This window comes from Aptenodytes patagonicus, chromosome 16 (assembly GCF_965638725.1).
Source record: "Aptenodytes patagonicus chromosome 16, bAptPat1.pri.cur, whole genome shotgun sequence".
Taxonomy (NCBI): Eukaryota; Metazoa; Chordata; class Aves; order Sphenisciformes; family Spheniscidae; genus Aptenodytes; species Aptenodytes patagonicus.
The window spans coordinates 13978596-14096331 of record NC_134964.1 but is presented as its reverse complement, the minus strand read 5'-3'; the positions used below and the strand labels follow the sequence as shown (position 1 = coordinate 14096331).

The 117736-nt window shown below is 44.5% G+C and overlaps 2 protein-coding genes across 2 annotated transcripts; both read right to left on the bottom strand.

Annotated features, from left to right (window-relative positions):
• Window positions 1-24849: 24849 nt before the first annotated feature.
• Window positions 24850-44778, bottom strand: LOC143167976 (myosin heavy chain, skeletal muscle, adult-like). The gene is made up of 39 exons (XM_076353976.1): window positions 44732-44778; window positions 41672-41912; window positions 41440-41583; window positions 41191-41347; window positions 40079-40106; window positions 39866-39980; window positions 39680-39772; window positions 38520-38583; window positions 38329-38427; window positions 38132-38235; window positions 37913-38051; window positions 37571-37689; window positions 37329-37478; window positions 36242-36412; window positions 34972-35278; window positions 34784-34863; window positions 34266-34353; window positions 34054-34171; window positions 33751-33874; window positions 33525-33661; window positions 33168-33423; window positions 31099-31341; window positions 30692-30868; window positions 30461-30606; window positions 30282-30372; window positions 29804-30193; window positions 29556-29682; window positions 29200-29318; window positions 28699-28895; window positions 28176-28359; window positions 27924-28089; window positions 27626-27750; window positions 27124-27432; window positions 26773-26976; window positions 26400-26525; window positions 26135-26305; window positions 25944-26048; window positions 25705-25800; window positions 24850-25133 (listed from the first exon to the last, which is right to left on the bottom strand). The coding sequence occupies exons 2-39, from the start codon at window positions 41873-41875 to the stop codon at window positions 24978-24980; spliced, it is 5829 nt and encodes a 1942-aa protein (XP_076210091.1). The 5' UTR covers window positions 41876-41912; window positions 44732-44778; the 3' UTR covers window positions 24850-24977.
• A 20936-nt stretch (window positions 44779-65714) lies between these two features.
• On the bottom strand, window positions 65715-84594 carry LOC143167983 (myosin heavy chain, skeletal muscle, adult-like). The gene is made up of 38 exons (XM_076353984.1): window positions 84391-84594; window positions 84158-84301; window positions 83909-84065; window positions 83328-83355; window positions 83115-83229; window positions 82930-83022; window positions 81998-82061; window positions 81735-81833; window positions 81529-81632; window positions 81313-81451; window positions 79984-80102; window positions 79739-79888; window positions 78859-79029; window positions 77778-78087; window positions 77599-77684; window positions 76987-77074; window positions 76775-76892; window positions 76472-76595; window positions 76246-76382; window positions 75889-76144; window positions 74681-74923; window positions 74284-74460; window positions 74053-74198; window positions 73874-73964; window positions 73396-73785; window positions 73029-73155; window positions 72804-72922; window positions 72334-72530; window positions 71740-71923; window positions 71488-71653; window positions 71190-71314; window positions 70688-70996; window positions 67807-68010; window positions 67315-67440; window positions 67050-67220; window positions 66859-66963; window positions 66623-66718; window positions 65715-66006 (listed from the first exon to the last, which is right to left on the bottom strand). The coding sequence occupies exons 1-38, from the start codon at window positions 84592-84594 to the stop codon at window positions 65851-65853; spliced, it is 5838 nt and encodes a 1945-aa protein (XP_076210099.1). The 3' UTR covers window positions 65715-65850.
• Window positions 84595-117736: the final 33142 nt, after the last annotated feature.

Genomic DNA, 117736 nt, shown 5'->3' with positions numbered 1-117736 from the left:
ACAGAAGCTCTGGGATTGGAAGGCAGGAGAAAGCTACTGTATGTGAGAAAGGAGCTGCAACATCGATTGGTGAACCTTCATGTCTTCTTCCTAGGCAGAGTCTTCAAACTCTACATTCCATCTTTCCAGACCATTTTCCATACCTTCTCCTCATGTCCTCTCTTCCTCTTCCTCTTCCTCTTCCCCTCCCCACTCCCATTAGATACAGACCCTGGAGAACCTCACTTCTGAGAGTGTGATGGGGGACAGATATTGCTTAGAAGATCTGTAAGTACAGATCTTCTACAGAATCATGGAATCATTAAGGTTGGAAAAGACCTCTAAGATCATCGAGTCCAACCATCAACCCAACACCACCATGCCCACTAAACCATGTCCCTAAGGGCCACACCTACACATCTTTTAAATACTTCCAGGGATGGGGACTCCACCACTTCCCTGGGCAGCCTCTTCCAATGTTTAACCACTCTTTCAGTAAAGAAATTTTTCCTCACGTCCAATCTAAACCTCCCCTGGTGCAACCTGAGGCCATTTCCTCTCGTCCTATCGCTTGTTACTTGGGAGAAGAGACCAACCCCCACCTCGCTACAACCTCCTTTCAGGGAGTTGTAGAGAGCGATGAGGTCTCCCCTCAGCCTCCTTTTCTGCAGGCTAAACAACCCCAGTTCCCTCAGCCGCTCCTCATAAGACTTGTTCTCCAGACCCCTCACCAGCCTCGTTGCCCTTCTCTGGACACGCTCCAGCACCTCGACGTCCTTCTTGTAGTGAGGGGCCCAAAACTGAACACAGTATTCAAGGTGCGGCCTCACCAGTGCCGAGTACAGGGGCACAATCACTTCCCTACTCCTGCTGGCCACACTATTTCGGATACAGACCAGGATGCCATTGGCCTTCTTGGCCGCCTGGGCACACTGCCGGCTCATGTTCAGCCGGCTGTCGACCAACACCCCCAGGTCCTTTTCCGACAGGCAGCTTTCCAGCCACTCTTCCCCAAGCCTGTAGCGCTGCATGGGGTTGTTGTGGCCCAAGTGCAGGACCCAGCACTTGGCCTTGTTGAACCTCATACAGTTGGCCTCGGCCCATCGATCCAGCCTGTCCAGGTCCCTCTGCAAAGCCTTCCTACCCTCGAGCAGATCAACACTCCCGCCCAACTTGGTGTCGTCTGCAAACTTACTGAGGGTGCACTCGATCCCCTCCTCCAGATCATCAGTAAAGATATTGAACAAGACCAGCCCCAAAACTGAGCCCTGGGGAACACCGCTCGTGACCGGCCGCCAACTGGATGTAACTCCATTCACCACAACTCTCTGGGCCTGGCTGTCCAGCCAGTTTTTGACCCAGCGCAGAGTCCACCTGTCTAAGCCGTGAGCCGCCAGCTTCTCTAGGAGAATGCTGTGAGAGACGGTGTCAAAGGCCTTACTGAAGTCCAGGTAGACCACATCCACAGCCTTTCCCTCATCCACTAGGCGGGTCACCTGGTCATAGAAGGAGATCAGGTTGGTCAAGCAGGACCTGCCTTTCATGAATCCGTGCTGGCTGGGCCTGATCCCCTGGTTGTCCCGCTCATGCTTTGTGAGCGCCCTCAAGATGAACCGCTCCATAATCTTCCCCGGCACCGAGGTCAGGCTGACTGGCCTGTAGTTCCCCGGATCCTCCTTCCGGCCCTTCTTGTAGATGGGCGTCACATTGGCAAGCCTCCAGTTGCCCGGGACCTCCCCCATTAACCAGGACTGCTGATAAATGATGGAGAGTGGCTTGGCGAGCTCCTCCGCCAGCTCCCTCAGCACTCTCGGGTGGATCCCATCCGGCCCCATAGACTTGTGAGCATCCAGGTGGTGTAGCAGGTCATTGACTGCTTCCTCTTGGATTATGGGGGGTTCATCCTGCTCGCCGTCCCTGTCTTCCAGCTCGGGGGGCTGAGTACCCTGAGGATAACTGGTCTGCCTGTTAAAGACTGAGGCAAAGGCGGCATTGAGTACCTCAGCCTTTTCCTCATCCTCGGTGACAATGTTCCCCCCCACATCCAATAAGGGATGGAGATTCTCCTTGGCTCTCTTCCTGTCATTAATATATTTGTAGAAACTTTTTTTGTTGTCTTTAACAACAGCGGCCAGATTGCGTTCTAGCTGGGCTTTTGCCTTTCTCATTTCCTCTCTGCATCACCTAACGAGATCCCTGTACTCTTCTTGAGTCACCTGCCCCTTCTTCCACAAGCGGTAAACTCTCCTTTTTCATAGAATCATAGAATCATAGAATCATTGAGGTTGGAAAAGACCTCTAAGATCATCAAGTCCAACCGTCAACCCACCACCACCATTTTCTCCTGAGTCCCAGCAAAATCTCCCCATTCAGCCAGGCTGGTCGTCTTCCCTGCCCGTTCTTCTTACGGCGTACAGGGACAGCCTGCTCCTGCACCTTTAAGACTTCCTTCTTGAAGAACGTCCAGCCTTCCTGGACCCCTCTGCCCTTCAGGACCGTCTCCCAAGGGACTCTCTCAACCAGCGTCCCGAACAGGCCAAAGTCCGCCCTCCGGAAGTCCATGGTTGCGGTTTTGCTAGCCCCCCTCCTTACTTCACCGAGAATCGAGAATTCCACCATTTCATGGTTGCTAAGCCCAAGACGGCCTCCGACCACCACATCTCCCACCAGTCCTTCTCTGTTAGTAAACAGCAAGTCGAGCGAGGCACCTCCCCTGGTAGGTTCACTTACCAGCTGTGTCAGGAAGTTGTCTTCCACACACTCCAGGAACCTCCTAGACTGCTTCCTCTCTGCCGTGTTGTATTTCCAGCAGACGTCCGGGAAGTTGAAGTCCCCCATGAGAACAAGGGCTAGTGACTGAGAGACTTCTGCCAGCTGCTTGTAGAACGCTTCATCTGCCCCTTCATCCTGGTTGGGTGGTCTATAACAGACTCCCAGCAGGATATCTGCCTTGTTGGCCTTCCCCCTCATCCTTACCCATAAACACTCGACCGTATCATCATCACAATCGTTGAGCTCTAGACAATCGAAACACTCCCTAACATACAGAGCCACCCCACCGCCTCTCCTTCCTCGCCTGTCCCTTCTGAAGAGTCTATAGCCATCCATTGCAGCACTCCAATCGTGAGTGTCACCCCACCATGTTTCTGTGATGGCGACTAAGTCATATCTCTCCCGCTGCACAATGGCTTCCAGCTCCTCCTGTTTGCCGCCCATGCTGTGTGCATTCATGTAGACGCACTTGAGCTGGGCTATGGATTCAACCCCCAGCATTGGCATGCCACCCCTAGGCTCATCTCTAGTGAGCTTGGTTTTATCCCCTTCCCCCTTCGAACCTAGTTTAAAGCCCTCTCGATGAGCCCCGCCAATTCATGAGCGAGGATCCTTTTCCCCCTGTGAGACAGCTGAACTCCATCTGTTGCCAGCAGGCCCGGTGCCGTGTAAACCTCCCCATGATCAAAAAAGCCAAAATTCCACGAATGGCACCAGCCCCTGAGCCACGCATTGATCAGGTGTGTTTTCCTGTTCCTTTCAGTATCCTTCCCTGCCACTGTAGGGATTGAGGAAAACACTACCTGTGCTCCCGATCCTTGAACCAGTCGCCCCAGTGCCCTGAAGTCCCTTTTGATCACTGCAGGACTTCTCTCTGCAACCTCATCACTGCCAGCCTGTATAACCAACAGTGGGTAGTAGTCGGAAGGCCGTACCAGACCAGGGAGTTTCCCAGTAACGTCTCTGACCCGGGCCCCAGGGAGGCAGCAGACTTCCCTGTGGGACGGGTCCGGTCGGCATATTGGGCCCTCTGTTCCCCTCAGAAGGGAATCGCCTACGACAATTACCCTCCTTTTTTTCTTAGCAGAGGCAGTCATAATGTGTGGGGCTGACTGCCTCACCCTAGGCGACCTCCTGGATGGACCTTCGTCTACATCCTCGTTTGCCTGGCCCTCAAGTTCCAGGGCCCCATATCTGTTGTGTAAGGGCAACCGGGAAGGTGAGGGAGGCCGGGCGGGAGTTCGCCTGGCACCCTGAGCAGGGACCTGTTTCCACTCCCCCCCATCACTTAGGTCGCCTCCTTCTACCTGGTGGGAAGAGGGCAGGGGATCTTCTGCTTCTTGTGGACCCTCCATCTGCTGCCTTTGCCTCAGGGACGGTAGGGTGTGGTTCCACCAATCTATCTCCCTCTCACACTCCCAGATACTCCTCAACCTTTCCACCTCCTCCTTCAGCTCTGCCACCAGGCCGAGCAGATCATCCACCTGGTCACACCGCACACAGGTGGTGTCTCTGCTGCCCTCCGGTACAAGTGACAGGCTCAGGCACTCCCTGCAGCCAGAGACCTGGACAGCTGTGTGCTTGTGTGAGGGCTCCGTCTGGGTCGCCACGTTCCTTCTGGCGACGGCTTTCAGCTGAGTGGAAACCATAGCTGCTCCTCTTCTGGGAGGGCAATGACTACTACTTGAGTTGGCCTCTAGAGCCAGGAGGGGGACTGCGCCCTGCCCACCCGCCTTCCCTGCACACCCTGCCTGCGCGAACTGCTGCACCACGCCCTTCTGACGCACCACGCCCTGTTCGCCGCACTCTGGGTCGCTCGCGCTCCCTGGGGGCAGCTCTTGCCTGTGAGAGGGTTTGGCCGCCACCCCTCTTGTCCCTGCCCATGCTGAGTAGAGCTGCCGCTCGTCAGGAGCTCCCTCCTCCGGCTCGGGGGGGGGGGGGGGGGGGGGGGGGCGCTGGGGCACCCTCTCACTCCCTGAGATTTTGCCTTTGTGGGTTTTGCCGCGGTTTTGCTGCTTCAGGAAGGGTCCCCCTGCGCGATCCTCCGCTCCAGAGCCCTTTGCCTCGGTGGCTTCCTTCTAATGTGGTTTCCTGGCAGAAACCTGAGCTGCTACTGCCTGCATAATTGTTATTTGAATAACAAAACCCCACAGAACTTCAAAGGCATAATAGACATTTTGCACAAAATGATTCGCTAAAATATCCTTTGAGATGCAGCCTTCTAGGTTTTCTTGGGCAGAATGCAAAGGCAGTAACAGGCTCTGGTGGCTGTGATCCCTCTTTAGCTTCACATTCTTAGCCTTCATCTCTTGTTTTCTCCTTCTTCCACTAAATACTGTGCAACACATACTGGCAAACATGGCTCTGTCCAGGAAACAGCAGTCAGGTTTCAAACAGCCAAACACATGAACTATAGTTATCTTAAAGATGTTTGGGCAAAAAATGAAGAGCTGCTGATATTCCTCTTTAGAGACCTATTTTTTTAAGTGCCAGCGCTCAATTATATAGATAGCATAACACAGTACCTTGAAAACAAGCACCACAACACAACATGTTTCATAATCAGGTGACATAATCACAACAGGTTCCCTCTGATATCAGGAACATCTAACAGGATCTCTGTAAGAGTCCTTCAGTCTTCTTCGCAGTGCCACACCAATGACACCTATTCTTCCCAAAGATAAAACATCAGGTACCTGCAGACCTTTTGCCACAATATGCTCGCTTTCATCAGCCACTAGACCTGCTATTTTAGCATGATGGCTTCATATCTTGAACCCACTTTTTGGCACAGGGTTTTTGGCACATGAGGCATATACATGAATGTCCATCTCCAGCTTCCAGTTGAGCACATAATATGCAGTATGTGGACAGGATTGGATGCAAGCTACTATGCATCACAGCATTTCAGTGGTGTTTTGGCATTGACTAAATGCACAAGCTGTTTTCTGACTGATGTGATATTTTCTCTGAAGTTTTTACTAAGGTTCATCTGAGGACCAGAAGGTTTACCTGAAAAGGGAGCCAGTTCTAGATATCCTCATAGGACAGCTGGGCCCTCACTGAATGAGGCTTGATGGAGTCCAGAGGAGGTTTGGTTGCACTGCAGTGTGAAGTAGCAGGCTGCCTATCTTTGGCACCACAAGACAGAATCACCATAGGGCATGTAATTGAAAATACAGCAGAAATTGATGTTTTGGAAGTCATGCCCACAGGCATATGCTGGTTTGATGCTGTTCCACCTGTTGTTTTAGTAGTGCACAAGTCTAAGATGCACTTTTATGCCTTTCTCTCACGCCCTGTGTAGATTCATTGACAGTTCCTATCTTATATTCTCCTGATTAATTACTGAAGAATATTAACCTTCACCACTGAGGAGCTCATATTAGAAGTATACAAAGAGGTCTTCCTAGAAAAAAAAACAAAAACATTTTCCAGACTACATTTCTTCAACATCTAAATGAGGAATTGTGAATTCTAAGATGTGTAAGTTGGCATCACTACGTAATTCTTCATAAATCATTTCTCACTGCCATTGCTTCCATTACTATCTCCAGATTTCCTATCAAGTTAAAGAAAGCTATAATTTTTACTTCCATTAAACATTGGTCAGAAGTAGAATCATAGAATCATAGAATCATAGAGTCATAGAATCATTAAGGTTGGAAAAGACCTCTAAGATCATCGAGTCCAACCATCAACCCAACACCACCATGCCCACTAAACCATGTCCCTAAGGGCCTCATCTACTCGTCTTCTAAATACTTCCAGGGATGGTGACTCAACCACTTCCCTGGGCAGCCTGTTCCAATGTTTAACCACTCTTTCAGTAAAGACATTTTTCCTCACATCCAATCTAAACCTCCCCTGGCACAACTTGAGGCCATTTCCTCTCGTCCTATCGCTTGTTACTTGGGAGAAGAGACCGACACCCACCTCGCTACAACCTCCTTTCAGGTGGTTGTAGAGAGCGATGAGGTCTCCCCTCAGCCTCCTTTTCTGCAGGCTGAACAACCCCAGTTCCCTCAGCCGCTCCTCATCAGACTTGTTCTCCAGACCCCTCACCAGCCTCGTTGCCCTTCTCTGGACACGCTCCAGCACCTCGACGTCCCTCTCGTAGTGAGGGGCCCAAAACTGAACACAGTATTGGAGGTGCGGCCTCACCAGTGCCGAGTACAGGGGCACGATCACTTCCCTACTCCTGCTGGCCACACTCTTTCTGATACAGGCCAGGATGCCATTGGCCTTCTTGGCCGCCTGGGCACACTGCCGGCTCATGTTCAGCCGGCTGTCGACCAACACCCCCAGGTCCTTTTCCGACAGGCAGCTTTCCAGCCACTCTTCCCCAAGCCTGTAGCGCTGCATGGGGTTGTTGTGACCAAAGTGCAGGACCCGGCACTTGGCCTTGTTGAACCTCATACAGTTGGCCGGGCCCATCGATCCAGCCTGTCCAGGTCCCTCTGCAGAGCCTTCCTACCCTCGAGCAGATCAACACTCCCGCCCAACTTGGTGTCGTCTGCAAACTTACTGAGGGAGCACTTGATCCCCTCATCCAGATCATTGATAAAGATACTGAACAAGACCAGCCCCAAAACTGAGCCCTGGGGAACACCGCTCGTGACCAGCCGCCAACTGGATGTAACTCCATTCACCACAACTCTCTGGGCCCGGCCGTCCAGCCAGTTTTTGACCCAGCGCAGAGTCCACCTGTCTAAGCCGTGAGCCACCATCTTCTCGAGGAGAATGCTGTGGGAGACAGTGTCAAAGGCCTTGCTGAAGTCCAGGTAGACCACATCCACAGCCTTTCCCTCATCCACTAGGCGGGTCACCTGGTCATAGAAGGAGATCAGGTTGGTCAAGCAGGACCTGCCTTTCATGAACCCGTGCTGGCTGGGCCTGATCCCCTGGTTGTCCCGCTCATGCCTTGTGAGTGCCCTCAAGATGAACCGCTCCAGTTGGAGCGGTAAGTAGAGTAGTTAAGTAGTATCTGGTGGGGTGGGGAGAGTGTGTGGAGTGGACAGAGAACCTGAACTTTGATAGCTGGTTGCTGGTATAATGTGCAGGTTTTCTGCTAAACTATTCTCCACTTTGGGACACAGAATCCTGCATGCTTTGTGTCTGTTCCCATAAACCTCAGTTTCAGAATTAGGCAGAAGCCGAGTGGGAATCTGGGTATCTAAATTTTGTGTATTGGCTCTGTCAGTACTCATCCCTCCCCATTGGCCTTTCCAAGGTCCAGTAATGTCCCTTTAGGCCATTACTCAACCTGTCTCTTTACTTCTATAGGAGGGATGAGGAGATGTGATATTCTGTTTTGTAATTATGTGGAAAGACCTTAAGGACATTTTTCTAGTTTTTAAATGGTTAGCTCAGAGTTTTCAAAATCTTACTGTTCCAGGACGCAGCAGAGGACACCACACCTGTATGATAGCAACAGCACCTTCATTTTAGTGGAGAGCTTTGCACTGCCATTAACTGAAAGTGAGTTTTTCTGGGGAGCTAGACCAAAGGAAAATGTGTTTTACTGAAGAGAGAAAAAGTTTGTTCAAGCAAGTGGAAGAAGACTGTATTCTTGCAGGTAAATGAAAAAGGAAGTCTTGAATGTGTTGAGGTAATAGCTTTTTCCATTTTTCCTCTTACAGCACTGTAAGGCCGCCTCTTTGTGTCCCTGTTCTTCTTATCCTTACTTTACCATCCCCTTCAGGCTCTGTAACACTCAAGTGCAATTGTGAATTTAGTCCTGAGTTAGGAGGAGATAAAGAGTATCTACTAAAAACACACCAGAGATGAATGTGGTTGCAAATTCATGGCCACTAGTAGAGTGATTATATGATATGGATTTATTTATGTGACTATTGTGCAATCATGCAGCAGTTGCATTTCTTATAGTGTCTTGGCACTGAAAAGTGCGAGAGTGACTCTGTGTGTACCAGGGTTTGGAGTCTACAGATTTTCATGGTAACTATGATTAAGACTGAATCTATCTCTGAATCGAGGCGGGTTTTAATTGATCTCATAGAGGTAAAAAACAGGCTATTATCCATCTTTTAAGTCACGGTCACCAATGCAAGAATTTGTTTATTTTCATACTTTACTGTCACATTTCATTTCCAGTGAAAATTCACCTTAGAGCTGTGCCAGAGATTTGATTTGGTGTGATGGGTTGAAATATGAATCTTATTAGAGGCCATTTGTATTGGGTGCCTTGTGTAAGACACTGTACTCGAGGAGTCAGTGATCTTGAACAAGCCATGTCTACTCTGTTGGTCCTTGTACTTAGGGCTTAAGAACATAAGCTTTAACTTATAATATCTATGAGAAAGGTAAACTGTGTCTGCATCAAGGGGTGGGATGTCTTGATCCTGACCAGGAGACCACTATACATGGAGGAGTCAGTGATCCACATCACATTTAACCTGAGCATGCCCAGGCCCATGCTGCGCTGTGCTGTGCTGTGCTGCCCATCCAGCATGGCCTTTGGGCTGTGCTGTGCTGCAGAAATCCCTTGGCTGCAGGGCACACTCAGCCAGGTCATTGTAAGGGAGGACCCTGCAGGCAGCTCCCTCTCGGTACTGGTGATTACACAACCTGCATGGCCTTGCCTGTATCTAAAAGTGAAAAAAGAAGTTCTCATGTGGACATCCTTTATGAATAGAATTGACTTTTTGTAAGAAAATTGTAGTAGCATGAATGACCTGAAAACAAGGAGCCTCTCCACAGGTGGGATTTGTGCAGTGTACCATGGGAAAATCCATCCTGGGTCCATCTGATGTTGCCCAAACACAGGGTGCCCAGCATCTGAAGGGATGTAAGATTTACTCAGCATCTATGTTCCTCTTTTTATTCTATCTTATCCAACTGGCGATTTTATTAAGCCATTTGTTGTTGGACCTTTCTCACTGAGATCCAGAAAGAAACCTGCATTGTCTATCCCCTCCTGCCCCCCCCGCCCCTGCCTTGCAGTACACCATTGGATATTGAGATTTTGCAGCTTGTTCACACCTTCTCATCTCAGGCCACAATTGCATCTTGAGTTACTGTGAAAATCCTTCCTTTGGGGGCTAATTAGAAAGAGCATGTTCTTTTCTCAGGGACAAAAATAACTATCTGAAAAACTTTTTTCTTTCTAGAATGTTTCTAATACTCTTAAAAACAAAGGTGTGCTAGGACAATGTACTTAACTGCCTTTCCTACCTCTGGTGGAAGCAAGTTATTATATTAGGAAGTGGGAGCAGGATGAAATGATCTAGATTTACAAATCTGAGTGCAGAAGAAAAAAGGGCTGTGGCCTTCCCCAGCCGCTTTATGGTCTGTGGAAGATAAACTCAGATAAAATAAACAGTGTGACCAGCATTTAAGTCATGGCAGACTTCAGAATATAGTAGTTTGGAAATCTAAAAGCAAGTGAATTTCCAACTTGGCTTTCATCAAATTCTTATTAATTCTTCCACATTCTTTCCTGTTGACCTAGGTTCCCAGAGGGACTTGCCTCCCATACAGATTCAGCAATGTCACCAGCTCTTCAGTAAAAATAAGTCATGCCAGAGCCTACTTCCTTTCTGTCTGCTGTGACAAGCAGCATACTCTCACTATGTCTACCCACAATAGATCCATGTGTGAGCACCTCCTATGAGATTATGTCAGAGACCAATACTCTTCGGTCCTTTTAGATATTCCACATGAGAAGGGTTTAATGTTTAATACCAAATTTACTTATTTGAAAATATTTGATGTTACATGGGTTCTTGATTTAGCAGAGTGATACAGCAGTGTGATGAAATCACAATACAAACACAATAGAACAATTGCAATATAGAGTTGAATCACAAACCAACTGTGATTCCTGTTACCCGTCTCTACATACTCACCATCACTGGGCATCCCCAGTCTCCGGGAAGGGATACCCTTCCTATGCTGCTGAGAGAGTTGTTTGCCCTCTCTATAATGGCCATCAGGGTATGATACAAATGGATAAGAGCCTGGCTGAGCAGCTGCATTGTTGGGCCGGTGGAGGTGGCCCAGGTGGGGATGCTGTGAGAGTCTGTAGGTTTCCTCTGCCCTTTCCTGAAACGCTGTTCTGCCTCAGGTAGTCTTCAGCATCACCCACTCACACAGCTTTTCTATGAGGTTTTGCCAGATTTTAAGCTTGCACATTTGCGTATTTTCCCAAAGCTTACTGGGTCTTTAATGAGGAAACAAGTTTGGAGTTAGAACACAACTTGTAGTTGAATTTGACCAAGTTTCTGACAGTGGTAAATAGCGAGCAGTCTATTCACCTCTGATCTTTCCTCACAAGCTTTCTAAAAGAGTGGTTAGTTAGATGCTGTATTATGAGCTATAACTCAGAATTTTCATTATTCTCTACTCCCAATAGTACATTTCCCACAGTTCTATTGCAGGCACATGAGTGCCTTGTGGGAGTGCAGTGCTAGGGAGCCTACACAAGCAGCAGAGTTTCTTTTCTGGGGTCATCATATTAGAATAGGTGATGTAATGGCCCCCAAAGAGTGTAGATCCTTGATACAAACTCAGTCTTTGTCTGTATTAAACTAAAAATGTGGCACAAGCCTTTCTTTGACCCAGAGGCCAACAAGCTTAGTTTTGCTTTGTCTCTGACATTAAAGGAACTACAGATACTCTGTAGGTCCTGCCTTGGTGTGCCAGAAATACTGGTGTGGGCAGCCCTACCCACTGATCGTTCCTGGCTCAGTTACGCTGTTGTTGTCTGAACTGTAAGTGGCAGAAGGCTCATGGCAAGAAGATGAATGTGTAAGAGCTGTGTCCAGTGGTTTTGTTTCTCTGTGATACAGAGACATGAAAAGTTATGGAGATGGGAACAAATCTCAATACAGAGTGTCTTTTTTCAGTCTTTCAAGCACTGCAAGCCCAGGCCTTGGAAGATAATGTTGTCACCTCTCTAGACATGATATAAAGAAGATGTATCAGCCCCCACTGCCCTAGAAAGTCAGAGCAGAATTGTAAGTCATCAGTATGATCCCTAATATGATCAGGAGTTTGAAATAGTTCTGGTACAGCTGTGGAAATGTTAAGGCTGCTGTATGAGCCCCTTTAGAATACTGGATGTGGTACTTGCCATTTCTGTACAAAAACCAAGACTTATTCAGGTTGGAACTGGTGCAGAAAAAAAAGTGATCTAGAAAACTAACTACTGACTTAAGAAGTAGCAAATAAAAGAGCTTGGTTTGTTTAGTCTAGTCAAAACCAAAACCTTCAGTGAAAAAGGATACACAAGGAGGGCTTATTCCAGTGGAAGGAAAGAATGTTTTGATCTGAAGAACTGCTTTTACAAAAGCACTGTAAAACTGCCAAGAACATAACATGGTCACAAATAACTCTGGGTGAGAATTCGGTTTCTAAGGACTGTTTTGTAGTGTTATGGTCAGGGGACTGGAGCACAAGTTGTATAAGGAGAAGCTAAAAGAAATGAGTTTGTTCAATCTGATGAAGAGGAGGCTAAAGGGAGATCTTACTGATAACTATAGCTATCTGATACGATGAGAAAGAGTGGACACAAGCTGGAACATTGGAAATTCAGATTAGATATAAGGAAAATCATTTTTACTATGAGAGTGATCCAAGGCAGGAACAGATTTTTCCAGAGAGGCTCCATCTGTGGAGGTGTTCAGGATTTGACTGGACAAATCCCTGAGCAACCTGATCTAATTAGGCCTGCTTTGAGTAGGGTCTTGGACTAGATGAACTCTGCATGTCTTTCCAATCTCAGCTATTCTGTATGATTTCATGATCCCAGCTCTTCTACTTAGGCAAGAAGCAGCATGCAACTGGTTCAGGCACCTCTGCATGACATTGCAGACTGCAGTACAGGCATGCAATAACAGCATGGCACACTCAAGTTAGCTTGTACCTCGCTAGTCAGATAGCATTAACACTGAGGTTATGGGCTAGGCACTGAAGAAGTAACCCGGGATCTAGGATAAACTCCAGGATCTTTGCTGAAATCTCTGCTGGTGTGTCCCCACTGCCCGTAGCAGCCCGTGAGTGGGATTTGCTCAGCTGCAAGCAGGCCCAGCTGTGCTGTGGTCACACTTCAGCATCTGAACCCAGTGAGCAACCGAGGCTGTGGCTCAGCAGCTATGGGACACATGCATGGAATGTTTTGCCTCCCATGTGCAGGCTCTGCCCAGAGCCACAAGCAGTGGCTGCATCTGACGCTGCCTGCGCTCAGCCTGCCTGCCCATGCAAACAGAGAGGTGTCCTCCTTCCCAGGGACCAGAGCCTGCCCTGGCTCCGGAGCAGCAGCACCTGGGCTCCAGGATCTCCATGGCATGGCCTCTTGGCTAGGTGCTGACCCTGAGGGGGACCTACCTGCCTTGCTGCTGCATGTCAGCTGGTGGCAACAGGCATGTCAGGACATGGCAGTTTCTCTGGGTCAACCCAAAGGCCAGCCCAGAGCAGTGTCTCCCTGGCAGCAGCTGAGAGCCTCGCTGGTGTCTGAGGCTGACAAAGTATGGGAATTATGAGAACAGACAGATGTGCTGAGGCTTTCCTTGAACACTGCCCCATTCCCCAGGTGCTCCTGGTTCAGGCACATCCCAATCCCGATGCGTTTGTTGTGTGTGCGGTCAGGAGTCTGCACCTGGTTCTCCTCCCATGAATTTGTGTGCAGCTTTTTGAACTAATGGAAACATTCAGCAGCCACTCCGTTGGTGGTGAGGAGCTGTGCGGATTAACAATGAGTGGTTTGAAGAATTCCATCCTTCTGTCTTTGGCCACTTGCTAACTTCACTTGATGCCCCTACTTCTTGTGCGGGGAAATTCAGTCATCCATCCACTCCCTCTCGTTGTTCTCTCTTGATTTTACAGACCTTATCTTACATCTGCTGGCTGTCTCCTCTCCAGCCTGAAGGGCCCAAGGCTGACTGGGCATTTTCAAGTGCTGAAAGACATTTCAGATGCCTGTGCCAGATGACACTAAATGCTCTTTCCAGTGGGAGGAACCCCTGTGGGGTGCTTGACAATATATCTCATTCTGACTCATGTTTGTGTTGAAGAGTTTAAAAAGTTGTCTGTCTCCCCACTGTACATAAAGTGTATGATGTTCTCCTCAAAATGAACTCACCTATAGCGGGGGAACCCAGCAGAGCCTGATTTGGTATGAAAATCTCTTGGCTCAGCAATTCCAACACAAACACATCTCTGAGAACCCCAGCTGAAGTGCTTATTTTTATGGTTATTGATATCACTGCTCTCGGTGGTCAGGTTTCAGAAGAAAGAATCTAATTTTTTGCTGACATTGTAAAATTTGAGGGGAAGGTTAGAGATCTCTGGGGAGTAAGTGAAGCATTTGGCTCCACCAGCTGCCATATTCCACAAGGAATATGATCTGGGCCAAATATAAGAACTCAGGGATTTATACACTTGTTTTAGATGTTAGAAGCTCATTTACAGTGATGGTTCTCTTTACAGCCATACTCACATATGCCTGTCCCACACCATTTATGGTATTCTATTGCTTCTCCTCTGGATTGGCCTTGCCGTTGCTGTGCAGAGTCTGAAGCCTTCCTGGGAGGGAATCTCTGGGTGAATGTGTAGATGGACTAGTTTTTCCTCAGAGAACTATGGACACTGTTGACCATGACCATGTTCACCCTTTTTTTCTGTTTCATCATCCCAGTTCTCACATAAGCATATGAAACAACATTTATAGCTCTCTCTGCTAAGAAAAGAGGTTCCTGTGTGCCAGAGAGTAAACATTTTCCTCTCCTTATGTGACAAAATTTTTCCACAGAGAGAGATTTCTCCACTGCTGCTTTTGCACTGGGAGGTGGACTCATTTCCTTCTTTGGCAGCAGAAGTGTGGCTGTGGAACCGCAGAAAAAGAGTCTTTATAACCTGTCGGACTAACACTTACCTGTTCTCTCTGTAATAGAACAGGAGGTAGGTCTCCTATGTGGCATCAGATTTCCATAGAGAACCAGGATCATCATGTGTTGGGCTCATGAGAAGTGTCTGCAGCAGCATGTCTGTCCTCCGAGTCTTCAATATCAGGGGTCTTAAGAAGCACTAACTCAGAAAAATTTTGGGGAAAGTTTTATCCCCCATATCTGAATGTTATCACGGAAGATTTCACTTGGCAACCTACTTCATGCTCAAATGAGTTCTGTCCTCCTTCTGTTCACCCAGGAATGCTACATCAGTGCCAGAGAAAGCAGCATGTGCTTAGTGGTCACAGAAGCATTACAGAAAAGTGAGTTGTGTTATCAGGAACTTGACAATGTACCACGGGGACTGGAGAAGACTGGGCTGTTGTTGACAGTGGCTTGCATTTAGCTCAGGGGAAGGTGCTGGGCTTCCATCAGTTCCCTCCTGTCAAAGCAGCAGTTCCCTCATGTCCTCAGCTGAGATGTCCATGCAGCAGTCCTGCCAACAGCAAAGGGCTTGTTAACATTCCCAGGAAACAATCCACACATGCAATGGCTACTTGGATTGTTTGGGAACAGCCTGTGGCATGGCATCTACTAAACAGTGGATTATCTGCATAACAAGGAAGTTTGGCACCTAAGAGTTTGGCTTCCACATTATGCAAAGCATTTGGGCTGCTTCCAGCACAGGCCAACCATGCAGTGCGGTAGGAGGGAGGCGTGCACAGAGCAAGTAGTCCGGAGCCAGGACAGGGTACAGACTGGATGCTGATACTAGCACAGCTTTGTCTTCTCAGAAAGGAGGAGGGAAGGGGAGGGGTTTGACCTTAGGACTCAGAGGAGAAAATGCTGGAAAGGTGTTTCTTGAATTGTGGCTGTCAAGTTGCAGACAACAAAAAAGAGCCATTTTTAGGCTATATACAAGCGTGCAAGAGAGTGTGTGTATGTGTGAGAGTGTGTGTGTTTCTGTGGCAACGTACAGAGGTTCCCCCCCACACCTGCATTTTCTATTGCCTTGAGCCAAATCTGTGCCATCTCTCCTGCTGGGAAATGTCCTGAATGAACAAGGCTGGTTGGCCTATGGCAAAAGGTTTTTACCAATAGTCCTCCAAGGGCATATTGGGCTGGACACTTTGATCACAAACATGCCATTTTTGTTGGTTCCTCTCCTTTTTATTTGGATGAATTTGCTTTCCATCAAGCTTCCTCCTTGTCAGCGCTGAGCAAGTAACACATGTGGCTACCACAGAAAAGGAATAGTGAGGTTTGTGCCTTCCCACCCAGGTCAGCCAGAGGAACTTTCCAAATTTGTTTGTCATTCACTTGTTATCTCAGACACTGCCAGAATATTTTGAGCAGCAAAAGCCCCTGCAGCCCTGCCAGTCCAGTAGGGAAACACTGCTTTCCCCACCTCACAATGCTCAATACCTGACTGTTTTCCACCTTAACAACAGTTTCCCTGCTGGCATTGTTCCAGAGGTGTTTCTTGTCAGGGAACAGGGCTGAATCTGGCAGTGTGACGGAGGCAAGACTGCCATGGTTCCAAGCCCAGGTCCAACCAAGTCGTGAGACTGAGAGTGTATTCCCAGAAGGCACATGCACATGGAACACATATATGCCACACATAGGTACACAGCTGGCCACAGAGATCAGCACAGGTGAACACACTCAGCACTTGCACAAATACAAACAGCACAAACGGCCTCATCCTGTTCCCCTCCAACAGTTCAGGATGAAGGTCTGATAGTGGCAATATAGATACACGTACGTACAAAGTGACCCTGCCAGTACCTGGGCATAGACACCCAGTGTGCCCAGTAGCTGTCCCTGGATCCCAGTCTCCCCAGGCCACATGATGTGTTCCTCATGTCTTGTAAGAAGGCAGCTCTGGAAATCCTTCCTGAAGAAGGACTAGACAGGTGTTAGATGTCTGAAGGAATGGGAGGACTTTCCCCTCTTTCCTTCAGGTAACCTGTGTTTGACTACCTACTGCCGTTGTACAAAGCAATGTTTTGCTGCTTTGTTTACGGATATGATTTTTAGAATGTGGTTCAATGTTTTCTCTTACAGTTCTGTTAACAAACGTTTTTTTTTTCTCATGCAAAATACTGGCTTCCCCAGCTCCTTTGAGTTACACCTTGTTGAAACCTGCAGAAACCTGCAGCCTGTGATTTTTCCAGAAGTGTTCTGTATGTCTGGGTCCCAGCGGCTCCAATTCTTTAATGACTGTATTTTTTTTGCAGTTGTCACCAGATATGTCATTGTTCTGGGCATACCTTTCTAGAGCGAAGATAGGCATGCTGTTGCGTAACTGTAGTACGTGATGGGTCAGTTGCTGTCATTCATGTGGATAAAACTCTTCCACGTTGTTCAGCAAGGGCTAGATGACTGGATCATCCAAAGGAGTAAATGAACTCGGGTTGAATATTCCTTCCCTTGTGTTGGACTTGGCTTCAGTGTGTACATTCCTGATGGAAGTCAGTCCCATCCCTGCCATTTGGAGACAGGGTTGGTGCCTGATGAGTATTGGCATCTGTCTTGTGCCTGATCCCAAAAATACTATGACATTACTAATTTCCTCAGTTCAGAAAAGTAATCGGACCACCTGGACCCTGCTCCATTCACACATCTGAGTTAAAAATCACAGCCTTTGGCCTTGCCTGTATGGGTATCCCATGGGATTTTCTTCCCCAGGTTTTTTGTGATAATGTTGTCTGGTTGCAAGAATTGTGTAGCAAATTTGTGCTGTGGCTGCACTGTGCCCAACAAACTTCTCCTTGGTGTCAGAACGACATTTGGCATTGCAAGCCTATGCTGCTCTTCAACCCAGAGGTTGTACTAACTTATCTTTAATTTCTGCCTGGTTTCATTTCATAGAGAGTCTAACTCTCTATTCTTATTTTATTTATATGCTTTCTGTTTTAATTCCTTTCTTAAGGTGCAGTTCATTTTGATTTCTTTTTTTTTTTTTTTCTTTCTGTCTTTCTGGGCTACTTATACCTACATCATTTCTGAGGTTGTTCTGCTGGGAACCCATTCCTGCCAGTCTTTTCTATGTGCTTATCAGGATAGAAATCCACGATAATATTAGTAACATTGACTTGAAGATATTTGAGGCTGATCCACACTCAAGACTTTGATTAATTCTGATAATGGTTGTGAGGTGCTTTGGTAGCAATATTGGTTAGACAAATTCTTATCTCAAGCTTCTGCCCTCCTATGTAGAGGAACACAGCTATTTCTGATACTGCACATGAACTGATTAAAGGAACCGACAAAGTTAAAAATAAGTTTGCCAAAAAGAGGGTGCCTATCTCTCATAGCCTCTTCTACTTTGAACTTTCTTCACAACTGAACTGCCTACGTCAAATCCTATTGTCCCAGGCAAACAGAAGGATCTTGGGCCTGGGATGAAAGTAACAGTGGTCTGGACAAATCTTTCTCATCTAAATAGAGGCATGATGAGCTACCATCAATGGACAATTCTGTTTTCCTTGATAAACATTTTTTTTTTTTAGATCTAAATAGGCATAGCTCTGCACTGGAGTGGATCTGGCCTCAACCAGAGAGGTGGCAGTAACCTTATGTTGCTGCCACTAAATTTTTCCAGCAGAGCCATACTTCCAGAAAGCACTGACTAGCAATGACCTTCTTCCATGCCCTGCACTGCTCTGATTTGTATGCCTGCTTTAGTGGCAGAAAAGTGAGAGAAGTAAGGGCTTCTTTAAAGCTGGTGTGCCAGTACTGAAGAGTATGCAATCCACAAGGCCAGCTTGTATGGATTTAGAGGCTTACTAGTTAGTCAGAGAAGTATAATTTTGTCTTTACCACATCTAAAGGCACCTTCACAATGACCCACGAGCCAATATTACACTGCACTGTGAACTGTTGCATTTGCAGGTTTGAGGTTTGAGGTTCCTGTGATGAGATGACATTGACAACGCTCCACTCAAATGCAGGTGCCTATCAATACATGCGGTGATAGAGGAGCAAGGCAGTCTTAGCACTGCTTCAGTGTGAGCATTGAGGCACCCAGCATTGATGCAGACACCTTTCTGCACACACTTGCTGGCTTGTAAGGCATGATTTTATTCTACAGAAGCTGTGCTGGTACTTATGCAGTGTATTTTCTTTCTTCCTTTTTAAGCAGTATCTATTGATATAGAAATCACATGTGCTGGGATGTATTCTCAGATTCACTCCTGAGTCCCTCTTAAAGCCTGATGTTACATTTGCCATTTCCGTTTCTCTGGCATTGATTTAAGCACTGGTTATATGCCCCAGAAAATAATTCCGTTTCTTCAGATTTTAATTAATTTAGCAATATCGGATGAGTACCTTCTATTCCTGGTTCATTGTTACTCTTCTATTTATTCCAAAACCTCTTGTACAAAAAAAGTGGGAATATCCCAATTGCTCCGTAGTGAAAAATCACCTTTTCTGCAGAGGTCTTATTTTCTTCTGTGCTCTTTTTACAGCCTGATCATCTGTTGGCTTTTTAAATGCTCCTGAAATCTTCACTGCAACCAAAAAACTCACAAGCAACTCCCATGGTAATCTACAGTTAGCTCCACAGGCTGCTTTCATTTAAAAATCATTTTTCTCTTAATCACTTTGATAAAAATTATTCTTGGTAAGAATAATAATTGGTACTTCAGCAGAGTAAATGTCTCTGAATGATGAACATAAGAACTAATACGTCTTCAGACAGCCATTGCCAACCTTACTCACAGAAGCAGTTTTACTCCCCCACTATGAACAAAATTTTTTCTTTGCACTTAGCTGTACCAAACATGAATCTTGTCAGCTAAAAGACTCAACTGTGATTCAGAAAGAACTAAAACTATCAAGATCTCAAGGAAAAAAAAAAAAACAAAACCAAATAAAGCGGCCAGATCTTATAAATCTATAGATTATTCAGTACAACACTTTATTTGAGAAACATTCCTCATGGGATTTGCAGCTTGCAAGTGCTGTTGTCATCCATGCTTTCAGTATGAGCAGGGCATGCTGGAGGGATCAGTGCACCCTGTGGACCCCTGATGAACTGTATCACAGGGAATGCCCAGCCTCTGCCGCAGCAGCATTTCTGCTGCCCTCTGTGTAAAACAAGAGCTCCCAGGAACGTTAGCGCCAAAGAAACAGAATTGCTGAAACTCTGATCATTCAGCACAAGACTTCTCATCCCAACACTTCCTAACACTAAGATGCAGCTGGGCACTGCACTCTGGAGATGGTAGGACGTACTTTCCTTATTAAAACCTCTGTGTCTCCTGTTGACTAATGAAATGCACGCTTTTAATATTCCCTGCAGGAAGTGTCTAGTCCAAAGTGGTGGTGGTATGCTATGCAGTTAAAAAAAATCCCATAATGAGCATGAGATAAGACTAGAGGTATTAACTGATTTTTGAGGAAAACAGATCAGTGAACAGAACTACCAGAAACTTAAAAATATTCAGGAGGAGACATACAGAGTGGGTACAGGGCAATTTTGGCCCTTCATGACACTGGCCATGGCAAAGGTAAGCTAGCATTTCTGGGGCTAGAAGTTAGTTGTGAAGACTGCCCTGTCCCATGCACCAAAGCATGGAGGGACTGTGAAGATCTTTCTGTCTCCTAATTGTACTCTCCTGACTCTGCTCCAAGGTTAATTTTTGCAATGCATTTGTGGTATAGCTTAATGGTATAGAGAAGTCTGCCACATAAATAAGTACAATATTTCACACTTATAATGTCTTTCAGAAGAGAGAGCAGGAAGAGAGCAACTGGGACTCCGAAGATAGCTCAGCACCACTTAACTGTGAAGTGGAGACGAAGGTAAAAAATAATACCTGGGCAGGTGCTGAATGAATGTCAAAGTTGCACAGTTACTTAGGCTCCTCCTATCTTTCCAGCAAGCATCAATGGAAGAGAACTGGAGAGTGGGTCCTAGATGAGGACGTGACATTAAGAATGCCCTTTCCATCACTCACCAAAGCAGCTGAGGAGGTCCTGTTACAGAGCAGGTGAGTGGGGTGAGAAGGCTGGGTGCTCTCTGGGTAGAACAGGCAAAAAGAGAGACAACAGGTGGCAGAAGGAGTTGAAGAAGGAGAAGGATTTGGAGTGAAGGGAAATCAGGGTTACTAGTATAATGTAAGCTTGAGAAAGTAACTACTCCCCCAGAAAAAGTGTGAGAACATGTTGATCAGTTGCAATTGCTGACAGATAACAGAGGTGCCATAAAGTCAGCTGATTAATATGGTTTTGATGCCTTGCTTTTGAATGCTGTGTTTGGAAGGAACATGCGTATCATCCTTTGACTGAGCTGTGGCTGTACTCTTCTTAGGTACTGTCACAAATTACTTATGAACCAAACACCAGTTTGAGCACCCAGAACATCTCCTGACACAGAGTAAGGTGCATGCAGTTATATACAGAACTATTGTGGGTTGTCTTGTATTATCTTTTTCATGCCCATTTCCCCCTCACTTCCATGAGGGTTCATCCGCAATCTCAAATCGCCCCTAGGAAAAACAGATTTTCTCTGTGTTCATCCTAAGAGTTTCCTTGTTTGATTTCAGTAGTTCCGTATTGCAATGTGGAGGCATGGACATAGTCCATCCTTCATTAAGGCCAGATTTTTGGCTACCCAAGGCAGGTGTCTTTCAGGATGGGACAAACATTAAAAAGTGTTTTGGAATACTGTGATTTCACATACCAAGAGAGAAGGAAATTCTGAACATTTCCAAGAGCACTTAAGGATGGGAAAACTTCCTGCCTAGTTTAAATTCTAATACTCTCTTCACTCACTAGTGTGTCTGCTGTGAAAATCATCACATCAAGGTTCTCTGTCTCTGAAAGCATTACCAGCTTGCAACGTAGTAGTATGTCATGCAATGCCCAATGTGTAAACCCACTCTCTCAGCTCTCCCAGGAGCGTCCCACACTCTACCCACCTTCCCAGTCCCCACCAGTACCTCTGCTTTCCCAGGGTGCACCTCCCTTCAGTGTTTTCAGCCATTTCTTTTGGCACCATCGCTCACAAGGACTTGGGGTGTGAGGAGGCATTAGGCACAGCCTGCCTGCCTGCCCCTCCTGCAGTGCCAGGACAAAGCAGACGTTCAGAAAACAGATCTGTTTCCCAAGGCACTCTTTTACCCAGTGAGACAGGCACTGAGGTACTAAGGCAACGGGCATGAAATGGGTGGGTGGACAGTGGGTTCACAAGAGCAGTGTGGATCTCCCTTCTGGAGTGTAGGTACAGCTGTGACAATCACTTCCAAGCAAGTTCCCTGCATCCCTGTGTTCTTCTTGTCACACCTCTGGCAACTGAGGCCACTATTCTGCTCCTAGGAACAGCAGCTACCTGCACTGTGACCCAACTACTTGAAGAGGGTTGATGTTGTAACTAGCAAATGCTCCCACAGATGATGAAAAGCAGCAGACTCAAAGTCCAGCGTCAGGTACCAACAGCTAGATGATGTTAATTTGATTCTTCCCTCCCTCCCTCCCTCCCTCCCTCCCTCCCTTCCTTCCTTCCTTCCTTCCTTCCTTCCTTCCTTCCTTCCTTCCTTCCTTCCTTCCTTCCTTCCTTCCTTCCTTCCTCACTTTTTTCTCTTTCTCCATTTCTTTCTCTCAATCTCTCACACACACCCCTCCTCTCCCTCTCCCTCTCCCTCTCCCTCTCCCTCTCCCTCTCCCTCTCCCTCTCCCTCTCCCTCTCCCTCTCCCTCTCCCTCTCCCTCTTTCCCTCCCTCCCTCCCTCTTCCTCTCCCTCCTTCTCTCTTGCTTTCTCTCTTTCACTCTCTGTCCCTCTCCTTTTCTGTCATTGGGGAGGAACACACTTTTTGGTCAAGGCAATGTTTCTGGGTCCTGAGTGTATGGTTTGGAAGTGCTTGGAGAACAGCAATGATGAACATTATTATGACAAGTTATTGGCAAGAAGTGTCTGATAGTAATCATGTTTTTTCCCAAGATCAGTTACCTTTGCATCAGCACTTATCAGGTCACAGGCAGTCTGACTCCAGAAATAGTGTGTCAATGCAAAATGACTCCTGTCCTCCATCTAAGTCAGAAATCACAAAGTGAGGAGAAATTAGTTTTCCTTACCCCTCCCATTAATATTCCACTCTGATTCCAAGAAGTCTCCGATCATGCTTTCCGGGATGGCCGGTGGCAAGGCCAGGTCAGCCCAGTGCAATGTGTGGGACTTCTCTCCATTTCCCACAGGGACTTCTCTCCGTTTCCCACACATGCAGTTTGAAGTCAATAAGCGGACCAAGATGTTATCATTTAAGGAACCTGCAATGTTACCTTTCATCAGTTGAGCGTTTAGGAACAAATTCTCAAGCCATACTTTCTTACAGGTGAGAGAAGAGCCCTAACATTTTCAAGTGCCTCAAGTCCATCACGATTCTTCCACAGCTGGGCCAGGTTGTTCGTTTTGGATGGTCATTGTAATATTGTCCAAGAGGAACAGGGATTTTAGGCATCAAAATACGGTCCCCAAAGTTGTTGTGGTATTTGCTAGTCAGTCAGCAGGTTCAAAAAGGTGCCCATGGAGCTCAAAGTACTTCTCCATACTTTTACTGAGCCACAGTTGCAATACGCTGACTTTGGAATTAAGCTTTTGCGTTTGGTATTGTTTGTTTGTTTGTTCGTTTAAAGACATACGCTTTAGTACAAACAAAATCCTTTTGCTTCCTTTCAGGGTGTGGAAACAAAGGTTCTGTCTGAAAAGAAAGAAACCCACCTATTTCTTGGGAGCATACTGGGATGGGAAGGGAGAGAGGAGAGGGGGGTTTTTCCTTCTTTGGTGCCCAGATATCGCTGGCATTGATGCAGCTCTCACAGCTTCACACATAAAGATGCTGTCTCTCAAGAGCATCACTTACAGGGACACAAGAGTCAACACAGGGTGTCATCTTTTCCTTAAATATATTTAGCTGCTGCCTAGCAAAGTAATTCCATATTTAGTTATAACATAGGAGGATTCCTTGGGTGTAAACGTCAGCGTGCTTGGGAGAAGGAGGACCTCCTAATCCTGAATGCTGTTGCTGCAAACACACTGACTGCTGTGGTCAGCGCAAAAGGCTTCCTTCCTGCTGTCTCCTCCCCTCCTGCCCTCCAACAGCTCCAGCTCCCTTCCCCAGCAACTTCACAGCTTCCTGAAGTACTCCCTGGAAATGTAGGAGTGTAGAGCTAGCCAGGAACCTCGAGGGACCCATAGGTGTCCCTGTAGTGAGAGAGAGACAAGTCTCCTTTACCATTCCTGACATCTGCTTGTAGAATCTGCCCTTAGCAGCTACATGATGCACCAGGGTCCAGCGCTGCCAGAATGGCTGTTCCGTATTTTAAGCTGCACTGCTGCTTCCTGTGCAGGTAATTTGGCAGTGGCCTCTGTTAAACACCTATTCCAGATAAATGAAACACTAATGTGAGTGTCATTGTGATCTCCCAGTGGGTACAATGCTCTTTGCTTCAGGGTGGAGGCCCCAGTGGTATCCAAACTTGCCATCTGCTCAGACTTCACAGCCCCCCTGTGGCACCGACGAGAATGGCTGCGGTTGGGAGCCATCCTTTCTGCCTTGAAGCTTTTCTTTATGGTCAGCTTTTCCTCATTTTTGACCTACCCACACATTATATTCTGATTTTAATTGTTTCCATTGTTACCCCATGTGGGATGAAAAAAAAGTCAGTGACTGTTGGCTACTTCTTTCCACCCAGCGTTCAGTTCACTTATACAACAAAACTCATCCATTGCTGCAAAAGGCAGACAGGAAGCACTGGTTGGCAGTGTGGAACTACCATGTTTAACATTTCCCTGTATTCTCAGAGTGTCAGAATTTCTTTCATACTGTCAGGTTCCCAGAGTTGTTCTCATTTCCAGTTTTAGTTAATCAAAACCGGTTCCTCTTGATGTGTATCTTTGTAAACCTTGTAGAACATTGGTTTACAATTTCTTATAGAAAATAATTCTGACTTTAAATTACAATTCCATTGCTGGGAAACACTGTAGTGTAGTGCAAAAAATTTTGTTTGCTCTGATGGCTGTGACTGTTACAGTAGCTAGAGTAGCACAGTTTCTGGATCTTACTCCAGAAAATAAATTCATTTCTGGAGCTTACTCCTCAAAAGTAATTGTTTGAAAACAACCAAAACCTAAGTAACGGCAGAACTGAATTGTAACAACCAAAAGCACTGCTTCTGCTGTGTATGCAAGGGAATCTACGGTCTTTATTCTATAGACATTGACATGGTTACAAAGAATAATTAAAGAAGAAAGTGACCAAGAGGTTCACATTTTGTGCAGCCCTCAGGTCACTTTGCTGCCTCATGACATCCTCACTCTTCCTCTCCTATCTTCTTGCTGTGAAACTCCCGGCTTTTCACTCGGAGCTTGTTGACCTGTGACTCTGCAATGTCAGCCCGCTCCTCGGCTTCCTCCAGCTCGTGCTGGATCTTGCGGAACTTGGAGAGGTTGACATTGGACAGCTCCTCCTGTGCGGGGAGAAGGAGTCGGTGGTGAGGAGCCCAGGGCAGGGGTTCTTTCCTCCTGCGCCTCGGCCTTGCGGGACTGCGGCCCTTCCCCGGGGGAAGGCACAAACTTCCATCCCCCACCCACCACTGCTTACACATAAGCCTCACACAGACCTCCTCATCCTCCCTTATTCAGGACCCCACTCTGACAAGCTTCACCAGTACTGTGCCACTCTCAAGGAGAAATTTCATCACTTGGTCTTGTCATTTGTGTACTTAGTCTCCCACTTGTTTGGTGGTTGGGTATCAGGGGTGTTTATCTGGATGACAAAGACCCTAAAACCCTTGGTTGTTGATCACTGGCATTTTCCAAATTTCTGATATTCATCTCCTCAGCACCTGTGTGACACCCACAGAAAGCAACACTTGCCTATTCTCCAAGCAATACTTACAGATGACTGACATTTCTTTCCCTGCACTTGAAATCCATCGTTCACCAGTTTCTATGCTTTCCAAAAAACTCTATTCATTTCCCATATGATTTGTGTTCCTCCTCAGAAAGTGGTTTGTTACGACTACAAGCAATACTTACAGCCTCCTCAGCTTGTCTCTTGTAGGATTTCACCTTCATTTGCAGCTTGTCCACCAGATCCTGCAGCCTGAGAACATTCTTCCGGTCTTCCTCAGACTAGAGTGGTTGGTAAGCAGGAAAGAGAGTGAATTATTGGTTCTGCATCATGTGAGGTTAACAATTCCCCTTGGCAATCACGTGCAAAAATCTTTACTTCCTGCAAAGAGGGTCTGTCAGCCCACGGAGGCCTCCTGCCTTACCTGGTAGGTCAGCTCCTTCACCCTCCTCTCGTACTTGCGCACACCCTTCACGGCTTCAGCGCTGCGCTTCTGCTCAGCATCAACCTCCCCCTCCAGCTCCCGCACCTGCAATGAGAAGCCCATCTTTGGAGCTTCCCTGCTGGCTGCCCACGTGACATGCTTGCAGGTGCACAAATACCAGCCCTACGCACTCTGGCCTCCAGCTTCTGGATTTGCTTCTTGCCTCCTTTCAGTGCCAACTGCTCGGCCTCATCCAGACGGTGCTGCAGGTCCTTCACTGTCTGGTCCAGGTTCTTCTTCATCCTCTCCAGGTGGGCGCTGGTGTCCTGCTCCTTCTTCAGCTCCTCTGCCATCATGGCTGCCTGATGAGAGCAAAGGGACAAAGCCATTTTGGGGCTGGAGAGAGTTTGGAGAGAAGGCGCTTACCTTAAGCAGTGAAAGGAGCCCCCAACTCACATCCGTGATGGCCTTCTTGGCCTTCTCTTCAGCATTGCGGGCTTCCTGGATCGTATCCTCCATTTCACCCTGGATTTGGGCAATGTCTGTTTCCAGCTTCTTCTTGGTATTGATCAAGCTGGTGTTCTGTTGAAGAAAAATCACAGTGTTTTCTCCAGCGGCTTTATACCATATTTAGAAAAAACAAATTGCCTATGTTTATTTATGGTTTTATTAATATTTTATATGAAGAATATGCACTGCTGATTAATGGTAACGGTAGACTGCTGAAGATGCAGTGACATATAGCTGTTAAAAAAAGAAAATAGACTTAATGATCATTTCAGTTACCTAAGAACTGTAGATATTACATCTATTCAACCCTAGAAATTACCTGAGAGTGGAGGAGCTGGACTCTCTCACTTGCATCCATCAGTTCCTGCTCAGCCACTTTCCTTGACCGCTCCGTCTGCTCCAGGGCTGCCTGTAGCTCCTCAACTTCAACCTGCAACAGGTTTGCTCTGCGCTCCACCATGGCCACCTGCTCCTTCAGGTCCTCCTGTGCCCTGAGAGCATCGTCCAAGTGTATCTGGGTATCCTGGTAAAAGAGAGACAAGGCAGATTGTGAGGTGTATTTTTTTCCTATTTTCTATTTTCACATCAGTATAGAACTGATAGAATTGTAGAAAAGGAAAATTTTTAGCTGTTTCAGAAATCAGTCAGCACCTGTTTTGTTGTGCCATACCTTGAGCACTGCCTGTGTGTTTCTCAGGTTCTTTTGTGCCTCGGCAGCCACGCGGTTGGCATGGCTCAGCTGGATCTCCATTTCATTCAGGTCTCCCTCCATCTTCTTCTTCAGCCGCAGGGCTTCATTCCTGCTCCTGATCTCAGCGTCCAGGGTGCTCTGCATGGACTCCACAATTCTGAGGTGGTTTCTCTTCATCTGGTCGATCTCCTCATCTTTCTCTGCTATCTTCCTGTCAACCTCAGACTTCACCTGGTTGAGCTCAAGCTGGAGGCGCAGGATCTTCCCCTCTTCGTGTTCCAGGGAGGCCTGGACAAGTGGACACAAACATTTGTAACATCGATAAAGCTGCTGCTTGCTTTCTAGGTAATTACAGAATATTTCAGGAAATCTCAGCTGGCTGCGCTCCCAAGACAGAACAGAGGGGGACCAAGCAGTTTGTAGCCATATTTCCCCATTGCTCATATTTTTAGTGCAGACACCAGTGATTATGGGCATGTACCTCAGCTTCCTCCAGAGCAGCCTGGATTTCAGATTTCTCCTGCTCAATCTGCTTCTTGACTTTCTCCAGCTCGTGAATCGCCTTTCCTCCCTCGGCAATCTGCTCCGTGAGGTCGGAAATCTCCTCTGGAAGGAAGGGTGAAAAGTGGCATGGTCAGGCACAGAGCTGAATGGGGAAAGGCCCTGGTGCACCAAGGTGACAGGCATCTTCTTATCACTGCAGGCTCAGACCCGTTTAGTGTGGCAGATAGACAAGCTTGTGAGAGAGCCCTGCCAGGAGCAGAGGGCCAGGGACTTACGCTGCAGGTTCTTGTTCTCACGCTTCAGCGTTTCCAGGTGGTCCAAGGACTCCTCATAGGCATTCTTCATCTTAAACAGCTCCGTGCTGAGAGAGCGAGACTCCTTCTGGGAGGCTTCCAGCTCAGCCTGCGTTTCCTCATACTTCTGCTTCCATTCTGCCAGGATCTGAAAAGAAACAGGACCTCAGTGTGGATGTGGCAATCAGGAGGGGATGCTCTGCTCGGGAACCCCAGGCCTGGAGCCCAACAGACCTTGTCAAAGTTCTTCTGCTTCTTATCCAGAGCTGCGCAGGCAGCATTTGACCGCTCCACGTCAATCATCAGGTCCTCCACTTCATTCTGCAGCCTCTGCTTTGTCTTTTCCAGGGAGGCACATTTGGCATTCACAGCTTCAACGTGTTCCTCTGCATCCTGCAGGCGCTGTGCCAGCTTCTTCCTGGGAGGAGATAAGCACAGCTCACAGTTAACAAGCAAGGAGAAATTTGTACTGTGGTGCTTTTCTCAACAGCACACTTAGTCACTTCACAGTCTGTGGTCCACATTCCTCTTCTGTTTGTCTATATACTACATGGTTTCTGTCTGTCATTGTCTGCCTCCCACACATGTTTGCCTGGTTGTTTTTTTTTCCAACCTATATTCATAACAGGATATATTTGCTATCTTCCTGCCACCCCACCCCATAGTAGAACATTGACTTTTTCCTGACAATATCACAGTGGCCTCCTTCAATTTCCATTCTTAGTCTATGCCAGCTTTGCCCACATTCCTCACGTACTTGGCCTCCTCCAGCTCCTCCGTGCGCTGAATAGCATCCGTCTCGTATTTGGTTCTCCACTGGGCCACTTCGCTGTTGGCCTTGGACAGGGCGCGCTGCAGCTCCCCCTTGGCTTCCTGCTCCTCCTCATATTGTTCCCGGAGCAAGTCACAGTCGTGGCGAGCAGACTGCAAGGCGTGGGCCAGGGCACTCTTGGCCTGCAGCAACAAAAGTATCGGGACAATGAATGGAAATATCCTGGGAAATCTTCTGACTTAAATGTTATTGGACACTGGATTATTATTCTATGTGAAATGACAATACATTGAATGGGGAAAGAAACTGGGATTAACAAAAGAAACAATGGATAAACTCCAGGGAATAGCTAACATGAGACTTGCATTGAATCACTGTTTTTTTTCCTGTCTCATCATGATAGTTCTGTAGTTGCATAAATGTCTGAAGCATCTCTTAGAGAGGAGGAATCTAATAAATAAGACAGTATATGCAAAGCCTTCTCACCTTTATCTCTTCCTCTAAGTGCCTCTTGAGTTCCTCAATCTGTTGGGTGAATGCCTGCTTGCCTCTTGACAGCTGAGAAATCAGAACATCTTTCTCCTCCACCTGACGTGAATATTCACCTGGGAAAGTTTGCAGATATACAAACCTTTTATTGCTATTGATGACAGGATTGTGGACAATTAGGTCTGTAAAACTAGATAGTTAGCAGACCTTGCATAAGCTTGTAATCCCATTTCATGCATTTCTCATTACAGGGGAGACGAAGCATGTCGGACAGACTATGTGCCCAGAAGGGTCATTTCTGCAATAACTCTCTGACATTATTCATTTGCACATCAGAGATGTGTATGTCTTACCTGATTCTGTCTGCAGACGAGCTCTTTGAGCATTGAGGTCATTGATCATGCGCTGATGCTCTTCTTCTTTTGTCTTAATCTCACTTAGCTGATCCTCCAGTGTGTGACACATCTTCTCCAGGCTTCCCTGTGTGTCAATATAGAGAAGGGGAGGGAATACCCATTCACACTCTTAATAATAGCAGATGCAAGAAGTGCACTGTGTAGAATTCCATTGGGGCAGAAATACCCATAAGGTATTTGTGTACCTTGGCTTTGGAGACAGACTCCATGTTACTGGCCAAGTCGTCAATCTCCATCTTCAGCTCGCTCTTCTCCTTCTCCAGCTTCTGCTTCACTCGTTGCAGGTTGTCGATCTGCTCCCCAAGCTCAGCTGTGCTGTCCGCGTGCTTCTTCCGCAGGGCGGCAGCCGTGGCTTCGTGCTGCAGCGTGGCCTCTTCGAGGTCACGACGCATCTTCTGAAATTCTGCCTCACGCTTCTTGTTCATCTCGATCTGAGCTGCGGTAGCCCCTCCTGCTTCCTCCAGGCGCTCGCTGATCTCCTCTAGCTCCCTGGAGAGGTCAGCCCGATGCTTCTCTGCTTTTGCCCGAGAGGTTCTCTCTGCCTCAATTTCCTCCTCCAGTTCCTCAATACGGGCCTGGGGAACATTACGGACCCTTCACACCCAGGCCCTCCTCCTACCTGCTGTATTTCTGAAGGGCAGAAGAGAAGGAAGAGAGACTTGCCTGCAGCTCCTTGATCTTCTTCTGTAACTGCATGCCCAGGGCTTGCTCATCCTCGATTTTGCTCTGGATCTGGCTGATTTCAAAGTCTTTCCTTTGGGCAAAGCAAAGCGGGTTAGAGCTCAAAGAAAAAAAGACAAGTGCCCCAGCCCAGCACTCAGGGGCCCCACAGCCACACTTACTTCTTCAGTTTCTCATCCAGCTGCTGCTTATCATTTTCCAAATCCATTATGCTGTCATGGGCCAGCTTCAGGTCTCCTTCCAGTTTCCTCTTAGCTCTCTCAAGGTCCATGCGCAGTTTCTTCTCTTGCTCCAGGGACCCTTCCAGCTAAAAAGAGCAAGACCATCAGTGCTCTGCCAGCCAGGCTTAACTCCATACCTGTCCTGTTCTTGCCGTGTGCCTGTGGGCTTACATCGTCCACTTGCTGCTCCAGCTTGGTCTTGGCTTTGGTCAGAGTATTGACTTTGTCCTCTTCTGCCTGCAGGTCATCCAGTGTCTGCTGATGGGCCTCTTGGAGGGCTTTCTTCTCTTTTGTCAGCTTGGCGATGGTCTCGTCCAGGGCTGCCATCTCCTCTGTGAGGTTTTTCACCTGTTGATTGTAAGAAAGTTACAAAAGTCTGTGTAGAAGACTTGACTGCTACTGCAGCGACCTTTTCACTTTGCAGTGCTTAGCCAGGAGCTTGGTTTTTATTTGGGCTGCCTAGCTGCCCCGTTGTGATGCTCCTGGTATGTTCCAAACCTAGCCTTGCTCTGAGGATACCAGGCTGATGTGGGAGGCATCTCTCCCTTCACCCTTTATGTGACTCACTGTGTGAGTACCTTGTTTTCGGTGGCATGTTTTTCCTTCTCAACCTTGGCCAGTGTTAACTCAAGATCATCAATATCTTTCTTCAGCTCTGAACATTCATCCTCCAGTTTTCTTTTCTTGGCTGTCAGCTCAGCGTTAATTTCTTCCTCATCCTCAGCCCTTTCAGTCACCTCCTTAATTTTGGCTTCTAGCTGGATTTTGGTTTTGATGAGCTGGTCACATCTTTCCTCAGCGTCAGCCAAGCTATCTGCTTCCTGGTGGGGAGACACAGATTTTCTTTGTTTATAATTGGAAGTTTATCTTCTTTATCTTTTATTTTACTGAATTGACATATGTAAGAGCCATGTCTGAAATAGCCCTTCCACTCAAACAGCTGAACAATGTTGTCAATTTTTCTGTCTGAGAAATAGTTATACAAGTTCTCAGTTTGGAATTATTTCAATTTTTTTGGCTTTTTCATAAATATCTCTCAGAGTTTTTAGTTGTGAGAATACCTCATGCACTTACAGACGTCACAAAAATGTGACCATCTCTGTTACTAATTTTTCAATAGAATGGACTTGCAGGGTTTTTGCTTCATACACAGTAATCACTGGCTTCCCTTTTGTAATTGATGCTGAACCCAGTGTTATGTAGGGATGTAAAGGATTTACTGTTCTCAAGAGAAAAACTGTTAGATAAAAAAGAATATCACTCTTCTACATTCATTAAAATTACTGCACATACTATAGAGGTATTGCCTTTTAAAAACATGCATACTTGCCATATTTCCGCCTGTCTGTCTGGAATTCTCAGTACGGATTTCAGCTGGCTTTCTATTCCTTCAGTCTTTGGTATTGCATTTGAATAGCTGTGTCCTAAATGAGTTTAACTGACAGATACTTTTACAAGTAAGAAGGTCAAAATCTGTGTCTATTTTTCTCTTTTAGACTGAGGAAAAAACCCTAGGTTTCACATTTTCTAACTGAAGACTCAAATCACTATGTAACCAGGGGAAACATGAATAATATATTTGGTAATTTCAGTGCTTTCAATAATTTAATGAGTAATTTAGAATTGCTTTTGGGCTTTGAATATCAGATACCGTTGGAATATATTTTAAAATAATAATTAATTTTTCTAAATTTGATGTGCCTACAAGGTTCATGGGATATTGTTAATAACAAATCTACCACATGGCATATGATGAAAATCCAGGTTGCAGATGCAAATCACTACAGTACTCAGAAATGAAAGATTTTGCCTGATATCTCATCTGCTTTGTTATTCTGCGTTGTACTAAATTATGTCTAAATAATACAGAGGCATGAAGTGCCTACCCAGAGATGGTGGTTTAATATTATTATACATACATATGCTCACCGCATTTGGTGTACATATTTTGCATTTAAAGGTTATGGATTAAAGCAGGATGGGCAGGACTCAGACAGCGATTTCACTAGGGAGGTTCAACATCTGCCTGTATCAGAGCGTATCTACCTGTTCGTTTTCATCTTGCCAGGGAACATTAAACACTCTTGAGCATAGTAAAACACCATAGAACAACCCTGGGAGATGAGACTTTTGTTCAGAAGTAGGAGCTCTGTATTAATTTTGTTTTAGACTGAGGAGAAATTTCAAGCTGTATTTCCCACATCCTGAATGAACAATTATCCATTAGTTATTAAGTGGCTGAATTTACAAGCATCAATTTGAATTCTAGGTTGCATTTACAGTCCAAAATGAATTAATGCTGGTGAAATAGATCTACTGCCTGCAGGACTCACCTGCTCAAAGGGAGTTGGGGGCTCAGGTACAACCCTGTAATGAGTATTTCATCTTGGCTAGCTATAGACAGCTTCTTCCTCAGAAAGCAAGAGCAATGACTCCCACATGGACCTCCCTGCCTCTTTGTACTGGCTGTCAGAGTGCTCACCATGCTACTGTGAGACAGTAGTTTCTTCAGCTTCACAGTCAATATGATACATAATTCAGCAAATATCTGATATCTGGTCATCCACAATCTGACCTTCTGCTTTGTAAAGAACAGTCTGAATGTAGACTCCTTTTCTGAGTGATAAATTAATGGTGATAAACTCACAGCCTGCACTTGGAGCTGCAGATCATTTTTCTCCTGCAGTAAAGAAACCATTTTCTCCTCCAGCTCCTTCCTCTTTGCCTCAGACTTTGCAAGCTCTTCCTTGGTTTTCTCAAACTCTTCCTTCATGTTGGCCATCTCCTTCTCAGATTCTGCACTCTTCAGCAAGGGCTTGATCTTGAAGAACAGCTTCATCCAGGGCCAGTGCTTGACGTTCATGAATGCACGAACGTTGTACTGGATGCAGAAGATGGACTCCCTGAAGCATAATTAAAATGTACATTGAATATTTTCAGTATGACGAGTGCCAACACTTTCCCCCTGGTACCGTGACTTTAACTGAAGATGAGGAATGTCTACCTCCTCTCCACCATTCTCTGGTACTCCACTCTCATCAGGAAGCCCCTGCACCTGGCCTGTGTGCGGGTGATGAGCTGTGCCAGCTTCTCATCCCTCATCTCCTCCAGGAGCCCCAGCAGCCCCGCTTTGAAGAACACCTTGAGAAAGGGAACGTTGCCACACGTCACCGTCAGGTAGAGCAAAGCACAGGCACACAGTGAGTGAGTGAGTCAAGGAGGCTTTGTACCTTGGTGTGGCCAAATTTGTACTGGGTGTGGTCCACGTCGATTGACCCAAGAAGCTTCTCAGAAGCCTTCTTGCTATCAATGAACTGTCCCTCTGGGATAGCACTGGCATTAAGCACCTTGTATCTGTGAAAAGAGGAAGGGGAAGAGAAGGCTGGTTTTTTCCCAACCAACGCACGCTGGCTCCTGACCGCCACCAGCTCATGTACAGCTATTCTTGACAACAGAGCCCAGCCTGAATGAACCGGTATGAATGAACCAACATTGCTTTTAAAGATGCTGAGAAGTGCAGTGCTCTTTCTCACCTCTGTTTGAAGTCAGCATAGAGAACTCTGCTGGGGAAACCTTTCCTGCAAATTCTGATGCCTTCTAGCACGCCGTTACACCGCAGCTGGTGAAGTACCAGTTCATGCTCCATGGCACCTAGCAATGCAGAGCACAAATGAATACCAGAGTTTCCAGTGCAGAGGGGAATGGATGTATTAGAGCAAGTTCTGTTTCTGCTTTAGCGTCTTACCAGGTGTTTTTGTTTCATTTGGGATGATGCAACGGACAAAATGGGGGTGAGTGCTCCGTAGGTTGGTCATCAGCTTGTTTAAGTTCTCCTGTGGGACCACGTTTTAGTGTGTGTTTATATGACATATGGAAAAACTAACTCTTAGGTTCTTTGAACTTAGCATAAAAGGCCTATCAATAGGGATGCACTTGTCTGAAAATTATCAGCTGATAATACGTCAATCAATAGCTCAGTCCCCCCTGATTCTGAACATTGAACATCACCTTTTAGGATAAAAAAGTTGCCATCAACCCAATGAGAGATAGAAGGTGGGTACTTCATAGTTTTACGAGAAAGTTCATGTTTATTTTAAGTTTAAGTTTAGGACTTTACAGTGTCATTTTTCATTCTGTAAGATATTTTTTTTTAATGAGGATCTGAACGAAAGTTGTTTGGTTGGTTTTTTACTGTGGCTGAGCCAGTTGAAAGTGCAGTCTAATTCCAGTTTGCATAGATGAAAAGATAAGGTGTTTACTTACCCGGAAAAGAGCTGAGACAGTCTGGAAAGAAGAACCCTTCTTCTTGCCACCTTTCTTGCCGCCACCACCACCACTAGCCTCTGATAAAGTGAAGATAATGAAACATTTATGGCTTTAGGGTCCATTCATGATTCCACAATTTTGCAGAACCACTGTGTACAAAAGAAATGATATTTCAGAGAACTGACCTGCCTCTCCACCAGCAGAGGCAAAAAGTAATGCCAGTGTCTTCACAGATGATTTCTGGTACAACCCAATGACAGTTTCGTTTAGGGGGTCCTTGTTTTTCTCAAGCCAGCCAGAGATGTTGTAGTCCACTGTACCAGCATAGTGCACCAGGGAGAAGTGGGCCTCAGCCTTGCCTTTGCCAGGTTTGGGCTTCTGGAAGTTGTTGGACTTGCCCAGATGTTGGTCGTAGAGCTTGTTCTTGAAAGAGGTGTCAGTTGCCTTGGGGAACATGCACTCCTCTTCCAGGATGGAGAAGATGCCCATGGGCTGGGAGAAGCAGCAAAAACCAACAGTGTTAAAATACAGATCTGCCTTCAGAAGGAGACTGCAGTAAAGCACAGGAAACTGAGAAATTGATTAAATTTTTGGATCAAAAATGTATCAAATCTTTGTTAAGTTTTGCACATGCAGTTCTAGACAAAATATGAATTTGTGTCTGAAACTAATGCATTTCAGAACTGATAGTGTCACAATAATCACACAAAGTTTTCTAAATAATTTGTAAACTCTGATGATTCAAAAGGATTTTTTTTTTGCATTAATGCTTTCCCAAAGTAAATTTGTGTAGATGAAGGTGTCTCACTAAAATTGACCTTTGTTCAACAGATTAACAGATCTTTCATCTACTTCCTGAAATCTTATTTTTGATGAGATATCTCTGTCTTTTCTTTCCTATACAAGACGATGTTACACAAAGCAGTGTCAGCTCAATAGTGATGGTTTTATTCATCCCTGTTCATCTGGTACCTTTTTTCTATATACACCTATGATATTACTTAGAAATTGTGTTTCAGAAATCACGGTGTTAATATTGAAATCTTAATCATAATACTGAAAATTCTGAAAAAAGATCTTTCATCTTTGTAGACTAGAAAACACACCTACAGAGAATCCTTGCCATCAAATTGTGTGTGATCATATTAATTCTTCTATTGCCAAAAAAGCAAAATTATAGTTGATTTTTTTAAGTGCATAATAATGTAGTTAAAAGATAACCTAAAGTTACTTCATTTGTAGCCTAATCACAAAGTCCTTAGAAATTACTTTCTGAATACATACATTTCATTTGAAATGAAAAGGTACTTTTTGAATACAAATAGCCAGGAATATGAATGGATAATAATAGGTAGGTTTGTGAAGCATTAGGGCAAGAAAAAATAAGGCTGAAGAAAAATCCTAAAACTCTGTCACAAAGAAGAAATAATAAAATCTTAAATCTAATCAACGTACCTTCTCAATCAGCTCAATGCAGGCAGCCAGGTCCATCCCAAAGTCAATGAATGTCCATTCAATTCCCTCCTTCTTGTACTCCTCCTGCTCCAGCACGAACATGTGGTGGTTGAAGAACTGCTGCAGTTTCTCATTGGTGAAGTTGATGCACAGCTGCTCCAGGCTGTTGAACTGCTCAGTGCAAAGACAAGATGTACTCATTCTCAAGATGAAGAACTGCCTGTATAGCTTTGTCCTGTGCACTCAGAATCCCATGCAGGAATGCCCAGTTAAAACAAACAGTTTTTAATGTTAAAACATCCCATTAACTATTTTTAAAGAGGTTGGGGTTTTTTTGCTCTTTGTTAGCTGAATGTTGTTTACATATATAATTTATTTTTAAATCAAATTCCAAAATGATTTGGTAGTCTTATCCCTATCAAGATGCAATTTACATCACTCTTTTTCTCTCATATTATGTAAATTTTCCCATTACCCTTACAAAAAAATTAGATGTTGTCAGTGTTTGCCAGTCCTGGCTTGGACTCACGCACCTTCCCCAAATGTCTATAGAACTTCTCTGTCTGCACTAAAGGCAGCCAATGCATTCTTCCTGTTGGAATCACCCTTTGGTTCTTCAGAAGCAAAGGATATATGTTGCTCTTTTTCCAAAGCCTTGGCAGAATTTTGTGTGGGACTTAAGTCTACCTTTCTTTTTCTACACTCTGTGATACCTTATTTTCAGCATTTGTGTGCTATTCGTCAGTGGATTTTTTAATACTAAGCTCAAATTATTTAAAAGCTACAACATTTGTGCTAATTATGTAAAAGGCAGCTGCTTCTTCCTTGTATATCACATAAAGCTATTACATGCAAATCCATTGAAGATCATGGATTGTTCTGGAGAAAAAACATGACATATACAAGGAAAGAAAGCATTTCCAGAAAATAAAAAATAAACTTTTTCAAAAAAATGCAAAACTTGATTTGAAATTGCAAGTGAATGGAACGTTTTCAAAAAACCCCACCATAATTATCCAGTTTTTCTTGAGCCCTAATTGCCCTAATTGGCTTTTCAAGATTTTACTATGATTTCTGTGGTACTTGCATCAAAGATCTCAAAGCCAGCAATGTCCAGGACACCAATGAAGTACTGTCTGGGCTGCTTCGTATCCAGCTGTTGGTTGATGCGAACAACCATCCACAGGAACATCTTCTCATAGACAGCCTTTGCCAGAGCACCCACTGAATTGTTCACCTATAATAAAGCAGAATGCAGCAGAAGGAAAGTAGTACCCAGAGCAAGAGAGTAAATCAAGCCAGAGGTTCCCAGTCACAGCTGGTTGTTACCTGCTGCACAGTTTGGCCCTTGGTCACATATTCATTCCCAACCTTGACTCGGGGGTAGCAGAGGGCCTTGAGCAGGTCAGCTGAGTTCAGACCCATCAAATAGGCAGCTTTGTCAGCAACTATACACAAAGAGAGAGGGAGACAGTGACAGAGGAGAAGTGATCTCTGAAAGTGGACGTTCTCTAAGATGTAGCTGTAGGTATCAGCACTGCAACCTTGTGATAGCTTGAAGGGAAATTTAGAAGCATGAATATTATGGAAACTGAGGTTTATGTCTTTAGGAAAGTAAATTGGAGCAAGATATCTGTTTCTGTTATTGGGAGTTGTAGATTTTGTTAATACCTTCTGTGCCGTCCGGTTCTGCCTGCTCCTCACGTTGCTTCTGCTTGAACTTCAAGTTCCCGTAGTGCATGACAGCCCCTGTCAGCTTGTAAATGGCTGTTTTCTCATCAGGAGTGAAGCCCAGGATGTCAATGGCACTCTGGCAACAGAATCAGTCCAATAAACCTCTGGGCCATTAAATGGAACTTTCACCATACCAATATGCGCTGTGTCACTTACATCTGTAGCCATCAGCTCCTCCTGGTCATTAATGCTGGGAACAGTGATCTCACCTTGACTCACAAAGTGATAGTCATATGGGTTGGTGGTAATGAGGAGCATGTCTGTAAAGAGGAGCAGGACATATCTGGGCATAGGAACGAAGACAAATGTTAAACACATTCAGACCCCATCAAACAATTTATACTACTTCCTACCAATTAGCTCTGGCTTCTTGTTGGACATGATCTGATAGAATATGTGGTAGCTTCTTTCTGCCTTGAGCTGGAAAGTGACTCTGGACTTCTCCAGCAGATCTGGCAAGGATGGTAGGACAGAGTTAGGCCTGAGAAAGTACACTGAGGTGAAAAGGGAGGAAGGAATGTGACCAGGTCAGGAGGTCTCTTACATGTTTCAATGTCAGCAGAAGCCAGTTTGCCTGTGGCTCCGAAGTGGATTCGAATGAATTTGCCCTTTAGAAGGGAAAGAAAAAATGCATTTTGAAATTTCACTAAGACTGTAAGTATGTAACCTTACATTCTCCACAGAGGACAGGATTTAAACTCAGAAGTTGTTTTGATTTTTTTTCTTATTTTTCTTAAAAAAGACAAAACAGAACAAAAATAAAAAAGGGAAACTATACTGGCAATATTAAGGTAAAGATCTCAGCTGAGTTGTTGTTATTATTATTTAGTGGATAATCCTGAATGCACAGGAACAAGAAAACCACTAAGCCTTTTATTAGTTCATTTATGCCTCAATTCAAACAGATAGATATAGAGAAAGCCAAGATGCAGTCGCTTCATTTTTTAATCAGCTAGGATGCTGTGGATTTTGGTGGTGTAAATGTTAAATGAGTTTTTTGGATCTTGCGGAAAAACAGAAGGCAGCTGTTATTTTCTGAGTTGTGGGGATAAGGGCAATACACCCAGAACACAGAACTTTAGGCTGAGACTGTGAATTGGTATTGTGATTTCTCAAGGATATTCACAGCTTATCTAATAAAATTTGCGAATGGCTTTTTGCATTAAAATGATCAAAAGGACATGTCATAGAGTAGTTTGGTTTCTGATAGGGAGTCTTGAAGACTTCTTTGTCCCTATACCTTCCCAGACAACTTGTATCAAGGTCTGAACAGTCAGATTAATAGGCCTGCCCAGTTCTGTGTCTAAAAAAACAGAGATTCATATTTTTGCTGATTTGGTATAGGCAATCTCCATCTTGTCTGACTGTCTTTTCCTCCCTCCCTCTCTTCCTCCCTTACTTCTGCATTTACACAAATTTGTATCTACAATTGGTATGACAAATACCAGGAGTATGTGTGTGTGTATATATATTTATACATATTTAAATGATCCCCCTTTGTAAATATTTGTTTGCTGTACTACACTTTTAAAGTTATATTCTTAATTAGATAGTCTAATTAGATTGGTTTTTGTTGACAAAAATGTAAAGAAAATATTAGTTCAATGAAAACAATCATCTGACCATGAGACTTCAGAAGTGACAGCTTCTGTTCTGACATCCTTGTTCACCTGTAAATGTCAACTTCTCTGATCAAAAACTTACAAAGCGTGAGGAGTTGTCGTTCCTCACAGTCTTGGCATTTCCAAAGGCCTCCAGCAGTGGGTTGGCGCTGATGATTTGATCCTCAAGCGTTCCCTGCAGGATGATAATGATTGCTGGTTATCCTTTCCAAAAGTCATGCCAGGAACAGAGGAAAGCATTGGTATCAGACACTATCTATTAATTTACCTTCATTTTGCCTGACTGCTGCTCTTCCTTCTTCTTATCCCCACTCGCTGCAATTGTTGCAAAGTACTGGATGACACGCTTTGTGTTCACAGTCTTCCCTGCACCGGATTCTCCGCTGTCAAACCAAAGAGAGAGGCAGAGAGCGTGTGGTCAGGCAGGAGGGCCCCTGGCACCGGGCAGCCCCGCAGGGACCCGGGCAGGGAGTGTACGTACGTGATCAGGATCGACTGGTTCTCGCGATCTGTGAAGGAGGCATAAACAAATAGACTTTGTAAATGAAGAACACAAAAAGACTGAAAATTAATGCAGTAAATGTAAGTTATGACAAGAAAAATGTCTTCATGCTTTTTCTTTTGCTTACTAGTAACAGTTTTTAAAAATCAAGTTCTTTGCAAAGCAATGCTTTTCCATGAACAATGAAAACCCTTGAAGGGACATTTGTTTCTTCCCTACTACACTCTTTACAGTCTTTTTTCTCCTGCACACAGTAAATTGTTTCTGGTTTTGTTGTTTTGATTGTCTGCTACACAGACTGTATTTAGAGCAGAAGTAGAGAAGGGGAGAGTAAGAACCCAGGACAAAGGAATCCTGAGCATGGGTAATAGTTCTGAACCCAATAACACAGAGAAAGAATGAAAAGGTGGAAGCAAAACTAGCAGCAATATATAAGTCTATTCCCTTTCTTCATGTCTTGGTTTTATCAAGACAAATCTGAATATTTGTGATATTGATTTTTCCTGTAGCCCTTTGGTGAATTATCTTCACGTCGTTAGGCAGAATTTTCATATCACATGGATTTCATACCCTGTTCACTTTCACTATTTCATTACAGACATAATTCTATCCCTTGCTCCACCTAGTCCATTTGGCTTATCATTTTTCCTGGCACACTAACTACCTCTGGTACTATACTTCCTTTTTAGAATTACTAATGTGAAAAAATCCTGTTTAAATTAGCAGTGATTAATGCTATGACTGAAATAAAACTCTAATAATGTGTTAAGAAAATATCAGCATATTTATCAAGGAAACTCTGTGATAGCTTTTAAAATGTCTTTTTGATGGCATCACTCTGAGAGCCACTCACCTGTTAGCATGAGCTTAAAACAAACAAAGAAACAAAATGTCAAAAAACCTCACTGAGTGCAGGGGTGTCTTTCATTTAAAATAGTAGAAACAATGGTGGGAAAATAGTAAAATGTACAATAGTATGTATGCCTCAGAACCATGAAAGCTTGGAAAAAGTCTCCTCATATTACTGAGACAGGGTAGCCCTTCAGCAAATCTCATGGTACAATCCTTCTGAGACAGATGAAGCCACTCACCAGTCAGCATGAACTGATAGGCGTTGTCAGAGATGGAGAAGATGTGTGGAGGGGCCTCCTGGCGCTTCTTGCCTCGGTAGGCCAACACCACCTCCGGGTTGTACACCGGCAGCCACTTGTAGGGGTTGACAGTGACGCAGAAGAGACCCGAGTAGGTCTGCGAGGAAGGGAGACAGCACGTTGGCTTCCACTTAGCCTGGCAGAGCAGTTCCTCCTGCTACCCAAAGGAAGACTGCTGCTGGTACTTACGTAGATCATCCAGGCTGCATAACGCTCTTTGAGGTTGTACAGCACAGCGGGTTCGTGGAGGTGGGTCATCATGGCCATGTCCTCGATTTTATCGTACTTGGGAGGGTTCATGGAGAAGATTTGATCATCCTTCACGGTCAGAGTCTGTCAGAGGAAAGAAAGGTACGTGCATGCCAGCTAAGATCTCAGAGTGGGATTTAAATGCTGTTTGTAAATCTTGCATTTTACCCACCTCTCCACCTTCAGTCTTGACAGTGACCTTCCCTGTTTCTCTGCTCTGGATTGTCCCTTTCACAAAGGATTCCTTTGCATGTACCACAAAGACCGATGTCTTGGCATCAAAAGGTTTGTTCTGGGCCTCAATTCTCTCCTTTTCTGACTTTCGGAGGTAAGGAGCTGCCTCCCCAAAGATGGCCATCTCAGAGTCTGACGACATGGCTGCACTTTATGGAGGGGCTCGTCAGCAGAGAACGCTGTGGTAGAGCAGAAATGTTGCCCAAATGAGTCAACATTTTTTGTTGCCATGCAGTTTATTGAAAAACTTAAACAGCATCATAGAATGTGTGATTTGGGAAGAATTTCAGGCAGTTCTTTGGTCCACCTTCCTGTGCAAAGCAGGGCAAATGTTGGATCAAGTTACCCAGAGCCTTTTCCAGTGAAGTTTTGATTATCTCCAAGAACAGAGGTTTCTCTGTCCCTCTGCATCCCTGTTTAATGTCTGATCACCCTGGTGGTGAATTTTTTTTTCCTGATACCTGATCAAATTTTCTATTGCTACAACACGTGTCTGTTGTCCCTTATCTTTTCACTCTGCACATCCGAGAAGAGCCTGGTTCTTTTTACTGTATAATCACCGATTTTTTGTTGAAGATAGCAATAAGACAACCACATTTTAATTTTGTCTCCAGAGTGGACAAACCCCACCCTTTCAGACTCTCCTCATACATCATTTTCTCCTACCTATGTTGGAAGATCTCCACTGGACTCACTCCAGAATGTCAATGTCTTTCTTGTCACCAGGGAGCACCAAACTGGGCACACTGCTCCAGATGTGGGAGCTGAATGCAGGGGAAGAATCACTTCCCTTTACCTGCTGGCTACACTGTTGTGAGTGCCTGACAATGTGCTGTTGGCCTTCGTTCCCCCAAAGGCACACTGCTGACACATGTGCACCAGGACACATGATCCTTTTCTGCAAAGGTGTTTTCTAGCCAAATAACAGCCAACATATCCTGTTGTATGGGGCTATTCTTTCCTACCTGCAGAACTTCACACTGTCTTTGCTAAATCTTGAGGTTGTCAGCTTCAGGCTGAAGACTTTTGGGAGCCTTCTTAAGGGTAACATTGCTCTGTAGCATATTCATGAGTCCCTCGGTTTGATCTCATCTGCCCAGTTCCTGAGGAACCCCTTCCTGGAGTTACCAAACCAAAAAGCCCACATTAAAAGCTTTGATTGCCTATACACAAAATAGAGGTGAGTCCAGAAGGTGTTCTGAGGACTAACTAGTGCATGATGTCTTTTGTTGGTGCTCTGAATGATTCACTGGAGTTGTTTGCTTCTCATCACAAACTGTTTAAGCAGCCCAGTGTCATAACATCAGTCTTTGAAATAAGGTGTGCACCTTCTCTCTCTGTGTCACTCAAAGGGGAGTTTTAGGTCCAGAAACACCAAGTGCAGATTCTAAACAACTACACCCTTCCAGCAAGTACCATCCTGCTTGTCCTTCTGCCATACTGATGAATGTTGCCTTCTTGGTTGCACAATGGCACACCTCCTCCAGCAGAAAGAAAGGTCCTGTGATGAAGAATCCTTCCAGCCCTGAGGGAAGGGCAATCATCTAAAGCATGAGTGGGGCAAATCAAACCCCTCAGGCTCAACGAAGCTCAGATTCCAGCCTCCTCATTTTTTTAGCATAGATTCTGATTATAAAGTGAGGGTTAGATGTGTACAACGGCTTTCCTACTGTTGAAATGATCTGTGAATGTTAGCTGTGCTATCAGCTGTACTAGTCAGTCCTTGCTGTGCCCCCTTTGCTTATCAAATTGTGTCCTTTAGGTGTCTTAGAGATACAAACAAATTTGTTTCTGGGTTTAAACAGAGAGATATACCCAGGTCTAAATTAGAAACAATCCTGGGTGTGGACAATAGAACAATTTCAACAACCTAAGAAAGTCACACTGGAAATTTTAGAGTTCTGTTCTGTCTGAACGAAATATGACTTTTTTTTTTTTTCCATGTTCCATTGTCCAAGAACTTAGGTGTATAAGTTATAGTTAACTTCCTATTTGATCTCATGCTTAAATTTTAGTGTGGCTGTTACCTTAAATCAACTGCACTGATATTTCCTTGACAATGGCAGAAATCTGTTGCAAGTGACTTAACTCTGAGAAGTAGTATGTGAGCAAATGGCATATAAGGACAGATAATACAGTAAGTTAAAATACTGCATCACCAATTATTTCTTTGTATGCTAATTGTTTGTGAAAATAATTATATGCAAAGTCGGAAACCTTAGTTCAATAATTTCTAAATCAAAGCTGGATACCTAAATGCACTACTGGATTTCCAAGGAAATACCACATGTCCAGTAATAGAAAGCACCTGAGTTCCTAGGAACTTACTTAGATGTCATGTCATGGCTTTTAGTTACCTAAATAAGCCAGCCAAATGTTAACATTTGCAACAACTCCTAGTAGCGTGCAGATCCTCCACTTTACTCAGTTTTGTTTCAGAGGAATAGAAGCAGTACATCTCCTTTTTTTGTTTGTTTGTTTGTTTGTTTAGTTGATTTTTGCATTTTCACCAGGTTTCCTAGTATGAGGCCCACATGCAGATTATAACCCTGCAGTATCATCTGAAAAGTATTTTCATATAAATTTTTTGCCAGTATCATATACAGTAATACATATAATTTGTTACAAACCTTTAAGATTTTGCAATAGTCTGTTCTGTTGGCTGGCTCTATCTATCTGGACTTCGTGCCAGAACAGATCATTTACTTCACTGGTCCATAATTAAACATGAGGAATCCCCAAGAAAGCATTTCCTGGCATGACATCAGTGGCTAGTGGCTTCAAGCACAGCCACTTTGGAAAGCTTGCTTGCCATGAGCAGCCTACCCAACCATCAGCATGCTGTATTTACCATAACCGAGCAGTGGCCAGGAATATATGGGCATACAGCAATTGCCCACACAATTTTACAGAAATTTGTCACCACGAAGAAATCTGTTCTACAGAAATCTACCACCGTTTTGTCTGTCCCTTAAGTGTGAGTAAATTAGGCTCTTACCTCTTATGATATGAGAAGATGCCTTGCAGGCTGGAAGACGATCAGTGCTATAAAGCAGAAATGGCAGATCCCTCATTACTGCTGCACAGAATTCCACAGGCAGGTCACAAAGTCAAAATACCAGCATGCTTTATCTTAGTTATTAAATCCTTGCAGACACAGATACGTACACCAGGATAGCAGGGCTGAAGTGGGACATGTGGACGGCAGGGACGCTGTCCCTTTCTGACAGCCACAGACATGCACTTACCATGAAGTTTTCTCTGGAGATGGGACAGTCCAGATTCAAGGACTCTTTTATAGAGTCTGGTCAGCACATGCTGCAGATGCCTCCTCTGTCTTTGGGCAAAGCATTTTTGGCAAACCTTGTTTTTGGCAAAGCATTGTCTGGCAAACCGAACGAATTGAAAATTGGAAAGTGATGTTACTAGATATAATTAGAAATTTTTTGTCTCTCACTAGCTATGTGAACAAATCTCCTATAAATAATATGAGAAGACTCCTAAGGAGGGAATTTCAACTAATGCTGACGAGAGGGATGAGGGTAACTACTAATAACTGAAGGCCATAGATGCTCCATGAATCTGAGCTAAGGGAACAGGGACAATCATTCACTGGGCAAGCACGGTGACATTTGTGTGCATACCTTGAGCTTTTCTGAGGCCACCATAAGTCTGATGACAGCTGTCCTTTTACAGAGCTCTCTACTTACAGATCTTGGATAGGAGATGTGGATTTTGCTGTTGTCTGAACTGCTTATCTTAATCAGATTATTAAATATTACTCTGCTTCACTTCTTTCAGTTGTAACATAATATAGCACGATGTATCAGGGAGAATAGTCACCTTGAACCAAACTAAGTGTTCATTAAGTTGTATTCCATCTCTGGATATAAATATAAAATAACATTCATTTGTGTATCTTCCAACATTCTAGAAATCTTGAGTTTAGAGATTCATAGGAGGACACATGACTGTGTTCAAGAGCCTTTGCTAGATTTTTATTCCTTTGATTTAATCACTTTACGACCAATTTTACTTTTCAGCATCCAAAGAGCTCTACGGCAATTAGATTTATAGTTTAAATTAATTTATTGAAAAATACTTTTTTTACTTTAGTGATGCTTATTTCCCCGTCAATCCCTAGTTCTTCCCATAATAGAAAAAAAATCAATAATCCCTCTCCACATAACAAGGCAAAGAGCACTAATCTATCTTATCTCTCCTTGTATGGAAATCATTATTTAGTTCTCATTAGCTTTGACATTCTCCCCTATAATCTTCTAGTTCTACATTCTCTCTCTCAAGATCTGATGACATGCAGTGTTAATACTGTACCTCCATAGATCTGAATGCTGTCCATCGCTATATTTGATAGTTAGGGTTGCTTTTCCTGTGTACATTACTTTGCACTTATCAACATTTTTTTGCCCAGTGCAAGTATCACAAAATTCTTTCACAGCTCTTCTCAGTTTACTTTTTCGCACTGAAAATAATTTTGTGTCATCAAGGACATACCTGAGATGCCTAGACATGCTTTTTCAAGACCAGGAGTATTTCATCCTTAGATGACAGGGCTCTAATATGAAAGACTCAAATATGTGAAACACCATATGTAACGACAGGTAATTTTACTGTTTGCCTTTATTGAGGCACAGTGTCAGGATGGAGTAGTAATTCAGGTAAAGAAAATGCCAGGGGGACTGCATGGTTGAATAAGGAGCTTATGGCAAAACTCAAGACACAAAAAGGCAGCATACAGAGGGTGGAAGCAAGGACAGGTAACCTGGGAGGAAAACAGAGACACTGTCTGAGCATGCAGGGATGAAGTTAGGAAAGCCAAACCCCAAATGCGATTGGATCTGGCCAAAGATGTCAAAGACGGCAAGAAGGGCTTCTGTAAGTACATGGGTGACAAAAGAAAGACTAGGGAAAATGTGGGCCCACTGCTGAAGGGGTTGGCGGTCCTGGTGACACAAGATATGGAAAAGGCTGAGGTACTGAATGCTGCTAGCAAGACTTTCAGGAATCGTAGGTCCCAGAGAGCAGGAAGGAAGTCTGGAGCAAGGCAGACATACCCTTGGTGGAAGAGGATCAGGTCAGGGAATACTTATGCAAACTGGACATGGGCCTTGAAGGGATACACCCACAAGTTCTGAAGGAGATGGCTGGTGTCATTGTGAGGTCACTCTTGATAATCTTTAACAAATCATGGTGATTAGCAGAAGTGCCTGAAGGCTGGAGGAAAGTAAATGTCACTCCTGTCTTCAAGAAGTGCAAGAAGGAGGGCCCAGGGAACTACAGGCCAGTGAGCCTCACCTCAGTCCTTGGGAAGCTGTTGGAGCAACTAATCCTGGAAATCATTTCCAGGCACCTGAAGGACAAGAAAATCATTAGGAGTAGTCAGCATGGCTTCACCAAGGGGAAGTCATGCTTGATCAACCTTATCACCTTCTATAATGAAATGACTGGCCTGGTAGATGAGAGCAGAGCCATGGATATTGTCGACCTTGACTTCAGAAAGGCCTTTGACACTGTGTCCCATAAGATCCTTGTGGAGAAGCTGTTGAAGTGCGGGCTGGATAAACAGACAGTGAGGTGGATTGAAAACTGGCTGAATGGCCAGGCTCAGAGGGTGGTGATGAGTGGCACAAAGTCTAGTTGGAGACCAATAACTAGTGGTGTACCCTAGGGGTCAATACTACGTCCAGTCCTGTTTAGCATCTTCATTAATGATCTAGATGATGGGGCAGAATGCACCCTTAGCAAGTTCACTGATAACACAAAACTGGGAGGAGTGGCTGATATTCCAGAGGGTCAGGCTGCCATCCGGAGGGACCCTGACAGGCTGGAGAAATGGGCTGACAGGAACCTCATGCAGTTCAACAAGGAGCCTGCACCTGGGGAGAAGGAACAACCCCAGGTACCAATATTTTCCAGGGGTGACCCAGCTGGAAAGCAGCTTTGCAGAAAAGGACCTAGGGCTCCTGGTGGACACCAAGCTGATCATGAGCCAGCAATGTGACCTTGCTGCAAAGAAGGCTAGTGGTGTCCTGGGCTTCATTAGGAGGAATGTTGCCAGCAGGTCGAGAGAGGTGATCCTTCCCCTCTGCTCAGCACTGGTGAGGCCACACCTGGAGTACTTGTTCAGTTCTGGGCTCCCCAGTACGAGAGACACATGGACATACTGGAGAGAGTTCAACAAAGGACTATGAAGATGATTAAGGGACTGGAGCATCTCTCCAATGAGGAAAGGCTAAGAGAACTGGCCTTCAGTGGCCTTCCACGACTGCCCAGTTTGGGGAAATGACGTGCTAAGCCAAGAACAGAGGTAACAGACATAAGTGTCCTGAAGGAGACTGTGGATCCTGCTGTACTCATGAGTATCAGCTGATGCATTTTCCGGTGCATCCAATACTGTTGTCCTTAGTTGTGTCCTGACGGAGGAAAAGTGGTCATAGCACTGCAGCTGGACTCCTTAAGATTCATGCTCTATTATTTCATTTGTTTATTCCTCTGACATTAGACAGGGCCCCTCTCCATGGAACAATACTTGGTGGTGGTTGCCTTGACTGCTGAGCAGTTCAGCCAGTCATGACTGGTCTTACTGACATTTGAATGGTGCTTGTCCAGTCCACCAGAGGTGACAAGAACCAGCTGGAGCTTTTTCTCATTTTGTATACGTGGACATTCTCTGTTGAGTGTTCACCAACATTGCCCCAAACATCACTCAACTATGAACTCCAAAGAATAAGTGCAGTTTTTCAGATCCCTTTGGCCCACAATTTGATCTGAATGCAAGGGGATTTCAATGTTTTTCACTTCTTGCAGCAGCCTGGCTTTGTTGCCCAGGACCATCTTGCATAACCTAAGGGAGTCAATGACATTTTTGTTCAACAGCATTAACTATGTGGTTAGAAAATAACACAGATATGTCTCTCCTAGCATCTAGGCACCACATCCAACCATCATTTCGGGCCAGAAAATAGAGAACAAGAGGCTAGCTCTTGTTAGCGAGGGATGTAGGGAACAATAGCTTCATTCTCCTCATGTTTTGCACAGAAGGTCTGGAAGCTTCAGAAAGGCTGAGAGACAGAGAGAACTGGTGCTTGAACATTTTTGGCAGATGGTGTCATGCAAATTGAAATAAACAATATGGATAAGATGGGTTACCATTACTGGTGTTCTAAGGTTCAAGTTACCTGGAACTGCTTCTTCCCAAGCAAAAGGAAATCCTTCAGGTGTGCCCTTGAAAGCCATAGAAGAAGTACAAATGTTTCCAGCAGAGTAATACACCTCACAAGGGATTCTCCTGCTGCATGGCAAATGCACCCTTTCAGCTCTCAATGCTATATGCTGCCATCAGCATTCACTCCTTGTATCACACTCTGTTATACCATTTATCCAGTCTACATAGGAATAGTTAAATTTACCATTGCTATGGTTTTTCCTGCCTTGCAACCACTTGTTCCCCCTCAGGATGTTATAGTTGTCACCATTTTGGTTAGATGAACCCTATAGCACATTTTTCTGCTTTGGCTTGCAATTTCAGTCCCGAGGAATTCTCTGCTACTTGTTAACATGTGTCTTTTCTTCATAGGGTGCGACTCTAGTCTTTTGTTTCATGCTTCCCTGGTATTACATGTTATGCCAGTGCAGGATCCTTTCTTTTTCCTGTCTTTTGCAAAAGTCCAAGAATCACTAAGGCCGCTCGTGTGAAGGACTGCAGCCTTCTGTTATTTATACTTGAAAAAGTGATTGTGGCTTTCTCTTCTCCTCCTGGGAAGATTCAGTCAGATTATTCAGCATAGAACTACCATAGCCACTATCTGTCACTATCTGTCACTATCTGTTTACCTCCCCATTGGATAAGCTTAGATATTGCTGAGATAATTGTGACAGTCTATTGAGCCAGTGGAACAGCTTACTTCTGATGAAAAAAGGAGATTTTGTTCTCCCTGTTCTTTCCCCTGCTCTTCATTTTTGTTCAGTCCTGGAAGGGGAGGAATTGGAGAGGAGTAAGTGGATCTCCCACCGTATGCAGACCCAATTTGCCATTTCAACTCACCTCATCTTGAGGAGCTGCTTCTTCAGGTTCAGCTAAAGTTTCAGTGTTTACAAATCTCTGTCATTGTCAGCTTTAAGCAGCTAAGTGAGGTTGAAAAGCCAAGTCAGGTTCATTTGAGAGCTCCCACTGAAACAGCAAGCATTTAGGTTTTTTCCTAAACCTACTGAAAAAGAAAAAAAAGTCAAATATTTATCACTTGAAACTGATGCATTCATTTCAGCAATGTTTCCTTTCATCTTTCAGTTCTGTTAAATGGAGGAGATAAATTCTGTTAAATGTTTAAGAGGAGTCTGCACTGTTACTACACTGAAATGTAACTACCACTGCTTGTTCCTGTTTCCACACTTCTATAATTCGATTGAGTACAGTGGGATAGTACTGGGGAAGCACTGACTTACCATGTTTATAAAATGCACCTAGGTAAAGGGTGACCAAACAGTGCATCAGCCCAAAAAAGGACTGTCATGGTTTAATCTCAGTCGGCAACTGAGCACCACACAGCCGCTTGCTCACTCCCCCCGACCCAGTGGGATGGGGGAGAGAATTGGAAGAGCACAAGTTAGAAAAAACTCGTGGGTTGAGATAAAAACAGTTTAATAATTGAAATAAAATGATAATAATAATAATATGATGATAATAATAATAATACACAAAACAAGTGATGCACAGTACAATTGCTCACCACCCGCCGACCGATGCCCTGCCAGTCCCCGAGCAGCGGCCCCCCCAGCCAGCTTTCCCCAGTTTATGTACTGAGCATGACGTCACATGGTATGGAATGTTTCTTTGGCCAGTTTGGCTGTGCCCCCTCCCAGCTTCTTGTGCACCTCCAGCCTTCTCAGTCGGTAGAGCATGGGAAACTAAAAAGTCCTTGGCTGGTGTAAGCACTGCTCAGCAACAACTAAAACATCGGTGCGTTATCAACTTTGTTCTCATCCTAAATCCAAAACACAGCACTGTACCAGCTACTAGGAAGGAAATTAACTCTATCCCTGCCGAAACCAGGACAATATCCACCCCTTATTCTATACCATCTGCGTCATGCTCAAGTCTCATATTTTCCAGTACATTTTCATTAATTACCACCCCCTTTTTTTTCTATATATATATATATACACACACACACAGAGATATCATTCCCCTAGTTTGTGGGCCATCCCTCTAAAACGTTCGGTGAGTTCATTTAGTCCATGACTTTGGGCTCCATCTGTCATAATAATCTTCCAGGGCAGGAAAAAATGGAGATGGTATGTGGTGTTGGATTGTTTCATGTTGAAGTTCTAGCATGTCTGGCACAGCAGCACTCAGCGGTGGTGTGACTTCATTTAGGCCACGATAGTCTACTGTTAGTCTCCACTCTCCATTAGACTTCCACACTGGCCATATGGGACTGTTAGAGGGTGAGCAAGTCTTGCTGATCACTCCTTGGCTCTCCAGTCGACAAATCAGCTCATGAATGGGAATCAGGGAGTCTCGGTTGGTGCGATATTGCCGCCGGTGCACCGTGGTGGTAGCGATTGGCACTTGTTGGTCTTCGACCTTCAGGAACCCCACAACAGAGGGGTCCTCCGAGAGACCAGGCAAGGTGGACAGCTGTTTAATTTCCTCCGTTTCCAAGGCAGCTATACCAAAAGCCCACCGGTACCCTTTTGGGTCCTTGAAATACCCTCTCCTGAGGTAGTCTATGCTAAAGATGCAAGGAGCATCTGGGCCAGTCACAATAGGGTGCTTCTGCCACCCATTCCCAAAATATCTAATGAACGAAACAAAAAATGAAGTAGTTCCTGCCAACCATTATTTTTCTGCCATTCTTGTTTCCATCCATCTCTGCAGGGCTAGACTCCACCAACGCTGGAAGCAAAACACAGCACAGCTGAAAGAGAAGAGGTGGATTGAAAGACATCTCTGGATACAGACTGTCCTGCACAGCAGTGTGGCTTGGACAAAGCACTGGAGTGCTGATATTCCCCATGGAGGAGAGGCGATTCAGGCATACTGAAAATAGATCCTTCTTGAGAAGAAGATCACAGAATTACAGAATGACAGAGTGGCTGAGGTTGGAAGGGACCTCTGGAGGTCATCTGGTCAACTCCCCTGCACAAGCAGGGCCACCTAGAGCCAATTGCCACCTAGAGCCAGATCAGGCAGCTGCCTCACTTTCTGCCACACTTTATGATACAGCTGCTTCTCCCCCATGTTCCATGATTATTGAAGAGTCTGAGAGTGAGAGGCCACATTTTAGTGCAGTTTGAACTGTGGAAGTAAAAGGAAATGTCTCAGGAATGCCTGTCTCTGACCCCGTGAAACTCCCCCGTCACATTTGAGTCCTAGTGGTTGTTCATGTTATGGGAATGAACATAAGAATATCTGTATCAAGATCTTCCTAGCCCAGGATCTTGTCTCTGACACTTGCCAAGAGGAGATTCCCAGTTAAAATATGTGAACATAGCAAGTGTGTAGTGATCGTGCTGAGAATACTCCCACAGCCCCTCTGATTTGTTGCTTGGAGGCTTTCTGAGCCGGTGATGGTGTCTTTGTATTTTACATCTAAAACTAAATTTTATTCTATGAATTTGTCCATTTCTTGGAGTTGGGTAGTTGTATACCAGAGGGACATGTATGCCACTCTGGTGCAAAACCTAATGTATTCCATAGCAAAAGTTCTCTATTTTGTGACCTGGTTAAAAAAAAAAAAAAAAAGAAAATCACAGTTATACAGTTTCAGCATGGTAAAGAACATGGAGATCTGACTGAAATGAACAGATAGGGCTATATCTAGCAGCATTATTGTTTTAAATCTCCCAGAAGACCCAGTTGTTGTTGACACTAAAAAAGACTCAGCCACTACAGGTACAATGATGGGCCAGTGCACATGGGAACGTCTTCAGCCAGCCCTGGCAGTGGAGGTCTGATCGGATCCATAGGTGAAGTAATTTTGCAAAATTCTTGCCCCAGAAATCATATCATGGAATTGTCACTACACCTGCTTATACCCAGTTCACAAAGTTATTTCCACAACTCTGAGGCCTACAGTGTGTCTGAAATTAAAACGAAAAGAAAGAAGAAAAAAGGAGAGCGGGTATTGCTGCTGGAGAGCTGTAAGTGAGCTTCCTGCTGTAAATGACAAAAAGAAAACATAAAGAATAAGGTTATAGATGAGATGAAAAACAGAAATTATTTTAGGGCAAAAATGCATGGAATTGTTCATAAATATAACCATTACAGATTCAGAGAAGTCGACACTGAGATTATATTTGCAAGAAACTGGAACAAGTTAATGTCAAGAAATTTAGAATCCCAGACATGGGCACATTACTTCCAGCTTGAAATGAGGACATGTAAAAATTTTGTGATTCTTATTAAGGTATTGATCTGACTGCAATCTCTGGGATAAGAAAGTAGGTAATTTTTTGTATTTCCCAGGAACTGGGGTATTGACAATCACCGTGTCTGAAGAGTATGCTGGCATAAATAAGGCACAAATAGTTTCCTAGAAGCAAAATTCTGTTTTTCTTGGAATGTGTGTGTACTGAAGGCTAAAATGAAAACTGAAATGATAACTTAATGTTTGATCCATGTGAGCTGTGTGACACTGGAGTAAATAGTACCCTCCGATACCAGTTCTGAGGTAGGATGTGAGCTCGTCAGCAAGAATGCCTGAGAGACAGAGTTCAGAGCATCAGTGGAGGTCACAGGAGAGCTGTAGGCTTCACAAAGAGGCAAGATGATGCTGAGTGCATCAGCTGACGTTTGGAAACTGCTGGTGTAACGGTAGTGGCACTGTATAAAACCCTGATGACACCTGCTCAGAAATACTCTGTACAATCTCAGCCAAACCTATTGGAGGGACAAGACATCCTTGAGCTTCAACTGACCCCATACAGGAGCTGCTCACCAAACCCCTGCTCAGCTCCAGGCACAGGGCAATGTGCTGCAGGGTGACCGTGTCTGCCCAGCTGCCACACATTCATGCCACCGTACTTGCTCCTGCCTCTGTCTGATATGTCACTTTGCTGGCCCCTCAACACCCCCAAAGGCAGCTGGACATGTCTCAGGCCTGCCATCATTCCCAGTCATTCGGCTCCTCTTCTCTCCATGATGCGCCTGCATAGCGTCCCTCCTCTGGAGCTGCTTCTCCCTTCTGGGCCTTGCCCAGTGCCCAAGAGGCACTGGCAAGCCACCCACTTGCTTTCAGGTGGGACAGATCCTTACAAAGCAATCCCATGGCGTGTTGCCTCCCTGGGCGCTCTGTCTCATGCACTTCACATGGATGACTTGCCAAATTCTAAACCAGCTGCAGCCTGGAGCCAGTATCACTGGGCATGGCATGAGCTGCCTTGCCCACACAAGAAGAGGGCCCCAGCTAGTCCTGGCCCCAGCAGCTTTGCTGAAATCCCTGCTGGTGTGTCCCCACTGCCCGTAGCAGCCCGTGAGTGGGATTTGCTCAGCTGCAAGCAGGCCCAGCTGTGCTGTGGTCACACACTGGCATCTGAACCCAGTGAGCATCTGAGACTGTGGCTCAACAGCCATGGGACAGATGCATGGAGCGCTTTGCCTCCCATGTGCAGGCTCTGCCCAGAGCCACAAGCAGTGGCTGCATCTGACGCTGCCTGCGCTCAGCCTGCCTGCCCATGCAAACAGAGAGGTGTCCTCCTTCCCAGTGACCAGAGCCTGCCCTGGCTCCAGAGCAGCAGCACCTGGGCTCCAGGATCTCCATGGCATGGCCTCTTGGCTAGGTGCTGACCCTGAGGGGGGACCTACCTGCCTTGCTGCTGCGTGTCAGCTGGTGGCAACAGGCATGTCAGGACATGGCAGTTTCTCTGGGTCAACCCAAAGGCCAGCCCAGAGCAGTGTCTCCCTGGCAGCAGCTGAGAGCCTCGCTGGTGTCTGAGGCTGTGTGGAAATGTGTAGCGGTGCCTGCACACACATTCTACATCTTCTACTGCCTTGAAACAAATGCCCTCCCACCTCTCCTGCAACCTGCACTGCCACCTGAGGGTGAGCTCTGTGTGCAAATGTTTCTGAATTTCACTCTAGAAATTACATTTTACTGGGGTTTTCCCTTTGAGTGTTTGTTCTCTTCATGTGAACCTGGGAAATGTCCCAAATGAACAAGTTTGGCTACCCTATGCCAAAGTTTTTTACCGATAGTTCTCTCAGAGCATATTGGGTTGGACACTTTGATCACAAACATGCCGTTTTTATTGGTTCCTCTCCCTTTTGTTTTGATCAATTTGCTTTCCATCAAGCTTCCTCCTTGCCAGCGCTGAGCAAGTAACACATGTGGCTACCACAGAAAAGGAATAGTGAGGTTTGTGCCTTCCCACCCAGGTCAGCTAGAGGAACTTTCCAAATATGCTTGTCATTCATTTGTTATCTCAGACACTGCCAGAATAATTTCAGCAGCAAAAGCCCCTGCAGCCCTGCCGGCTGAAGGTGGTCAGCTGGCAGGCTGGCTGTCCAGTAGGGAAACATTCCTTTCCCCACCTCATAATGCTCAATACCTGACTGTTTTCCACCTTAACAGCAGTTTACCTGCTGGCATTGTTCAAGAGCCTAGCTGTTCTAGTCCAGCTAGATCAGAAATGTCACAGCTCCTTTGCCTGGACAATTGGGCATCTTATCTGAGGAAGATGACAGGTTAGTCTGTCTTGGCCTACCTTTGACAAACTGCCTTTCTTCCACTTTTCCTTGTAGTGCAGACTCTGTTGCAGAGCATTACCTCTTGCTGAAGGCCAGAGCACGTTCCCCAACCTTCTGTACAGTCATTCCTTCCCCAGACCTTGTCATTCCTAGGCCTTGCTCCAGCCCATGCATGGTGTGTGCATGGTGTAAGAAGGCAGCTCTGGAAATCCTTCCTGAAGATTTTTTTTAAATTAGGTTGGAAATGTAGTTAAATGCTTTTTCACCCCTTGATATTTTATGGAGTATTGAAAATGAATTGAAATGCAATACCTAGTAAACAATGGTAACTTTCTAAAGAGGATTCTTTCACACTGGGCAGGTGTCACCTCAAGGTATTGGTTCCACTAGAACAAAAGTTCTCCCCACCTTGTCATATGGCCCCACAGAATGTTGAACTCTGGCCTGGCCACTGTATTGGCCACAATAGGTCCCAAAAGGAGCACTGCACTTCAGGCAATCCAGCAAAAGGAGTTTTCAGTGGGCAGCACTTAGATCCTCTCACGATTCACAGAGGCATTGAAGAATGGCATGACTGGTAGGAGAATCTTCTCCAACCTCACTGGGAATTCCTTGCCATTCTGGATCATTTAGGCAGTCTGTTGTAAATTTTAATGAGGATGAGGTTCAACCACAATAGGGGATGTAGGGAAACTTCTGTCTTTTTGCCTACGGGCAGGCAGAGAGATTTGGCAGCAGTAAGGAACTGCCTTTGTTATCATGAAAGTTTACTTATAGTTTTGATAGGGGGCTTTCACTACATATGCCTGGGCCTTGGACTTCCTAAATATAACTTCCAGCCCTGAGATAACTCCAAGGGGTAGAATATGATTAATCTTAAAGGTTGTCAGGGATTGGTGAACAGTAGTGTTTTGTTTGAATGGGAATCAGATGCTATGTCTTGCCAGGGGAGGAACCATGTATGTATGTATAAGTTAGGGGCTAATGTCTTGTGTGGGGGAGGGATTAACGTGCTTGTGTTTAGTGTGGATGCAAAAGAGACTGTATCCTGAAAGAAGAAGAAGAGCGTTTAAGTATAACCTGGGCAGGGTAAGCACTTTTCACTTGCACATCTCCAGTGCACTGTTCTTTGTAGTGTAAGGTTTGTTCTTGCCTGAGCCATATATTTGCATATGCTGCATTACCACTCATCTCCCATCCTTGGAACCAAGGCCATTGGTAGAAGGGGTAGAAATTGGCAAACAAATATTCTGGAGGATCTTATCCCACTGTTTACACCTCTTTCTGCAATACCTCAGATAATGATGTAAGTGCCACAAGCCACCAGTTGTGGTAAGAACTCACTAGTACCTTGTGGCTAGAAAATGAAAGGTATGTGCAACCTTGGCCTGTCATGCCTTGTTGAAGGGGCATTGCCTGTTTTGGTAACTTTATATGACTCAGGGAAGGAGGGGATGTGTGCTATCACCACCACACACTGTGGCACTCTGCAATTGCAGACATTCTCGGAGGAAGGTGATGTTGACCTATCTCTGGAAGAAGTTGATCAGACAACACAAAGCATCGTTATCATAAATTTAGCTATTCTACCTAGTTGCATCATCCATGAATTTTCTATAATGAACAAAGGCCATATAAAATAAGATAACAAAAAGCCTTTCATTTATTTACAAGAACAAAGCAACAGTGCTGCAAGTGTAGGAGTATATCCCATAGTGGGGGAACCCTTTCTAAGTGAAGCTCCTGACAAACTCACACAGACCACAGGAAAAAGCGTGGTCTGCAAGATGTCAGCCAGCAGCAGGCTTATGGTGAACTTGCTCATCCAGTTAGCTCAACACAGGTTGTTGTGAGAGAGACATTCCTAGGCTCCAAAGGAGAACTCACATTTCCATGGAGAGTACCTTGTGTTGCTCATGGCAGGTCTGTAATCTCACTGCTTGGTACTTTTCCTTAATAACAGAGGTCTGAGTTGTGTTGCTGCTGGCAACCAGGCCATCAAGGCCACTGCTAGCCTGGCCTTAGGCCACTGCATGAAACTGGTCTGGAATCAAATCCTCAATGTCATTGGCTCTCTATGGAAAGCAGTAGATAAGTAGGCAGCAAGGTGATACAAGAAGTGCTAAGCAGAAGCTAGGATTTGTTTGGGAAATAGCCCCTTTTACAGTGAATGCTGGTGTGCTCGTGAGTGAAGCGGCAGAAAAGTCATGTGCACACTGTGTGCAATAAAGATCAAGGCTGTGGAAATCCAGAGAGCTGTGGAACAGTTGTCACACCAGTGTCCTGCAGCCCATGCATAGAAAGAAGACAGCATACCATGCCCAGAGGCCACTTCTCAAGAGCCACAGTAGTGGTGTTACCAAGGTTGCACCACATGCTGCTGTGCCCAAGATGTGCTCTCTTGGGTACAAAGACAATGTAGATGTTGCTGTGGAGTAACCACTCTGAGGAGGCAGTATGCTTGAAGGATGGTCTCCTGGGTGTATAGCTGGGCCATAGGCTGTCAGGATATAGGCTGTTGTGTATCCCAGAGACGGTGCAGTTTAGCACTGTGAACTGTCACATGAGGTGCTGTTTTATGTGTGCCAGATAGCACAGGAAAATTTATGTGCTGTTCCCTCATGTAGCAGCTGACAAAGAAATGCAGAAAGGCATTAAGTTTACTTGCTGCTGGTTGCTTCGTATCTACATATGACACAATCTACTTATCTTCCCCTTCTCCACACAACTGTTGATTTTATAGATGTCTATCACATCCTACCTCAATCCTCTATTCTTCCATCTGAAGACATTCTTTTATGGGAGCAGTTCTCTGTCTCTGATATTACTTGAGACCCTTATCTGCACCTTTTTGGGATTTGGTTACCAAAACTAAATTCAATATTCAAGCTTTGGGCACATGAAGGATTTATACCATAATGATATATTCTGATCTGTCATCAGTGTCTTCCATAAAAACTCCTATTTTTACATCTGTGTTGTCAAATCTGCTTTTGGCCTGACAATTCAGAGAACCATCATAAATATACCAAGATCTTTTTCATGAATAAACAATTTTTCAAGATGTAGAGAAATGATTAGTTTATAAATGTTAAATACCACTAACCTAAATTTCAGCTGACCTGTTAGACAATCATCCAATTATTCTGTGTCATCACATTCCGTGCAATTTTAGTGTCACAAGCAGGTCTTACCATGATTTTGTCATTTTTTGAAGCCCTTTTTTTCCAGGCCATTTATGTATATGCTGAACTGCACAGGTCCTAACTCACATCTTTATGGGACTCTGCTGGTGGCTTCCCACCTCAGCTAAGCATTTGTTTCCACATTTCGTGTCCTGTCTTTTAATTCACAAGGTAAATATTTCTTTCCAGTCAAAGCAACTTTTGCCCATGTCATGTGGGAGCACGTGTATACTTTTCAAAATCTCTTCATACTGTATTGACTAGATCATTCTTATCCATGTCCCTGCTGATTCTCTTGAAGTCAAATGTATTGCGAGACACGGCTTTCGCTTTCAAATTCTGTTCTTGTTGTGGTTTCTACCAATTTGTCTTATGCAGATGTCAGACTGACAGATCTACTTCCGTACAATCAGGAAAATTTTAAAAGTCTAATAACACAGGTACAACATTTTATTCCCTTGGTACTAAGCATGATTTAAACAACAAGTCACTTCTACAACAATTCAACCTGTTTGTTTTGGTTTTTTAAAAATATTCCTCAGTATATAAAATTTGCTGCAACAGATGTGTTACTGTTCAATATATTATTTTCTCTTACAACCTGAAGTATCCAACTAAGACCTTAGGTTAACAGGGTTCCTCACATTTTTTTCTATTAATAGATGTTCTTTCTGGAAACTTCCTCCCTTCTGAAGTAAAAAACAGCACAAACTTTTAGCTTTTCTGCTTGTTTTCCTTTAGTGATCTTTTTATACTTCAATTGTTACTGTTTCTTATGCATTCTCTCATGCAGGTCTTCTGCTCATAAAATGCTTATAATAGGCATATAAATACATAGACTTATATTGATGCTTGAGATGAGACCATTTGGATCATCTTTTAGAACCTTTTCTCACATTGGAACAGATTAGTCCCAATGATGCAGTTAATGGGATCACTCTTCAATGACAGTTTTTGTCACTTTCAAGGTTAAATATTGAAGCTGTCAGAAATGTTGTAACAAACACTGAAAGACTCAGACATGCAGAGACACATCTGCTATGTAATAAACTACATTAAAAAGCTCACAGATAACACAGACACACATACCAACATTTCCAGTTAAATTGATTTTTGTGCTTCTTTGGAGTATCTGATTCACCAGATTATTTTATTCAAAAATGTTCCCCATGGGATTTGCAGCTTGCAAGTGCTGTTGTTGGCCACGCTCTCAGTATGAGCAGGGCATGCTGGAGGCGTCAGTACACCCTGTGGACCCCAATTAACTGTCTGACAGCGAATACACAGCTTCTGCTGCAGCAGCATTTCTGCTGCCCTCTGTGTAAAACGAGAGCTCCCAGGAATGCTAGCACAAGCTGAAACGAAATGCCGATGCTCTAATCTACTAGAGCAAAACTTCTTATCCCTACCCTTCTGCTAAGATGCAGCTGAGTACTGGACCGTGGTAATGGTAAGGACATACTTTGCATATAAAAATCAGTAAAAGTTAGGTCAGATTAAATTAACGTGAGGGAATCTTTTTGTATTTCTTGCAGGCTGTTTGTGTGCCATACTGTGGCTGGTACGATGTGTTGCCTGGTAAGGGAACATGTTTTAGAGATCTGCTCTGGCATCGCTAATAGAGAATTCCATGCTGGTGCAGAAAAAAAAAAAATGGGAAACATGAGCTGACCTCTCATAGAAAGTTCCTAATGATCATAACTAATGAGGGGCTTGAACGCATCCTCTAGGATGAAAAGCAGTTCAGGATGTTCATTGCATGGGCTATGAGAAATGCAAGCTAAAATCCATGGAGCTAGAGCATAAGCCCCAGGATAGTGTTGCTGGTGAAGGTTGGGGGGAGTTGTTGGAGTTTTTTTGTATGACAAATTTTTTGTATTGACAGGGAATGGCTGTCCCTCTATTCTTAGTGCTTGGTATACTTGTGATCTTGCTTCAATTCATGGAAACCAAAGTGGTTACTTCTCGTATGGAATGTTGGAAGTTGCATTTTTGTAAAGGTGGTGCCATCCTTTTTCAGTGTAGATTCCAAGTGTCTTCCTGAAAAGTTACAGTGACAGATAATCTGCAGTTAAGGGGAACGTACCATTTCACTGAGCAGTGGACAGGAAGGTAAAAATCTATGACCTGGGATGTTAGGATAAGCAGTTCTTGAAAGTGCACCAGAGTTAGCTAATTATCCTCCTCCTACCACCACAGCAAACCTGAGAGAATGACATCTGAGCAGTGTTTTAAATAAGATGAAGGTGATATAGAGGATACTTTTTCCACCACACACTGGATCTCCAGTTGCACAGAAGATGAGTAGGGTGGAAAGACTGAGAAGTCAATGGGAAGAAGAGGATGTTGGGAAATGTCTGAGATGTTGGAGAGTGAAGCAGAAATGACAGAAATCAGTGTTCAGAGTTCAATATTATAAACAGCAAACAACCAGCTTGTAGTGAGAGGAGAAAAAAAAGATGAGGTATGATTCATCTACAGTAGAAATGTAAACATCTTTGTATGGAAGTATATCAGCTTCATTTTCAAGCCTGACTCTTTTGAGGATATAAATGGAAGTTATACAAACATTGCATCTCTTTTGACACAACCTTCTATATGAAAACTCTCAAAAATCATAGAATTGTAGAACAACCCAGGCTGGAAGGGACCTCAACACATCATCTGGCCCAGCCTTTCATGGGAAAGGGAGCCTAGATGAGATTATCTAGCATCCTGTCCAGTTGCATCATGGAAATCTCCAGTGATGGGGACTCCACCCATTTCCCTGGGGAGGTTGTTCCAGTGAATGATTTTCCCACTGTAAGAATGTCTTTCTTACATCAAGATGAAACCTCTCCCAGTGCAACTTGCACCAGTTACCGCTTGTCCTTTCCACGTGGCTCCTTGTAAGGAGAGAGACTCCATCGTCTTTGTAGCACCCTTTAAGTACTGGAAAGCTGTGATGAGGTCCCCTGCTAAGCCATCTCTTCTCCAGGGAGAAAAGACCTAACTCCTTCAGTCTTTCCTCACAGGGCATGTTCTCCAGTCCTTTGATCATCTTTATGGTCCTCCTTTGGACCCTCTCCAGTCTGCCCACGTCTTTCTTGAATTGTGGAGATCAGAACTGGACACAGTACTCCACGTGCGGCCTGACAAGTGCTGAATAGAGTGGGATGATCACATCTCTAAGTCTGCTAGTAATGCCATTATAGATGCAGCCCAGGATGGGATTTGCCTTCATTAAAATGTGAATTTCAATTCTTTGTTAGCTCACACAGGGATTCCTGTCTATTGGCTGGGATAGAGTGTAGTTGCCCTGGGGGATATACTTATGCCAATGCTGTGAGCAGGTTGGAGCTGTGAGGAGAAGGACCATGACCTCTCTGCTCTGTGCCTTATAGTTGTTGACATGAAGGTCACATTCACACTAACTGTATCTCAAAGAGTTACCTGCTTATAAAATAGCATCCACTGCAGGCCTCAGTGTGCAGTGTGGGTGAGTACACTACTCAGAGTAAGGAATCTTTCAGCTCTCCCAGGAGCGTCCCACACTCTACTCACCTTCCCAGTCCCCACCAGTACCTCTGCTTTCCCAGGGTGCACCTCCCTTCAGTGTTTTCAGCCATTTCTTTTGGCACCATCGCTCACAAGGACTTGGGGTGTGAGGAGGCATCAGGCACAGCCTGCCTGCCTGCCCCTCCTGCAGTGCCAGGACAAAGCAGACGTTCAGAAAACAGATCTGTTTCCCAAGGCACTCTTTTACCCAGTGAGACAGGCACTGAGGTACTAAGGCAACGGGCATGAAATGGGTGGATGGACAGTGGGTTCACAAGAGCAGTGTGGATCTCCCTTCTGGAGTGTAGGTACAGCTGTGACAATCACTTCCAAGCAAGTTCCCTGCATCCCTGTGTTCTTCTTGTCACACCTCTGGCAACTGAGGCCACTATTCTGCTCCTAGGAACAGCAGCTACCTGCACTGTGACCCAACTACTTGAAGAGGGTTGATGTTGTAACTAGCAAATGCTCCCACAGATGATGAAAAGCAGCAGACTCGAAGTCCAGTGTCAGGTACCAACAGCTAGATGATGTTAACTTGGCTGTTCTCTTCCTTTCTTCCTTTCTCTTTTTCTTTCTTTCCTCCTTTCTCTTTCTTTCACTGTTCCTCTCATTTTCTGTCACTGGGGAAGAATGCACATTTTGGTCAAGGCAATGTTTCTGGGTCCTGAGTGTATGGTTTGGAAGTGCTTGGAGAACTGGAAAGCTGAATCTGGCATTGTTGACAAGAAGTGTCTGTAAGGAACTTCTTCCCGCGGGTCACTAATACTCTCTCCATGTCTTAGTGCCTCTTATAGGGCTGATGCTTTTGTGCTCAGGAGACACACCACGCTCATTCATGCCCAAGCTGTTTAAGGTCAGAGAACTCTATAGTCCACATGCAGCAGCAGCTCTAGTGGAGCTTATCAGATGCATCTATTTTAAACCTTCTCTTAGAGATGTTCCTTTATGCCTATTATGGACCCATGTTTTTCCCAAGATCAGTTACCTTTGCATCAGCACTTATCAGGTCACAGGCAGTCTGACTCCAGAAATAGTGTGTCAATGCAAAATGACTCCTGTCCTCCATCTAAGTCAGAAATCACAAAGTGAGGAGAAATTAGTTTTCCTTACCCCTCCCATTAATATTCCACTCTGATTCCAAGAAGTCTCCGATCATGCTTTCCGGGATGGCCGGTGGCAAGGCCAGGTCAGCCCAGTGCAATGTGTGGGACTTCTCTCCATTTCCCACAGGGACTTCTCTCCGTTTCCCACACATGCAGTTTGAAGTCAATAAGCGGACCAAGATGTTATCATTTAAGGAACCTGCAATGTTACCTTTCATCAGTTGAGCGTTTAGGAACAAATTCTCAAGCCATACTTTCTTACAGGTGAGAGAAGAGCCCTAACATTTTCAAGTGCCTCAAGTCCATCACGATTCTTCCACAGCTGGGCCAGGTTGTTCGTTTTGGATGGTCATTGTAATATTGTCCAAGAGGAACAGGGATTTTAGGCATCAAAATACGGTCCCCAAAGTTGTTGTGGTATTTGCTAGTCAGTCAGCAGGTTCAAAAAGGTGCCCATGGAGCTCAAAGTACTTCTCCATACTTTTACTGAGCCACAGTTGCAATACGCTGACTTTGGAATTAAGCTTTTGCGTTTGGTATTGTTTGTTTGTTTGTTCGTTTAAAGACATACGCTTTAGTACAAACAAAATCCTTTTGCTTCCTTTCAGGGTGTGGAAACAAAGGTTCTGTCTGAAAAGAAAGAAACCCACCTATTTCTTGGGAGCATACTGGGATGGGAAGGGAGAGAGGAGAGGGGGGTTTTTCCTTCTTTGGTGCCCAGATATCGCTGGCATTGATGCAGCTCTCACAGCTTCACACATAAAGATGCTGTCTCTCAAGAGCATCACTTACAGGGACACAAGAGTCAACACAGGGTGTCATCTTTTCCTTAAATATATTTAGCTGCTGCCTAGCAAAGTAATTCCATATTTAGTTATAACATAGGAGGATTCCTTGGGTGTAAACGTCAGCGTGCTTGGGAGAAGGAGGACCTCCTAATCCTGAATGCTGTTGCTGCAAACACACTGACTGCTGTGGTCAGCGCAAAAGGCTTCCTTCCTGCTGTCTCCTCCCCTCCTGCCCTCCAACAGCTCCAGCTCCCTTCCCCAGCAACTTCACAGCTTCCTGAAGTACTCCCTGGAAATGTAGGAGTGTAGAGCTAGCCAGGAACCTCGAGGGACCCATAGGTGTCCCTGTAGTGAGAGAGAGACAAGTCTCCTTTACCATTCCTGACATCCGCTTGTAGAATCTGCCCTTAGCAGCTACATGATGCACCAGGGTCCAGCGCTGCCAGAATGGCTGTTCCGTATTTTAAGTACTGCTTCTTGCCTTGCAGGAAACAGGCTGTCATTTGTTTAAAACTTCAGACCAGCACACATTGTGTGGATGACTTGTTTCTTCTCTGTCCAGCCAGGATGCAGTTAGTAGCTACATTTCTACTCATCCATTGCTGCAAGAGTCAGTCAGGTAGGACACAGTTTGCATTCTCATCTATGTTTTTCTCCTCCATAAAGTGCTAGATTTTGTGATTTCTTTAAAGCTTTAATGTTCCCAGAATTATTCCCACTTGAAGTCTTATCTTACATGATCAAAACGAGTTCCTTCAGCTTTACTCCCCCTTTAGTTATAGTTATAGCTTTAGTTATTTATACATAACTCCACATTATTCCTTGGCACAAAAAATTATTATGGTCTTATATTAATATTTCAATACCAGAAAACACTATAGAGTACTAGAGCAGTTCCTAGCTTGTTCTGGTGGCTCTACATGTTACATTGGTTGAGGTTTATCCCATAGTGAGTACTCTTGTTCACTTACTTGTACCAATCTGTTCATCAATCTGTTTCATTTACAACCGGAACATTCTCTCTTAATATTGGCTATTCTGACTAACAGAGAAAGTAAGGAACTGCAATGTCTTCTTATGCAAATACATTATTTGTTTTGCTTTAGGACTGATTGTTAATAACTTCTTCCACAAAAAAAGCTCTGCCTGATCTTTAATTTTGCTCAATAAGATGCCACTCACTAGAGTTTGTGGCCTTCACCTGCCTTGTTTAAAGAAGGCAACACCTCAGTCCTTGCATAAGTTCCTCCATGAGGACTCAGAGCCAACCAGATGCCTTTGGGGCTACAGATTTTTTTTAATGGGGCAACTTGCCTCTAAATCCAACTTGCCAAAGTGAGAATGGGACCAGAAAAGAGACCCTCTGTGTATTGCACTCATTTAGAAAGAGGACTCCCCAAGGCAGAAACATTTTGCTGTGCCAGGACAGACAAGGTACTCGTCCTGCCTTTGCCCTGATCCTCTCCTCTTGCCAGTATGGGAATTAAATTAGTGTTATTCCCTATGCAGTAATATAATAGTGAAGAAATACTGGAGATGGGATAATTAAAGCTCTACTGCTATCCAAGGGTTAAAGTGAAACAGTAGTTTCATTTGAAAATGTCCCAGACTTTTGTAACTGCAGAACTGAAGTGTAACAACCAAAAGCACTGCTTCTGCTGTGTATGCAAAGGAATCTACAGTCTTTATTCTATAGACATTGACATGGTTACAAAGACTAATTAGAGAAGAAAGTGACCAAGAGGTTCACATTTTGTGCAGCCCTCAGGTCACTTTGCTGCCTCATGACATCCTCACTCTTCCTCTTCTATCTTCTTGCCATGAATCTCCCGGCTCTTCACTCGGAGCTTGTTGACCTGTGACTCTGCAATGTCAGCCCGCTCCTCGGCTTCCTCCAGCTCGTGCTGGATCTTGCGGAACTTGGAGAGGTTGACATTGGACAGCTCCTCCTGTGCGGGGAGAGGGAGTCGGTGGTGAGGAGCCCAGGGCAGGGGTTCTTTCCTCCTGCGCCTCGGCCTTGCGGGACTGCGGCCCTTCCCCGGGGGAAGGTACAAACTTCCATCCCCCACCCACCACTGCTTACACATAAGCCTCACACAGACCTCCTCATCCTCCCTTATTCAGGACCCCACTCTGACAAGCTTCACCAGTACTGTGCCACTCTTGAGGAGCTATTTTGTCACTTGGATTTGTCATTTGTGTACTTATTCTCCCACGTCTTGCTGCCCAACTATCAGTGTGACTGATTGAGAAAGACCCTGAAGCCTTCTGCTGTTGATTACTAGCAGAGATGCATGAACTTCTCAGTCAGTGGATGTGGCCCCTGGGTTTGTTCAGTCTGACCTCCTGTATAAAACAGGCTGCAGAACTTCCCTCAGCTCATCCCTGACTGCAGGGGGCCCAGAACTCAGCAAGGCCTCATGACATGATAGTAAACCGGCGTGGCCAAGACCGTTGTCTCTTGGGAGTTTCCTTCATGCTCCTTCCCTGGTATTCATACTCATCTCAATGAGCATGCTGCCTCGATGGAAGGTGGCTCTTGCCCATTCTCCAAGCAATACTTACAGCTTCCTCAGCTTGTCTCTTGTAGGATTTCACCTTCATTTGCAGCTTGTCCACCAGATCCTGCAGCCTGAGAATATTCTTCCGGTCCTCCTCAGACTAGAGTGGTCGGTAAGCAGGAAAGAGAGTGAATTGGTTTCCCCACCGCATCAGTTAGCAATTCCCCTTGGCAATCACACGCAAAAATCTTTACTTCCTGCAAAGAGGGTCTGTCAGCCCACGGAGGCCTCCTGCCTTACCTGGTAGGTCAGCTCCTTCACCCTCCTCTCGTACTTGCGCACACCCTTCACGGCTTCAGCGCTGCGCTTCTGCTCAGCATCAACCTCCCCCTCCAGCTCCCGCACCTGCAATGAGAAGCCCATCTTTGGAGCTTCCCTGCTGGCTGCCTACGTGACATGCTTGCAGGTGCACAAATACCAGCCCTACGCACTCTGGCCTCCAGCTTCTGGATTTGCTTCTTGCCTCCTTTCAGAGCCAACTGCTCGGCCTCATCCAGACGGTGCTGCAGGTCCTTCACTGTCTGGTCGAGGTTCTTCTTCATCCTCTCCAGGTGGGCGCTGGTGTCCTGCTCCTTCTTCAGCTCTTCTGCCATCATGGCTGCCTGATGAGAGCAAAGGGACAAAGCCATTTTGGGGCTGGAGAGAGTTTGGAGAGAAGGCGCTTACCTTAAGCAGTGAAAGGAGCCCCCGACTCACATCCGTGATGGCCTTCTTGGCCTTCTCTTCAGCATTGCGGGCTTCCTGGATCGTATCCTCCATTTCACCCTGGATTTGGGCAATGTCTGTTTCCAGCTTCTTCTTGGTGTTGATCAAGCTGGTGTTCTGTTGAACAACAAAAAATTTTGTCCAATTAGTTCCAAAACAGAACACTTATTTTAGAAATCTACTGTTTAAATTTAAAGTTATCATTTTTACATCTAATACTAGCATCCTTCTTGAAATGATGCATGTTGTCAGGTCATACACAGATAGATAGCGGAGAGTTCTTAAAATTTTAGGAAGCACTTCTGACTCCTCTTAATGCAATCCTACTGATTTATCTATAATCTAATTCTTTGTACAAGGGCAATAATTCTGGTTCAGGTTAAGCTTTTTATTACAAGAGATGATTTAAGAATTTACACAGATGACGTATCTAGAAAGGGAAAAAAAAGTGGCTCTTCAGATTTTGAATCTCATGAACCTAACCTGAGTGTGGAGGAGCTGAACTCTCTCACTTGCATCCATCAGCTCCTGCTCAGCCACCTTCCTTGACCGCTCCGTCTGCTCCAGGGCTGCCCGTAGCTCCTCAATTTCAGCCTGCAACAGGTTTGCTCTGCGCTCCACCATGGCCACCTGCTCCTTCAGGTCCTCCTGTGTCCTGAGAGCATCGTCCAAGTGTATCTGGGTATCCTTTAACAGAGGAAAGAGAAATTATAAGGTGGCACAGCACTGTTGCACAGTGGCAATTTAATAATAATAATGTCAATATAATATATATATTTATAGATATAATATATACTTATATGCAGAATTATTATTTCAGTATATGCACAGTATCTAAGGATGTAAGCAGGAGATCAATACATGGTGTTGCGCACTGCCCGAGGCTGAGTGACAGCCCTGCCCAAATATAAGGCTGTGCAAGGGGAAGGTAAGCCTGAATTCAAACTCCAGCTGACTGGCACAAGTATCTTGCAAGATGAAGGAAACTGGACCTTTATCCCTGCTTGTGGCAGAAGAAAGAACCTTCCCCCATCCTCTGAAGTGCCCCTACATAACAGACACAATGCTCTGGGGTTGAAAAATGAAGAGCACATGAGTAACTGACAGGATCCAGGAAAAGTCAACCATGTAAAGCTGATCTAACCACCCACTCACATTAGAACGAGTGCCACTGGAAAAGCACATAAGGTATTAGTAATCGGAGATTCTTCACTGAGAGGCACCAAAATGCCCATTTACCATCCAGACAATTTCTCTCAAGAAGTTTGCTGCCTACAAGGAGTTCACATTTGTGACGTCACTGAGAGGCTGCCAAGCCTGGTGGAACCCTTCAGATTATCATCTGCTCCTATTATTCCATGTAGGCTTTAATGATATTGCAACAAGGCAACTTATATCCTTCAAGAGACTGTATGTCCCTTGGAGCAATGTTAAAAGGATCTGAAGCACAGGTGGTCTTTTTCTGTATCCTCCCAGTCAGAGGAAGGCGTTCAGGAAGGAGAAGAAAAATTGAGCAGGTGAATGCCTGGCTGTCTAGCTGGTGCCATATTCAAGGTTTTGGTTTCTATGATCATGGATCTCCTTTTGAGAAGCTTGGTCTGTTGGGAGCTGATGGAATTCACCTGATCACATGGGGCAAGAGGGTCTTTACCAACAAGCTGGCCAGAGCTTTAAACTAGACTTAGCAGGGGAAGCAAATGGAGTTTTGAGTAACAGAGAAGAGCCAGGGGCTGCTGATGTATTAGGAAGCAACAGGGAAACATCTGTGAAATGCTCCAAAGGAATTAGGGTTTGTTCTTATTCCTCTAAAAAGGTGATATGGTCGATAGTCCAGAGGAAGTGTCTCTATACCAATGCATGTAGCATAGGTAACAAACAGGAGGCATTGGAAGCCACTGTGCAGCTAGAAAGCTGTGATCTAATCACTGTCACTGAAACTTGGTGGGATGAATCACACAAGTGGAGTGCTGCAATCAGTGGCTATAAACTGTTCAGAAGGGACAGGCAAGGAAGGAGAGGCGGGCAGGTTGCCCTCTGTGTAAAAAATGGATTGATTGCACAGAGCTGTCTTTGAAAAACAGTGATGAGCCAGGTTGAGAGCTTATGAGTAAAAATTAGAAGCCAAGCCAACAAAGGAAACCTCGTGACTGGTGTTTATTAGAGGCCACCTGACCAAGGGGAGCCTGTTGATGAAGTGTTATTACTTCAATTATGGGAAACATCACGCTTGCAGGCTCTGATCCTGCTGGGGGACTTCAATCACCCTGACATCTGCTGGGAAAGCAGCACAGCAAGCTGTAAGCAGTCCAGGAGACTCCTGGAGTGAATCAAGGATAATGTCTTCATCGGGGGGATAGACAGCCCAACCAGAGGAGAAGTGTTACTGGACCTGTTGCTTACCAACACAGATGTGACCTAATTAGAGATGTCAAGGTTGGTGGTAGCCTGGGCTGCAGTGATCATGCCCTGGTGGTATTCACAATCTTGAGGGATATGGGCCAGATGAAGAGTCAGGTCAAGACCCTGAATTTTAGGAGAGCAGACTTTCAGTTGTTTAAGGAATTACTGGGTGGGACCCCCTGGGAAACTGCCCTCAGGGTAAAAGGAGCAGAAAAGAGTTAGCGGCACTTTAAGAACATTTTTCTTAGAGTGCAAGAGCTCTCAATTCCCATGTGTAAGCAATCAGGCAAGGAAGGCAGGAGAACAACATGGCTGAGTAAGGATCTCCTGGTCAAACTAAAGTGTAAGAAGGAACTGCATAGGTAGTGGAACCAAAGACATGTATCCTGGGAAGAATATAGGGATGCTGCCTAGATGTGCAGGGGTAGGATCAGGAAAGCTAAGGCACAGTTGGAGCTGAATTCCTGTTGCATTAAGCTTTTGTGTGGCCTCACTTTGAGTATTGTGTGCAGTTCTTGGCCCCACAATTTAAAAAGGATATTAAGGTACTTGAATGCATCTAGAGGAGGGCAAGAAAGCTGGTGAAAGGGCTGGAAGGTATGTCCTCTGAGGAGCGGATGAAGGCAGAAGGTTTGTCTAGTTTGGAAAGAAGGATGCTGAGGGGCGACCTCATTGCCCTCAACAGCTTCCTGAGGAGGGGAAGTGAAGAGGGGGGTGCTGATCTCTTCTCCCTGGTATCCAGTGAAAGGACATTGTGGATGCCCCATCATTGGAAGTGTTCAAGGTCAGTTTGGATGGGGTTTTGAGCAGTCTGATGGACTAAAAGATGTCCTTTGCCCACGGCAGAACAGATGGACTAGATGACCTTTGAAGGTCCCTTTCAACCCAAACCGTTCTATGATTCAATGTTTTGTTGATATTAGACAAGCTAGACACCTACATGCACATCCTTAGCTTAACATACCTTGAGCACTGCCTGTGTGTTTCTCAGGTTCTTTTGTGCCTCGGCAGCCACGCGGTTGGCATGGCTCAGCTGGATCTCCATTTCATTCAGGTCTCCCTCCATCTTCTTCTTCAGCCGCAGGGCTTCATTCCTGCTCCTGATCTCAGCGTCCAGGCTGCTCTGCAAGGACTCCACAATTCTGAGGTGGTTTCTCTTCATCTGGTCGATCTCCTCATCTTTCTCTGCTATCTTCCTGTCAACCTCAGACTTCACCTGGTTGAGCTCAAGCTGGAGGCGCAGGATCTTCCCCTCTTCATGTTCCAGGGAGGCCTGGACAAGTGGACACAAACATTTGTAACATCGATAAAGCTGCTGCTTGCTTTCTAGGTAATTACAGAATATTTCAGGAAATCTCAGCTGGCTGCGCTCCCAAGACAGAACAGAGGGGGACCAAGCAGTTTGTAGCCATATTTCCCCATTGCTCATATTTTTAGTGCAGACACCAGTGATTATGGGCATGTACCTCAGCTTCCTCCAGAGCAGCCTGGATTTCAGATTTCTCCTGCTCAATCTGCTTCTTGACTTTCTCCAGCTCGTGAATCGCCTTTCCTCCCTCGGCAATCTGCTCCGTGAGGTCGGAAATCTCCTCTGGAAGGAAGGGTGAAAAGTGGCATGGTCAGGCACAGAGCCGAATGGGGAAAGGCCCTGGTGCACCAAGGTGACAGGCATCTTCTTATCACTGCAGGCTCAGACCCGTTTAGTGTGGCAGATAGACAAGCTTGTGAGAGAGCCCTGCCAGGAGCAGAGGGCCAGGGACTTACGCTGCAGGTTCTTGTTCTCACGCTTCAGCGTTTCCAGGTGGTCCAAGGACTCCTCGTAGGCATTCTTCATCTTAAACAGCTCCGTGCTGAGAGAGCGAGACTCCTTCTGGGAGGCTTCCAGCTCAGCCTGCGTTTCCTCATACTTCTGCTTCCATTCTGCCAGGATCTGAAAAGAAACAGGACCTCAGTGTGGATGTGGCAATCAGGAGGGAATGCTCTGCTCGGGAACCCCAGGCCTGGAGCCCAAAAGACCTTGTCAAAGTTCTTCTGCTTCTTATCCAGAGCTGCGCAGGCAGCATTTGACCGCTCCACGTCAATCATCAGGTCCTCCACTTCATTCTGCAGCCTCTGCTTTGTCTTTTCCAGGGAGGCACATTTGGCATTCACAGCTTCAACGTGTTCCTCTGCATCCTGCAGGCGCTGTGCCAGCTTCTTCCTAGGAGGTGGCAAGCACAATTCATGTTTTGAGAGCAAAGGGGAGGCTGTGGTGTGTGGCTGGTGGGCTTTTCACAACAGGATGTTTTACCAACTCATTGGGTCTGTATCCTATGCACAGACAGTGCAAGTCCTCTCCCAGCCAGTCTTCCCCGTTCTGATTCCCAGGCTTGAACAACCAGTGTGCCATCCGTGTCTACCATCAACACGTTTTCTGTACCATTCTCTGGGTCAGGGGAATATTTTCCTCTATGTTTCCTGACGCACACCCTTTGGAGGATATACTTTACCTCAGCCCTTACCCTGCCCCAAAGCACAGCTTTAACTTTTTATGACAATAGCATAGTTGTGTCTTCAAATTTCCCTTCTTAGTCTACCCCTTTTTTTCTCTTCCCCACTTTCCCCACATACTTTGCCTCCTCCAACTCCTCCGTGCGCTGAATAGCGTCCGTCTCGTATTTGGTTCTCCACTGGGCCACTTCGCTGTTGGCCTTGGACAGGGCGCGCTGCAGCTCCCCCTTGGCTTCCTGCTCCTCCTCATATTGTTCCCGGAGCAAGTCACAGTCGTGGCGAGCAGACTGCAAGGCGTGGGCCAGCGCATTCTTGGCCTGGGTAGAGAGTGGGATTGGGACAGGAATGGTAATATCCTGGGAAATCTCTTCCAATGAATTAATTTAACACTGCAAACATGACCGCTGGGAGGGTGTAGGTGTTTGCAATGAAGGACAACTGTAAGCCTGGAGGACAAAATCCGCTAATCACACTCCCCACAGGAATGAAAATCTTCTCCCAGTATGGCTTGTGCTAAGCAGACCCTGTCCCCACTAGGCAGTGTGAAGTTAAGAGTGTTTTCAGTGGCCAGCTGTAGGAAAAGTCATCACCTTTATCTCTTCTTCTAAGTGCCTCTTGAGTTCCTCAATCTGCTGGGTGAAAGCCTGCTTGCCTCTTGACAGCTGAGAAATCAGAGCATCTTTCTCCTCCACCTGGCGCGAATATTCACCTAGGAAAGCACACAGAAAGGAAATCTATTCATTGTCATTCATGACCCAAACAAACTGTTTTAGGATGCTCTCCCATTCCACAGCACAGAGGAGGCTCTCTCTCACCTGACTCTGTCTGCAGACGAGCTCTTTGAGCACTGAGGTCATTGATCATGCGCTGATGCTCTTCTTCCTTTGTCTTAATCTCACTCAGCTGGTCTTCCAGAGTGCGGCACATCTTCTCCAGATTTGCCTGTGGAGATCACAGAGAACGAAGGAAGATTCGTGTCTGGACGCCTCCTCATTCTGAACAGCAGGATTCTCACCAGAAAAGTGTGAACAAACGTGCAAGCTATATACTGCTCATTGGCGTTAGGTTAGAAATACAGTTCCATACAGAGACAGAGAGTTATGTTGTAACCTGACCATGTTTTAAAAGGATATCTTTCAACATTATTTATTTTCAAGTTGTTTTCCGTATATTTTTCAGTACCTTGGCTTTGGAGACAGACTCCATGTTACTGGCCAAGTCGTCAATCTCCATCTTCAGCTCGCTCTTCTCCTTCTCCAGCTTCTGCTTCACTCGTTGCAGGTTGTCGATCTGCTCCCCAAGCTCAGCTGTGCTGTCCGCGTGCTTCTTCCGCAGGGCGGCAGCCGTGGCTTCGTGCTGCAGCGTGGCCTCTTCGAGGTCACGACGCATCTTCTGAAATTCTGCCTCACGCTTCTTGTTCATCTCAATCTGAGCTGCGGTAGCCCCTCCTGCTTCCTCCAGGCGCTCGCTGATCTCCTCTAGCTCCCGGGAGAGGTCAGCCCGATGCTTCTCCGCTTTTGCCCGAGAGGTCCTCTCTGCCTCAATTTCCTCCTCCAGTTCCTCAATACGGGCCTGGGGAACATTACGGACCCTTCACACCCAGGCCCTCCTCCTACCTGCTGTATTTCTGAAGGGCAGAAGAGAAGGAAGAGAGACTTGCCTGCAGCTCCTTGATCTTCTTCTGTAACTGCATGCCCAGGGCTTGCTCATCCTCGATTTTGCTCTGGATCTGGCTGATTTCAAAGTCTTTCCTTTGGGCAAAGCAAAGCGGGTTAGAGCTCAAAGAAAAAAAGACAAGTGCCCCAGCCCAGCACTCAGGGGCCCCACAGCCACACTTACTTCTTCAGTTTCTCATCCAGCTGCTGCTTATCATTTTCCAAATCCATTATGCTGTCATGGGCCAGCTTCAGGTCTCCTTCCAGTTTCCTCTTAGCTCTCTCAAGGTCCATGCGCAGTTTCTTCTCTTGCTCCAGGGACCCTTCCAGCTAAAAAGAGCAAGACCATCAGTGCTCTGCCAGCCAGGCTTAACTCCATACCTGTCCTGTTCTTGCCGTGTGCCTGTGGGCTTACATCGTCCACTTGCTGCTCCAGCTTGGTCTTGGCTTTGGTCAGAGTATTGACTTTGTCCTCTTCTGCCTGCAGGTCATCCAGTGTCTGCTGATGGGCCTCTTGGAGGGCTTTCTTCTCTTTTGTCAGCTTGGCGATGGTCTCGTCCAGGGCTGCCATCTCCTCTGTGAGGTTTTTCACCTACAAATATGAACAAGTGTCAAAATTCGGTAGAAGACATGTCTGCTGGTGCAGTGACTTTTTTACTTTGCAGTGTTTTGCCAGGTGTTTCATGTATCCTTTGGATGCTCAGAACAGGCCCAGCTCAAAATTTTCCAAAGCCAACATGTCGTATGGTAGCAGGCTCTGCCTCTGAGAGTCAGTGATGTATTGGCCTTTATGTGACTCCCCATGTGTGTACCTTGTTTTCTGTGGCATGTTTTTCCTTCTCAACCTTGGCCAGTGTTAACTCAAGGTCATCAATATCTTTCTTCAGCTCTGAACATTCATCCTCCAGTTTTCTTTTCTTGGCTGTCAGCTCAGCATTAATTTCCTCCTCATCCTCAGCCCTTTCGGTCACCTCCTTTACTTTGGCTTCCAGTTGGATTTTGGTTTTGATGAGCTGGTCACACCTTTCCTCAGCATCAGCTAAAGCATCAGCTTCCTGGTGGGAAAATACAGGAAAGGTTATTTAATGCTGAAGGAACAGATGTACATCAGTAAGACCTTTGGGATTACTTGTTGGGAAAAGGTTACTGCGCAGTTCCATTACAAATTACAAATTTAGAATAAGTTTTTAATCAGTTTTATTTTTTTTCTGACCTTTTTCATCGTCAGATATTGTGTCTAGCTCCATTCACCTTGTTTATTTCAGGTATGCCAGTGGGTTACTTGGATTTAATTGATGTTTCCCTTTTCTCCTTTAGAAAGTGATTGTATTTCATAATGTACCATATTCAAATTTATGTGGAAGTACTGAGAAATATAAGTAATTCCACCATTGAGAAAATATTTGAAACTCCCATTAGTAGATTCATACCCAGCCAATACAGTCAGTGGACACTAGAACGAGATTAATCTTCCCTGAAATGGACACTTCAACTCAAGGGTATTGCCTAAATGTTGCATAAGTTTCCAAGAGGCCAAATGGCATTGGAGTCAAACATACAAAGCTGGCACTTGTGTCATAGGATGTAATGGGCACCTGCATCTTCTGGGAGCAGTAGGTACAGGAGCTCAGGTGAGAAATGCCATAAGAAATGGCATTAGGCTCTTCATTTCAACAACTGAATTAAGGTAGAAGAGTTGGTCAATTGAATCACTGTCCCTACTCCACTAAATACACTGCAGTGACTATAATGAGGCTTTATGTTATAAACTCACATAGAGACATGTACATGTAGGCATTAAGTCTAAGAAGTCATTCTTTAGCTTAAACTCCACTTTGTAATAGTGAGACCGAGTGGGGAAAGAATGTGACCTGAATTTTACCTTTAGTTACACAGTATTCAGCTTAAAATATTTTGTAAGGCAGTTTAGTGTGCAATTTGAGAGTTCTGTAGTATGAAAGAAGAGTTAGATTTTATTTACTCATTTCCCCTATAAAAAAAATGAAATAATGTTACTCACAGCCTGCACTTGGAGCTGCAGATCATTTTTCTCCTGCACCAGTTTCACCATTTTCTCCTCCAGCTCCTTCCTCTTTGCCTCAGACTTTGCAAGCTCTTCCTTGGTTTTCTCAAACTCCTGTTTCATGTTGGCCATCTCCTTCTCAGATTCTGCACTCTTCAGCAAGGGCTTGATCTTGAAGAACAGCTTCATCCAGGGCCAGTGCTTGACGTTCATGAATGCACGAACGTTGTACTGGATGCAGAAGATGGACTCCCTGAAGCATAATTAAAATGTACATTGAATATTTTCAGTATGACGAGTGCCAACACTTTCCCCCTGGTACCGTGACTTTAACTGAAGATGAGGAATGTCTACCTCCTCTCCACCATTCTCTGGTACTCCACTCTCATCAGGAAGCCCCTGCACCTGGCCTGTGTGCGGGTGATGAGCTGTGCCAGCTTCTCATCCCTCATCTCCTCCAGGAGCCCCAGCAGCCCCGCTTTGAAGAACACCTTGAGAAAGGGAACGTTGCCACACATCACCGTCAGGTAGAGCAAAGCACAGGCACACAGTGAGTGAGTGAGTCAAGGAGGCTTTGTACCTTGGTGTGGCCAAATTTGTACTGGGTGTGGTCCACGTCGATTGACCCAAGAAGCTTCTCAGAAGCCTTCTTGCTATCAATGAACTGTCCCTCTGGGATAGCACTGGCATTAAGCACCTTGTATCTGTGAAAAGAGGAAGGGGAAGAGAAGGCTGGTTTTTTCCCAACCAACGCACGCTGGCTCCTGACCGCCACCAGCTCATGTACAGCTATTCTTGACAACAGAGCCCAGCCTGAATGAACCGGTATGAATGAACCAACATTGCTTTTAAAGATGCTGAGAAGTGCAGTGCTCTTTCTCACCTCTGTTTGAAGTCAGCATAGAGAACTCTGCTGGGGAAACCTTTCCTGCAAATTCTGATGCCTTCTAGCACGCCGTTACACCGCAGCTGGTGAAGTACCAGTTCATGCTCCATGGCACCTAGCAATGCAGAGCACAAATGAATACCAGAGTTTCCAGTGCAGAGGGGAATGGATGTATCAGAGCAAGTTCTCTTTCTGCTTGAGCGTCTTACCAGGTGTTTTTGTTTCATTTGGGATGATGCAACGGACAAAATGGGGGTGAGTGCTCCGTAGATTGGTCATCAGCTTGTTTAAGTTCTCCTGTGGGATCATGTGTAGCAGCTTAGATTACAAAAATTTACTCCTATATACTCTGTATCTAGATGCCAAAGAACTAATATAATGGATCTTAGGAGGAATAAGCTTCCAAATTCAAAATATAGATTTAATCAAACCTTCTATATACCTAAGTATTCTCATTAAAAGAAAGTTTAAAATTCTGCACCTCAGTCTGTAGGAAATAAAACACTAGTGTTTAAAAATTTTAACACAAGCCTGTATATGATTAATATTTATGTTACATCCCAGATTCTGAAAAACATTTTTCACAAAGAATGTAAGTGCACTTTGAAAAGAAATTCAGGGGGTCAGCTGAAGACTGCTTGAAACAAATCCCAAATGTGAACAGATAATTAGTAGGAAAAGGCAGTGAATAACTTCTGCTCACTTCATACTTACTATAGTTTCATCATAAAACCAAGGTCATGAGAAGAACAGGAGTTTAGATAGCTCAGATTTGAAACTATGTTCATGTCACTTTACAGATAATGAAATTTATACTTTACCCGGAAAAGAGCCGAGACAGTCTGGAAAGAAGAACCCTTCTTCTTGCCACCCTTCTTTCCACCACCAGCACCACCACCACTAGCCTCTTCAAAAACAAAAAGAGTTTTTTAATATTATCTTTTTTGTTGCATCTTTACATATCATAAATGTTGGAAAAAAAGAATTTTGGAAAACTAACCTGTTTCTGCTCCACCATAGGAGGCAAAAAGTAAAGCCAGTGTCTTCACAGATGATTTCTGGTACAACCCAATGACAGTTTCGTTCAAGGGATCCTTGTTCTTCTCAAGCCAGCCAGAGATGTTGTAGTCCACTGTACCAGCATAGTGCACCAGGGAGAAGTGGGCCTCAGCCTTGCCTTTGACAGGTTTGGGCTTCTGGAAGTTGTTGGACTTGCCCAGATGCTGGTCATAGAGCTTGTTCTTGAAAGAGGTGTCAGTTGCCTTGGGGAACATGCACTCCTCTTCCAGGATGGAGAAGATGCCCATGGGCTGGAAGATAGTACAATAAAGAAGAGAGAATACCTGTAGAATAATATGATCACAACTTGGTCTTAAAGTGAATATAGTAAAAGAGAGGAAGCTGAGAAACAAACCAATACCCTTGCCATGAAGAAGAGTTCTTTCTAAAAAGTGAGTTTAAAGGATTCACCTGCTTGAGTCACACTTTGTCACAGTGATTCAGGAATGTTTTTGTTTTTTTTTTTTTTTTTAATGTTAAAAAATCAGGAGGAGAAAGATTATATTTAAAAATGTCTTTCACAAATGTGTCCATTGTATAGTTGCTTCAGTTTTTGTACTTTTAATCAACTCCCTAAATTGTACAGAACTACAAGAAATCTCTTTCAGTTTCTTGCACTCAGAGGTCAGGCATTGACTGTATTGGCCTGTACTTACTTTACTATGAACAACTAGAAAAAAATGTATTGTCCAGGTAACTTTATTCCAGAACTTAAAGAAAATATTTTTATTTTACTTTGGGAGTTGTTCTGTGGTTTTGAAAAAAATATCCTTTAATCAAGCAAGTGGAGATACCTTTCACACAGAGAAGACGTGAGGAATGACTTCCATCGTTATCTATGGACTTTGTAATATCTCTAATGCATAATAAGCAATAGTACAGATCAAGAGATATTTCAACAACTAAAACTGAGTGCATGAAACTAACCATGGAAGAGACCTTTTTTTGAATAGCATTTAACCATTTTCAATTTAAAATAATGAGTTCCTGAAAATACAAGATATTTTGAATCAAAAATTTACCTTCTCAATCAGCTCAATGCAGGCAGCCAGGTCCATCCCAAAGTCAATGAATGTCCATTCAATTCCTTCCTTCTTGTACTCCTCCTGCTCCAGCACGAACATGTGGTGGTTGAAGAACTGTTGCAGTTTCTCATTGGTGAAGTTGATGCACAGCTGCTCCAGGCTGTTGAACTTCCCAATGGAAAAAAACAACAACAACCACCCATCGTCAACATGCACAGTTCTTGATCATTCTTAACCCTTTATAAATCTCCCCAGTTAAAACACAACTATATTATCAGGACTGCACCATAGCAGGACCTATATACAGCTCCCCAAAGAAATACCTACATAATGAAAATGGAAACTTTTCCAGAGCAGATATTCCTAGTGAATCTCCTAAAATTCATAAAGAACTTTGGCATTTTTTTGTTCAGCAAAAAAGATGATTGTATGCCCTGATCTCCAATTTTTAAATACTTGATATCTCTGATTAAACACTTATCTATTAATTCCTTGGTCCTTTAAATAATTTACACATCTTTAACCTGTTATATGTTTGTCAATGGGTCTCCAAATCCTAGTTCTGCTCTAGAAGCTCTTATATAAAATTATTCTAATTATGTTGGGTTTTTTTAATCATTAACATTAAGCTCAAACTGTTAAAATATTACAACATTAAAAAATTCTATTTGCTACTTCTACACCAAGAACATAACTCTCTTCCTGGACTGATGAAACTTCTGAGGATTTTGCTCTGTGCTACAAAAGAAAATGAAGGATTTTTTCCAGAAAATTGCAAATGACTAACATGTTAAACCTTCAGAAGAATATTACTTGGAAGTCCTCTGATATAGCAATCTCCCCCTGCAAGAGCAGTCCTCAAACCTGGAATCCTTACATCAAAGATCTCGAAGCCAGCAATGTCCAGGACACCAATGAAGTACTGTCTGGGCTGCTTCGTATCCAGCTGTTGGTTGATACGAATAACCATCCACAGGAACATCTTCTCATAGACAGCCTTTGCCAGAGCACCCACTGAATTGTTCACCTAAAACAAAGAAGAATGGAGCAGAAGAAAAACAATATCTGGATCATATAGTAAGTGATAAAAGCCAGAGGTTCCCAGTCACAGCTGGTTGTTACCTGTTGCACAGTTTGGCCCTTGGTCACATATTCATTCCCAACCTTGACTCGGGGGTAGCAGAGGGCCTTGAGCAGGTCAGCTGAGTTCAGACCCATCAGGTAGGCGGCCTTGTCAGCAACTAAATAGAAGGACAAGGAGACAGAAAAATTAAGACTAACAAGACATGCAGCATTTTAAGTGATGAACCCTTTCCAAAGCAACTGCAATTGAATGTCCTTGTGATCAAATTCTACTTACTGGATCTCAGAGGAAGCACGACAGTCAGTAAAACAAAAATAATTTGTTTTGAAAGCTTTTCAGAGCAGTACACCTAAATGCTCTTTGTGTCTTAAAAAATCTTCACAGAAGCATCTAGAAACAATGTATTTATTAAAAATTCACCCTGAAAGCTGAAGTTCATCACTTCAGGCCAGAGCTAATTGGTATCTGTAATCCAGGCAAGAAAACACCAAAGTATTAGCAGGTTGGCCATCTGAGTGTAATCCAAAACATACACGTATGTACTTGGGCTACCTGTATTCTTTGGCAGCAGCTATAATCCTAAAGGGGAATGCATTCCAAAATTAGAGGTAACAATTCAGAAGTGCCCCTTTCTGGAGACTTATTGTTATAGTCATAGCAGAAAGGCAGACATATTCATTCATTCAGGATCAAAAGCTAAAAATTCAGTCCTGAAGCTGGCCATCTGAGAGTGTTCTTTGGAAGAAGTAGACAGGGATTAGTCATTTTAAACCACGTATGCATTTTATAACATTTAGGTGATGAAGTAGTCAGCTGAGAAGTAGAAATCTAAGTCAGTTCTTCCCTAGCATAGTGTACCTATGCCTCACTTAGACTGATGTTCAAATAATACTACTATGTAGTGACAGTTATGGGTTTGAATCTCCAAAGGAGAAGAAAGAAATTGAAGGAAAGTTCCCTTTTACCTGGGCAAAATTCCTAAATAACATGTGATTTATGAAGGAGAAGTTCTAACATTGAATTTAATGCCTCCATTTTCTTTAAAAAAGCAACGAGAAACATATTTTCTGAAAAATCTTTCTCTTCTCAGTGGGTCTTTAATATAAGCACACTTAGCACGCTGTGCTATCCAGAACTGTGGTAGCCCAGGAGACAATTATGCACACATATGCAATCTATACTTCAAATACAGATTAGGTAGTAATTGAGAAAAGGGTATATTTTGGATGGCAGTTTCATACCTATATACTAGCTCCACCTAAACACTTTTTTACACATTTCCACTCTTCTCTTTCTCCATCTTCCAAATACTGAATTATTATTGCTACTTCTATTTCTAACAGGTCAACCACAGACTTTGCTAATACCTTCTGTGCCATCTGGCTCTGCCTGCTCCTCTCGTTGTTTCTGCTTGAACTTCAAGTTCCCGTAGTGCATGACAGCCCCTGTCAGCTTGTAAATGGCTGTTTTTTCATCAGGAGTGAAGCCCAGGATGTCAATGGCACTCTGCAATAGGAACAACAAAATAAAAGCTTTGTCTGGAAGAGATGACAATAGGTACAACTTTTTTAATTGTTACTTACATCTGTAGCCATGAGCTCCTCCTGGTCATTAATGCTGGGAACAGTGATCTCACCTTGACTCACAAAGTGATAGTCATATGGGTTGGTGGTAATGAGGAGCATGTCTGAAAGTAAGAAGAGGGGACATGCAGGCTTAGTTTAGTCAAGCAAGTCGTAGTGTGAGCTGATGTTCAGCAATCTTCCTCCAAGTTAGTCATTCTTCCTACCAATTAGTTCTGGCTTCTTGTTGGACATGATCTGATAGAATATGTGGTAGCTTCTTTCTGCCTTGAGCTGGAAAGTGACTCTGGACTTTTCCAGCAGATCTGGAGGGAAAATTTAGTTAGAAACAAGAAGAAACAGCAAAAAAGAAAGTAGGGAGAAGATAGGAAGAAAAACAGGGAAGGCAGATAGGTAGTTGGGTGAAAGGGTGTTGTATGGATAGATGGGTGAATGGATGTATTGTGAACAGTTCAGGAAAGTGTCTTACATGTTTCAATATCAGCAGAAGCTAGTTTTCCTGTGGCACCAAAGTGAATTCTGATGAATTTGCCCTTTAAAGGAATAAAAGTGTCTTAAGATTTCCATCATAAAAATATATCTGAAATGAAGAGTGTTGCCATTTATTCCACTGGGCACAAGATTTTTACTTAAAGACATTTTCTTAAGAATCAGCTATATTTCCACCATTGGCATGAAGTTGTCTTTTACATTTTTGACCATGAAAATAATCAACAGTGGTACAGCTGTATATTTTGTGTATGCTGAATGTACAAATGGGAAGGAATGGGTGGATTTTATTAGCCAAACTCTTCTAGCTATCTCCTGCATACAGAGAGCTGTCATCTTAATGATATGGAAATAGCCATTTAACTAGTTCAGATGCTTAAATCTGTCTTGCTATCAAATAAACCATTTCACTTCTGATTAATTAAATTTGACATAAAGCAGACATATTATTCAAGTAGAAACTCTCTGCCCACCCCCTCTGTTTCTTTCTCTCTTTATCTCTCCTTCTTTCATTCTTCTTTTTCTTTCTCTCTCTCCCTTTCTCTCTTTCTTTCCCGTCTTTCCTAACCTTCCTCCCTTTCTTACTAGCATTCTGTCTGTGTGTCTTTTAGCAAACAAACAGAAATATAAGTAAAAATAAACAAAACTATTGTTTAACACTGCAATACATTATCAGAGAAAGAACATGTGATCTGTTATTTTAATTTGCATCTCAATGCAAAGCAGGATTAATATTTTTCATAGAATCATTGTTTTTGAAATCTGGAGAATTACCTTTAGGATAAGTGGTAAAGTCATGATAAGAAAATTCAGCCATACTCTTGAAAACATGATGGCTGAACAACAAAAAAGAATGACTGCCATACACTCCTGTTTACTATTTTTCCAGAATCATTTGGTTAAGCAACTTACAAAGCGTGAGGAGTTGTCGTTCCTCACGGTCTTGGCGTTTCCAAAGGCCTCCAGCAGTGGGTTGGCGCTGATGATTTGATCCTCCAGCGTTCCCTGAGGACGATAATTATTGCTGGTCATCCTTTCCAAAAATCATGCCAGGAACAGAGGAAAGCATTGGTACCAGACACTATCTATTAATTTACCTTCATTTTGCCTGACTGCTGCTCCTCCTTCTTCTTCTCGCCACTCGCTGCAATTGTTGCAAAGTACTGGATGACACGCTTTGTGTTCACAGTCTTCCCTGCACCGGATTCTCCGCTGTCAAACCAAAGAGAGAGGCAGAGAGCGTGTGGTCAGGCAGGAGGGCCCCTGGCACCGGGCAGCCCCGCAGGGACCCGGGCAGGGAGTGTACGTACGTGATCAGGATTGACTGGTTCTCGCGATCTGTGTAAGAAGCGGAAATACAGTACTTAAAACTCAATGAACAACACAGAAAGAATGAAATGTAGTCAGGTAAGTTTAATGTTTTCAACTCCATGCAGTCAGCTTGACTTAAAAAAACAAACAAACAAACAAACAAAATGTCAAAGTAAAAATAAACAAAACTATTGTTTAACACTGCAATACATTATCAGAGAAAGAACATGTGATCTGTTATTTTAATTTGCATCTCAATGCAAAGCAGGATTAATATTTTTCATAGAATCACTGTTTTTGAAATCTGGAGAATTACCTTTAGGATAAGTGGTAAAGTCATGATAAGAAAATTCAGCCATACTCTTGAAAACATGATGGCATGTTTTCAAGACACCCACTCACAGGGGTGTCTTTTATTTAAAATAGTAGAAACAATGGTGGGAAAATAGTAAAATGTACAATAGTATGTATGCCTCAGAACCATGAAAGCTTGGAAAAAGTCTCCTCATATTACTGAGACAGGGTAGCCCTTCAGCAAATCTCATGGTACAATCCTTCTGAGACAGATGAAGCCACTCACCAGTCAGCATGAACTGATAGGCGTTGTCAGAGATGGAGAAGATGTGTGGAGGGGCCTCCTGGCGCTTCTTGCCTCGGTAGGCCAACACCACCTCCGGGTTGTACACCGGCAGCCACTTGTAGGGGTTGACAGTGACGCAGAAGAGACCCGAGTAGGTCTGCGAGGAAGGGAGACAGCACGTTGGCTTCCACTTAGCCTGGCAGAGCAGTTCCTCCTGCTACCCAAAGGAAGACTGCTGCTGGTACTTACGTAGATCATCCAGGCTGCATAACGCTCTTTGAGGTTGTACAGCACAGCGGGTTCGTGGAGGTGGGTCATCATGGCCATGTCCTCGATTTTATCGTACTTGGGAGGGTTCATGGAGAAGATTTGATCATCCTTCACGGTCAGAGTCTATCAGATGAAGAAGGAGATGCATGTATGTCAGCTAAGAGCTGAGATTGGGAATCAAATGGTGACCTTCAGCTTTGTTTCTTACTCACCTCTCCACCTTCAGTCTTGACAGTGACCTTCCCTGTTTCTCTGCTCTGGATTGTCCCTTTCACAAAGGATTCCTTTGCATGTACCACAAAGACCGATGTCTTGGCATCAAAAGGTTTGTTCTGGGCCTCAATTCTCTCCTTTTCTGACTTTCGGAGGTAAGGAGCTGCCTCCCCAAAGATGGCCATCTCAGAGTCTGACGACATGGCTGCACTTTATGGAGGGGCTCGTCAGCAGAGAACGCTGTGGAAGAGCAGATATGTTGCCCAAATGTGTCAAAAAGTAAGTGCTTTTTAGTAGAAGAAAAGATGGGAAAAGAAAGACTGTATTAATACTATTCATAGTTTTTTGGAAGTAATTGTATATTTTTGCATTGGTGTGATTCAACATTTATGGAAAATATGAAAATTATGTTTTGGGAGATCATTTGGCTTAGGGTCCACTGTAATGAAATCACATTTGAAATATTCCATATTCACTTAGTAGTCAAGTATTCAGGCACTGTACTGTGGAGTTAAGAACCTCAAAATTCCTTTCGGCTGCTTAGGCACTCTTTTAAAATTCAGTTGAAATTATTATAATGCAGTTTCTTCCCAAGTGATACTAACTCAGAAAGCTCGGAAGGCTCATACACCACTGTTTTGAGTGGCATACAGACAACTTGAACATCTTAATGGCTCAGTTTTCAGTCTCTAAAACATTTGTATCATTATATTAATGACACAATTATTTGCTAATTTTAGTCAGTTCTTGAATCCAGACATAAATGGCTACAATGCCTGTCAAGAGTAATGCTGTTCCAGAATACACTGACATAGCTCCATTTCTATTATTTTCTTTTGCTTTTTTAAAATTAATATAATTTTAGGGGAAAACAAAGTTAAACATAAAGATTCAAAGCTCAATTTGGGAATTTTAAAAATAATGAATTTTAAACCCAGGATTAATTTCTACGAAAAATTACTTTTTTTTATTTTTTTCCCCAGAAAAAAAAACAGTGGGCAGCTTAGGAAAACATTTATTTATTTCTATCCTGTATAGAGATAGGTACTTAATATTTACACAACCTTTAATATTGTGTTATATTTGTACTAAAATGAGAGAGTAACATGATAATTCTTTATTTGTCCCTGCAGGAACAGGTGGTGGCTTACAGAGGAGGAGGGCTGCAGCTTCCACTTTTTGTGAGGTAGAGAACAGGCAGAGCAGTAAGGGGAACAAACGGCAATGTTGCATTTTACAGAGATGACAAGTGGAGCTTGGTTGCTCATATTACAGCTCTTTCAACTCTTCTTTAGTGATTTCATGATAAATTTTGGACAAAGTAATATATTAATTCACACGCTCTGAGACAAAATGTTGAATTTTGCACTTTTTCCTACTGTGCTCATCCAGTTCTACTGCTGCGACAGCAGAGATGGGAAGCCAGCACGCCTTGCTCCCTGTTAGGTCAGTTAAGCAGAAGTGAAGAATGTCCCCATGGGGATTTTCCGGTCTGCCATCAGTGGTCAGAGACTTCAAACACAGGCACTTAAAGATTGGACCAGATGATCTTTCGACGTCCATTCTAACCTGTGCTGTTCTATGATTCTGTGATTTACTTGAAAACCTTACCAGCCTTGGGCACCCCACCACCTTCTACTGTGACCACACTGGGTTTGAAAATATAGGGTGAAACAGTGACCGTTCACTCAGCCGTACAGAAATCCCACCCAATAGGATCTTCTCTGCCCTCTAAGAATTAATAAATCAGGTTCTTACCTCTCGTGACACCAGATGGGTGGTTTGCAGGCTGGCAGCTGGTCAGTACTGTAAAACAGAAACGGTAACTCCCTACTTGCTGCTGCACAGAAATCCAGAGTGAAAACGTGCAGGTGCCTTCAAAGCAGATTTAAAACCTGAGCTGAGGAATTGAGTCCCCTCCTGGAAGTGAGCACTGGAGGCAGCAGGAATGTTGAGGCACATAAGGGCACCATCCCCTTCCTGCAAGCCTGCGGACCCCATACACTTACCTTGAAGCTTTCCCTGGAGACAGGGCAGACTTGTCGCAGGGACATTTTATACGATCTAGTCTGCAGATGCTACAGATGCCTACTCTTTCTTCGGTCAAAAAATTTTTGGCAAACCTTCTTTGGCAAAGCATTGTCTGGCAAACTGAACTAAGGGCATAATTGTCATTTGACATGACTAGATATAATTAGAAAATTTTGATGTCTTACTGACTATATGAATACATCTCCTATAAATAATTTGACAAGGGTGTTAAGGAGGGAATCTGGACTAGTCAAGGCACTTAGAGAACTTGGATGCAGGACTTATGGATTCTATTGCTGGCTTTCCCAACGACTCACTGTATGACCCAGGGTGGATTGCTTGGTATGTCTGCGCTGCAGATATCCCAGCTGTACAATGGGGATGACAACATTTATCTTCCCCATGTGGTGGTGTGAAGCTTATAAGAAATGCCTAAGAGCAATATATTATGCAGGCCACTAAAAGGGAAATAAGTATTACTAAAAGCATTTGGCAGTTGTGTTGGTAAAATTCTGAAAGTAGAGGAGTAATCTGGGTCCTTCAGCGTGATAGTGCTGGTGCCTGAGGGTCACAGACATGGCAAGATGACTGGCCAAGAGACAAAGATTTGGTCACAGCAATAGGAGGCCAAGGTCTAGCTGAACTACTGAGTTGGAGTCTCAGAGAGAGATGTGAGGTCACTTCTGATGTATGAAGAGCACACATACACTCGTGCACATGTGCCCATCTGTACACTTGAAATTGCAAAAAAGTGGGACATTCTCCAAGAAGTGTTGTTATAAGCCTGTGCATGAATTCCTGCTAAGGAAGATGTCATAAGGTATGCCGTGATTTCTGCTATGTAGGTCAGTGCAGCTGAACAACAGATGCTCCTTTCTTTTCTTGATGATGTTTTAATTCACCAGAAAGTACCCATATTGGCAATTCAGGAAAGGACTTCAGTTCTTTCCTATGTCTTTTTTCCAAGTCTGACCTGTCAATCTGTACCATAAATAAAGCAAATTGCTGAAGTAAAGATTTGGGCCTGTAGAAATCTATGCCATTTGAGTGTTCATACCTTTTTTCAACACAGAGTGGTTATAGGTCGTTACAGAGTCTATATATCAAGCAAGTTTTTTTTCCATTCCTGCAGAAATTTCTGCTCCTGCAGAATTCCAGAGCCCTTCCACCATCCCAGAGGTCAGCTCAGACATCCAGAAGACAACCTAGGTAAAGAGACTTGCAGTCCTCAGTTTATCCATCAATACAGAACACTTCTTTCCAATTCCTCTAACATAAACAAACCACAGTCTCACCTAAAGCCTGTCTCCCATATGCATGCTCCCACTGTCAAATTCACCAATCGGGAAAAAAGCAGAGACCCCTTCAGCCCTTCCCTACCCACAACTCCCAGAAACTAATATCTTGCACATTTACACATTCATACAGTACCTGCAACAAAAGCTATCAAGCTGCTGCCTATATCAGAGCACTAGAGGTGGTACGCAGGCTGATACTCTGAGAAAGGGGGATTTGCTGCTAGTCCTGGAGAGTGACTCGTCTAGTTTTGGGAAAGGGCACTATCTCTGGTCTCCCATTCCCAGGGAAGCTCTAATATCTGAACTGTAAAGGCAGCATCCTCTGGCAGCAGCAGGTCAAGTATTAAGTAGAATGATAGAATGGCTTGTGTTGGAAGGGACCTTCAAAGATCACCTAGTCCAACACCCCTGCTGTGGGCAAGGACATCTTTCACTAGATTAGGTTGCTCAAAGCCCCATCCAGCCTGACTTTGAACACTTCCAATGGTGGGGCATCTGTAACTTCTCTGGGAAACCTGTTCCAGTGTCTCACCACCCACATCATAAAATATTTCTTCCTTATATCTATTTGAATTTTACCCTCTTTCAGTTTAAAACCATCACTTCTTGTCCTGTCTCACTACAGGCACTGATAAAATGTCTTTCTCCACCTTTCTTATAAACCCCTTTAAGTATTGAAAGGCTGCAAGAAGGTGTCTTCGAACCTTTCTCATCTCCAGGCTGAACAACCCCAACTCTCTCAGCCTTTCTTCATAGGAGAGGTGTTCCAGCTCTTGGATCATTTTTGTGGCCCTCCTCTGGACCCGTTCTAACAGGTCCATGTCTTTCTTGTGCTGGGGACCCTGGAGATGAAGGGAGTACTCCAGGTGGGGTCTCACAAGAGCTGAGTAGAGGGGGAGAATCACCTCCTTCGAAATGCTGGCCGCTGCTGGCTGCTTCTTTTGATGCAGCCCAGGATCTGATTGGCTTTCTGGGCTGCAAGCGCACATTGCTGGCTCATGTCCAATTTTTCATTCACCAGTACCCCTGAGTTCTTCTCTGAGTAGCTGCTGTTGCTTTTCTGTGGGGTCCTGCTCTCAGTGGTATGTAACAAGCCTGTCTTACGCAGTGCTGTCAGGCTGGGACGAAGTGCCCTCAGGATGTGCCTGGATCTCCAGGGGCTATATGGAGAGTCTAGCTGAGTGTGACTTTGGGGACTGAAAAACTTTGAATTTCCAGTGGCCAATGACAAAGCCGGTCTTCTCAGTAGAGCTTTTCTGGGGTTTCACTGTTGTGTTGTCTAGGATGTGGGTCAAGCTTTGTAACAGGCAGGAGTGAGGCGCATGGCCAGGCAGCTCTGGGCATGCAGTCCATGGGAAGGTCTAGTTTGAAAGGGAAGTGTCCAGTAAGTTGTGGTGTCTCCAGGTGTTGACAGTCACTCAGCAGTGCTTTTAGGATGGTGAGTTTCGATGTAGCATCAGGTCTGTTCACAAAAGAGTTTAGAAACTAAAAGCCTTCTATGGAATTGGTCCCAACCCCAGGGTAGCTTCTCACCTGTGAGCCAGGCCATGGGAAAGAATTCCTTCCTCGCTCCCTAATATCCTCTCAGTAGTCAGATGACATTTTCTCTAGCTGCAAATCATTCAAGGTTTTTTTAGTTAAAGTTCCAGTGGGTTTGGTCAGTGTTCCCAGGAGGATATAACTGTACCCTGTGTGCTATTCCACAGCTATATAGCAGAAAATATCCATATGAAGGTATTGCATTAAAGGTACCTGAAAGATATGCCCAGTTCCCAATTTTATGTAAGGAAAAATTATACTATTGTGTACCTTTCTTTTCTGTGTAGTATATTATGAATATCAAGGAAGATAATTGAAATAATATTCATAAAATTCATAAAAATTCTGAAAAAAAAAGTGAAAATATTATATCCTTAACTGTTGTATGCCACAGTCCTACAATATTCATATGTAAATATATATGGATATTCAGGTCTTAACTGTTACATTGCTTTACAACTTGTCTGTACATAAGCAACATGCTGTTTGCCAATATATTTCACAGTCCTAAACTCAGGTGACACCCTGTATTGTTACAAATAAAGTTACAGTGCTTTTTCTGCCTTTTCAAATACTCTAAATTTTCTGAAATTTTTTTCAGTCTTCATCTTTACTTAAAAGTCTACTTTACAGAACTATCTTTTTACGGAATTGTGTTATCAAATTCAAACTATAGTCAGTTTCCCCCCCTGTGGTTGTCTTATATTGTCCAAAGACAATTCAAAAAATTCAAAGTACAAAATGATGAAGAACTTTTGGTTAGCTTATGGAGCCTCACACAATTTCTACACATTGAGTGAAATGGATTTGCAGGGAGTAATAACAATTTAAACTTGATGATGTGCGTGTGCACTCAGGCACAATGTCAAATTCAGTTGATTTTCAATCTGCAGAGAGAAGACTATAATTATCTGTGCTCTGCCAAGAAAGTTGAGGAAAATGCCTATATACTGAGCTCATCTAAACTATGAAGGCTTCTTATAAAAAAACCTGTCTCGCTGCCTTTTCCAGAAGCCACAGGGTCTAGTGCAGCACTGACCTATCTTCTCAATATGACATTGAAGTGAGCCTTTCGGGGCTCTTTTCAGGTTACAGCAACAGCTGAGAAAAGAAGTAGCTTATTCCCACTGCTGCCAGGACTTAATGGAAACTCAGCAGGGGATGGCTGGAGAAATTAATTCCTTCGTATGTCCTCTCTCTGATATTAATGTCCCCTGCTCTTTGTCCCCATTCCCAGGGTGGCTTATAACTGAACCCTTTTCCTTGTCCCTCTCAAGACTCCTTCTACGTACAAGCATCGTTTCTGAGGGAAATAACACCATGTTGAACTATCACGGCAAAAGTTTGTAGTGCAGCAGTCTTTGCTTCACAAGTTCCAGGATCCAAGGTAATGGAGATGACCACAGCAGGATACGTCAATAAAACTGAAATTCTCCAGTATGTTTATTCTCGGCCTAACTCTTGTCCTACTCAACAGCAGCTAATTTTTGTTCACTCAAATAGGTACAGTTAGGGGCCGTACTATGTGTATTGAAGAATGTGGTCTTACATTTGAATGAATTATGTCTGTGCTATAATTCAAGGAGAAAATTCCGTGCAATTAAAAGTATCATCTTAATGATGTTCTGGTAACAGCACCCTCTGTTCACCTGAGAAGCAAGGAAAGGCATAGTTCCCAAAGATGTATCATATGAAGGAAACTGCGCCATCTCAGTAGGCAATGCTGTAAACATGCTCCTGCAATGCATGCAGCATCTTGGCAGGAATGGGAAGCCTTGTTTCTTCCAAAAGCAGGCAATAATTTAGAGACAGCTTAGCTAAGAGCTTGAGGGGTAATCAGCCTCATGTCTTGGAGGAAACTTTCGACTATCTGATTAACTCAAGGACTGATTAAACTCTGACTCCCTCTTAAGCTACAAGTACTTCCTTATGGCATAAGATTTAAATAATGATGGTTTCAATGTCAGGACAAAGAAACAGCATAATTAAATAGCTGGAACACAAAGCTAAGTTCACTGGTCCAGATTTATCTTATTCAACATTGTGTGGTTGACACAGATGCCAAAGTCAGAAGCTCAGCGATCATCAGTTCCCTATAAGCTCCAACAGAGCAGGAAGAATGAAAAGGTATGGGCAGGCAGCATATATCTCCATTCACTTTAAGCATACTAGAGGAAAATCTCATTGCTGTGAGTATTTTTGACTACCATATAATTATATCCCAAGCTACTAGAAAAGCTTTTAATACAAAAAGACATTTGAATGTCTTAGTTGTTTAGGAGGACCTTCATTAGTCCTTGCAAATATGGTCATCTTGGTTGTACAGATCACAGCTGACAGCTCCATCTCAGTGACATTTCAAAGTTCATTTCCTGTTCTAGAGGAATCCCCTTGCTGATATTAAATTTGACACACTGAGAAAATAAAAAGAAACATGTTAACATTTTTATTTTTTAATTTGCCAGTTGTCTTCTACTTTCACCTGAATAAGAATATATAAAAAGGGATAGTTCTTTACTTGATATTTTAGTAGTCAGCTGTAAAACACCTTGTTCATTGAAAGGAAGAGCTATAGACCATTCAGAAATGTTGCCAACATCTGACATTTTGACTAAACAGAACAAAAAGTATAAAGGAAGGGAATCAAGATGAAAAATGTAGTTTATTTACATATCTAACTTGAAAGTGTATTGGTAAAATGATTCCAGAACAGCATGGTTTCATGAATAACTTGGACGTATGTCAGAAGTTTGCCAGAACTTACAACCCATGATATTAGCACAGTGCTGCATAAGTCTTTCAAGAGCAGATTTGTATATTAGCAGCCTCTTTACAGAGACTGGCTGGCTATTTACAGTCCTGGGTAAAAGCACTTGGTGTCCACAACAAAAACTTACTTAGCAGGGACTCAATCAATATTTTCATTAGCATTTTCAACTAGGAGAACACACAAAGACAATAGAAACACAGGCAAGAAATATTGAAGAGTAATTTAGCTGGAAAAATTGAACTAAAACATACGGAAACAATAGCCTGAAACATTCTTAGGTAATCTTTGCCAAAATACTAATGACTTTTTTTGCTTTCTGCAGCTTTCAACCAAAAGGCAAAATATTTCACTGATTTTTTTTTTTTTTTTTTTGGTCCATCTCTGCTCCTTGGTCACAGGCTGAGGATTTCAGGAAATAATCTCAACGATTACTACCAAGGAAAATAGACTAAACATCAGATTCAAGTTTTCAAGGAAAAGTGGGCAGGGAAAAGTAATTTGGACTATGCTTATAGTGGTCAAAGATGGAGATGAGCATCAGATGAACATCATGGAAAAACACTGGATATCCAGGGCTTCTGGGTCACTGAAACTATCAATACAGACAGCACTTTCATTTTCTGCAGTTGAAAAGGCATGGTGAAATCAAAGAAAGTTTGTAGGCAGTCTATTCTGGAGTGTTCTTCTGTAAGAAGCAAAAATTGCAGACTCATGTTCAGTCACTTGGCCACTCACACGAATATACCCTGAAGGGATTTGAGCTACTCATCCTTTGTGGCATCTTTATTTTCTTTCACAAAGCTGATCTTTCTCCCACCAATGATTAATTTATGTTTCCTGACATGTTGGCCTGTAAGCTTCTTGCAAAGAAGTCTGTAATCCCAAGTCCTCAATTCTATGTCTTGCCTGCTCTAAGTTCACAGACATTGGTGAATTACAATGGAGAAAACTCCGTCTCGTGCTATGTCTTTGCTGGTATGCTGCACTATGCCAGGAAACATTTGCAGATACGGGAAGCCAATCACTTATACTGATAAAATATTAGTGGATTCCCTGTCAAGCTTTTGACCTGTGCCAGCTACCAATCTCCTAAGCAGATTCAAAGGCATAACTGGACAGCTGGCATTTTCTAGGACCATTCCCAATATAGCCTGCATGCAGCCTCACCATTCTTGACACAGAAACAGTTTAATCCTATAAGCATAAGCAGTCCAATGCCAGTTGGCCCAAGTTCCTGGACATGTTTAATTTACTAGTGTAGCTGTAGTGCTCCTGTAGAAAGGTTTGGAGCAGCCACAAAGGTACCTGTCCTTGGGAAAGGAAGGACCTGCTGGAAGAAGCAACAGTACCTTGATGGAAAAAGGAAAAGGAAATAGATCTTGCCTCTGTTAACTTTCTGCCAAAGTTTCCATCTCTGCAAGGCTGGACTCCACTGCAGCTGAATGCAAAGCACAGCAGAGTCAAAAGAGAAGAGGTAGAATGAGAGTAGACCCTGGATACAGGCTGGCCTGCACAGCAATGCGGCGTGGGCAACGCTCTGCAGTGCTGACATTCCCATGGAAGAGGGAGGATTTGGGCGTGCTGAAAATAGATCCTTCTTGAGATGGAGACCAGGCAGCTGCCTCGCTATCTGCCACCCCTTAAGACATGGCTTCCCCTCCCCCATGTTCTGTGACTGTCTGTAAGACCAGGAGGAAGAAGTCACATCTTAGCAAGGCAGCACAGGCCAAGTGGGAAAGTGGAGGCATCTCAAGACTGCTAGTTTGTATCCCATTAGGACACACACACACACCCGCCTCCCCTCCATGTTTTTTTCTTGCTGCCATTCATCTCATGAACTGGAAACTTTACTTTAGCTGAAATAAGTGTGTGGATGAGGAGATAGACCTTGTGAAATACCATGCTAAACAACTTTAGGCTCTGTGTAAAGGTATAAGGATTTTCGTAGTATATCTTGCAGGTGTCTCATTTGGAAGTTGAGGATGGGCTGGACAAATGGGTTGTTGTGACATCTGAAAATTATAGAATCATAGAATAGTTTGGGTTGGAAGGGACTTTTAAAGGTCATCTAGTCCAACCCCCCTGCAATGAACAGGGGCATCTTCAACCAGATCAGGTTGCTCAGAGCCCCGTCCAGCCTGACCTTGAATGTTTCCAGGGATGGGGCATCCACCACCTCTCTGGGCAACCTGTGCCAGTGTTTCACCACCCTCAGCATAAAAAAGTTCTTCCTTATATCTAGACTATATCTACCCCCCTTTAGTTTAAAGCCATTCCCCCTTGTCCTGTCACAACAGGCCCTGCTATAAATTGTCTGGACTGTTCAAGGGGTAGCAATCAGCAGCTAATTAGTGGCTGGCTGGCAGCTGTTAATGAGAACAGTACCCCTGTAGTTCACAATGAAGCCCTTATCTTTCAAAATCTTCATCAATACCCGGAGTGATGACACAGATGCACACAATGCACCTTTGGCAAATTTGCAGATAACACTAATCTAGGGGGAGTGGCTGAACGTCACAAATGGCAGAGATTCAATCCGGTGGGACCTTGATAAACCTGAGGGTCAGGCCAGCAGAAACCTCATGAAGCTCAGTAAGGAGAAGTGCAGAGTTTTCCACCTGGGGCAGAATAACACCATATGAGCAAGGAAGTGTCTTAGCATTAGCCCTGCTGGAAAGGATGTGGGGGTTTTAGAAGATGCTAGTTTGAATGTGAGCCAGCAGTGCTTTCTCACTGTGAGGAAAGCAAATCCCATAGTGGGCTGCATTAGGAACTGTGTGTCCAACAGACTGAAAAAAGTTACTTTCCCTCCTGTACTTGGGGCTGGTGCAGTCACACCTGGAATACAGTATTTCATTTTGGGCTCTGCAGTTCAAGAGGGATGTGGAAAAACTGGAGAGGGTCCAGTGAAGGGCTACCAAAATGGTGAGTGACCTAGAGCACATTACCTGGGCTACAAGCTTCCAACAAGTAGAGGGCAATGACCTGCCTTTACACCTTCTGCTATTTCCTATCTGCACTTCTCTTGAGCCCTCTGCTCCTTTGGTCAGAATATGTCACCCCATAAAGAAGTTGTTGCGAAATATGTGATTTAGATCGCTTAAAGAATCACCGTCAAAGGTATTAGCAAATGTGGTTTTAATATGATGTTGCAAAAGTGAGACTTAACAAAGTTCAATGGCAAGGTTCTCTCTATTAATTACTGCATGGAAGAAACATATAAAGGAAAATTGAGTTACACTCAAGTTAGAATGATTCACAGAGAGACCAGAGACACAAAGGGTAAGGAAGACCCTCCCGTTGAGTCATGAGGTTCAGAGTGGACCCCTTTGCTTTTTAAACTCCTTCTCAGAGAGAAGTCTAGGTGTGGCTACGTCCAAACCTAGTCTCAGATTTGGTCAATGGTTTAGGTCTAAGAGATTGTATATGCAATGTTTCATTAGCATCAATTCAGCATGCAATCAAAGTTACCAAGACAAAATCAAAGTTACCATACTACAAGGTTTTGCGCGATATCGGTTGCTTGCCAAAGATCTGTCGTTGGTAAAAGCTCTCTCTACCTCGAAAAGCAACCTTGAGAGGTGTCCCAGCTCAAGGGGAGATCACTGCCGCGCAGCCACACTGCCTAGCAGGGAGAGCTCAAAGAAGGCTCACCTAGGCTGTCATATTTATGGGATAAAGGGGTTGGCTCATAGTCAAATTCCATGTGATGGAAAAGGTATGCATGAGACTCCTTGTACCCACAACATTCTTTGTTCCTTCATAAATGAGTCTTGGAAAAGTCACCTGCTATTCATGTGTAATTGTATGATCAGTTTTTCCAAGCTGATATGCATCAATGCTTACGGTGTCACTCTGCTCCTTTGTGGGTTTTCAGAGAACAGATTGGAACTAGAGGAGTTCTTGGCCCAGCTACGGCTCAGGCCTTTACCTCCTTTGGAGCCTGTACCAAACTACCGCTAGTTTGGTTAAGGGGTCGAGTGCATTCATCACAGAAGTTGAAAAGAAGCATGGTGTCAGAGGTGAGTCTGCAAGTCCACAGTTTCTTCTTTGTGAGAGTGACTGAAGAAAATTGTCATTGTATTCAGTGACTAAAGTGTCTACACTTTCTTTGAGCCAAAACACACTGTTAAAGACTTTCCTGTATGGCAGTGTCGTGGTTTAACCCCAGTAGGCAGCTAAGCTCCACACAGCTGCTCTCTCACTCCATCCCAGTCAGATAGGGGACAGAATTAGAAGAGTAAAAGTGCAAAAATGTGTGGGCTGAGATAAAGACAGTTTAATAGGTAAAGCAAAAGCCATGCGCTCAAGCAAAGCAAAATAAGGAATTCATTCACTCCTTCCCATTGGCAGGTAGAAGTTTAGACATTTCCAGGAAAGCAGGCTCCATCACACATAATGGTGACTTGGGAAGATAAACACTATAACCCCAAATGTCCGTCAATCCCTCCTTCTTCCCCCAGGTTTTATTGCTGAACACAACATCGTATGGTATGGAATACCCCTTTGGTCAGCTGAGGTTAGCTGTCCCGGCTGTGTCCTCTCCCAACTTCTTGTGTACCCCCAGCCTATTTGCTGGGGGGGCGGTGCGAGAAACAGAAAAGGTCTTGGCACTGTGTAAACACCGTTCAGCAATAACTTAGTCATCCCTGTGTTATCAACACTGTTTTCATCACAAATCCAAAACATAGCCCCATACAAGCTACTATGAAGAAATTTAACCCTATCCCACCTAAAACCAGTACATGCAGTCAGTAACTTTTGGTGCAGAAAAGAAGGTGCTGATGATGTCTCTTTTCCTCTTTTAAAGTACTGCAGCAGTGGAATATCCAAGCCACCTGTGGAAACATTCATAACTTTTTCAAGCTCAGCAGATACCACTGTCAGTCCCACCAGCTGAATTGACTATATTCAAACCTGATGTCTGAGGATCATAGAATCATAGAATCATTAAGGTTGGAAGAGACCTCTAAGATCATCGAGTCCAACCATCGACCCAACACCACCATGCCCACTAAACCATGTCCCTAAGTGCCGCATCTACACGTCTTTTAAATACCTCCAGGGATGGGGACTCAACCACTTCCATGGGCAGCCTGTTCCAATGTTTAACCACTCTTTCAGTAAAGACATTTTTCCTTACATCCAATCTAAACCTCCCCTGGCACAACTTGAGGCCATTTCCTCTCGTCCTATTGCTTGTTACTTGGGAGAAGAGACCAACCCCCACCTCGCTACAAGTAGTTGTAGAGAGCGATGAGGTCTCCCCTGAGCCTCCTTTTCTCCAGGCTAAACAACCCCAGTTCCCTCAGCCGCTCCTCATCAGACTTGTTCTCCAGACCCCTCACCAGCCTCGTTGCCCTTCTCTGGACACGCTCCAGCACCTCAACATCCTTCTTGTAGTGAGGGGCCCAAAACGGAACACAGTATTCGAGGTGCGGCCTCACCAGTGCCGAGTACAGGGGCACGATCACTTCCCTACTCCTGCTGGCCACACTCTTTCTGATACAGGCCAGGATGCCATTGGCCTTCTTGGCCGCCTGGGCACACTGCCGGCTCATGTTCAGCCGGCTGTCGACCAGCACCCCCAGGTCCTTCTCTGCTGGGCAGCTTTCCAGCCACTCTTCCCCAAGCCTGTAGCATTGCATGGGGTTGTTGTGGCCCAAGTGCAGGACCCGGCATTTGGCCTTGTTGAACCTCATACAATTGGTCTGGGCCCATCGATCCAGCCTGTCCAGGTCCCTCTGCAGAGCCTTCCTACCCTCGAGCAGATCAACACTCCCGCCCAACTTGGTGTCGTCTGCAAACTTACTGAGGGTGCACTCGATCCCCTCATCCAGATCATCAATAAAGATATTAAACAAGACCGTGTTATCATGTTATCAGTAGTTCCAACTGCTATGAGATTTGGTGGATGATCCTTGTTCAAACTAATGGCAAGAGTTAGCTTTACTTAATGTAGCAGGTGAGCTGAAGCTCTCTCACCTCTTTGGGGACCGGGGGTCAGTCTCCTTCTTTCACCCAAGTTTCCTATTGCTCCTCTTTCTGACAATGTTTCTTCTATCAAATGGCACTAAAGTCCCCCCAGATACCTAATAAGCTCCAACGGAAGCTTCTCCTAGTGTCTCTTCAGCCTGTGTGAGCCCAGCCTCTTGCCCTTCCTCTATAGATGAGCTCCAGAGATGATGTCTCTGCACATTAACTTGATTCCAGCTCTAGTTAGCAGAACAATTGAAACCATTCTCTTCTAGGTTACAAGAAGGTCCTGGTACCAGATTTTTTCCCACCCTGAAAAAAAAAAAGGCCTCAAAATCCAAAATCTACTAAACATAGCAGGCAGACATTCCTGGCTTCAGAGCAAGACACAACTTTATTACAAGAACACAGAATGACAGCTGGGTGTTTAACTAGGAGAGTCAGGTTGGTGCCTATCTGTTCCGGTTGCACAAGGAGACAAGCCTGAGCTCACTGTCCTGTGCTGCCTGTGTGTGAGGATGCAGCAGCAAGTTAAACCTTTAGGTGTGTCCTTTTGAGTTGAAAGTTGGGACTGGTGATAAGTTCTCATCCCCTTTCATGTGAGAATTACCAGAATGCTGCAGTCACACACAAATGATCCTTGGGAGTGCAGTGCGGCCTGTGCAATCCCAGCTGGTAAGGACTTCTGCTGGCAGCTGACTTAGTGGCACAGAAATAAAAAAATAGTTCAGGGAAATGATGATCTGGCCTCAAAACTCAGACTGTCCCTCTGTAAAATGTCTTTTCTCCAGTGACATTCTGCATAATGTTTTCTTACTTAAACGTTCCTCTGTGGTTCCATTTCTAAGAGGCTGGACCCCAAGAGCTTTCTGCAAGGCAAATACATCACACACATCTTTCCTACATCTTAGATTACATCTACATTCTCTGAAGATTGTATAGTGTACAGACTAAAGTCTTGGGGGTCTCCTTTACTCCTGTGCCACAGTTAAGCACTCATTAATGAAACCATAAACCATTAGCTGCAACTTCCAAAGAATGGGGCTTGTGAGGTAAAAACTATTGCAGTTCACTGAGTTATTCTCCTTCCTAAAGCCAGTTTTGTAGATTCAAAATGCATTTAGACTGCCCTCCAGCCCTTGCAAATACATACAGGTCTTTTGTGTACATCCAGGGATATATAATTCCCAGCTCCATCAGATCTGTTTTTTGTTGCCCTTGCATCCAGATTTCTTCTGCTCATAGCTGTGCTAGAAATCCTGTACCACAGTGAACACAAAGAGTCATGGTGCAAAACATGCCAGAGATCTTCCTAATTATCTAATGCAAACTGGAGCCAGGTGATGAGAAAACAGACTCCAATGATAACCAGGGCTACCAGCATGCCCAGCACTGTGCTTGAGCTACTGTAGTCCAGCTAGAAAAAGCAGAACTGATTCATGATGGCAAGCAAGCCCAAAGCCTTTCTCAGCTGGGAATTCAAGCTCCCAACAAGTAGAAGGCAACGACCTGCCTTTACATCTTCCACTATTTTCTATCTGTAACAATAAATGGATGCCTTTAAAGAGAGCCACAGTATCAAAGCAGCTGTGTCACAGGCAAGAAATCTCTCCGCTGGGCTCCTGTATCCCTACAAGATATTGGGATAGCAGATATTATGTGAGTGTTTAGGGGAGGTGGTCTTAGCATAGGTGAATCATGAACCTCCATCATCCAAAGGATATTAGAAAACTAAGTAAATAGCTTCATTTTTATGGGAAAATAAGGGCACTAGGCTACCTGCTGGAGCCTTTCTTGTCAGCTGCTGGCTACCAGTTACTTTAAGGAAAAGAAGATCACACACAAAGAGATAAAGTTTTTGCTGAAGCCATCAGCAGGGCAGGTGGACAGCAGGCCAGAGCTACAGCCCACAAACTTATCTCATGGGGATGGCAGGGAAACGTCAGCAGGGATGCCAGATTCCAAGAAGAAATATCTTTTTCCCAGTGTCATGTGCTGGCCCTCCCTTCACACCCACATGCACAGTCCTTCCATAATTGCTAGTTATTAGGGTCCTGGCTTTAACCAGCTGCTGCTCTCCTGAGTGATGGGATGTTGGAGAAGAGGCAGTCAGAGTGTGCAAGAGGCTTCTGGGCTCTGTGCTTGCAAACTGGCTGCTGGTGGATAGAGAGGCCCCTGAGGAACCCCCTAATACGCTGGTGTGAGTCCTGCCTTGGTGTGCCAGGGATGCTTGTGTGGGCAGCCCTATTGCTGCCCATTGCTGGCTCAGTTATGCTGTGGTTGTCTGGACTATAAGTGGTGAAGGCTTGTAGTAGCTACAGTCCTGCCCTGCTGAGAAAACTTCAGGTCAAGATATCTTTGCTGATCTGCAATACAGAAGGATGAAAAAGGTAATGAAGAAGGAGAATGGAGGGCAGTTCCTGTGCTTTTACTGGACTGGCAGGGCAACTTGTCAGTCCTTCAGCCTTAAAACACATCTTGGGCACCAGCATTCAATAGGTGTTGCTGAAAGTCAGCAAATATGAATGTGTTAATTAAAGAAACTAGGAAATCCCAGCATGAAAGAGCTTGGCTTTGTATCTCCTCCATATTGAACACTACCATTTCACCAGAACAGAGTGTCACCAGTTTCCCTGTTGCCCTGGGCAGACAAACCATCAAAGTCTTTTTTGGAAAATGACTGTATTTTGTGTGCTGCTTCATGAGGAAGCAACAAGAGGTGTGATATCACTTTTTAAATTGGCAGAGTTCTTGCAGTAACACTGCTGGGACATGGGGAATGCCTACCAGCCTCTTGGGAGAAGCCTCTACTACTCATTAAATCCCTTGCATCTAAAGACAGACACAGATGTACCAAAATAGCTGTTATTGCTGAGTAATCTGCACCATAACATGAAAATTTGGATTGAGTGTGTTGCTGCCTTGACAACTGAGATGGTAGCTTAATGTGCTATGTGACACTGCGGTAAATACAACACTCCCCCATCAATTCAGAGGTGAGATGAGAGCACAGCGACGAAGAGTGACTGAAAATAAGAGGTCAGAGCAGCAGCGGAAATCACGTGTGCTGTGGGTTTCCCAAACAGGGACAGTGATGTTGAGTGCACCAGCTGTGGTACTTTGGAAACTGTTAAGGGATCACTGATGGCTCTGTATAAAGCTCTGGTGACACCTGCTCTGAAATATTCTGTACTGTCACAGCCATACACATTCAGAAAATACTGACTCAAGCTGTATGGGGTGTAAAGAGAATTTGTGAGACCACAGGAGAACAGAGAAGCTCCCTTGAGGGAGGAGCCTGAAAGAGTTCAATTTAGCAAAGGCTTACTATTGCAGGGTAAAGGCTGAGGTGGGAACAAGCACTGTGAATAAATCTGCATAACTCTCCCAACAGCTTTTGTCTGGGTCAGCAAAGCTTCAATCCACTCCTGGAGATCACTGCTGGGTTCCCATTTGATGTCCTGCTCAGGGAAACCAAAGCTGTGAGTGAGCTCCCACAGTTGCAAATGATGATGCTAATGCCCAAGCAGACAAGAGCTGTGTGCCAGGGAGAGGAAAGTATGAGAACATAAATCACCTAACTCATCCTTCCTGAAAGGAGAGGCGTAGGCTTACTGAGACAACTGGGAGAGGACTGTGGTGACTACCTTATGCCTAAAATAAAAAATACCTCCTTTGTAATATGTGATTGCAGTGCCCAGGGATCTGTGACCTGATCTCCTGACAGGAGACAAGACATCCTTGAGCTTCAACTGACCCCATACAGGAGCTGCTCACCAAACCCCTGCTCAGCTCCAGGCCCAGGGCAATGTGCTGCAGGGTGACCGTGTCTGCCCAGCTGCCACACATTCCTGCCACCGTACTTGCTCCTGCCTCTGTCTGATATGTCACTTTACTGGCCCCTCAACACCCCCAAAGGCAGCTGGACATGTCTCAGGCCTGCCATCATTCCCAGTCATTCGGCCCCTCTTCTCTCCATGATGCGCCTGCATAGCGTCCCTCCTCTGGAGCTGCTTCTCCCTTCTGGGCCTTGCCCAGTGCCCAAGAGGCACTGGCAAGCCACCCACTTGCTTTCAGGTGGGACAGATCCTTACAAAGCAATCCCATGGCGTGTTGCCTCCCTGGGCACTCTGTCTCATGCACTTCACATGGATGACTTGCCAAATTCTAAACCAGCTGCAGCCTGGAGCCAGTATCACTGGGCATGGCATGAGCTGCCTTGCCCACACAAGAAGAGGGCCCCAGCTAGTCCTGGCCCCAGCAGCTTTGCTGAAATCCCTGCTGGTTTGTCCCCACTGCCCATAGGAACCCATGAGTGGGATTTGCTCAGCTGCAAGCAGGCCCAGCTGTGCTGTGGTCACACACTGGCATCTGAACCCAGTGAGCATCTGAGACTGTGGCTCAACAGCCATGGGACAGATGCATGGAGCGCTTTGCCTCCCATGTGCAGGCTCTGCCCAGAGCCACAAGCAGCGGCTGCATCTGACGCTGCCTGCGCTCAGCCTGCCTGCCCATGCAAACAGAGAGGTGTCCTCCTTCCCAGGGACCAGAGCCTGCCCTGGCTCCGGAGCAGCAGCACCTGGGCTCCAGGATCTCCATGGCATGGCCTCTTGGCTAGGTGCTGACCCTGAGGGGGACCTACCTGCCTTGCTGCTGCATGTCAGCTGGTGGCAACAGGCATGTCAGGACATGGCAGTTTCTCTGGGTCAACCCAAAGGCCAGCCCAGAGCAGTGTCTCCCTGGCAGCAGCTGAGAGCCTCGCTGGTGTCTGAGGCTGACAAAGTATGGGAAATATAAGAATAGGCAGATGCATTAAGGCTTTGATATGGACATCTGCACTGTCTTGGCCTGAGCAATTCTGTCAGCAATAAATGCCTAAGAATCCCACACCAGACAGTTATTTTTATGGGTGTTAGTATCTTTGCTCCTTGGGGTTGGGTTTCATCAACATGGAGCTTGTTCTTCACTGACATCTTAAAATTTGAGGGGGAGTTTAGAACTCTCTAGGGAGTGAGTGTAGCATTTGATTCTGTCAGCTGCACAGAAGATATGATCTGTGCCTATAATAAGAACACAAGGATTTATACAATTCAAGACATCATAAGTTAATAGAAAATAATTATTTTTTCTGCATTCAGGAAATTACACACATGGAAAAATGAATGTACACCCACATTTGCCCACACACCATTTATGGTACTCTAACATTCTCCTTCTGTGTTGGTCCTGTGATGGCTGTGCAGAGCTCGGACTCTTCCTGGGAAGAAATCTCTGCATGAATGTACAGACTGGTGACTTTTTCCTGAGAAAACCATGAATCTTTCTGAACACAAATTCCGTGATTCCACCCTGTTTCATCTTCCCAGTCCTCACTTTACTTATTGACAAGTAAATTCATCCAAACACTCACAACTTTTTTTGGTAAGAAAACAGGTTCCTTTGTGTCAGAGGGTGAAAACCTTCCTAGACTGATGTTATGAAAGACTTCCTGGAAGAGAGTTCTCCACTGCTGGTTTTCCATGGAGGGGGGTGGACTCATTTTCTTCTTTGGCAGCAGGAGTGAGGTAGTAGAAATGTCCCCCTTGCCTGCTCTCCATGGAATTCACCTGGAGAGAAGTCTCCTACTTGGCATCAGAGTTCCTTAGGGAACCAGGGTCATCATGCATTGGGCACATCACAGGTACCACTGAGAAACGTCTGCAGCAGCTTCTCTGCCCCCCAGGCTTCAGTATCAAAGATTGTAACAGGCACTAACTCAGCAAAGTTGTCAGGGAGTTTCCTGAATTTTACCATGGAAGATTTCACACAGCAATGTGCTCCACACTTAGATGTGTCCTGCCCTCCCTCCATTGCAGCGTTACCAAGCAGTTCCCAGAACTTTTGGGAAAAGGACACACTGAGTAGGGGTGTGGTTTGTGAAAGTCATCCCTACAGCAGCGTGAAGGAAAGAAGAATGAACCTTTGCAAAGATGTGCTGGCTCCCCACACTGTGTGGCTGGAGTCCTGTGCCGCCTTCTGCTCTCACCCCAGATCCACTGAACAGGGATGAGTGGGAAAGCCTGGGACCTCACTGCCACAGCCGGCTACAATCAGCGTGGCTCAATCAGCCCTGGGGTAGAACAGCAACAACATGCTTCTCCTAAGGGGGCAAGGATGGAAGGAAGGGAAAACTGGGCCAGAGAGGGGTCTTAGAGCTGCTTTGCTGCTCTGGTCCAGTGCAGTTGATGTAACACACCCTCTCCAGAATACAAAAGCATCACTGACCCTGTGTCAATCTGACAGTCTTTTCCCTCACAGAGAAAAGTTCTGGTCCCTGCCATGACAGGACAACCCTGTTGTGGGTCTCCCCATATCTGTAGGGAAACAGGGCTGTTGATGGTGCCTTGCATTTAGCTCACAGGAAGGTGCTGGGTTTTCATCAGTTCACTCTTGCCAGAGCACCGGTTCCACCATGTCCTCAACTGAGATGCCCATGTGGCAGTCCTGCGGCAAAGGGCTTGTTAACATGCCCAGAAAGCAATCCACACATGTGATGGCTACTTGGATTATTTGGGAAGAGCCTGAGTGGCATGGCATCTACTAAACAGTGGATTATCTGCATAACAAGGAAATTTGGCTTCTGCTTTATGCAGAGCATTCAGGGCTCTTCTGATGCAGGCCAACAAAGTGTTAGGCATGTGCAGCCAGAATGTGATTCCACTTTTAGTGTCACAATCATCGAGTACAATGTGGTATGAATGAACCCTTTCTGTAGCATGGTGTTGTATAACCTCCAGCAAGCAGCTCATCCAGAAGAGAGCGCAGGTGGGTGCCAGAGAGCACAGGGAGCATTAATCTCCTGCTAATAACATAAACAAAGAGAAGCAAAGTAAAAAAAAAAAAAAAAAGTGATGATGTGCCATGGTAATTTTGGAAAGAGGCCATTGCATCAGTCATTTTCAGATGAAAAGCCACCGACAGTCAGTGTAACATACCCACCCCTTGTTATAAATTCAATATTTAGAAAGCACGTGGTTCTTCCCCTAGCAATTCTCTTCCTAAGGGTGAGAAATGTTTGGCACGTCATGAAAGTTTTTGTTAAATGATTTTTATGATTTACAGATTGCTATTGCTGAGTGGGCATTTTGGCATATTAACTTGCCTACAGAATAATAATAATAATACAGTTTGTGCTCTACAAATCTGGCCAGAGAGAGAAACTTGACAAATATCTCTGTCATTCATTTGTTATCCATGACACTGCCAAAACTTCTTGAGCAGAAGGACATTGTACTCCTGACAGTCCAGCTGGGACCAAAAAGAAGGTTGAGCTTTAAATTAAAAGCAAGAATGCTGTCACTTGGAAAACAGGATAGAAACACAGAGCTAGACACCTTCCCAGTCTGTCTGTATCAATCAACATGTCTTACAATCAATTCTGTAATCTCATCTGGTCCCAAATTGCTACCAGTTATAATGAAGAACAATACAGGGATGGAGAAAAAATTATGATACAGTGCTCACCACTGCAGTGACCAGAATTTGATGGCATCTTTCCAGTTCTCAATTTGTATAAAATTTATTTGTTTACCTCTAAAATTCTCAAAAGATGGATGTAGCATATAGGTGTTTGAGGATCAGAAATGTACCTCTAATTCTCAAAATGAATTAGCATACGGTCTCTTTACATTCATTCATTTTACTCCTAATATTTTCCTTCAGCCTAAAGAGATTTTTTCCTCCTTGTTTTTTTCTCCTCATTAGAGTTATACAAATAAATCCATCTTGTATCAGCTAGACTAAACAAGCCAATCTTTTCAAGTCACTCATCATAAACTAGTTCATCCATTCTCACAACCATTTTAATGATTCTGAGCTGCACTTGCCCAGATAACTGAATCTTTCTCAGCTGTTTCATTAATACTTCTTTTATTAAGATGACTTTTTATGATGAACACATTTTTCTCATTCTTCAGTACAGCTATTACATTCTTTTTTTTTTTTTTTTTTTTTGGCTGTAATTGAGTTTGATAGATTCACATGACCACAAAATGGCATAAATAGTTTCTCAGGCTGGAAAGGATCACAGCTACATCTCCTACTTCACAGGAAGGTGTCAGTGTCTTCAGCACGGGCAGCAGAACTGACATACTGATAGAAGTTGCTGTCTTCCAGCTGGAGCCACATGCAGCAAGAAGGCAGAAGTCACAAGCCCGATAAGAAGGAGCCAGAGGCACTCAGAGTAGAGAAGAGAGACCAAGGTTTTACTTCCTGTTCTTTCAAATATGCATACATTTAATGTCTGCAATTATGGAAAAAACATGAAATAAATATGTAACACAGGTTTTAACATTTAAAGGCATTCTGAAGGTCATCTCAGCTATGTATCCTCGGCTATTTTTTATCCCTTAACATTGTTTCAGAAGTTAAAGTTCTGACTTGCAATCCCTTTTCAACTTTTTTCTACAGACCTCCTTGCATCTGTTGTTCCACGTGCTTCTTTACCACCCTTCGGAGAGGAAGAGTTTTTTTGGGGTTTATTCTGTCTTTTGGCTTTTTACTGGCCAAAGCAGCTTTATCAGACATCTCATGCCTATTTTTCAGGAAAGCTTGTAACACGATTATGACAGCAGTGACAACATTTTTCTACATCTGCTAAAGCCACAGCTCCTGTCACAGAGATCAAGGCAAGTCTCCTTAAGGCCCCCATTTCCCCACTGCCCCCTGGGAAGGATTCCTTGCGTACTTGTTAGCACAGGTCTAAGTCCGAATCAATCATTATGCTCAGCTCAAGTATCATGCTCCTGTTTGCAAGAACCCAAAAGAGTTGCTTTCCTAACATGAGCTAATAGTTTAATATATATGGAAATCTTCTCAGACTTTGCCATTTTGCTACATCATCATTCAGTCTGCAGAATGTCTTGTTCTTCTCATGTTTTCATCTGCTCTTTGTTGATACTGAAAGCTTTATTCCTGGGCCTTTCTGCATTTGTGAAATTACAGGATCCAGTTAGTTCTGGGCTCTAGTAATAATATTATTCTCTAGTCATTCATAAGCTTGGTGACAATGTTTGTCCATTTGCCTATTGAATAGTAGCCTACACTGATCTGTCAAAAACAAACCATGCCTAAAAGTTCTGTGACATTTTGAGAGGCTCTCATGATAGAAGAAAAATAGGAAGTAACTTCAGTAAAACTTCTGAGAAGTCCTGTTATTTCCTTAAAACACACAAACATACTGGGGACATACAGATTGAGATCAAAATACTAAAGAAACCCTCTCTGCTGAAAGAGTAGTAATCACATGGTCAGTGTCAAAATGGAAGAATGTACTGTGTTGTGCAGCAATGAGTTGAGATGAGCATTGACATTAATGTATGGATGGTAGATTACAGAGTTTTCATAGTGAATTTTCAGGTGGTCCCAGATGTTAAGAGGCTGCAAACATACCAGGAGGCAGTGCTGGAAAAGTGACACTGGAAAAATAAACCGAAACAGTCCCTTCAGTCAAAAGATGTAACTCCATAAGGACAAGTACAAGCTATTCAAATTATGAATAAACATTAAATTGCACAAGATGAAGAGCAACTGGTTTGGTCTCATTTTGCACAGAGAGAAGCAGAAATACCGCTGCAGCAGGGGCTGGACATTCCCTGTCAGATGGCTCATCAGGGGTCCCACAGGGTGCACTGCACACATTATGTCTCAAAATGGACAACTGATTGTATAGTGCCAAGAGGCAGTGTGTTAGAGCTTCGTGTTCAGTCAGAGCAATCCTACCTTCACAGCAAAGAGAGAGAGAAATCTCAGCAGTGCATGCTGTCACAGAAGCGTTACACTGACAGTGCTTTCCATTGCAAAATGGAGTGACTATCAGGCTACAGTAAGAGAGCAGATGAATAGGGTGGAACAGGAGAGACAGAGAGACAGAGAGATGTGCAGCAGGGACCAGGAGGCAGGAGAAGCCAAAAAGCAATAGGGAGGTGAGTAAAAGGAAAGCTGGGTTCAAGCACTGTGGGAAAGCCTTTACTGCTCAGCAGTAACTCTAATGCCCACCTTGTTCAGAGAGAAGTTTTTCTTTCTTCACAAAGCAATCCTTTCAGTGACCCAACAATCACTGACTAACAGTGTTTTCCACCCCACCCAAGACTCCCAAAACTATTTCTGGACAGGATACGCTCCTTCAGTTGTCAGGCTGGTGCTGTGAGAAGGACCATGATCTTACTGCTCTATGCTTCATAGTTGTTTACATGAAGGTCATGCTCAGACTATTTGTCTCTCAAAGAGTTACCTGCTTGTAAAATAGCTTCTCATGCAGTTCCCAGTGTGCACACACTCTTTCAGCTCTCCCAGGAGCATCCTAAACACTTTCTGTCCTCCCAGTCCCCACCAGTACCTCTGTTTTCCCTTCTTTTGCTGTTTTCAACCATTTCTTTTGGCACCACAGCTCACAAGGACTTGGGGTGTGAGGAGGCACCAGACACAGCCTGCCTGGCTGCCCCTCCTGCAGTGACAGGACAAAGCAGAGATTTGGCAAATGAATCTGTTTCCCAAGGCATTCTTTCAGTACCCAGTGAGACAGGCACTGAGGTACTCAAGCAATGGGCATGAAATGGGTGGAAAAACACGGAATATGCCCAAGGCTGGTAGAACTTTTTTTCAGACATTTCCCAGAGATTCACCTCCATTCTTTCTTCTGAAATTATACATTTGCCTTTAGAGATTGCAAACCTCCACTCATCACTGCTTAAATAATATTTATTCATACTAGTACCCTCTTTATTTTGAAAGAGCCCAGCAGCATGTGCAAATGGTGAACATTCCCCACTATCAAAAAACCTGCCATTATCAAGCCTTAAATTACATCTCAGGAGTCAGATACAGTTTCTTCCTGGGCATCAGATTACTAGGGCTAAATCAGTTTCACTAGTTAGTCTTACAGAACTGAAGTCCCTCAAGAAAAAATACTTTCTGTGGAACTGAGATGTGTTCATCTAACTCTGATGATAGGACAGGGAATGGAGCTCATATATGCTAAGAAATACACATCACTCTTTCACATCAAGGTTATTATGGACTTGAAAGTCTATGCAATACAAACAAGGTATCAGATGCATCTATTTTAAACTTTCTCTCAGAGATGTTAATTTATTCCTATTATGGATCCATGTTTTTCCCAAGATCAGTTACCTTCGCATCAGCACTTACCAGCTGACAGGCAGCCTGACTCCAGAAATAGTGTGTCAATGCAAAGTGACTCCTGTCCTCTATGTATGGCAGCAAATCACAAAGTGAGGAGAAATTAGTTTTCCATTCCACCTCTATTAATATTCCATTTTGATCCCGATAATCCTCTGTACTTTATAGGGTGTCTAGTGGAGTTCTGCACAGTGCAATGTGTGGGAATTTTATGTTTCCTGAATGTACCATTTATAACAGAAAACCCAACTGATATTTTTATTTTTAAAAATTTGCAGAGTTTTCCTATACAAAAAAATCCACAACATCAATAGTTTGTGCAAAACACTGTAAGACAATAACTTATTAATAAATAAATAAAAATCTTTGATTTAAAATATTTTGTGATTGTTTTAAAATAAATATGTATCATCCATACCATATTCTTTGTACCATCATCCAAAGTAAACAGAATGGATTATGGCTAATTATAAATTCCCAAAAGCATGATTAAAATCTTTGCCCTTCAGCAAATAAACATAGACCTCAACCTTTTCTACACTTCAAATACAAACTTTTTTATGGATTCACAAGAGCAAAATGTAAACTAAAGGCTTCACATTCTCTCCTTTCTTTTACTCTGTGTTATGGAAGACTGTGGGATGGCTCCAACCACTTTCAGTCCCTCTGGTGCTACTGGTATCCAGATGCCAAATGTTATCATTTGTGCCCAGTAACCCATTACAGAGTTGAACTTGTCCTCTATAACCTTAGGTGAAACAAAATGATATAAAATCATGGAGTCATAGAATTATGAGATCATAAGGGGTCTCAGGGGATTATCTAATCCAACCCTCCTGCTCAAAGCAGGGTCAACTAGAACAAGAAGCTTAGCTGGGTTTTGAACATCTGCAAGGATAGACACTACTCAATCACTCTGGGTAACCTGTTCCAGTGTTTGAACACTCTCACAATATAAAACCCTTTTTCTTATGTTTAAGTGGAATTTCCTACATTTTAATTTGTGCCCATTGCCTCTTGTCCTGTCACTGGATAGCATTGAGAAGAGCTTGACTTTGACTTCTTTACTTGCCCCCCAGTCAGGTATTTACACACATTGACATCATCCCCTTGAGGCTTCTTTTTTTGAAGCTAAACAATCCCAACTCACTCAGCCTCTCTCAATGGTCAGATGCCCCAATTCCTTAAACATCCTTGTCATCCTTCACTGGAATTGCTCAAGGATGTCCATCCCTTTCTTGTATTGGGGAGCTTAGACCTGGACACAACACTCCAGATGTTGTCTCAGCAGAGCTGAGTAGAGGGGGAGGATCACCGCTCTCAACATGATGGAAACACTTTTCATAATGAAGCCCTGGATGCTGTTGGTCTTTTTTGCCACAAAAGCACATTGCCAGCGGACATTCAACTTGGTATCTGCCAGGTCCTTTTCTGCTTTCTGGCCAGTCATCCCCAAACCTGTGCTAGTACATGGGGTTATTCCTCTTCAGGTACAGGACCTTCCATTTCCATTTGCTGAACTTATGTCAACCTGTTTCTCCAGCTTGTCAAGCTCCCTCTGAATAGCAGCACAACCATGTGGTGTATCAACCACTCTTCCCAGTTCTGTATCATCTGCAAATTTGCTGAGGGTGCACTCTGTTCCAGTATCTAGGTTGTTAATGAAGATGTTAAAGAATTTGTTTTGACCCCTGGAGTACACCATGATTTTTCTGATAAACTTTTTTTTTTTTACAGCTAAGAAAATCAACACATGAAGAACATTAATACAAATCACCTGTGAGGGATGACAAAAGAGTGACACACTGTTGTTCCAGACTTTTTAAACTGTCAGAAGCTGAGTTCAGGAGGGCAAAATGGTATGTCTGCTTTTGTTGCTATGTCGGTAACTGCATACCCTTGCACAATTCACAGTTTTCCTGCAGAAAGACTGATACAAACATTTACAACTGGGTTTTGATCTGAAGGGTTTAAGACTCAGATCAATCTGACATCTTGGGAGGATGTTCTAGCTTGCTGGAAGGACAGACTTATTCGACATCCACGGGTGTCCTTACAGAACATTGTCCTCAAGAGAGGATGCTCAGTAACCAACTCCCAGGATCTCACAAGCTGGATCCCATACCTTTTAGCTGCAGTTATAATCTGCTGGCTATCATGACTGCCAAGATATTCAAGAATAGCACTGCAGTTCAGGATAAGTGACCTCTGCCCTGGAAGCATCCAACAGACCAGCATATGAATCACAGTCTTTCACTCTCTGTTTGCTTGATTAAGTACTTAAACTGATCTTCAAAGTTCCATGGAATCAGATAATTTCAATGTTGTAACAAAAATATTTTTTCAGGATTTCTTTTCATTTATCTTATGCTGTAAAAATTATGCTGTTATAATTCTGTAATGATCAATACACCAAAAGAGTAACCATAAACAGGCTGATCAACACGTGGCTCAGGGGCTGGTGCCATCGGAGGAATTTTGGCTTTTTTGATCACAGGGAGGTTTACACGGCACCAGGCCTGCTGGCGACAGATGGAGTTTAGCTGTCTCACAGGGGGAAAAGGATTCTCCCTCATGAATTGGTGAGGCTCATCGAGAGGGCTTTAAACTAGGTTTGAAGGGGGAAGGGGATAAAACCAGGCTCACTAGAGATGAGCCTAAGGGTGGCAGGCCAATGCTGGGGGCGAAATCGATAGCCCAGCTCAAGTGCATCTACACGAATGCACGCAGCATGGGCGGCAAACAGGAGGAGCTGGAAGCCATTGTGCAGCGGGAGAGATATGACTTAGTTGCCATCACAGCAACACGGTGGGGTGACACTCACGATTGGAGTGCTGCAATGGATGGCTAAGACTCTTCAGAAGGGACAGGCGAGGAAGGAGAGGCGGTGGGGTGGCCCTGTATGTTAGGGAGTGTTTCGATTGTCTAGAGCTCAACGATTGTGATGATGGTACGGTTGAGTGTTTATGGGTAAGGAAGAGGGGGAAGGCCAACAAGGCAGATATCCTGCTGGGAGTCTGTTATAGACCACCCAATCAGGATGAAGGGGCGGATGAAGTGTTCTACAAGCAGCTGGCAGAAGTCTCTCAATCACTAGCCCTTGTTCTCATGGGGGACTTCAACTTCCCGGACGTCTGCTGGAAATACAACACGGCAGAGAGGAAGCAATCTAGGAGGTTCCTGGAGTGTGTGGAAGACAACTTCCTGACACAGCTGGTAAGTGAGCCTACCAGGGGAGGTGCCTCGCTCGACCTGCTGTTTACAAACAGAGAAGGACTGGTAGGAGATGTGGTGGTCGGAGGCCGTCTTGGGCTTAGCAACCATGAAATGGTGGAATTCTCGATTCTCGGTGAAGTAAGGAGGGGGGGCAGCAAAACCGCAACCATGGACTTCCGGAGGGCGGACTTTGGCCTGTTCAGGACGCTGGTTGAGAGAGTCCCTTGGGAGACAGTCCTGAAGGGCAGAGGGGTCCAGGAAGGCTGGACGTTCTTCAAGAAGGAAGTCTTAAAGGTGCAGGAGCAGGCTGTCCCTGTACGCCGTAAGAAGAACGGGCAGGGAAGACGACTGGCCTGGCTGAACGGGGAGATTTTGCTGGGACTCAGGAGAAAAAGGAGAGTTTACCACTTGTGGAAGAAGGGGCAGGCGACTCAAGAAGAGTACAGGGATCTCGTTAGGTGATGCAGAGAGGAAATGAGAAAGGCAAAAGCCCAGCTAGAACGCAATCTGGCCGCTGTTGTTAAAGACAACAAAAAAAGTTTCTACAAATATATTAATGACAAGAAGAGAGCCAAGGAGAATCTCCATCCTTTATTGGATGTGGGGGGGAACATTGTCACCGAGGATGAGGAAAAGGCTGAGGTACTCAATGCCTTCTTTGCCTCAGTCTTTAATAGTCAGACCAGTTATCCTCAGGGTACTCAGGCCCCTGAGCTGGAAGACAGGGACGGCGAGCAGGATGAACCCCCCATAATCCAAGAGGAAGCAGTCAACGACCTGCTATGCCACCTAGATGCTCACAAGTCTATGGGGCCGGATGGGATCCACCCGAGAGTGCTGAGGGAGCTGGCGGAGGAGCTCGCCAAGCCACTCTCCATCATTTATCAGCAGTCCTGGTTAATGGGGGAGGTCCCGGGCGACTGGAGGCTTGCCAATGTGATGCCCATCTACAAGAAGGGCCGGAAGGAGGATCCGGGGAACTACAGGCCTGTCAGCCTGACCTTGGTGCCAGGGAAGATCATGGAGCAGTTCATCTTGAGGGCGCTCACAAGGCATGAGCGGGACAACCAGGGCATCCGGCCCAGCCAGCACGGGTTCATGAGAGGCAGGTCCTGCTTGACCAACCTGATCTCCTTCTATGACCAGGTGACCCGCCTAGTGGATGAGGGAAAGGCTGTGGATGTGGTCTACCTGGACTTCAGTAAGGCCTTTGACACCGTCTCCCACAGCATTCTCCTAGAGAAGCTGGCGGCTCACGGCTTAGACAGGTGTACTCTGCGCTGGGTCAAAAACTGGCTGGACGGCCAGGCCCAGAGAGTTGTGGTGAATGGAGTTAGATCCAGTGGGCGGCCGGTCACGAGCGGTGTTCCCCAGGGCTCAGTTTTGGGGCCGGTCTTGTTCAATATCTTTACTGATGATCTGGATGAGGGGATCGAGTGCACCCTCAGTCAGTTTGCAGACGACACCAAGTTGGGCGGGAGTGTTGATCTGCTCAAGGGTAGGAAGGTTCTGCAGAGGGACCTGGACAGGCTGGATCGATGGGCTGAGGCCAACTGTATGAGGTTCAACAAGGCCGCGTGCCGGGTCCTGCACTTGGGCCACAACAACCCCATGCAGCGCTACAGGCTTGGGGAAGAGTGGCTAGAAAGCTGCCTGTCGGAAAAGGACCTGGGGGTGTTGGTCGACAGCCAACTGAACATGAGCCGGCAGTGTGCCCAGGCGGCCAAGAAGGCCAATGGCATCCTGGCCTGTATCAGAAAGAGTGTGGCCAGCAGGAGTAGGGAAGTGATCGTGCCCCTGTACTCGGCCCTGGTGAGGCCGCACCTCGAACACTGTGTTCCGTTTTGGGCCCCTCACTACAAGAAGGACGTCGAGGTGCTGGAGCGTGTCCAGAGAAGGGCAACGAGGCTGGTGAGGGGTCTGGAGAACAAGTCTGATGAGGAGCATTTGAGGGAACTGGGGTTGTTTAGCCTGGGGAAAAGGAGGCTGAGGGGAGACCTCATCGCTCTCTACAACTACCTGAAAGGAGGTTGTAGCGAGGTGGGGGTCGGTCTCTTCTCCCAAGTAACAAGCGATAGGACGAGAGGAAATGGCCTCAAGTTGCGCCAGGGGAGGTTTAGATTGGATGTAAGGAAAAATGTCTTTACTGAAAGAGAGGTTAAACCTTGGAACAGGCTGCCCAGGGAAATGGTGGAGTCCCCATCCCTGGAAGTATTTAAAAGACGTGTAGATGAGGTGCTCTGGGACATGGTTTAGTGGGCATGGTGGTGTTGGGTCGATGGTTGGACTCGATGATCTTAGAGGTCTTTTCCAACCTCAATGATTCTATGATTCTATGATTTCCTGGCACAGCAGTCCTTACCACTGTGCAAGGTCCCACATCAATGTATTTTCTCAGAACAAACCTTTGTCTATTCTGTGACAATGGAAATTGCTGTAACTCTCAGCAACAGTCCACAGGAAAACATCAAGTCCCTGCCATGTTTTCCTGCACACCCATCTTCCTCTGGCTATGAGATTCTCTGCCACAGTTGAACAGCCCAGCCATTTCCCTTGCACACATAAAGCTGGTAGGATGTTAGCTATATTAAACTATGTAGCAATGTGGTCCTAAACATTTTCTCAATTCTTTGTATAATCACAAGATATTACAAGGGTTAAAATGATCCATCTAGATCAAATAGCTAAGAAATGCCAGAACAAAAAAGACACTGGAGAGAAGGAGTCGGACAATCTGATATATTTAAAGTGTCTATAAAGAGTCCGCTGGAGAAGGACTTCCTACAAACACTGGTTCTTATTAGCACAGTTCATGCTCCACAGCGAGAGTTCATGCAGTAGTCCATTTGACATGAGATGTTAGTAAATCACAGAAGAAATTCAATACTGTATTTGACAGTAAAAGAGGAACAGGTGCATCACACTAATATCTCTGGACTTTGGCAAATCTTCAGGAGTGTTTAACTACATTTCACAACAAGCAAAACAAATTGAGCATTTTTCAGACTGACCAGTAGCTTAATTCTCCTTTAACAGGTTTCTCTTAACAAATTTTACCTCTATAGTTACACAATTAGGCATACTAATAGTTTCAGAGTAGGATCATGAACATAACCAACTGAGATAAAGTAGCTGGCAAAGCACCAAAGCCATCCTAACCAGACATTTCTTTTTCATTTCAGTCTTGAACACAAAAATGAGGCATAAACCTATATAACGTGTTCTCATGAGACAGAGGGACACATCCAGTCAAGACACCATTGGGCACCGAAGATTTTGGGCACCAGATGACATAATTATCAAGGAAAGATGATTCTCTGCCATCACCAGATTCTTATTCAGCATGGACACTGATTTACGAAGGACGTGCAAAGAAAACCAGAGGGAAGACAAAACAAAATGACTGAGGATGATCATGAAGAGTCTGAATATAGAGTTGAGCAGAGAAACAAACCATGTGGTCCTGTAAAAGTCTCCTGTGAAAGAGCAGGAAGGAATCTGAGTGTGGAGAAAAGCCAAAGGACCTGCTGCTGGGTGACAATGGGGGTCATAGCTCTCAGAGTACAGGCATGAACAGAGGACAGCTCACAGGAACTGTTTTCTAACTGTTTCTAACTGTTTTCTAATTCAGGAAGTAGTTCTGATTTTAGCTGCCACTTCTCCTAGGTTGGACCTAACTACTTTCAGTTTAGCCTTGGTTTGGAGCAGTGAGTGGCTGAGCTGTTCAGAAATGTACCCTTTTCACACAGCATGACAGATTGCTGAGGATGCCAGGGAGTAGCTAGATGCCACAGGAGCTCAAACAGGAGTCTTTGCACCTACCTTAAGCTCTGTCTATTGGTGGGAAGGTAATTGGCCTTTGCATTTCCCTGCTGATCTAGCTCCATAGGCAGAATCTTTCATGCTAGACATTCCCTCAGACAGGCAGCCAGATCCACCAGTGACCCACAGGAGGGAAGACAAAGAATTCTTTGAGCATGCATTTGTCAATAAGACAAATCATCTGAGAGTCAATAACAATACTATACTGAGAATAACTATACATTGTCCTTCCTGGTGCCTCCAAAGTCCTCTGATGGATATTTTACTGCATGTTCAGTAATTATATTCTTGGCCACAGTTTCTTCAGATTTGGGTTCCTTAAAATAATTCTTGAAACCTTTTCAGAACACTGGTGTCTCTTTTTCCATACTTTGTGTACTGAGGTGGAATGAAAAGGTAAGTTATACAACAGACTGAGTAGTTTTGAAGCTGTTAGCTCTCCTGGGAAACCACCCTCCAAGCTTAATGCACTCTGATCTTGGCAAGTTATCAGGTTCCCAAATCTCCTCTTTGGATGCATCTGGAAGGAGTTTGGGATTGGATTGTCTTTGAGCTTCCAGTATCTAAAATTCAGATTTCTGAGTCTGTCATTAACATAGCTTCCTTGCACAGTCGAAGGAGAGAAAACCTGAGACGTATCTAGGACCAGATGAACTGCTACACTTTATAGCCCATTCTCTTAATAAATTGACAACAGCCAATTAGAGAGTCATTACAGCACCAGTAAATCAGGTACTAGTGGAAATGATTCTTTACAGTTAAACTTTCTTCATGGACCGTTCAAACCAACTCACAAGGGAAATGACAGAGAAACCTCAGATTCCAGTACATTGGTTCAAAGATTATATTTACAGTATGTCATCACCTGAGTTTGACATCTCAAATTTAGTTTCACTTCCCAGGGCTGATAGGAATTATCTAATAAAGTAATGGATCTAAGAAGAAATGATGGATGAATTATTATTTTATCTTTGACTGTCTCATTTGACATTTGAAAATGAAAGTCCTCCACCCCTGGCCTCCCATCCTCTGAGCAGTATTTTACCTTTTTTCTTAGGAATTAACAAAAAACCCTAACCATATGAAGAGAGAATACTCCAGTATTTCCGTGGGAGGCAACTTCAGATCCACGCAGGAAATACTGCTCTAGCCAACTGCTATTTAGCATCAAACTTCCCACTTCTGACTCAGAGAAGGCAGAAAAGGCCAGCCAAAAGCTATTCGAACCAAGATGATTATTCTAAAACCACCACGGTCTGGCTGGTGGAATGAAAAGAGCTCTTTAGTGGCACTGGTGGATGGTGCCCTGCTTCCAGTAAATGGATGCAGAAACATCCATTCTCATACTCCTCTGCAGCGTCAGCGCTGCCAAACATGACACTGCTGTTCTGCTTGAGAGAGCTGGCACAAGCATGCTCTAAAGCGATCTACAGAGTTCCAGAGGGGAAATGTAGAAAAGGCAAACAGCACATCTACTACCAGATCCTGCTCACAGTCCCACAAGATCCAGTTCTC

Bases quoted from the DNA above. Each gene is read 5' to 3' on its own strand.
- LOC143167976 (XM_076353976.1), bottom strand. From the start codon at position 41,875: ATGTCGTCAGACTCTGAGATGGCCATCTTTGGGGAGGCAGCTCCTTAC. The intron at 36,413-37,328 runs GCAAGTACCACA...TGCACTGAGCAG, and splicing joins CTGGCTTTGAGATCTTTGAT to TTCAACAGCCTGGAGCAGCT. The intron at 34,172-34,265 runs GTAAGACGCTAA...CTGCATTGCTAG, and splicing joins AAATGAAACAAAAACACCTG to GTGCCATGGAGCATGAACTG.
- LOC143167983 (XM_076353984.1), bottom strand. From the start codon at position 84,594: ATGTCGTCAGACTCTGAGATGGCCATCTTTGGGGAGGCAGCTCCTTAC. The intron at 83,356-83,908 runs GTGAGTGGCTTC...CTTCTTACACAG, and splicing joins CTATCAGTTCATGCTGACTG to ATCGCGAGAACCAGTCAATC. The intron at 83,023-83,114 runs GTAAATTAATAG...TATCGTCCTCAG, and splicing joins AGCAGTCAGGCAAAATGAAG to GGAACGCTGGAGGATCAAAT.